This window comes from Aquarana catesbeiana, linkage group LG02 (genome assembly GCF_042186555.1).
Source record: "Aquarana catesbeiana isolate 2022-GZ linkage group LG02, ASM4218655v1, whole genome shotgun sequence".
Taxonomy (NCBI): Eukaryota; Metazoa; Chordata; class Amphibia; order Anura; family Ranidae; genus Aquarana; species Aquarana catesbeiana.
The window spans coordinates 133,830,012-133,974,190 of record NC_133325.1 but is presented as its reverse complement, the minus strand read 5'-3'; the positions used below and the strand labels follow the sequence as shown (position 1 = coordinate 133,974,190).

The 144,179-nt window shown below is 42.3% G+C and overlaps 1 protein-coding gene across 1 annotated transcript; it reads left to right on the top strand.

The window, feature by feature from the left end:
* The first annotated feature begins 49,644 nt into the window (after window positions 1-49,644).
* Window positions 49,645-129,970, top strand: ZC3H12C (zinc finger CCCH-type containing 12C). Its single transcript, XM_073613488.1, has 6 exons — window positions 49,645-49,733; window positions 102,168-102,922; window positions 122,204-122,343; window positions 123,097-123,331; window positions 125,823-125,929; window positions 127,039-129,970. Exons 1-6 carry the CDS (start codon window positions 49,710-49,712, stop codon window positions 128,418-128,420), a joined length of 2,643 nt encoding a protein of 880 aa, XP_073469589.1. The 5' UTR covers window positions 49,645-49,709; the 3' UTR covers window positions 128,421-129,970.
* Window positions 129,971-144,179: the final 14,209 nt, after the last annotated feature.

Sequence of the window (144,179 nt, the reverse complement as noted above, 5' to 3'; positions counted from 1 at the left end):
CCTCCAAAGTCGGATCGTGTCTTAACTGAAGCAACAATACAGGAAGAGAAAATTGTTTTCTCAGGCAAACTCCTTCCTCCCCCCTCCCTCCCACAGAGCTGATTGTTGTTTGATTGGCCACTGGAAAGTCGCCTGTCCTGGAGGCGACTTGAAGTCACCTTGTAAGTCGCCCCAACAAGTCACGCTGTGGTGCGTGCTCAGGTCGTGTCCAGGTCGCCTTGCAAAGTCGCGGCCAGAGTCATGTTGCCTCTGTGTGAACCGGCTCTCAAAGTAGTTCTAAATTTAAAATAGTTTTTTACCTTAATTATTCTCTGCATTAAGGTAAAAAAACCTCCCCAATACCTGTCCTAACCCCCCTCTCCCATCCCTAAACACTTACCTGACTCCTCTCACCTATCCAGCGCTGTCCTGGCTGCAGCACCAGTCTTCTACCTTCCTGGTCTCACAGGAGACATTGAGATCAGCGGGAGGCAGTCAAACTCATGTAAGGAGGGAGCATGGGTGTGGCTTGCCAGTGCTGTATGTGTCTAGGAATGCACACAGCCCAGCTTGGGAGTGCTCCTTAGTACCTGACTGGCTAAGGGGGCACCCAGAGGATGAAGGAGTGGACAGTGCTGGTGGGAGACCACCAAAGAGAAGGAAAGGGGCCACTCTATGCAATGTCCTTGAACAGAGCAGGTAAGTATGGCATCTTTTTTATTTTAATTTAAAAAAATAAATAAAGTGATACTAAACACACACTGTTTAATTTGCATTGTTCCTTCTATTTCTGTATGTGGATGATGGCACTGTAATTATTTTAATTTAAAAAAAATATCATCTAAGTACATTTTTCCTAATCAATATACAGCTGTCACATGACCCAGCACTTTCCCAGCCTGTCTGCAGGGAAACAAGCAGGAGGAGCTTCTAGTCCTCTGCTGCTGGTCACCTGTTCAAAATAAAATAAAAAACAGCCTTTGGAATAGTGAGTAAAAATAATTAATTAATATCAATAAACTGTTTTAAATTGTCATACACATACAGTATCTCACACAAGTGAGTACATCCCACATTTTTGTAAATATTTTATTATATCTTTTCATGTGACAACACTGAAGATGACACTTTGCTACAATGTAAAGTAGTGAGTTTACAGCTTGTATAACAGTGTAAATTTGCTGCCCCCTCAAAATAACTCAGCACACAGCCATTAATGTATAAATTGCTGGCAACAAAAGTGAGTACATGCCTAAGCGAAAATGTCCAAATTGAGCCCAATTAGCCATTTTTCCTCCCCGGTGTCATGTGACTTGTTAGTGTTACAAGGTCTCAGGTGTGAATGGGGAGCAGGTGTGTTAAATATGGTGCTATCGCTCTCACTCTCTCATACTGGTCACTGGAAGTTCAACATGGTACCTCATGGCAAAGAACTCTCTAAGGATCTGAAAAAAAAGAATTGTTGCTCTACATAAAGATGGCCTAGGTTATAAGAAGATTGCCAAGACCCTGAAACTGAGCTGCAGCACAGTGGCCAAGACCATACAGTGGTTTAACATTACAGGTTCCACTCAGAACAGGCCTCGCCATGGTCGACCAAAGAAGTTGATTGCACGTGCTCAGCGTCATATCCAGAGGTTGTCTTTGGGAAATAGACGTATGAGTGATGCCAGCATTGCTATAGAGGTTGAAGGGTGGGGGTGGGGGGTTTAGACTGTCAGTGCTCAGACCATACGCCGCACAATGCATCAAATTGGTCTGCATGGCTGTCGTCCCAGAGGGAAGCCTCTTGTAAAGATGATGCACAAGAAAGCCCGCAAACAGTTTGCTGAAGACAAGCAGACTAAGGACATGGATTACTGGAACCATGTTTTGTGGTCTGATGAGACGAAGATAAACTTATTTGGTTCAGATGGTGTCAAGCATGTGTTGCGGCAACCAGGTGAGGAGTACAAAGACAAGTGTGGCTTGCCTACAGTCAAGCATGGTGGTGGGAGTGTCATGGTCTGGGGCTGCATGAGTGCTGCCGGCACTGGGGATCTACAGTTTTTTGAGGGAACCATGAATGCCAACATGTACTGTGACATACTGAAGCAGAGCCTGATCCCCTCCCTTCGGAGACTGGGCCGCATAGCAGTATTCTAACATGATAATGACCCCAAACACACCTCCAAGACAACCACTGCCTTCCTAAAGAAGCTGAGGGTAAAGGTGATGGACTGGACACAGAAGGTGGAGGAGTGCAAGGTCTCTAACATCCACCAACTCCGTCATGGAGGAGTGTAAGAGGACTCCAGTGGCAACCTGTGAAGCTCTGGTGAACGCCATGCCAAAGAGGGTTAAGGCAGTGCAGACACTTTGGGCCCAATTTGGACATTTTCACTTAGGAGTGTACTCACTTTTGTTGCCAGCTGTTTAGACATTAATTGCATTAATGACAGCAAATTTACACTGTTATACAAGCTGTACACTCACTACTTTACATTGTAGCAAAGTGTCATTTCTTCAGTGTTGTCACATGAAAAGATATAATAAAATATCTACAAAAATGTGAGTGGTGTACTCGCTTTTGTAAGATACTGTATATATTTAAAATCAAATCTTTATATTTTTTTTGGCAATAACATGGTGTGGGTGGATTTCTGCCAGACACAGACTGTGTTACACCCCTACAACCTGTGTCTTAAAATAAGAAGGAGGTGAAACCTCCATCAATCTACATGTAATATCCCATCCCATTGTGTTTAGCTGGTTAGTGGGCATGGAGGTACAAAAAAAAATCTTTTGCCTTTACAACACTTTAACCGCTTGCCGACCAGCCGCTTTCATATGGCGGCAGATCGGCTCTCCTGCGCAAATTGCCATAGCTGTATGGCGGCTCCCGCAGGCACGATGGCGGGAGCGTGCCCACAGGTCGGGCAGACTCAATGTCTGCCGGCGACCCACGATTACCTATTACAGCGGCAGTACGGGGAACTGCCTATGTAAACATTTTTTTTAATATTTTTTTTTTGGTATGTATTATAGCAAAAAGTAAAAAAAAAATTTTTTTTTTTATTTTTTCAAAACTGTCATTTTTTGTTTATAGAGCAAAAAATAAAAACTTATGTACTTACATATTTTTAACCAACTGTAAATAAGCTTTAAAACAAGCCTTCTTTGCTCTCTGTAGCAACAGGCACTGTGGAGTAATTTATTCCCAGAGTTCACAAGCGATCCAATAACGTCAGATCTTAATACAGAGAATTTTTTTCTCAAAACTTTAAAACGGAACTTCACTTTCTCAATCAACATTGACTATTTTTAATCCTTATGCTGCTGTCATTAGTGAATTGATACATTTCTTTAGTTACTTCCTGGCTTCCAGGCCTAGACAAATGATGTCTTACATCCCAGGAGCCTTCAGGAGGGCAGGAGGGGTTGTCTTAGGTAAGCACACCCTCGTGCCTGTGTTCCGTCAGATTAGGCGTCTCGTCAAATTTTGTACCGGAAGTGATGTTCCGTTATGGCCACCTTGGTACTCCCTGCAGACATCCACAGTAAGGATACAGTGAGAAGCCGGCAAGCGGACATCTTTTTACACCCACCGGAGTCTGCCATTTCACACTTATTTTTACCAGTAAACTGAGTTTATATAGTGAAATACAGTATTTTGAAATCCTTCTGACTCTTTTGATGTTGAATTTTAAAAGCAGCGGTGTTCTGTCAGATGAGCAAACCTGTGAGATCAGCAGGCTTGCCACTGATTTTAAAATTCAACATTAAAAGAGTCAGATGGAATTCAAAATACTGTATTTCACTATACAAGCTCAGTTTACTGGTAAAAATAAGTGTGAAATGCCAGACTCCGGTGGGTGTAAAAAGATGTCCGCTTTCCAGCTTCTCACTGTATCCTTACTGTGGGTGATTGCGGAGTGTACCAAGATGGCCGTGATGGAATGTCACTTCCGTTACAAAATGTGACGGGTCGCCTAATCTGATAGAACACCTGCATGCCTGAGCTGAGGGCAGGTGAATCCCAGCATATAAATGCTACATGAATCATCTGCTCTTACTCAAGATGGCCACAGCCAGAAATACTGGGGGGGGGGGTTCAATGTGATTTCTCAGCAAAATAAAGCATGAAGACATGGATAGATGGGTGAAATGTAGTGTACTTCCGCTTTAGGGATGAATGACACCATGCTGCCTACAGCTACTAAGGTCAGTGAGGTCCTAAAGCATTTGTATGGCTTGTTATAAATTAGTTAATAGTTAAATGAGCAAAGCCTAGCCACAGTGCTAAGGCTGATGACACATGGGTGATTCTACCGGTAGGGACAAATTACCAATGACGGGATCACTAAAAAGGCTTCTTTTGTGTCCTTATGAAATTATTCTTTCTCTAGCCACATGCAGCAAGATGTTCTGTTGCTGTCTCAACCACAGCTTATAGCGATGAGAGCAGCTTCTTGCTGCCTCATTTATATTCTTAGGGACAAACAGGTGGCCTCTTAGCAATGCTGCCTGCTGCTGATTTTGACAGATTGTCAGCGGCATAATTACTAACCAAGGAAAAATGACTCCTTGCAGTAAGTCTGTCCTCGCACTGTAAGCTCTAAATGCTAATTTAGGTCTAAGGTACTGGAAAAAGCAGTTTTGCTTACCTGATTATCCACGCCTTATGCCAGCTGGCGCTCTCTTATAACCCCCGACCCCTCCCCCCATGCTCTGGCACTGGCCGCTTCCTCACATCCAATGCAAGACCATGGGCAGAGGACTTGATGATGTCAGAGGACTTCCAACTGTAGGGAAAAGAGGCGTGTCGGGACAGCCCGAGGGGAGCTTGCAGAGGTGGAGGATTGTGTAAGTAGTACACTTTTTTTTACACTAATGCTGTGTACACATGACCGGACTTTTCGACAGCAAAGGTCCGACAGAACGAATCCATCGGACAATTCGATCGTGTGTGGGCTTCATCGGATCTTTTCTGTCGAAAAATCTGACGGACTTTAGAAATGGAACATGTTTCAAATCTTTCCGACGGACTCAAGTCCTATAGAAAAATCAATTCGTCTGTATGCTAGTCCGACGGACCAAAAACTACGCTAGGGCAGCTATTGGCTAATGGCTATGAACTTCCTTATTCTAGTCTGGTTGTACATCATCATGATCGAATCAGTCGGACTTTGGTGTGATCGTGTGTAGGCAAGTCCGTTTCGTTGGAACTCCGTCGAAAAGGCCTTGGGAAATAGACGTATGAGTGATGCCAGCATTGCTATAGAGGTTGAAGGGTGGGGGTGGGGGGTTTAGACTGTCAGTGCTCAGACCATACGCCGCACAATGCATCAAATTGGTCTGCATGGCTGTCGTCCCAGAGGGAAGCCTCTTGTAAAGATGATGCACAAGAAAGCCCGCAAACAGTTTGCTGAAGACAAGCAGACTAAGGACATGGATTACTGGAACCATGTTTTGTGGTCTGATGAGACGAAGATAAACTTATTTGGTTCAGATGGTGTCAAGCATGTGTTGCGGCAACCAGGTGAGGAGTACAAAGACAAGTGTGGCTTGCCTACAGTCAAGCATGGTGGTGGGAGTGTCATGGTCTGGGGCTGCATGAGTGCTGCCGGCACTGGGGATCTACAGTTTTTTGAGGGAACCATGAATGCCAACATGTACTGTGACATACTGAAGCAGAGCCTGATCCCCTCCCTTCGGAGACTGGGCCGCATAGCAGTATTCTAACATGATAATGACCCCAAACACACCTCCAAGACAACCACTGCCTTCCTAAAGAAGCTGAGGGTAAAGGTGATGGACTGGACACAGAAGGTGGAGGAGTGCAAGGTCTCTAACATCCACCAACTCCGTCATGGAGGAGTGTAAGAGGACTCCAGTGGCAACCTGTGAAGCTCTGGTGAACGCCATGCCAAAGAGGGTTAAGGCAGTGCAGACACTTTGGGCCCAATTTGGACATTTTCACTTAGGAGTGTACTCACTTTTGTTGCCAGCTGTTTAGACATTAATTGCATTAATGACAGCAAATTTACACTGTTATACAAGCTGTACACTCACTACTTTACATTGTAGCAAAGTGTCATTTCTTCAGTGTTGTCACATGAAAAGATATAATAAAATATCTACAAAAATGTGAGTGGTGTACTCGCTTTTGTAAGATACTGTATATATTTAAAATCAAATCTTTATATTTTTTTTGGCAATAACATGGTGTGGGTGGATTTCTGCCAGACACAGACTGTGTTACACCCCTACAACCTGTGTCTTAAAATAAGAAGGAGGTGAAACCTCCATCAATCTACATGTAATATCCCATCCCATTGTGTTTAGCTGGTTAGTGGGCATGGAGGTACAAAAAAAAATCTTTTGCCTTTACAACACTTTAACCGCTTGCCGACCAGCCGCTTTCATATGGCGGCAGATCGGCTCTCCTGCGCAAATTGCCATAGCTGTATGGCGGCTCCCGCAGGCACGATGGCGGGAGCGTGCCCACAGGTCGGGCAGACTCAATGTCTGCCGGCGACCCACGATTACCTATTACAGCGGCAGTACGGGGAACTGCCTATGTAAACATTTTTTTTAATATTTTTTTTTTGGTATGTATTATAGCAAAAAGTAAAAAAAAAATTTTTTTTTTTATTTTTTCAAAACTGTCATTTTTTGTTTATAGAGCAAAAAATAAAAACTTATGTACTTACATATTTTTAACCAACTGTAAATAAGCTTTAAAACAAGCCTTCTTTGCTCTCTGTAGCAACAGGCACTGTGGAGTAATTTATTCCCAGAGTTCACAAGCGATCCAATAACGTCAGATCTTAATACAGAGAATTTTTTTCTCAAAACTTTAAAACGGAACTTCACTTTCTCAATCAACATTGACTATTTTTAATCCTTATGCTGCTGTCATTAGTGAATTGATACATTTCTTTAGTTACTTCCTGGCTTCCAGGCCTAGACAAATGATGTCTTACATCCCAGGAGCCTTCAGGAGGGCAGGAGGGGTTGTCTTAGGTAAGCACACCCTCGTGCCTGTGTTCCGTCAGATTAGGCGTCTCGTCAAATTTTGTACCGGAAGTGATGTTCCGTTATGGCCACCTTGGTACTCCCTGCAGACATCCACAGTAAGGATACAGTGAGAAGCCGGCAAGCGGACATCTTTTTACACCCACCGGAGTCTGCCATTTCACACTTATTTTTACCAGTAAACTGAGTTTATATAGTGAAATACAGTATTTTGAAATCCTTCTGACTCTTTTGATGTTGAATTTTAAAAGCAGCGGTGTTCTGTCAGATGAGCAAACCTGTGAGATCAGCAGGCTTGCCACTGATTTTAAAATTCAACATTAAAAGAGTCAGATGGAATTCAAAATACTGTATTTCACTATACAAGCTCAGTTTACTGGTAAAAATAAGTGTGAAATGCCAGACTCCGGTGGGTGTAAAAAGATGTCCGCTTTCCAGCTTCTCACTGTATCCTTACTGTGGGTGATTGCGGAGTGTACCAAGATGGCCGTGATGGAATGTCACTTCCGTTACAAAATGTGACGGGTCGCCTAATCTGATAGAACACCTGCATGCCTGAGCTGAGGGCAGGTGAATCCCAGCATATAAATGCTACATGAATCATCTGCTCTTACTCAAGATGGCCACAGCCAGAAATACTGGGGGGGGGGGTTCAATGTGATTTCTCAGCAAAATAAAGCATGAAGACATGGATAGATGGGTGAAATGTAGTGTACTTCCGCTTTAGGGATGAATGACACCATGCTGCCTACAGCTACTAAGGTCAGTGAGGTCCTAAAGCATTTGTATGGCTTGTTATAAATTAGTTAATAGTTAAATGAGCAAAGCCTAGCCACAGTGCTAAGGCTGATGACACATGGGTGATTCTACCGGTAGGGACAAATTACCAATGACGGGATCACTAAAAAGGCTTCTTTTGTGTCCTTATGAAATTATTCTTTCTCTAGCCACATGCAGCAAGATGTTCTGTTGCTGTCTCAACCACAGCTTATAGCGATGAGAGCAGCTTCTTGCTGCCTCATTTATATTCTTAGGGACAAACAGGTGGCCTCTTAGCAATGCTGCCTGCTGCTGATTTTGACAGATTGTCAGCGGCATAATTACTAACCAAGGAAAAATGACTCCTTGCAGTAAGTCTGTCCTCGCACTGTAAGCTCTAAATGCTAATTTAGGTCTAAGGTACTGGAAAAAGCAGTTTTGCTTACCTGATTATCCACGCCTTATGCCAGCTGGCGCTCTCTTATAACCCCCGACCCCTCCCCCCATGCTCTGGCACTGGCCGCTTCCTCACATCCAATGCAAGACCATGGGCAGAGGACTTGATGATGTCAGAGGACTTCCAACTGTAGGGAAAAGAGGCGTGTCGGGACAGCCCGAGGGGAGCTTGCAGAGGTGGAGGATTGTGTAAGTAGTACACTTTTTTTTACACTAATGCTGTGTACACATGACCGGACTTTTCGACAGCAAAGGTCCGACAGAACGAATCCATCGGACAATTCGATCGTGTGTGGGCTTCATCGGATCTTTTCTGTCTAAAAATCTGACGGACTTTAGAAATGGAACATGTTTCAAATCTTTCCGACGGACTCAAGTCCTATAGAAAAATCAATTCGTCTGTATGCTAGTCCGACGGACCAAAAACTACGCTAGGGCAGCTATTGGCTAATGGCTATGAACTTCCTTATTCTAGTCTGGTTGTACATCATCATGATCGAATCAGTCGGACTTTGGTGTGATCGTGTGTAGGCAAGTCCGTTTCGTTGGAACTCCGTCGAAAAGGCCTTCGGAGTTCAGTCCGTTGAAAAGTCCGCTTGTGTGTACACGGCATAAGGCCCAGTTCACATCTTGCAGTTCTGAATCATGGGAGGAATCGGCACGATTCTGCATTCCCGTGTGATCCCTGTCACTTCCAGTGGCACCCCTATCGTGGCGTGATATTGCTGCAATTCGTCGGGCGACAATTGCACAAACAGAATCACGGGGCGCCTTTCGCCCAAAGGAAGTACAAAATCTTCTTTTGGGCGCCATTCTGTTTGCACGATTTTACAGTGATTGTCGCCCGATGAATCGCGGCAAAATTGTGCCAGGATCAGGGTGCCATTGGAAATGACGGGGATCACACGGGAGCCAACATTGAACGCCAAGATGTGAAGAGAGCCTAAGCGTAGCAACCAATAACTTTTAATCATTCTGTTCTAAAATGAGGGTGAAATGGGATTGGTTGCTTGCAGGACACCATTGCTGTTTACATGTTATAAACAAAGTCTTGCCTGTCACCGTGTAGAACTTTGTACATCACACAGAAAAGTGGTGATTTTCATGTCTCGCTATTTTCAGGTACGGTAAGAACATCTTGTTTAGAAAACAAATAAATGTGCACTTTACACACGTCGTATTGTGCAAATAGCTAAAATGACATACAAAGGGAGCATCAGTATATATATAGCACCTTGAATAATGACTCTTTTCAGAGTAAGGGAGAAAAGGCAGTATGTACTTTCTGTATTCCAGACAATGCACACGGTTGCACATTCTGACAACAAAATCCATGGATTTTTTCCGGCGGATGTTGGCTCAAACTTGTCTTGCATACACACGGTCACACAAATATTGTCAGAAATTCCGAACGTGGTGACGTACAACATGTACAATGAGCCGAGAAAAATGAAGTTCAATAGCCAGTGCGGCTCTTCTGCTTTTTACTGAGCATGCGTGGAATTTTGTGCGTCGGAATTGTATACACACGATCGGAATTTCTGACAACGGATTTTGTTGTCGGAAAATTTGAGATCCAGATCTCAAATTTTGTTTGTTGGATATTCCGACGGAAAATGTCTGATGGAGCCTACACACGGTCGGAATTTCCGACAGCAAGCTCACATCGAACATTTGTTGTCGGAAATTCCGACCGTGTGTACGCGGCATTAGATGAATAGCATCTTTTATACACTGAATATTTTACTTGTCTCAGTTAATCAGTGGCAGACTACTGGAATTTATATAGAAATGGTAAAGCTGAAATGGTAAAGTTTTAATTTTGGATGGAGCAGGGAAGGGTTGCAACCTTTATCTTGTTTTTATTGCTGTCTGTCCTCCTTGGAGAGATTTGTGCTAACTTCCTGTACCAGAGGCACAACAGGAAGCGTGAAGAAATCGCATCAAACTAAAGAACAATCCCACCTTTTACAGTTGTCACAGGAGCAGGTGTTCCCATTGGAAGATTACTATTATTTCCTTTTCTAACGATGGCTGTAAAATATGAAACCTTCCCTACATTATCAATAACTAGAAACAAAATGAGCTGATTTCCACTTAAATGGTATAACTTATACTTTACTAATCACAGGTCCATTGAAAGTACCCTCCAGTGAAATGTGTGCAGACATTGACACCCTGCTGGAGCAAGGAATAAGGTAAGTATTTATTTCTTTATCCTCCGCCCCTTGACTAAATGAGCATTTAACCTTGGCAGGGCCAGGGGAGACCTACTGTAAGGATGAATTTTTTTAAATTTTCCTAGAACATGAGCAGACAGGTGTGTTAGGGGCCAATTTATGGATCCTTCACTGGCACATGACTCTGTCTATAATGCAGTATTGTGCACCTATTTAATATGGCAGGTAGTGAATGGTCACCGAATTATAAGATACAGTAAGCTCCAGTCAATGAAGGTTTCAGCTGGAGCTCTCCATAGTACTGAAATGGTGTTTATACACTATTTCGTTTTTTGGAGAGTTGAGCTGTTCTTTTTTTTCTCTTCAGATAGTACCATCCTGGCTTTTCAGACATGAGGGTTGATATCCCCATGGCTAAAGGGCAGTGAGCTTGCAGATCCCTGGCTTTCTCATACTAGCCTGCATGTCCTTCAGTATTGGGGGTCCTTTCAAAAAGTAACAAGGGGTACCCTTTCCAGGACACCCATTCCCTCAACTAATGGGCACTTGGCTTTTAGCACTCCTAGTTAAACAGTAAATATACCATTACGGGGGGCTTCTGTGCCTTCTAGTTTGAGGGTCTTTATTGGCCAAGGATGGAAGATTGGCACAAGTGGTAGAATGTTTTGTGTTGTGCATTTAAAGCTGCTTATTCTGTTGATGTGTAGAAAGTGATCAAAATCACTCCACACCTAATGATCACTGAATCTCTTCTAGATGAAAGATTGTTCTCTTATGTCTTTTACAGGGTACAAGCAGAGACCATACAAATATCAGGATGGTGGCACTCAAAGTTATCAATGCAAATATATTTCCTCTGTAAAAAACAGACTAGCAAGCAGATGGAATCTCCAACATGTCTTAACACATATCTGCACTTAATAATAGATAATCATTTTATTATTAAGCACAGATATGCATAAGGTGCGTTAGAGGTTCCATCTGACGACTACATAAACAATTTTAAAAGACAAGGCCACGCTCAGACAAAAAAGGGGGAATAATGCCTAATACATATCATTTCAAGTTCACCGACTCACCTCAAAAAAAATAAACAGGTGCTATCCTCGTGACCAAAAGACAGCCGATCATCAATGCAGAGACTAAAAGAAGTCTCAAAATGTGGTTACTTAAGGAGGACCAGGCAGTATAACTAATCCAATTTATGAATACAAAATATAACAAAAACTCTAGAAAATATCTCCACCATTCACCAAGGTAGGAGATATTTTCTAGAGTTTTTTGTTATATTTTGTATTGTATTAATAAATTGGCTTTAGTTATACTGCCTGGTCCTCTTTAAGTATCCATCTGCTTATTGCCCTGAGAAGATTATGGTATTGAGAACTTGGAGTGCCGTCGGCGTCGACCTGGTATTTGTATGATCTATATGATTCAGTGACAAGCTGGATGTGTACCCAGATCATTCATCTAGCCCACTTGGAGAGGTAACATTTGTTTGTTACTGTGCTCCATTTGGGAGATTTCCCTTCACTTCCTGTTTCAAAGCTAAAACAGGAAGTGAGAAGAAATCCCTCCAAAGTGGTTCCCAGGTTGTTACTATGGTCACTCAAAAACTGGAATTTTTACTTTACTTTCACTCTCGGTGATAACAGTAAACAGGACAAATGAGAGCGTGAATCTCCACAACCAGGGCCACGCTATCCAAAACTAAAAAAATAGCGTTTTCTTTTGTTATACTTTAACTTATTTTAACAGTGCAAGAACTAAAGCTTCTGGAGACATTCTATGACATGTTATTGATTGATGGATGTTTCTGGGGGTGCATGCGTGCCAGAAACTTCTCCTTACCAATCAGAGGTTGAAGGCAGGAAATATTGGATAAAGGTGCTTCCGTGTATTAGAGAGAACTCTACTGGGCACTTTGTGATGAAAGAACACTACTAAAGATAACACAATGTACTGACATTCAGCCTTCTTTGCTCCTCTGCTAAACAATACACATTTCCAGTTTGTGTTCAGTAGCAGTGTCTATTTATGGCCCTTGGGTTATTCATGTCACCACCATTAACAAACTTATCATTTTGAGAGCTCTGGATAAAATATCAGGAAGAGAGGGGACATAACTAGAGAAATGAAAGCCAGTCATCCTAAACCAAATGATAAGCTGACAAGAGTTAGTTATGTCAGTCTTCTGAGGAGAATGCTCCTCCCCTGAGGAACTTTGAATTTGTACAATGAGGGAAGATGGAAAATGGTGCTTCCCCGAGAGGCAGAAGTGGACCAGGCCAGGGAAAATGAAAGTGAAGCTCTAGTGTAATAGTACAGATTACTTACAGAGATTGTGAGAAGACATTGGAGGCATTTGGGGGGCAGATTGAATTGAGTCAGCATGAAGTATTCCTATGAGCTACCTTTAGAGTTGTCAGTAGTTGTATCCTTTGAGTGGCTCTGAAAAAAGCATGCAAAATCTCAAGTCACCGCTTCTCATGTTCCTCTCGATAAGCCTATTTCAAATTACAATCTCATTGTATATCTATGTATAGTCTCCTATAGAATTAGCAAAACTATATGTAGTATTACCCCCATAGCAGTAGCTGAATTGTTTTGTGATTTCTCTGCACACCTGAAGATAACACACCTCACTCACCCAGAACTTACCAACACCCCTTGAGGTATTTCAAGAAATTAGTAGGCCAAGCATAGCCTAAAACAAGAGAGGATTACCAAGTGCGCATATCCAAATAATCATTAAGACAAAAATGTTAGTCTGAGAGATATGGTTAGACGCCTGCAGTGATCTGACTAACAGTAATTGTCAGAACTGAATTTACCTAGCAACAGTATATTAAGACAGTCCTAACTTGCTATACATTTCTCAGCAGACAACAGAACAACTTTTATAGGCAGCACAGTGGTGTAGTGGTTAGCACTTTTGCCTAGCAGCAAAGGGGTCACTGGTTTGAATCCCAACCATGACACTACCTGCCTGGAGTTTACATGTTCTCCCTGTGCCTGTGTGGGTTTCCTCCCACACTCCAAGGACATGCTGGTAGGTTAGTTGGATCCTGTCTAAACTGGCCCTAGTATGTGTATGTATGAACGTGAGTTAGGGACCTTAGACTGTAAACTACTTGAGGGTAGGGACTGATGTGAATGTACAATGTATATGTAAAGCACTGCGTAAATTGACTGCGCTATAGAAGTACCCGAAATAATAATGTTAATTTCTTATCTCGGTCTCCGGACACATGCTGTGATTCAATAAAAGTCAAGTTCAAGTCAGACACTGATAAAAGTTGCTGTGATCTCTCCTTTTCAATCCTGCTGAGGCAATCCCCCTTTTCCTTCCTTACAAGCAGTGGGTGTGCTGTCTAGTACAGTCTTTGTAATCCAAAAGGGCACTATATTGTTCCAAAATAAAGGGGCGTTAAAGCAACCTGACTGAATAAGAAGTATTTAACAGAACTAGGAAACAAGAAAAGTCAGTTGCCAAGAGGCCTCTCACGACAGTAGGCACTCTCTGAGCTTTCCACGTAGGTTTGCGAAAGGGTCCTCCCCCACAGTAGTAGCCAGTGGTCCTCGCCTTCATCCAGCAAGTGAAACGCTGATCACCAGTGCAGACTCTCAGGAGCCAGGTATCCTTGCATTGTGCAGAGTATGATGGCAGCAGTAGTCTCTGATCAACACTCCAGCAAAACTCTGGCCACACACCACTGTTCCCTCTTCAATCCAACCTTGTCATGCTCTCTCGCCACTATCAACCCCCTCATCTTGCTTTGTTGCATCAGCCAATCACCATTCTCTAGGATTAGATTAGATTCAGCGAAGATGGCTGCCCCCTGCACTAGAGACACTCCATGGACAAGCATTGAAAAGTGGTCTCCTTACAACTGCACTTCTGCATTAATGAATATTCAGTTTAACCCTGTCCACACTGCAGAAGGATAATACAGCAGCAACAAAAAAGAAGGTCCAGAACAGTTATCAGCTACAGTCCAGGTTGCATACTATATGTAATGTGAGAGCCTAAATAATCCATCCAGTTTGAGCAAATCGGCTTCAGCAGTTGCAGCCACAATTTTTTTCTATTAGGTAGCAACTCTGGGTAAGCATTGCCTGGCAGCATTATACTGTAGTTATTTTTCGAAGTCACAACCACAGTATCTTTGCTGAACAACACAGTCTGCATGTACTGTGTATGTGGGTATAAATATCAGAGTGTAAAATAAAAAAATAATTAATTTATTACATTCATAATTACATATACTATATTACTAAAAGTATTGGGATGCCTGCCTTTACACGCACATAAACTTTAATGGCATCCCAGTCTTAGTCCGTAGGGTTTCGTATGGAGTTGAGACCCACCCTTTGCAGCTATAACAAAGCAAGGTCCATAAAGACATGGATGAGTGAGTTTGGGATGGAGGAACTTGGGATGAATTAAAGCGGAGACTGCGAGCCAGGCCTTCTCATCCACATCAGTACCTGACCTCACAAAAGCGCTTCTGGAAGAATGGTCAAAGATTCCCATAGACACACTCCTAAACCTTGTGGACAGCCTTCCCAGAAAAGTTGAAACTGTTATAGCTGCAAAGGGTCATCCAACTCAATATTGAACCCTACAGACTAAGACTGGGATGCCATTAAATTTCACGTGTGTAAAGGCAGGCGTCCCAATACTTTGGGTAATATAGTGTATGTTAAAGTGTGTGTAAAGCCAAAACATGTTTTAGTATTATATAGAACAGGGACAGGTTAAAACCCCACATCAGAAGTTTATTTTATTTATGTATTTATTTATTTTGCTGCATGAGTTCTCTGAAAGGATTTCTCTTCACTTTCTGTCCTTAACAGGAAACAAAATGAAATCTTTCTAAAGGGAACAAAATCTCATGAGCAGAGGGCCTTTTTAACTAACCCTCTTGTATTGAATTGCATTGTAACTTTACCTTCTCCCTTATATTGTAAAGCACTGCGCAAACTATTGGTGCTATATAAATCCTATATAATAATAATAATAATAATAATCTTATAGGAACATTCCCTCACTTCTTGTTTAGATTACAACTGTAAAATCTAGTATTTCCCATCACTTTCTGTCTACATCACAATGGTCATAAGGGGTAAATAGAGTAGTGACTCTCCTTGGTAGGGACACAGATGTCAAAAATTGTGAATTTGTAAATTCTAAGGATTGGTTCACATTTTGTGGATTTGGTGGTTATGAGACTGTAAGTATCACAGCAGAGGCCATATGTGAATGTTCTCATCTTGTCTAGCACTTGCATTTTCACCCTGAAGAGGTCACTGGATGTGACAGAGTGATCCTGCCATGCTCTGTATCTCTCTTACAGATGTTTTAATGCGCTTACCATTATCTGATGTGAGTGACTAATCTGAGCTGAATGTCACAGCGGGCACTGATTAGCTTTTTAGGATCGCAGCCTTTTATTTTCTGTGTGCAAAGACGTCTAATCCGGTGCTACAGATCAGACCTCCTGGTGTTCCTGTCGCTGGCTCCCTACAGCCTCTCTGATCGTAGACAATCTCTAGATTTCTGTCTTCTTCTGCTAAATGGGGGCAATATCTGTGTGTGAAATGTGTATAGAGAGGAATGAACGCTTTGGACTTTGCCTTTACGGAGCCCCTGAAACAGGGAACACAATTTCCGACATATTCGTGAACGTGAGGATCCTTCTAATGCAGACTGATGTTGATCTCTAGAAATATAATTATAGCCTTTAATAAATTTCCCATAATGAATTTAGAATATACTGTCAGCATGTTTAGGAAATTATATTTATGACGTGTTGATAGGTTCATGTGGATTTCAATAAACCAGCTGTCTTGCCTTTTCTCAATTATGGCAAGCCAATGACAAAAGAGACATAGAGAGACAATGGCAATAGAAGAAAAAACCCTTGAAGGATTTCTATACAGCACAGATCTGCATCCATACTGTATAAGGTTCTCTTTGATATAACATGATTAACTATATATGGCCAGATCAACGGCTGCATGCTTAAACTACATGTAAACCCTTGCTGACATCATGGGGTAACTACGTGCTGTTATCATTATTTGATTACTTAAAGTGGATGTAAACCCCAATTTTTTTTATGTCATAATGTAGAGTATAAGATTTCCTATCATTTGAGCCCAGTCTTGTCACAAAGAGTTAATCCATCTCTGAGCAATCCTCTTTTATTGTTCAGTGAGATAAAACTTGACAAACAGAGAAAAACTTTGTCAAATCCTCCCCCTTGCTGTGAGTGACAGGTGATTTACATATCTCGTGCACTAGCCTAAGACATGCATTATTTTTTAATTCCCTCCCCCACTCCTTTCTTCAGGAGCTCTGCAAGGATTGGCTGTTCCACACCATGATTTGGCATGCTGAAGTCATGTGGTTACTTTGCTGTCTTTTCACTGGATGTTAGAGATCATAGCAGAAGTTCAGTGTTAGAAATACACAGGAGAAAATGCATATTGACAAGGGGAGTGTAGAGGTGGGCGGGGAGTCTACTGACATCACGACTCCACCCACGAGCTCCAGACAACAGACCCACCCACAGAATATGCAGTTTTTCGGGTCTCATAACAGACAGAGGGGAGACATTTGACAGGTAAAGATACATGCAGGAGGCATGTATATCCTTATAGATAACCCCTATGGCGGTAGTTTAGAAAGGATGACATTGGGTTTACATCCACTTTAAGTCAGAGGTTAGCATGATGGAATTGTTTTATGTGTGAGTTAGCACCCCTCATGGCCAGAGCCCAAACTACTACACCAGGCCCCACACCGCAGTGGATAACATTTTGCATTGTTCTAGCACTTACTACAGAGTAATTTTGAAAGAAAGGTTGCAGAACACTTATTTTTCTCCACCAGCTCTTTTACATATACTGCATGTTACACTCTACAATTCAGCCCAAAGGCATGGTGGGAAGCTGCTGTATACTGTGCAAGGCTCTGCACACAATTAGTCCAGTCCTAGTCCATAGGAGGGTTCTGCTGTGCAGCAGGCCCTACCATAGGGTCCATGCTGCTTAGATGGGTAGACCATACAGCCACCAATCCACCTGTCCATCAGAATCTTGGTCACCGGCAACTACTGCCTACTCCCCAGAGCTGGCTGCTTCTCCTTTCCTTTTACTCTCTAGAAGGTTAAAGTGATATTAAAGGCTATGTTTTAAAAAAAAAAAAAACGTGTCATACTTACCTGCTCTGTGCAATCATTTTGCACAGAGCAGCTTGGATCCTCCACTTCTCGGCTCCCCAGCTGGCTCTCCTGGCCCCTCCTCCCTGCCACATGCCCCCAGAGCTGCAGCTCGCCCCCCTCACTCTTCTCATTAGCTCACTGCCTTTGATTGACATAAGCGGGAGCCAATGGTGCCCGCTGCTGTCTCAGCCAATGAGGAGGGATAGTCTCCAGAGAGCAGAGGCTCTTGTACACATCACTGGATCAAAATGGGGCTGAGGTAAGTATTAGGGAGGTGGGGGGGGGGGAGCTGCTGCACACATAGAATGCATTAAGGTGAAAAACCTTCTGCCTTTAGAGCCACTTTAACATAAAGGCTTACACTTCGCTCCCTGTTCCCATTCACTATTGGAGCTTACTCTCTGTTCATAGTAAATCAGAGCAGACAATTCACTTAACCATCAACTTCTTTTACTGAATAAAATGGCAGAACATACAATTCCTCTTCATCCCCATATTACAGTTCTTCCATCCATGACATCACAAAAGGCTAATGACAGGACAAGGTTAATTTTCAAATGTTAGCCTAGACATGGGCTGCTTGTGCCTTTAGCTTGTAATAGTTCTCAACCGACGGTTACATGGCTCGCTAAAAATCCCACTTCAGGGTCCCGTGAAAGGATAACCTCACAAGGTTCAACTCTACATCTGCTCATGTATGGTCCTTCTCACTCCCATGACCAGCAATAAAAACGTCTTGGCCCAACTACTTCCTGCTTAAATACCCTGTGCTTGAGAAGCATCAATGCCCACGACAATGGCAGACACACAACAAGATAATAGCCCTTTATTCAACAAACATTCATTTTTTAATACAACATGAAAATAACTTTTGGCACCTGCCTAAACCCTAACTCAGGGGTCTCCAAACTTTCTAAACAAAGGGCTAGTGTACTGTCCTTCAGACTTTAGGTGGGTCGGGCTGTGGCCATTGGGAGTAGAAATTGTCCTGGTGGCAGTGGGAGAAAGCAATGCATCTTTGGTATCAGTGGGAGGAATAGTGCCCCATCATTGGTGTCAGTGTGAGAAATAGTGCTCCATCATTGGTATCAGTGGGAGGAATAGTGCCCTATCATTGGTGGCAGTGGGAGGAATAGTGCCTCATTACTGATATCAGTGGGAGGAATAGTGCCCTATCATTGGTGGCAGTGGGAGGAATAGTGCCTCATCACTGATATCATTGGGAGGAATAGCACCCCATCATTTGTGTTAGTGGGGGAAATACAGCCCCATCATTTGTGTCAGTGGGAGGAATAGTGCCCCATCATTGGAATCAGTGGGAGGATTAGCGACCCACCATTAGTGTCAGTGGGAGAAATACCTCCCCATTATTGTTTGAAGAATAGTGCCCCATTGTTGGTGTCAGTAGCGAGAAGTATGCCCCATTGTTGGTGTCAGTGGGAGGAATAGTGTTTTGTATCAGTGGGAGGAAAAGTACCCCAAGGGCTGGATAAAGGCAAGCAAAGGTCCAAATCTGGCCCCTGGGGTGCAGTTTGGAGACCACTGCCCTAACTAAATGACATGTAGCTTGCTAAAGGACTGTGTATCATAACAATTACCATTATGTTTAAATAAAACATGTTTTAACACTTTTTTCATCTTTGTTGTAAACAAACTCTGCTCATCCGTTGCAACCTCTTTGCAGTCACTTCCCATCTACATGCATGTAGTCTAGCAATTGCTACATGTCTTTTTTTTTATTATTCTATATTTTATTTTATTTTATTTTAAACAACTTTCTATAGGAACAAACAAACATGATACAATTGCGTGCGAACCACAAGATATAGCACAATTCAGTTTTGTTTTTTGGTAGGCACACAAAATCCAGAAAGTCATATTCCTTATATTATGGTTCTAATAGTAGCAGACTCTTGGACCTCTGCCATCCTGACTGTACAATAATCTTACAAACAACAATACAGCAACATAACACACACCTATTTAAGAGAAACGAGAGCCACCTTGTGACATATTCCCCGTGGATTCAATGCGGCAGGCCCTTCTGACTATCATACTTCGCCTCATATATCACTGGGCCTTAAAAAAAAAAAAAAAATCAATTAACCCTCTAAAAAAAACAACTCATATACATATATACACACATACACACATACATGTGTATATATATACATACATACATACACACGCATACACACCCACACGTAACTGCTACATGTCATTCCTCAGGGTGCTTGTAGTCTTCAACGAAAGCCCATGTGACAATATAGAAGCACATTTGGGAGACAGGAACAAAATGTTGTGTAACAGCAAGTACCTGAAAAAAAACCCTCATGGCAGGATCACCAGATATTATAATTTAGTTTAAATTAAACTTTGAAGTGACTGACACCCATCTTTCTTTCATCCTGAGAAAATAATTGCTCGCCCAGATGAGTGTCCCTGGGACCTTTTCACCAAGTAAATAGGGCTTAGGACATTTGCAATGTAGCTGTTAGCTGACTGAAGATTGGTACTAATAGTGCTACATAATCATAGAGGTAAAATCAGTACTGAGACTGGTGGAAATGACAGAGCCTACTGCAAACAGCTCAGAAAGCATCTTTGGTAGTGCACAATATGAAATTGGGGCCAGAATTTAAATAAGATGCACTGATGATATGAAGACCCACTTCAGAAGCTTCTTTAGAATTCATTCTTTCATCTGTCTGAAAAAGATAATAAAAGAAGATAATTATATATAAGTAGACATACCAGCTAGTTACAGCCGTTTGTTCATTCTTGGCACTAGCTGATGAATCCACAACATGAAAAATGACTACGTGGAAAATAATGATAAAGCCATTAGTGGCCTTCTCAGCAGAAGCTGAAAGCTCAACAAAAATGAAGAATATTGTCCCGGTATTTGGTAAAGAATCATTTTAAACCTGAAGTTAAATCAGTTTATATTTTGACTTCCCTGTTTCCTTTTTTCTCCTCATAAACATGCTAGTGAACTTAAATATAACCTTTTTTATTTTCATTACATACATTATTTTAGACCCAGTGGCATCATCAATGGGTCTCTTGCCTCTCTATGTAATACAGGCATATCATGGTTGGTGGGAGGTGTCGGCAGGGCGCTGTACAATGCCTCAGTACCCCCTTCAAGTAGAATTGTGAATATCAAAGTGGCTATATGGGTTAATGTCAGCCTGGAGGATTAGGCCTTCTTGGGCAGGCTACATTTGATTGCAGACTGCTCTTGGTAACACTCATATGTAATGCTGAGGCTCCATGATTGAAAGAACTGAAATCAAATGAATGTAAGGATGAGCCAGGGGCAGTAAGGCTGGGGAGGGAAGGGCTACATAATGCTGGAAAACCTCCAGCCAGGAAATGAGGTGGACTTCATCTGACTTGCTGTAGCTTCTAATGCAGATTACAGTGTGTAGTCAAATTTAGAGTAAGCAATTTCAGGGTAAGAGAGGAGCCTGAGACAGATCTAGTCTACCTGATCTGAGGTGCAGTCAAAAAAACCAAGGAGGCATAATGTCAACACAATGACTGTTTTGTTACTCATCGGAGTCCCCCTCTTATGCCGTGTACACACGAGCGGAATGACCGACAGAAAAAGTCAGACGGGAGCTTTTCATTGTATATTCCGATCGTGTGTATGCCCCATCTGACTTTTTACGTCGAAAATTCTGACGGACCTAGAAAGAGAACATGTTCCAAATTTTTCCGACGGAACCGATTCCTATCGGGAAAACCGCTCGTCTGTATGCTGTTCCGACGTACCAAAAATGACGCATGTTCTGAAGCAAGTACGAGACTGAAGCTATTGGCTACTGGCTACTGGCTATTGAAATTCCATTTTCTAGTCCCGTCGTACGTGTTGTACGTCAACGCATTCTGGACAGTCGGAATTTGGTGTGACCATGTGTATACAAGACAACTTGAGCGGAATTCCGTTGGAACCCTGTCAGAGTTGTGCCAGTTTGAAGGTAAGACTAAAGTTCATCCTAAAGGAGAATCTATGGCCCCATGTTGGAAAAAGAACAGTGGAAATAAAGAAAGAATGAGGAACCAAGGGCCATAAATTGGATGCAGCCATTAAAGTCAGTCATAAATGGATCCCTGCTTCAGCAGAGACCGGACAAATTCCGATCCATCTATAGCTTGTCCTGTTCAAGAGTAGTCAAACAAGCTTGCTGGAAAACTTTAGTTTGATCAGCATTGCAACCAATAGGGTGCAGTGCTAATCAGTGTATTCAGACAGCAAAGAAGTTCAGCTGACTCCTCCGCTGTCAGAATAAAGTGAGGGAGGATTCCTACCAACCTCAAATGTGTAGATGTACTGAATAAGTTCAGTTATTTCATTCAGCCTGCTGGTTGAACAAAAAAAAACTGAGCCATGTATGACCAGTTTGAAAGTTGTGCTGTCAGAATACAATGCTTCAGTGAGGTGGTTTCCTCCTTGATCTACCTTGATTATGTGGATTGAAAAATCTGGGTTTTTTTCCAGCCTGCTGGCTGAACGAAAAATGCCATTCATCCAAAAGGGCTGGAACAGCAGATGTTACATCCTGAAGAGGTATGTGATATGGCCACACACAGGGATAAAACATCAGATTTTAGTATATGTATATTCACCTGTCAGAGGCATGAGGACACGCCGGTGATAGCACTGACTTAAAAAAAAAACCTGGCAAAGGATCTAACCCTTCTCAACCCTGTCCAACATTAAAATAAATTATTTTGGCAGAACTTGGCCTTTGAAGCAGGTCATGTATTAAAATTCTTGACGATTATGCAGCACTCCACAGAAACTGCCTTACTAAAACTCACTAACGATTTACTAACTGCTAAAACCAATAGCTATCCTGGTTCTCTGCCTATTTATCACAGCGCTCCTTCAGTGTTACCTACAACTCTGTCTCCTCCTCTCCATTGCCCCTTTCTGTGGGGATACCCCAAGGCTCTGTTCTTGGACCCCTTCTCTTCTCTATCTACACCTCCTGCCTTGGTCACTTGATAACCGCCAGCGGCTTCCAATACCACTTATATGCTGATGACACCCAAATCTATCTGTCTACTCCTCACCTCACTCCTTCAGTCTCCTCTCGCATTACTAACTTACTAACTGACATATCAGCATGGATGTCACACCACTTCCTTAAACTAAATCTCTCTAAAACTGAGCTATTAATATTCCCCCCCCCCCGCCCGTGCCCCCCTCCATGACTTTTCCATCAAAATCAACAATGCAACCATCAGTCCCTCCCCTCACACCAGGTTACTAGGTGTAATCCTAGACTCTGACTTGTCATTTCAGCCTCAAATCCAATCGTTGTCAAAAGTTTGTAGAATTCACCTCTGTAACATCTCTAAAATTCACCCCTTTTTAACAAATGAAACCACCAAGCTCCTCATTCACTCCCTTGTTATCTCTCGCCTTGACTATTGCAACTGCCTTCTCATTGGCCTGCCTCTCCATAGCCTATCCCCTCTTCAGTCTTTCATGAATGCTGCTGCCAGACTTATCCACCTTACCAACCGCTCAGTGTCTGCCAACCCTCTCCTCCAATCCCTACACTGGCTCCCAATCACCCAGCGAATTAAATTCAAAATACTAACCACAACATACAAAGCCATTCACAACTCTGCCCCGAGCTACATCACCAATCTTGTCTCCAAATATCACCCAAATTGTCCTCTCCGCTCTTCTCAAGACCTCCTACTCTGAAGCTCTCTCATCTCCTCCTCTCATGCTCGTCTCCAGGATTTCTCCAGAGCCTCTCCCATCCTCTGGAACTCACTACCTCTACCTGTCCGGCTTTCCCCTACTCTTGCTACCTCCAGGCGATCCCTGAAAACTCATCTCTTTAGAAAAGCCTATCACGTCTCTAACTACCGTATTTATCGGCGTATAACACGCACTTTTTTCCCCTTAAAATCAGGGGAAAATCGCGGGTGCGTGTTATACGCCGATCCCCTGCGATCCTGACCTGTCAGAATGAAAAAATCGCTGACCGCGGTTTGAAAATGGCGCCGCCGGCGCCGAAATACACAGTGCCGGTCCTCGGCTCTTCTCGGCCGCTTTCGGTTTCACTCGAGCGCCGCCCGAATCTAGCCGAGTATAGTTTCGGATAGCTCCGCTCACCGTCCGAGTGGAGCCGAAAGTGAACGAGAGCCGCCGAGAAGAGCCGAGGACCGGCTCTGTGTATTTCGGCGCCAGCGGCGCCATTTTCAAATCGCGGTCGGCGATTTTGAAGCTCAGAGGCTTCAGCAAGACTGCACTGGGGCAAGGCTGGACTGGGGCAATGCTGGACTGGGGCAAGGCTGCACTGGACACTGGGGAAGGCTGCACTGACATGGCTGCACTGGCAAGGCTGCACTGACATGGCTGCACTGACATGGCTGCACTGGCAAGGCTGCACTGACATGGCTGCACTGACAAGGCTGCACTGAGAAGGCTGCACTGAGAAGGCTGCAATGATGGGCATTTAAATGTAAGTTTTTTTCCCTTCAACTTCCCTCCTAAAAGTTTTTTTTTCCTTAAAATTCCCTCCTAAATTGAGGTGCGTGTTATACGCCGATAAATACGGTAATCTTTTACCACTTCCATCAGCTCATTCCCCACAGTTACAACCTTTTGTACCACCTGCCCCACCCTATTAGATTGTAAGCTCTTCTGAGCAGGGCCCTCTTAATCCTCCTGTATTTTATTGTATTATAACTGTATTGTCTCCCTTTTATATTGTAAAGCGCTGCGTAAACTGTTGGCGCTATATAAATCCTGTATAATAATAATTAATTATGTCAGTATTGGGACATGCCAAATCATGTAACTAAAATCAGGAGCTTGAAAAACAAGCATTGTAAAAAAGAGAATATTTAGGAGTTTTGTTACAGTCGGAAATTGTCATAATATTGTTACTGGTTACAAAAATGGTCTTCTCCAAATTCGAGGAGTACTGCAAACAAAAACAGAGCCTCTGACTGGCCAGCTCTACCAAAACCAACCATCTAGTAGAGAACATGTGACTAATGACTTTGCAACAGTCATATAACTCAACACCAACCTAATCCTAGAATTACTTATTTTCTATATTAATGTAAAAAACACTTTCTGCCTTTACAACAACTTTAAAACCTCTTCAGGTTTATGTACCCTCTGAGGAGATTCCTTCATTGCTATATGTGCTGGTTGCCTTTGTCACTGAGACAGAAAGAGATGGGAAATCCAAAATTTTACAGTTGTCACTAGAACAGGGGAGATCCTTTAACCACTTGCCAACCGGGTTATAGCCGAATGACGGCTACAGCACGGTCAGCTTATTCTGGGAGGGCATACAATGACGTCCTCCCAGAATCGGGCACGCACCTGGGATTGTCCGTGGCCGTCGGGTCCTCCAGACCCAGCGCTTCACGAATCGGGGTAAAGGGCCAATTACAGTGGCCCTTTACCACATGATCGCTCCGTCCAATGACGGAGCGATCACTTGTCAACAAACCGGTGCATGTGGGGTTCAGCTCTCTCCTCGCACGCTGTACATACCGTTCGGTACAGCGTGCGAGGAGAGGAGGGAGACCGCAGCAGTGCTCACCTGTGCCTAAACTGTGCCTAACCCATGCCTCATTCATGCCTCATCTGTGCCTCATTCATGCCCATATGTGTCTCATTCATGCCCATCTGTGCCTAACTCATGCCCATTGTGCCTCATTCATGCCCATTTGTGCCTCATTCATGCTCATATGCGCCTCATTCATGCCCATATGTGCCTCATTCATGCCCATTTGTGCCTCATTCATGCCCATTTGTGCCTCATTCATGCCCATATGTGCCTCATTCATGCCCATATTTGCCTCATTCATGCCCATTTGTGCCTCATTCATGCCCATATGTGCCTCATTCATGCCCATATTTGCCTCATTCATGCCTCATTTTTGCCTCATTCATGCCCACCTGTGCCTCATTCATGCCCATATGCGCCTCATCCATGCCCATCTGTGCCTCATCCATGCCTCATTTATGCCCATCTGTGCCTCATCCGTGCCTCATTCATGCCCATCTGTGTCTCGTCCATGCAATCTGTATGTGGCCAGGCTGTGCAAAAGTCTCACACATGTGGTATCACTATACTCAGGAGGAGTAGCAGAATCTGTTTTGGGGTGTAGTAGCAATGTGTGCATATGCTGTCTGTGAGAAATAACTTGGTAATATGACAATTTTGTGAAAAAAAATAAAATATTAATTATGCAAAGAATTGTGGGAAAAAAATGACAAATTCAAAAGATTCACCATGCCTCTTACTAAATACCTTGGACTGTCTAATTTCCAAACAGGGGTCATTTGGGGCAGGGCAAAAGGGACAGCTGCCCTGGGCTCCATCATTGTTATGGGCCCAAAGCAGCTGCCTCATACTTGCCAACTATCCCAGTTTAAATTCCTTTGTCCCTTGAAGTTTCAGTCCTGTGCTGTGTCCCGATATCTCAGTGTGAAGTGCTGCTACTAATGCTGCCCAGCTCTGCATTAATATGTAAATAGTAGCGGCATTCATATGTAAATAGCCACGGACCAGGGGCATTCATATGTAAATAAAGGCGGAATTCATATTCCTGCCTGCAACTATGGTCATTAAGCCATCAGCCTGTTCTGCAAAGGTAAGCAAATTGGTGGTGGGGGGGGGTAGGGGGGGGGTGCAGAGGTAGGCAGAGAAGGAATTACAGTTCGGGGTGCACAGATGAGCTAGGAGGGAATGTATAGAGGTAAGGAAGGTGGGTGCAAAGATGAGCAGAGGAGGCAGGTGGAGTTAAAGGGGTGGGTGGAGTGGAGAGGATGGGGGAGGTTTGGGTTGCAGAGTTTAGCAGGGGTTTTAGGACGCTTTTTCAAAATCACATGGTGCCACAGCACATGTCAGCAGATGCGTGAGGGTGTCATTAGCAATTGATGGCACTGCTGTGTATCTGCTAAAGGGCAGCATGTTTCTGTGGTGTCAGGAAAGCGATTTTCCATGCGTTCCCGACACACACAAATGTGAACACAGGCTAAATGTCTCAGTTACATTGGTGGTCAGTGTAAATCTTCTCATTACATTGGGGCTTGGTGTAGAATCCTTTCATTCACACTAGTGGCCAGTGTGAATGTTCCCCTTACATTAGTGGTCAGTGTAAATCCCTCCTTACATTGGTGGGTACTGTGAATGCTTCTATCACATTAGTGGTCAGTGTAAAACCCTATTACATTGGTGGTCAGTGTTGAAACTCCTCTTTATATTGGTAGTCGGTAAAAAAATCAGCATTGCCATTGATCACACCCTCCCCCCAGCACTGCCACTGATCCCAAGAGTTCTAGGATCCCTAGGAGTTTTCTGTCTATTGATGGGTCCCCTCACCTCCCCTGTCCATGGTGTGCAGGCAGAGAGGAGATGAGCAGTAATGATGTGCAGTAATCTCTAGCAGCCAATCAACAAGCAGAAATCATGTGCTGTAACCTCTAGCAACTAACCAGTGAGCCGTAATGTGTGCTGTAACCTCTAACAACCAGTCAGTAAGCGGTAATGTTACACTGTAACCTCTGGCAACCAGTCAGTAAACAGTAATGATACACTGTAACCTCTGGCAACCAATCGCAATTGCTGCCTGATCTGATTCAGTAAACTGATTTTGAGTCTAGCTGCTATTTATTGTATGTCTTAGAGCAAGTGGAGAGTGAAACTGCATGGGGGGGGCAAGAAAATGTTTGCCCAGGGTCCAATCAATATTAAAGACGGCCCTGATTTGGAGGGTATTTGTTCTTTCCTGGCTTGTTAGGGTCTCAAGAAATTAGAGAGGCGGTCGGTACATCAGGTGTGATCAATGCTTATTTGGATTATTTTTACCAAAGATATGCAGCAGTATAACTTTTGGCCAAAATGTATAAAGAAAAATTACTAATTTGCAACATTTTTAAAACCGAAATGAAAGAAAAATGCATTTTTTTTACAAAATTTTCGGTATTTTTTTCATTTATAGCGCAAAAAACTAAAAACCTAGTGGTGATTAAATACCAAAAGAAAGCTCTATTTGTGTGAAATATGGGTACAGTGTTGCATGACTGATTAATTGTCATTCAAAATGTGAGAGTGCTGAAAGCTGAAAATTGGCCTCGTTAGGAAGGGGGTATGAGTGCCCAATGGGCAAGTGGTTAATAGGAAAATCCTGTCCCAGTGATAGAGGAGAGTATTTCTCATCACTTTGGAGGCGTTTTTTCTTTCTTTCTGCTTCTTCCAAGACAGGTCACGAAGAGAAAGAAAACAGGACAAAAGAAAAATGACTGAAACAATTCTACTCTGTTCTAAACTTAAAGAAAGTTTTGGCCTTAAATATACTATAAAATGCATTTTAGGGTACAGGTCGCACAGTACATGTTTTCTTCACAAAGCGTTTTTAGTTTTCCTGAGAATACTAGACTTACACGATGTAGCTATTTTAGAACTTCCTTATTTTTAATCTGGTAGATTAATGTATTAAATATTTACACCAGCCATAGCATTATGACCACTCACCTAATTTGAGTAGGTCACCCTTTTGCTGCCAAAACAGTCCTGAACTGTCGAGGCATGGACGCCACCTCTGAAGTTATGCTGTGGTACCTGGCACCAAGCCATCAGTAGCAGATATTTTTTTTCCTGTAAGTTGCGAGGTGGGTCCTCCATGGATCCGATATGTTTTTCTAGTACATTCCACAGATGCTCAATTGGATTAAGATCTGGAGAATTTGGAGACCAAATCAACACCTCAAACTTGTTGCTGTGTTCTTCAAACCATTCTTGAATTCATCAGACTGGGCCACCTTCTTCCATGCTCCGTGGTCCAATTCTGATGCTCACATACTCATTTTAGGTGCTTTTGGCTGTGGGAACAAGTTCAGCATGTGCACCCTGACTGGTCTGCAACTACGCAGCCCCAAACAAATTATGATGCACTGTGTGTTCTGACACCTTTTTATCAGAACCAGCATTAAAAGAGAAGTATGGGAATGTTTTTTTTTTTTTAATCATACTTACCTAGGTGGATGCAGAATTGGTCCGATGCTGCATCTGTCCACCGCTGGCTCTAAGACTGAAAACTGAGCGATCAAACGCACTGCTCGGTTCTCACAGCTCCCTGAGCAGAAAGCTGGTGACTGTCAGTCGCTGCTGTCTGCTCTGCTATCCCCCCCCACCCACGCTAACTTGAGCAATGGGCTGTGGAGGAGGTGGGAGCGGCCAGCTCAGGCTCTTAGCGGCTCGCTGAGAGGCTGAGTCGGGTGCTGGTCCAGGCATGTGGGAGTATCCAGACCATATGGTCGCGATCTTTCCCGTGCCTGGACCGGCTCATTGATGTCAGCCAACAGCGGGCTTCAGCCTGCTGTCTACTGAAAACGGGTCACAGGAGTGCAAAACGAACTGCACTCCTGTGATTCACAGGAGAAGTAGAGCCAAATGAGCTTTGGCTGTACCTTTTAACACCATCTACAATTTGAGCTACAGTAGCTCTTCTGCTGGTCCTAGGTACACAGACCAGCCTTCGCTTCCCATGTGCAACAGTGAGCCTTGGCCATCCATGACCCTTTCGCCAGTTCACTGGTTTTCCTTCCTTGGACCACTTTTGGTAGGTCCTGACCACTGCAGACCAGGAAAACCCCACAAGAGCTGCAGTTTTGGAGATGCTCTGACTTAGTCGTCTAGCCATTACAATTTGGCCCTTGCCAAAGTCGCTCAAATCCTTATACTTGCCCGTTTTTTCAACTTTCAAAACATCAATTTCAGGGACAACATGTTCACTTGCTGCCTTATATATCCCATCCACTTTCAGATGCTAAATGTAATGAAATAATCCCTTTTCCTATCAGTGGTCATTATGTTATGGCTGGTCGGTGTATATGTTGTATCACTTTCAGGGTACTTGCACACAGATCGCCTGAGCCCAACTGGCTCAAATGCAGCCATATTTCCTCCACCCAGGAAGCCCAGGTGCAGCGTGCAGCCTGTTATTAACATGAATGGCTGTGTACCTCTGTAGAATATTTTTTTTTTTTTTTGCTCATACCCTGTACTTGTGTTTACAATAGCACCGCCATATACACAAGTACAATGGTGCACGGCCATTCATGTTAATGACAGGCTGTAGGCTGCACCAGGGCTGCTCGGGCGGAGGAAATACGGCTGGAGTTATGCTAGATGGGTTCAGACGGTTCGTATGCAAGAACCCGTAATATTTAATAATTTACCATCATTGTATGAAGACCAGCTGGAATTTCAGATCAGGCTGGCAATGCAGTTATTAACTTGTGAATAGAGAAGGGACTGGAGAACATGAGTGAAGGACAGAAAACCAATGTGCAGACTCTGGGGGTTATTTACGAAAGGCAAATCCACTTTGCACTGAAAGTGCACTTGGAAGTGCAGTCACTGTAAATCTAAGGGGTAGATCTGAAATGAGGGGAAGCTCTGCTGATTTTATCATCCAATCATGTGCAAGCTAAAATGCTGTCCTTTTTTTTCCTTGCATGTCCCCCTCGGATCTACAGTGACTGCACTTCCAAGTGCACTTGCAGTGCAAAGTGGATTTGCCTTTCGTAAATAACCCCCTCTGTGTATGTGTTGTCAGGACTGGAAGCACTGCTAGTTTTCAGGCATGGGGGGAGTGGATGTGTTATATGCAGCTCACATATTACCAAGAATCAGGTGCAGACTGCTCCATGTAACAATTTTTGGCTGTAAAAAAATAATAATTTGGGGGGCAGAAAATGCAGTCTTTAGGATAAAGCAGACACGAGGAACACTGAAAACACAGAATAAAAATACTGAATTGCTGCGTTCATAATAAAGGTATGTTACAGATTATGAGCAATTTAAAAAAAGTTTTTTCTTGCTTGGACTGACGTTACTTACCCAGTTTCGAATTATTTAACATATAGGTTTATTTAGCTGGAAATGGTTCTGAATAATTTACAATGTTGCTATTTTAGGCAGTGTTCAGCCATCCTCCTGAATCAGCTTCTGCTTTACTGCTCAACACAAATAGTCTGATGAGCGCTGTAAGACTATCGGACAATGGGGGTTATTTAAGAAAGGCAAATCCACTTTGCACTGCAAGTGCACTTGGAAGTGCAGTCGCTCTAAATCTAAGGGGTAGATCTGAAATGAGGGGAAGCTCTGCTGATTTTATCATCCAATCATGTGCAAGCTAAAATGCTGTTTTTTATTATCCCTGCATGTCCCATTCAGATCTACAGCGGCTGCACTTCTCAGACCAGAGAATATTATTTCTCACCATCTTGGAGTCCTTCAGGTGTTTTTTAGCAAACTCCATGCGGGCTTCCATGTGTCTTGCACTGAGGAAAAGCTTCTGTCGGGCCACTCTGCCATAAAGCCCCGACTGGTGAGGGCTGCAGTGATGGTTGACTTTCTACAACTTTCTCCCATCTCCCGACTGCATCTCTGAGGAGAAAACCAGGCACTGCTCATCACCTGTCCAATACAGTCCCAACAGTGAAGCATGGTGGTGGCAGCATCATGCTGTGGGGGGTGTTTTTCAGCTGCAGGGACAGGGCGATTGGTTGCAATTGAGGGAAAGATGAATGCGGCCAAGTACAGGGATATCCTGGATGAAAACCTTCTCCAGAGTGCTCAGACTGGGCCGAAGGTTTACCTTCCAACAAGACAATGACCCTAAGCACACAGCTAAAATAACGAAGGAGTGGCTTCACAACAACTACGTGACTGTTCTTGAATGGCCCAGCCAGAGCCCTGACTTAAACCCAATTGAGCATCTCTGGAGAGACCTACAAATGGCTGTCCACCAACGTTTACCATCCAACCTGACAGAACCGGAGAGGATCTGCAAGGAGGTATGGCAAAGGATCCCCAAATCCAGGTGTGAAAAACTTGTTGCATCTTTCCCAAAAAGACTCATGGCTGTATTAGATCAAAAGGGTACTTCTACTAAATACTGAGCAAAGGGTCTGAATACTTAGGACCATGTGATATTTCAGTTTTTCTTTTTTAATAAATCTGCAAAAATGTCAACAATTCTGTGTTTTTCTGTCAATATGGGGTGCTGTGTGTGCATTAATGAGAAAAAAAATGAACTTAAATGATTTTAGCAAATGGCTGCAATATAACAAAGAGTGAAAAATTTAAAGGGGTCTAAATACTTTCTGTCCCCATTGTATGTAATGCATTACTGACAAAAATATTCATAATTTTCAGCACCATGAATGAATTTTGTGGACTCATGAAAATGGCGTGATTGTGGCAAATTAGAAAGCACTGTTGGTGTTATTTACTAAAGGAAATTCCGCTTTGCACTCCAAGTGCACTGCAAAAGTGCACATGAAAATAACCCCCACCGTCACTGTAAAAAACAACTTACTACAAAAATTGCTATTGAGCATTGAAATAAGAAGCCACACATTGTTGAGTAGAAAACATTTTACTCAAAGCACATTCATATGTGCGTTAGAAAAGAGTTTTTGAACAAAGCAACATCTTTGGTGTTTTTCACATTGTAAATATTCTTTTTTTGGTTAAACAGGCATGTTTCAAAGTATAACATACACAACTCAGGAACTTACAAAGTTCAAGTTTGATAAAGTGAAGGCAATATCAGACATGGGTATGTCCAAACTGTGTTGATCTTGCCTTCATCAGATGGGGTGATGTCACCCCTGTAAAAGCCAAATTTTGAACATGCACACAAATTGGGATTCAAACTGGGGATTTCCCTCCTGATCTCATGCCTAATGTCAACATGTGCTAGCTCCCATCATGGGGGATCAATGGACGTGTTTTGGGGTTGCAACCCCTTCCTCTCACCTAATTGAGTTTCGAGGAAGGGATTGCACCCACAAAATGTGTACATTGATATCCCGTGATGGCAGATAACACATGTTGACACACCCGTGTGCATCTTCAAAATTTGGCTTTTAAAATACTTTAAAACTTTTTTCAAAGCAAAAAAACACGAGAAAACGGTACAATTTTTGTGTGTTTTATATTCTGCCTAAAACATCAATGAAGTTCTTAATTTTTTGTTGAACATCATTGATGTTTTCCTTTATATTTTCTAAATCACGATTGCACCCCATTTTCTCCCCGATGAGGATCTGGGCACTTTCTCAGATGAAATGAGATTCTTCTTCCACAACATCCACATCATCTAAAAGAAAAAAAACACACCATGTATTATAAATATACAGGCATCTATTACCTGAAACTGTGGTCTCAGACACTCACCTGTTGTGGTGACAATTTTGCCCACTTCATAAACATCTCCCTCCTCATCCTCTGCTTGTGGTTTTGGGATTTCCCCTTCTTTAGGAGGTAGGGGGTCCCTGGTGTCTTTAGATGTCCAGAGTCTTTTCTCGCCTATTAGAATAAAAAATCGGTATACTTAGCACACAGATATTTGAGGGCAGAAATAGGAATATGAAACATTGCTTGGAAGTGTCGTACAATTGTCTGTTTTGGCAGAGTTCCAAGCTTAAAAACATTTTATTTCCTTTCTAAAGCTGGAATACTTGCCTTTTTTGTTAAATTATCACACATGTAGAGGTCCCTAGTATCCAGTGGAGCACCTGTGTGGGACACCCTAAAAAGTTTGATTCTGGTGTCCCACACTAGTGCTCCTGCGTCCAGATGTGTAAACAGCTGCTGAGTGTCCTCTACTTACACTGAATCAAGTTTGCATTTCATTCTAGTTAAAAACCCATCTAGACAACAAACTTATTTTAATACAAATAGGCCTGAACAAATGTAGTTAACCTGTATCTGCCAAAAACATCTTATAAGTGGGTGAACGAACGATGTTTCCTACGACTGATTACTGTGCCCATGAACATGAAAGTTGCCATTTTAAACTGTACAACAGTATAGAAAAGCACATGGAGCAGCATGCAAGTAATAATAATAATAGGAACACACGACAAGTACTTACTTTTTAGAAACAGTTTCCTGATCTTTCTGTACTGATCCTGCTGACCATCGTTTCCTCAATTGCTCCTTGGATTGCTGTACCCCAAAATTCCTGTGCAGACTCTGCACAACTTTAGTCATGATCTTGGCCTTTCTCACATTTAGGTTTGGGTAAGGTCTGTGCTTCCCGTCATAGTCGGCACTCGGACATATTAAGGCCTTAAATCTTCTCTGGGATCAGGACGTTCGTGGCTTCGGCCTTTCGTCATTACTGCTCTCCTCTGCATGCACCTGTTGTCTCTCCGCCATGTGCTCTCCCACTGCGCCGAAAGAGAAGGGGTGGGGAATATACTAGAAAGAACGTCAGGGGCGGGCAGAGTTTAATGCATGCGCAGTGTATATAAAGCAGAACACGCGTGCGTTGTACGTACGATCTGTGAGCGGAGGGCGAAGTAACAGAAGCGATGATTGTTATAACGAAGGTACAATTTTAACTTGGTGCATCAGTGGTCTATACTGCTTATAGATTGAGGCCTATATTGGGTCAAGATTAGGAGAGTTTCGTTTGACATTAGGGTTTGTCTTGTGTTGTGTCTTGCAGAGAAAATGGATCCCTTCAATGATAGAGAATTTCTAGGAATATTCATTGATGTTCAGGGAGCTGCCCTGTCTGTGGCAGCTGAACCACCCGTTTATTAATAATCAAACAAAGAGGCAGGCAGCACTGGAGAAACTGCTTGAATTTGCGAAGCCAATGATCCCCACGGCAGATATCAAGTATTTAACGTCCAAAATTGGTGGCATGAGGAGCACTTATAATAGGGAGCGCAAGAAGGTCCAGGATTCCCAGAAATCAGGAGCTGCAGCAGATGACATTTATGTCCCCAGGCTGTGGTACTATGAGAGACTGCATTTTCTGTCAGACCAGAGGGAACCCAGGCCAGCACTCTCCAGTCTTCCTTCAAGGCCCCCCCCCCCCCCAGCTGAGGCTTCCGATGACCAACCTGGGCCTTCCAGGCAGCAACATGTGGAGAAGCCCAGCTTGAGTCAGGTATGGCATTCTTCTAAATATTTCTGGTTGTCAAATTAATGATGTTAAATATATGTTAGTTTTGATAACTAATTTCACAAAGTGTTTTACATATCAATAGACAGTAGTGGTCACAAATGATTGTGACAAGAATGAAAAATGCTGGGGTCAGAATGATAGTCTTTTCTATTTATTAACATTCAATTTGCAACAGTCATGAGCTGAAAATTGTGTGTGATTGATTAATCAAAGAATAAATATATGTCCCTTTTTCATACACAGTAAAGTCTCAGCCAGGAGGAGGCCATGGAAAGTGGCTGCCAGGAGGTGGCGGGGGTAAGTGGCAGCCAAAAGGTGGCCGGACCAGGTAGCCTGCCCGAATCCCAGGTCCCTCCCCTCGGCCTTCCACAAAAAAGTGCCAGGAAGAGGAGTAACCTGGAGGAGGCAGCATTTGGCCTATTTATGAAGGCTACTGCGGCCCTCAGAAACCCCCCAGTCTTCAAGAGGACTATGCCTCCATGACAGCCTGCAAAATGCTGGAAATAGAGGCGGGCCAAGGCCTCTTTTGTGAGGAAGTGATCTTACAAGCCCTAAATAAGGGGATGAGGGGCGAACCCACAAGCCAAAGCCACGTTTGTGAGTTAAACCATGGTCCTCCTTCTCCTCCACCTCCTGCCACAACTCCAACACCAGAGCCACAGCCTGGAAGGACTGGGTTCAGTCTGGTCTGACAAAAGATGCAAGCTGTGGTATGACCACAGCCTGGGGACAGATATGTCATCTGCTGCTGTTCCTGATCTCTTGTAGTCCTGGACCGGATTGTGCTCACTATTATATGGACTCCTCAGGCCACCAATTTTGACTGTAAAATAATTGATGTGTGCCCTGGGGTAAAAAGGCTTCGCAAATTCCAACAGTTTCTCCAGCGTTGCCTTCCTCTTTATTTTGTTATGACCCAGAATAAATGGCTATTTCTTTTTCACAAATACTTTATTAAAATATTATTATGGAGATCTGACGAAAAAACAAAATTAATATTATTCATGAGATCACGAGAAATAATAAAGAAATCAGTTTGTGAGAACTCTGTGTGAATATCAGCAGCAAAACAACGTAATTCTTCTAGCATTATAAAGAAGAAGAGAATGCGCTGCATTAAATTGTTTTTAAAAATTGCAGCGTGACGAATGTGCTATTTCCATTATGAACAGTAGTTTTACCAGACCGAGTGCTTCCATCTCGTAATTTATTCTGAGCATGTGTTGCACTTTGTACGTCGGAATGTGTACACACGATCGGAATTTACGCAAACGGATTTTGTTGTCGGAAAATTTGAGAACCAGATCTCAAATTTTGTGCGATGGAAATTCCGATGGAAAATGTCCGATGGAGCCTACACACGGTCCGAATTTCCGACAAAAGGAAATTCGAATGTCCCATTGAACATTTTCAGTGTACGGAAATCCGACCCTGTGTACGAGGCATAAGAGTGTAGGAGAGGGGACTTTGAGAGTAAAAGAGAGGGAACTGTGACAGTGTGGGAGCAGAGACTATAAAGAGAGGAGAGAGGTAACTGTGAGAGTGCTAGAGAAAGGACTGCGAGAGAGGGGCGTGTGAGAGTGCTAGAGAAAGGACTGCGAGAGAGGGGAGTGTGAGAGTGCTAAAGAAAGGACTGCAAGAGAGGGGACTGTGAGGAAGGGGCGAGGGGACTGTAAGAGTGTGAGAGAGGGGACTGTGAGAGAGGAAAGAAGGGACTGTGCAAGTGCTAGAGAAAGGTGAGATTATGGGAGAGGAAATATTGTAGAGTACTAAAAAAATAACTGTGAGGGTGTAATAGAGGGGTGTAATAGAGGGCTGTGAGAGTACAAGAGGGGACTGCAGAGAGGAAAGAGAGGACTGTGAGAGCGTGGGAGCAGGGACTGTGAAGGAGGAGAGAGGGGACTATGGGAGAGGAGAGGGGACTGTGAGAGTAAAGACAGGGGACTGTAATAATGCAGGAGAAAGAAACTGTGAGAGAGGAGAGAAAGGACTGTGAGAAAGGAGAGAGGGGACTGTGAGAATGCTTGGAAAAGGACTGTGAGAGCGGGGACTGTGAAAGAGAAAGGAGGGGACTGTCAGAAAAGTGAGAGGGCACTGTGAGACTGGAGAGAAGGAACTGTGAGAGTGCAAGAGAAAGGACTGCGGAGCATGTGAGAGATGGGAGTGTGAGAGAGGAAAGAGGTGACCTTGAAAGAAGAGAGAGGTGAGGGTGGAGAGAAGGGAGTGTGACAGAGGAGAGAGGTTACTTTAAATCAGGAGAGAGGAGACTGTGAAAGAGGCGAGAAAAGACAGTGAGAGTGGAGGGAGAGGACCGTGAGAGTGGAGGAAGAGGACCGTGAGAGTGGAGAGAGAGGACTGTGAGAGTGGAGAGAGAGGACTGTGAGAGTGGAGAGAGAGGACTGAGAGTGCTAGATAAAGGACTGTGAGAGAAGGGACTGTGAAAGAGGAGAGAGGGGACTGTGACAAAGGTGCAAAGGTACTGAGAGAGAGAGGAGAGTAGGGATACGTGACTGTAAGCATGCAAGACAGGCAACTGTGAGAGGGTAGAGAGGGGACTGTGCAGAGAGAGAGGAATGTGAGAGAGGGAACAGTGAGGGTAGAGAGATTTGAATGTAATGCCTCATACACACGATCGGATTGTTGGCCAACAAAACCGTGGATTTTTGTCCGAAGGGCGTTGGCCCAAACTTGTTTTGCATACAAACGGCAAGGAATTATCGGCCAACAAATACAAACATAGTGACATACTACGTTGTTTTTCAGCTCTTTAGTGCCACCCTTTGGGCTCCTTCTACTAATTTCATGTTAGAAGTTTGGTGAGTGTTGATTCGCGCTTTTCATTTCACGCTTTTCAATTTGTTTCTGAACGGCCGTTCGTCAACCAGCCATGTTGCGGAATCGGAGGAGATAACGTGTTATTTATTATTGGCCTTGGAGTTATTGCTTTGACCCAAGTCCAGTCCAGGAACAGGAGGAGGAGGAGTTCTTGGACCAAAAATTGGTTCCTGTTTTAATCGTGACCAATTATGTCATATGCCTTTGCTGTGGGAGCTTCAGGAGAATAATCCAGATGTTTTTAGGAATTATCTCCGGACGACGGACCCCTGCTTTCACCAACTCTTGGCAATATTGACCCCCTATATTAAGAAGCAGGACACATGCATGAGGCTTTTATTTTATTTTTTGGTTGAATAATAATGATTTGATTTGGTATATTTTCTGTATTTTTGGATGCATAGAATATGCACTTTTTGGTTAAGTTCTATTTTCTTTTTTTAATGCACAATAAATTGTAGAGAATAATACTTGGCTATGTGTTCTACTTCAAATGACAGTTTGGGAGTAGGCAGTTACATTTAAAAAAATATAATGTTAAAATTAACAAGAGACACCAACATAGTTGGATGTTAAAAACTATGGGATAATGGTGTTGTGGTAACTTGCCCAGATTAAAAAAAAAAAAAAGCATAATAATATTATTCTTGATATTACTAGAAAGCAGCTTCATTATTATCCCATTAAAGAAGAAGAGAAAGTGCGCTGCATTTCGAGATTTCAGAATTTGCCACGTCATGAATGTTAATTCTCTATTACGAACGCTAGTTTACAAGACCAACCGCTTCTAGCTCGTCCTTGCTTCCGAGCATGTGTGTTTGTACTTTTGTTCGACGGACTTGTGTATACACGCTCAGAAAATCCGACAACAGACATTTGTGCCGCAGAAAATTTTAAAACCTGCCATCCAACATTTGTCCGCGGAAAATCCGACAATAATTGTCCGATGGAGCATACAAATGGTCGGATTTTCCACCAACAGCCTGTCATCACTTATTTCCTGTCGTAAAATCTGATCATGTGTACGAGGCTTAAGAGAGGAGTAAGGGGATTATGAGAGTGCCAGAGAAAGGACTGTGAGAGAGAAGAGAGGTAACTATGATATAGTTAAGTTAGAATTGTGAGAGAGGGGACTGAGAGAGTGCTAGAGAAAGGGCTGTGAGAGAGGAGAGAGGGAAATGTAGGCGTGAGGAGAGGGGTCTGTGAAAAAGAGAAAGGGGGCTATTAATGGTGGTTAGAGAGAGAATTCTGAGAGTGTGAAAGAGGGGACTGCTAGAGTACTAGATAGAGTACTGTGAGAGTGTCAGGGAGAGGGGACTGTTAGAGTGCTGGAGAAAGGGCTGTGGGAGTGAGAAAGAGAGCATACTCTGAGAGTGCGGAGAGTGCGACAGAGCGTACTGTAAGGGAGGAGAGAGTGTACTGTGACAGAGGAGACAGCATACTGTGAGAGAGGAGACAGCGTACTGTGAGAGAGGAGAGGGGGGACTGTGAGAGTCTGAGAAGTATGGTGTCGTGTCACCTTCCCAGACCAAACCAAATGGGACTCCAGCCCAGCAGAAATATTTCATTTGGAATTTTGCAAGCATCTCTTCCAAGTCCATCAGAGCATCTCCAACAGTGTTTGCCGGTCAGAGCTGGGGAGATTTCCTGTGCTGGTCACAATACAAAAGAAGGTGCTATCATACCGGAACCACCTACAAAACAGCAGTCCCAACTCAAACCATCAACAAAGACAAGTCCACACCATGTGGCTTGCAAGAGTTCATCAGCACCTTGACCATCCTAAACCTCCAACAATGCAGCATAATGGATGATTCCAAAGAAAAAATTTGATGGAGAATGGAGAAATGAAATGACAGACTTCAAGAAACTACTTACTTACCAGTCACTACAGAGATATTACAAACTGGCCCCATACCTGGAGGTGCTACAAGACCCTAAAGACAGACAGACTCTGAGCCTGTACAGACTGAGTGCCCACAGCCTGAAAATCAAATCAAGATGGCCACAGACAGACCTTCAAGCCCAAGAAAGGTAGACTGTGCCAGCAATGTGAAAACGGGGGCCTGGAGGTTGGGGACCACTTCCTGCTATGGTGCCCCAGGTGCTCAGCAATGACAGACACGCACTTACAGAAATTCTGGACTTCACTGCTATAGAAGAGAAGAGTTAACGCCACATTCTTCTGGGAAAAGAGGAGCCAATGGTGAAAATAGCTGCACAATATGTCACAGCATGTCACAAACTGAAAGGGACACGTTCCTACCATAAAGCTTGTTTAAATAGAAATGCGTAAAGGAGGGTACTGTGAGTAGGGTTGCCACCTTTTCTTCAAGCCAAACCCGAACACTTTAGTGGCGCACTGCAATTTAAATTTTTTTTTTAGTATACACTACTATAGGATTATTAAAAGACCTGTGACTCTTTGGGTGTGCCAAGGAGAGTAATAATGTGGCAGGATTGGGGGGGGGGGTGGACATGGGGGGGTTGTGGGTAGTATAAATAGGAGGGGCTGCAAGGGGAGGGGTGACCCAAGACAGGAAGGTGTGGGGGGGGGGTGAGGGGATGACTGGGGATAGAAAGAGTGGATGCAGCAAAGATAGGTGATAGGTTGGTGGAATTGGGTGGAATTCAGACAAGGATGGGGAGGGGGGAAAGAAATGGAATGAGACTTGCAGAGAGAAGGGAACTTGCTCTATAAGGTGAGAGATGCAGATGGAGGTGAGCAAGGGAGGCAATGATCAGGTGAGGAACAGAGTCATTGGTGAGGGGAAGGAAGAGGCTGAATGAATGGGAGAGTGGCAGTTCTGAAGTGAGATGCGGCATTGCTAGTGGGAGTGAAAGATCGAGCAGCATGTAATGTAAATGAAAGGCAGCTAGGTTGTGTTACAGTGGAGGTGGACCAAAGCATGGATGGGTGAGGAGCAGGAGAGGCTCGGGGAGAAGAGAAACAGTTTAGGGGGTAGAGTGTAAACTAAAAGTGCTGATGGAGGGGGAGAACTGGTAGCGGTGAGCGGCCGAAGGTGCAGAGGAAGGGGGAGAGCTGGTGGCGGTGAGCACCGAAGGTGCAGAGGGGGTGGCTGTTATAGGGGGAATCCTGATGAGATTAGGTCTGAATAATGTGTCTGGGTTTCAAGTGAACTGAAACCCGGACAAATGATTCAAAATCCGAACTGTCTGGGTGAATCCCGGACAGGTGGCAACCCTAACTGTGAGTGGAGAAATAGGACAGTGGCAGAGAAGAGAGGTGGCTGTGAGGGTGAGAGAGGGGACTGTGCTAGAGGAAAGAGGGGACTGTGACAATGTTAGAGTAAGTACTGTGAGGGTACACAAGAGGGGATTGTGAAGGGGAGAGATGGGACTGAGAGAGAGGAGAGAAGCGATAGTGAGAGAGGGGACCATGGAAGCTCAGAGGGGGGGCTGTGAGAGAAGAAAGAGGGGACAGTAAAAGTTCTAGAGAAAGGATTGTGAAAGTGTGTGAAAGGGGACTGTGAGAGGGGAAATGGGGGAGTATGAGAGAGGGGACTTTGGGAATGCTAGATAAGGGACTGCGAGAGAGGAGAGAGGGAACAGTGAGAATGTAGAGTGTGAGAGAAAGGACTGAGAGTATTTTGCACAGCTCCACCCACATAGCCATCTAATTCATTGTGTGAAAAAATAAGCTACAACTCCCATCTGTCACCGCGGCAGAGTTCCCAATGAACCACATGTGTCGTGATTATCATACTCATAGTGCATTGAAACCTTCTCCAGCTCCATAACTGAAAGTCCCTTACCTGTATCTTAGTAGGAATATGGAGCTGGAGAAAGAGTCTGTAGGAGCCTGGAACGCCAACAATGATCCACTGATAGCAGTTGCAATACTTTTCAAGCTTTTTTGCAAAACAATAATAAATGCACATATTTTTTCCCTGCAAACATGGGTGCATTTATTTTTTTGTTTGCAAAAAACTTAGACTTGCTGCGGACTGTGATGGAGGCTTAAGTCCCTAGCTCCGCTCCGCTGCTTGGATCCAGAGCAACCCTCAGCAACCGTCCGGCCCCGGATCCAGCTACACGGCGGGGGTAAGGACTCAGGACGGTCCCGGGCATGTACAAGAAGTGGTACATGCTGCCTGCACCTCACCGCCTCACAGCAGCGTGGTCATGAATTCGGCCCAAGATGGTGCTGGCGCCAGGAGCAGAAGGAACACATCACCCCGCTCTCTGGCTGTAGAGACACAGTGCACCGCATCCCGCCAGGAGGATTTCCCTGCCACACTCTCCGGGGATGGCACCAGAGATGACATGGACTCCCTGCCCTCACCAAACACACCCTACTCGATGCAGGGCATGGACAGAGGTAAGAGGCTGACATCTTCACCTGCTCTCTCCCCCAGCAAAGAGCCCCAGCCCAAAAAAACAGCTCTGGGCTAATCTGTCAAATGGAACTTCTGACACAGAACACATTCCAGCTCTAGAAGACATTTCTGTGTCAGACAACCCTGTGTAAGAAGCAATGCTAGCAGGACTTGCACAGGGAACTACAATTATCAATCTCTCAAATACATGACAGGGTGGATTGTTTGGAAGAAAGTGCTGATGTACTAGAGGAAAACATGCATGACCATGCTAAAATGCATAATGAGCTGTTAGATGCACATGATCACCATGTATCATAAATACACCACATTAAAATGAAATTAGCTGACTTAGAAGATCGCTCCAGGCAAAACAACATCAAATTTAGAGGTGTCCCTGAGTCAGTTAAGAGAAATGAGATCACTCCATACCTGCAGCAACTATTCTCACAATTGCTTCCTTGCCTAAATGCACATGACCTCACCATTGATCGGGCCCATAGAATCGCCAAACCTACACACCTTCCCCCAAATACTCCAAGAAATATCCTGGCGCGGATACACTATTTTCATGTGAAGGAACAAATTCTTCATGCTGCCAAAACCACTAAACTGTTACCAGCACCATACACCAACATTCTGCAGTGATCTCTCAAAAGCCACCATCAAAATGTGCAGAGCCTTTACTCCAATCACCTCCATCCTTCAAGAACGTAAAATCATTTATAAATGGGGCTTCCCAACCAAATTGTTGGTCACTTACAAGCAACAAATAATACCCATCCTTGCACCCAAAGATGGGTATAAAAAGTTAACCAATTGGGGGTTCCTTCCTCTCCCAACCAACAAAATGGGCGTATGGGTTCCCAACCAAATCCACCAATCTCTCTGGCACCAGATAAAGACAAAGAATAACCGCCAATAATGTCATCAGTCCCATGCATGAATCGGATCTAGCATTTAAAACCACCCCCTTGGGTTATTGTGTGCTACGCACACCAATTTGTTTTTCTTGTTGATATCATTGCCTACTGATATACTGTGATACATCTTCTAATACGTTATAATAATTTCCACTTGTTTATCTTGTGACACACTGCATATCTTGCTCTTAATCTGTATATTGGTACACTGGTTTGACACCCCTATTGCCCTAATTTGACAAGAGCCTCAAGTGTGGTCTCGCTCCCTCAGTTCCCATCCTCAGGTAATATCCATCAACATGGCCATCACAATTATCTCACTCAATGTCAAGGATTTGAACTCCCCCTTCAAGCGTAACCTTCTATGGAAAGAAGCCCTAATCCAACAAGCAGATGTGCTTTGCGTGCAAGAGATGCATTTCTACGAAAATAAATCCCCCACATGCTCACATAAACGTTACCCACACTGCTTTTTTGCCAGTGTCCCTAAAAAGAAAAGAGGGGTCATGATCGCGATCAGCTCCTCTGTCTCTTTCACATTACACCACTGTGAGTCAGATGTGGATGGCAGGTACTTGATCCTCTCTGCAACAATTGAAAATCAACGCCTTATTTAGTGAATCTTTATGCGCCCAACACGGCTCAAATTTTTTTTTACATAAAACTGCTTTCTAAGCTACCGTATTTCCCGGTGTATAAGGCGATCGGGCGTATAAGACGACCCCCTAATTTTACAGTTTTTTAAGAGTTTTTGCCTGTACTTACCATATAAGACGACCCCCCTTCCGAGGCTTCCGACACTTCATATTTCTTCCTTCTTGCTGGAGCTGGAGCCATATCCTTCTTCCTTCTTGCTGGAACCAATCACAGCGAGCGATGTATTCTATTAATGAATACAAAGCCTGCTTGAATTGGCAGAGGCTGTAACATCATTAGCCCGCGCCTCTCTGACTCTCAAAGCCAATCCAAGCAGGCTACTCTATGTAGCCTGCTCGGATTGGCAGAGGTTGTTACTCCAATACTCTGTATTAATTTGAATACATCGCTCACCGGGATTGGCTCAGCGGTATATACTGTATGTAGCCAAAGCTACATACAGTATTACCGCACATCCAGCAGACATCCGAGGGGCTGACCCGGCGTATAAGACGACCCCCGCTTTTTGGCCAGATTTTTTAAGTGTAAAAAGTCGTCTTATACTTTGGAAAATACGGTAGCTCCTTACAGATCTAACCCAGTAATACTATGTGGAGACCTTCATGACATTATTGACACATCTCTTGACACCTCCAATCCAACAAAAAGAAGGCCTTCCGCACTATGCTCTTTGCTGAAAAAAGAGAACTTATATGATCTCTGGAGATGCTTACATGGTGAGGAGGGAGACTACACATCTTATTCCCACTCCCAACACTCTTACTCTCGAATCGATCTGTTTCTTACAGATAAATACCTACTCCAATCAGTTACAGAAGCACGTATAGGTGTAATTACCTGGTCTGACCATGCGCCAATAATAATTAAACTATTCACCTCACCAATAACCAATCCCCAAGACATGCTGTCTGGAGACTAAACTCCTCCCTTCTCACCAACCCAGCACATGAAAATAAACTTTGATCCAAAATTGAGAGTTATTTTGAAAAGAACATGCACTCAGTTGATGATCATTCTATTATTTGGCATGTACACAAAGCTTCTCTACGAGGCCTGTTCATAAAACTGGGGGCTCAGGAAAAGAAAAACCATTCAGCCACTACAGAGAATTTATTAAAAAAGGGTGACCTTGATAAGGTAAACAAACAATGCCCAGGGCGGAGCCGGCACGCAGCATGTGAGGACTGCAGGGACAGAGCTTTCTCTGCAGGTTTTTGATTCTGCCGTGATCCTGTGAGAAAAACGTTCGAATTTTCACCTGGACTGCTGGGGTATGTGTGCTTGATCCTCACAGGCACCTCCAGGGATGGTGAAATATGGGGCACTCTGGCCCAAAACGCTGGGAGAACGGCTGGCCTGCTTTGCCTGGGGCTCCCATCCGCAAATGACGGATCCCAAGGAATGGCCACTGCTGCAGAGACATGTGGAGGCTGCTCAGCCAGCGTCTCCCCCACTGGATTGGGTGAGTCCCAGACCACCGAGGGATCACCCTAAATGCAGGGGGAGATCTCTAGATAGCCTGGATGCCCAAATGCACAGAGCTGGCAGGGAGGAATAGGATGAAGAACCATCCCTTACACGATTATGGTGGCCAAACAGGGCTGCCAGAACAAGTTAATTGATCACTTTGGGGAACTTAAATTGCAATTCTTATTCATTAAACATGATATTCAGAAGCTCAGAGAAAAGGCATAGGTTACAGACCATCACATTGCCTATCTGGAGGACACTGTCAGACCTATGGACACTGCTGTTCAGGTGGCAAAGAAAATCCTCTCTAAGCATACTTTAAAGATGGCCGATATGGAGGATCGCATGAGAAGGAATAGTATAAGGTTGTTGGGGTTCCCTGAGGGAGCACAGGGGAAACACCCTGAGGAGTTCTTAGATGGGTGGCTCAAAGAGCAAATGGCTCCTGGTACTTTCACTAACATGTTTGCCATAGAATGGGCACATCGCGTCCCGGGTCGAGCAACACTGAAGGGAGTAATTCCCAAACTAAAGATTGCAAAGATCCTGGATTTCCGTGATTGGGAGAATATTTTGAAAGGGGCCAGGACGGGGCCTGAATTGGAGTTTAATGGCTACTGGATTTCTATATATCCTGACTTCTCTGCTGCCACCCAGAAACAAAGAGCCTCTTTTCAGCAGGTGAAGAAGCGACTTAGAGATCTGAATTTTATCTATAGTATGCTGTACCCATCCAAATCGCTCAAGAGTTGGGAATTCTCCACGCCCCCCCCAGCAACCTTTGACATTATAGCTGGGATCCTGGAAGTTGACTGTGAGAGCAGGGGGAGGTATGAGTGACTGATCTGTTTTTTTTACCCCCTTCTTCTCTCTTTATCTCCCTTTTTTTTTTGCTGGGATCATACCCTGCCTGGAACTCTGCTTTGTTGCCTTACTTACCTGGCAGTCCAGGGGATTGACTACATTATTGTGATGCTGTATCTATGTGTTTTCTTGCTGCTCAAGATATCCTACTACATAGTGGGAGCCTGCGGACTGTTCTGTCTACTGCAAAGGTTTTTTTATTTTGTTTTATCCTCATCAGTTTTCTTTTTCTTGGGACTTGTTCCTCATGGTGCTGGAGCCTGTGAGACTAATCTAAGTCTTGCATGCGTTCACCCTTTATCTTGGTTCAAGGTTATAGCATCAAAGTGCCAGGCAGTTTGGGACTGGGTGCAGGGAGGGGGGTGGGGTATATATGGGTGTTTGTTCTGTTGGGACACTTTTTTCTTTATCTGGACTGCACTCTTTATGTGTGTGCAACACTTTTTCTCCTGTTAAACAGCTGCTGCTCTATTTCTAGGGGGGAAGGGAGCTCTGGAGCCCTGAACCTTTGGCTCCCCACTTCGCGGGGGGGGGGGGGCATATTTGCTTTCTGTTTATTTGCAATGGAGGTAAATCTTAGGATTGTGTACTGGAACGTCCAAGGACTTAATTCCAAATTTAAACGTTCCTTGGTATTTGATTACATTAAAAAGTATAAACCACATTTGATCCTATTGCAAGAGACTCATTTGAAGGGCTCCAGGGTTCTTTCTCTAAAAAGGGCACATGTTGCAGGAGCGTACCATGCCAGCTTTTCTTCCTATGCTAGGGGAGTTTCTACCCTGGTCACAAAATCTATGCCCATCTTCATTCATGCAATTAAAACTGATATTAAGGGTAGCTATGTTATTCTTGTGGTGAAAGTGCTGAATAAGTTCCTGAAATTTGTTAATCTATATGTACCTCCTCCCTTCTCAATGTCTCATTTAGATGACATGCTGCAGTCTACTTATGAGGTAGCAGAAGGGAGGATTTTCATTTTGGGGGATCTGAATGCAGTGGCGGACTCAGCCATGGATAGGCTGGGTGCGCCACCTGGGGCTCCGGCCCCCCTGGCGGGCTGGCTGTCCACATATGGACTCCAGGGTGTTTGGCGTTTTAAATATCTGGCTGCTAAGGAATATTCCTGCTATTCTGAAACATATAAAACAGTATCCAGAATAGACGCCATCCTTGCTGAGGGGGAGGGCCTGGAAATGGTCAGGGAGGTGACATATCTCCCTAGAGCACATTCTGACCATTCTCTCATGTTGCTGGATTTTAGCCTGGAGCCAAAACTGGGGATCCGTCATTGGCGGATGGAAGCTAGTTGGTTGCAGGAGGAATACGTAAATATTAAATGTAATGAAGCTATTAAGCTTTTCTGGACTGAAAACAGGAACACTGGGTCGAATCTCCTTCAGTGGGAGGCTTTTAAAACCACTCTAAGAGGGGTGTTTATAGCAGAGTTGACCGGGTTTAAAAAACAGTTGGTCTCTACGATACAGGACAGGGAAAAGGAAGTATCCCTAGCGGAACCAGAATATGTTAGAGGGTGATTGAGGACTTTACAGGACAAAACTAGAGCGTACCGTGTTGCACTGACGGACCACACCACTAAACTCAAACTTGGGCAGCAGAGACGCATCTTTGAGTTTGGTGACAAGAATAACAGACTTCTGGCGTACTTAGCAAAACTGGAATATATACCTGTATACATAATGAGTGTGTATGATAGACACAGAGCTGAGGTGTGTGACTCGGCTGACATCCTACAAGTATTTACCCACTTTTACAGGGAGCTTTATCTGTCATGCGCCCCTGCTGGGGGATGCACTGGCTAGCTATCTAGACAATATTGATTTACCTGTGCTAACAAATGAAAACAGTGCTGCTTTAGAAGCAGATATCACAGTGGAGGAGGTAGAGGGGGCAATCTCTTCTTTTGCTCCTCAGAAGTCAATGGGTCTTCTGGTTTCCCCTCGAAGTGGTATCACACCTTTGTAAGTAGTTTGGCACCTCCCTTGCTACAAATGTTTGCTAAGGCCAGATTGGATGGTAGACTGCCACCCCTCTATGAGAGAAGCCCTGGTGGTTTTGATTCATAAAGGGGGAAAGGATCCTCGGGAGTGTGACTCCTACCGTCCTATCTCGTTAATAAACGTAGACACATAAATTTTAGCTAAAATTATTGCTGGGAGACTGCAAACAGTTATTCTAAAGTTAGTTAATGCTGATCAGATGGGATTTATACAAGGGAGGTGTGCTCAGAGGAATGTCAGATTACTTTTTGTAAACTTACAAACTGACCATGACATGGCAACTCCAGGACAAGAGTGGTGGCCTCCTTAGATACCAAGAAGGCTTTCAATTCAGTCAAGTGAAACTACTTGTTCCGTCTTCTGGAAACTTTTGGTTTTGGGCCTGTATTTATTTCTTGGGTGAGATTACTGTATACAGAGCCACTAGTTAGAGTGTGGGTGCAACCCGCTCCCGCTGTGATTGGACACAGTGAGAGCCAATCAGCGAGTCCGAACAAATCGTTCAGGAGAAAGGCAGAACAGTGATCTTTGAGAGGGGAATGTGCTGATCTTTACATTCCCCCAGTCAAAGCACCCCCACCCCCAGTTAGTAATTACTCCCACTCTCATTTAACCCTTTGATCGCCCCTGAGGTTAACCCCTTCTTTGCCAGTGTTATTAGTACAGTGACAGTTTATATTTTTTTAGCACTGATTACTGTATTGGTGTCACTGGTCCCCAAAAAGTATCAAAAGTGTCAGTTAGTCCGCTATAAGTTGCTATCACCACCATTACTACTAAAAAAGAAAAATAAATAAATAAAAATATCCCATAGTTTATAGATGCTGTAACTTTTGTGCAAACCAATCAATATTAACATATTGGTTTTTTTTACCAAAAATATTAGCAGAATACATATTGGCCTAAATTGATGAAGAAATTTGATTTTTTACATTTTTTTTATTGGGAATGTTTTATAGCAGAAAATTTTTCAAAATGGTTGGTCTTTTTTTTATAGCGCAAAAAATAAAAACCGCAGAAGTGATCGAATACCACCAAAAGAAAGCTCTATTTATGGGAAAAAAGACATCAATTGTATTTGTGTACAGCGTTGCACGACCGCGTAATTGTCAGTTAAAGTAACACAGCGCCGCATTGCTGGTCGTGAAGGGGGGTAAATCTTCTGGAGATGAAGTTGTTAAAAAAAGAAAAATAATGCAGACACCACATGAATTGTTGGTTCTGCATTTATTACTGTTTTAAAAGATTTTGGGGTAGAGCTAAAAATGAGTGATAAAATAGCAAGCAATCATGACATAGGTGAGACATGTCCCTAGAAATCCCTACTCTTTGGGAATAAATGCCTGTGCCATGAAATCCTTCTATTGACTATCCATCCTTCCATATTGACAAACATGGTTTAATGTGTAAATACAACAAGTCATCAGTGCAGGAGGTCCCCAGCCTAGAACTAACAGCTCATCAGCACAGTGTCCCTGGAAGCCTGCCCCATGCCTTCATGCCCCCCTCCATCATCAGGCAGCAATAAAACTTTTGCCCCCCATCATGTGCAGCCTTTGTGCTGGGGATGCAGAGACAATGGCAGAACGTGAGCTCAGTGCAGAGCCAGGTGCTTTTTGTTGGCAGCTCGCTTGCTAATGACTCGGGCTCTCACCCAGCAGCTGCCTTGCTGCCTCCTTTGTATGGGCCATTGTTACAGCACGCCCCTCGTTAATGCACAGCCTGCCCGGGGCAGAGCCTGGGAACACATTGAACTGGAGGAGCCTCCAGAGCTGACACTAGGGCTGCCTGGCTGGCTGGCTGGGGGAGCTTTGCATCTGCCTGGCCCCAGTCATTGTCAGCAGGCTGCTCTGCCATTGGCTGCCTCTACTGCTGGCTAATAGGTTCAGCACAGACACTGCTCTCCCATCTGTCCCACTCTTTATTGTTCAGCCTGCCTGCAGCCAGCACTGGGTTAAGGACTGCTCCAAAGAAGCCAATGTCTGTGTGCTCTCCAGCTAAAGTAAGTACAGCTTCCTATGGCTGTGATTACTCCTATATGTCTGTGCTGTGTGCATTACATTCAACTTGCAACATGCTTCCTTCCATTGTGTGTTTTCTATTGACTTGCCTTGTGCTCTATGGAACCTGTACCCAGTCATTAGATGCTGAGCAGGTGCTTGCTGTATTTTCTGTACAGGGGTTTGCTGCAGCTCAGTTCCCCCCCAGTGACATTGCTTCTGCTTATTGCAAGGACTTTCTGGTTCTAGTTTTGTATTAGTGGTACCTCAACCTTTTTAACATGGAGGCACCCGTAACTTTCTGGCCTCAGGGAACCAATGCTAATAATTACTATAGCTAAAGCTCTCTGTACATTAGAGTGATGGTCACTGGGAAGAATGCTTCTTAATTTAATTATACAGTTTCTGGGCAATTTCTTTTGGATTCTACATAATTGTGTAATAGAAGGACAAAACTGAACAATCTGTTCAATTTGTATCAGGTCAGGCAGGCCCTTTCACTATGTAGTTGATGGTAGATCTAAACGAAATTGTACAATCAGATTGCATAGCGTATGGCCAGCTTTAGAGTTGTGGTCGTTGGGAAGAATGCTCCTTACAGTTGTGTCTTCGGGAAGAATGCTCCTTACAGTTGTGTCTTCAGGAAGAATGCTCCTGACAGTTGTGTCTTCAGGAAGAATGCTCCTTACAGTTGTGTCTTCAGGAAGAATGCTCCTTACAGTTGTGTCTTCAGGAAGAATGCTCCTTACAGTTGTGTCTTCAGGAAGAATGCTCTTTACAGTTGTGTCTTCAGGAAGAATGCTCCTTACAGTTGTGATCATCAGAAAGAATCCCCCTTACAGTTGTGTTTTCTAGGAGGAATGCCCCCCGTACAAATGTAGTCATCATGAAGAATGCCCCTCACATTGATGATCATCGGGTGAAATGCCCAATATATTGTTGGTCATGGGAAGGAATGCCCTCTTACAGTTGTAGTCATCAGGAACAATGCCCCCTTACATTGGTGATTATCAGAAGGAATGCCCCCCTACAGTTGTGTTCATCAGGAAGAATGCTCCTTACAATTGTGGTCATCAGAAAGAATGCCACTTACAGTTGTGTTTACCAGGAGGAATGCCCCCTAACAGTTGTAATCATCATGAAGAATGCCCCCTCACATTGATGATCATGGGGGAAATGCCCATATAAAATTACATTGTTGTCGGGAGGAATGCCTCCTTACATTGGTGGTCATCAGGAGGCATGCATCCTTACAGTTGTGGTCACCAGAAAGAATGCCCCCTTACACTGGTGGTCATCAGGAGGTATGCCCCCTTACAGTTGTGGTCTCCATTAGGAATGCCCTCTTACATTGGTGGTCATCGGAAGGAATGCCCCCTTACAGTTGTAGTCATTAGGAAGAATGCTTTGTTAAATTAGTGGTCACCAGGAGGAAGGCCCAGTTACAGTTATGGTCTTAAGGAGGAATGCCCACTTACATTGGTGGTAATCGGAAGGAATGCTCCCTTACAGTTGTAGTCACCATTAGGAATGTCCCCTTATATTGGTGATCATCGGGGGGGAATACCCCCTTACAATTGTCATTAGGAAGAATGATTCTTGGTGGCCATGGGGAGGAATGCCTCCTTACATTGATGGTCACCAGGAGGACTGCTCCCTTACAGTTATGGTCATCGGGAGGAATGCCCCCTTACAGTTATGGTCATCGGGAGGAATGCCCCCTTACAGTTGTAGTCATTGGGAAGAATGCCTCTTTAAATTGGTGGCCATCGGAAGGAATGCACACTTACATTGGTGGTCATCAGGAAGAAGGCCTCCTCATATTGGTGCCTGCATCATCCTGTTTTTAGCCCTGATGAAGGGGGAGTGCTGAGCCCCCGAAACGCGTTGGCTGTTACATAATAAAAATCTTTTTAAAAGTCTGTACAATCTGGTGTGCCGCTCCCACCCTTTCAAAAAAAAAAAATCCTCTGGGGGTCCAGCAAGACCCCACAGTTGCTGGTGAGCAACCACCAGGACCACAAACCACCCATCCAGTTAAAATGCACCCACATAAGGTTCTGTACTCCTACATCACAAAGACCCTAATATTGGTAGGCATAGGGAGGAATACCCCCTTACATTGATGGTCATAGGGAGGAATGCTCCCTTACATTTGTGCTTATCAGGAGGAACCTCCAGTACATTGGTGGACATGGGCTGAATTCCCCCCTTTAGTTTTGGTCATCAGGAAGGATGCTCTTTTATAGTTGTATTCATCGGGAAGAGTGCCCCCTTTAAGATACAGAAGCTAAAACGATTATTTTTGTCATTAGTTACTTATCTGGGAGTCAGAAAATGCTCATTGCTCAGGGAACCTGGTAACCCTCTGTATGGAGGAACCCTGGTTGAGATTGGTTGGGTTACACTGTACAAGGTGGGAGGATGGCTGTATTATCCAGATATGGCATGCTGGCAACAGATACAGAAAGAGATCCCAAATGATCCCAAATGATGCAGAATCTAAAGATGCATAGTAGTCAGTAGGGCCATGCTTTAATTGTCAGCTCTTTGGACAGTGTAAACAATGTGATTTCTGCTTTGAAACACTATATGAAGATCTTTTCCCCCCAGAAACCAGTCTGGTGTAATCTCTTATTCATTTGCAACAAGGATTTTGGTTGCTATGGGAAACAGCTCCACTTTACTTTAATTATTACAAATCAGCTCCTCCGTTATGTGAAATCCTGATAGATAACATTTCTTCTTTAGTATGAGATTTGTTCTGCACATCAAACAGTCTGGTTTTATCTTTCTTTCTCCAATAAATTGTAACAAGCTTGTTTAGAAAACAGATCAACTTTGTCTCCACAAATCTTTCCCTGTGATTGTGGAAAATGTTTTTAGACAATTGTACTTGTTATGTATCTTTTATGTTATGTGGCATCAGAATTGTTTTATATATATATATATATATATATATATATATATATATATATATATATATATATATATATATATATATCGATGTGTATTTATGTACTCACATTGTTTGTGTTAAAAAAAAATAATAATTGAGCAATGGGCAAAAAGTCCACATGGCTCACTTTGATGGAAATGTGGATGCTGGACTGAAGTCACTGACCTGCCCTCTGCGTCCAGCTGTGCGTGGCAAAGTCTGTAGGTAGCCATGTATAGTGCATGTCGTGAGTAGGAGGCGGTTGGGGGGCAGGGGGTCTGTGTGTGTGATATCCATTGTAAAGACCTGCTCTCTGTTCTGCACTCAGGCTTGCTAATGGCAGCACGCCTAACTCAAGAGGGTCTTTGTAAAGCCTGGCTGTAGGGGGCAGGTGCAGGAAAGGGTTAAAGTAAAGGCATCACCCGTGCCACATGCCCTATTATTTGAACATATGCATTAGGCTATTGAAAGTTTTCAGGAGATGGGCAGGCCACCAGTTGCCGGTCTCCTGCAGCTCCAGTAGACATCTGTTGCCCCAGAGAGTATTAACCAATCTGTTCAATGGGACATCTTTTCTTTGTAAGAGGGAGGTGAGCAGACAACAGCACTGGCTGAAACACAATGGTAATTAAATACACAGAAACCAGGCCCGCAGCTTTTTATTACATATTCATTATTTTCCAGCATTGTCTCTGAACATTGGACAAATGCATTTTTTTTTTTTTAGGAAGCACTGTCATGCTCACATCTCTAATGTATTCACAGTAATAGAAATGACAGAATGGTATTGGCCTGCTCATTTTTTTTTTTTTTACTTTTTGTTTAGGCCTCTTGCACACTGTAACTTGAAAAAGCCCAGTACAGTGTTTGTTATACTGATCTAAAATGCAACCCATTGTTTACAATGTGCCTGTACACACAGGCGCGTATACAATTGCTGCGTATTCTTGAGTAAGAAAAAAAAAAAAATGCGATGCAAATACGCATATGAGCATAAATAACAATTAATTTTCCCTAGGAATGTATTGTGCACGCAAATACTCGAACGCACATATACGCTCAAATACAATATTATTGAATCTTCCCTAGGAATGTATTGTGCGTGCAAATGCTCGAACGTGAATAAATACACACTAAACAGACACCTGAAATTATGTCCAAAAAAGCAGATGCTCAAACATCATTACTGTGTGCAAGAGGCCTTAGCCCAGGTTCACACTGACAGCGGGAATGAAATCGTGCGAGATTTCATTCCTGCATGTCAGTTCCAACTTTGGGGGGGCGATTTCAGAGACATCTGTGTGGGATATTGAAATCGCAACCCTCAAGTCACCAAAAGTAGTACAGAAACTACTTTTGGGAATCGTTGCAGAGCTACAAATGCAGCGTTGCACCGATTCAGACGGTGCTATTGCCGGCAATAGAAGCCAATTTGGCATGCAAATTTGACATGTCAAATTGCATGCCAAATCACTGCAATGTGAACCAGGGCTCAAAGTGTTTGTATTTTTATTATAACATATAGCAATTTCTATATATAGGAACATGCCCACATACATCTGTCTACGCAAGCATGCACCGCACACATATACGTATTTAATTAACTTAATGTTATTGTTTTGTATTCATCACAGGCATTTATATAGTGCCTACATTGTACACAGCACTTTGCATATTATACATTTACATAAGTCCCTGACCTCAAGGAGCTAACAATCTAAGATCCCTAGCTCACACTCATACATACACATTTGGACAGGAGCCAGTTACCATACCAGCGTGTCTTTGGCGTGTGGGGGGAACCCTCCTAAGCACAGGGAGAAAATGCAAACTCCATGCAGAATATGTCCTGGTTGGGATTTGATCTGAAGACCCTAGTGCTGCAAAACAGGAGTGCTAATCACTAGCTTCTGTGAAGTTAATCATCAGATCTAACTAAAAGCCACACAGGCCTGGTGTAAAATTTAAACAGGGTCCCTTCATATCTCATACAAAACTTTCAAACAATCAAAGCTGTAAATTAGGGAAATACAGAACATATAATTAAAGTAGATCTAAACCCAATCAATGCATATCATAGATGCCTTAATCCAGGCTTGACAAATCCCAGATCGCCATAGCAACTAGAAATTGTGTCCTGGCGCCCGGGCTTTTGTCAGCCCATTCACTGTTGCAGAGATGCTTAATTTGTATCACCTGACGCATGGGACATGCCATTCCCAGCACTTGGCAAGTAGTTTTTTTTTACATTAAGCCCTGCTGCGGTCAAGCAGCAGGGCTCACTTGTCAGGTGGAAGCATTCAGGTGGCTCCCCTGGCGCCCAATTGCTTCCACACACGCGGGTAAAGTGCCCCCCACTATGTATAGCAGGTGCTGCAGGGTAAAAAAAAAAAAATCACATTTAGAATCACATAATTCAAAAAAATGTAATTTACACCCAAGCACATAAAATCACATTCCCCCCAAAAAATTTTAAGACTCTCCACCCCCACATAAACGCACACATTGGGGTGCCTACAATGTAAACATCATTGCGATACACATATTACATATCGCTGTGCAAAAACTGGCTCCTAACTTTTTTTGTCTGGCTTCTAGATTCAAAGCAAAGCCCTGCCTTAATGTGTTAACGTGGTTCCAAAAAAGTTGTTGCCAAATATTTTAAATCTGCAGCTTCCTTTAAAAAAAAAAAAAAAAATCTTATGATCTTGCCATGCAGGAGCTTGTTCAGGCACTTCCTGCTATGGGATGACAACTGTCTCCCAACTATACAGTATGTCCATACTGTATTGTCATCTGTCAGACATCACCACATATTGTGCAGGCATGATCCACCATTGCAGGTAATTCTGGAGTGAGTACATGTAGACAGGAAGCGGTTGAAAATTACAGGAGAAGATCAGCAGCAGTGAGATGTTAGAGAGTGAAAAACAGGGGGCAAACAGCATTTAATGATAAAAAGCATTAATGACAATTGTTTATGATACACAGTGGGATTGATTTACTAAAGGCAAATAGACTGTGCACTTTGCAAAGTGCAGTTGCCCTCTGCAAGTGCAGTTGCCCCAGAGCTTAGTAAATGAGGTAAGGCTTCACTTTGCAAAGAATACCCAATCATGTGCAAGGAAAATTAAAAAAAAGCATTTTTGCTTGAACATGATTGGATGATGGACGTCAGCAGAGCTTCTGCTCATTTACTCTGGAGCAAGTGCACTTGCAGAGTGCAACTGCACTTTGCAAAGTGCACAGTCTTTTTTGCCTTTAGTGAATCAACCCCATTATGTTTGAAAACTAAAAGTTATTCAGTTAATTGATTCACCTTACTGTTCCACTCACTTGAGTATGCAAGTATCTATGTGCAAGTTGTGATAAATGTTATAGCATTCTCGAAAATTGTGCCCTTCTGCTTATACAGTGCCAAATGTTTTGGTTGTTTGAATGTTTGTAAAAAAAATACAAAACTTTCTAATGAAACATATTTGAGAAAAAAAAAAGTTATTCAGTTAGGGTTTAGATCTTTACTTTAGAAAATGTATAAGCGGATGACGCTTTTAGTCAAACCAAGTGTATAAGCAATCCATAGATTCAGAGACTCATATAAGTCATAGGCAAATATCTACTTTTACTAAATAAACCATCCTAAAGCCTAGAATGTGGCTGCAGTACTCTTCAATTCAGAGCTTTCTCATGCAGTGCTTTTTCATCACCACTAGATGTCGCCAGTCTTTGAGTTTAACTGACAGTCAGTATAGCTCAACCCAGCAGACTGAGGAAAGGCTGTGAGTACAGGGTGTCATGGCCCTGCCCCCAAAACACAACTCCTTGCACTCACAGTATACTAAGGCAGAAAGTGACAATGATGTCATTACAGCAACACCACTCTCTGCTTCATCCAGGACTACCCATTGCTGGAACAAGACCACAGAGGACTTTATCCAGGACTACCCATTGCTAGGAGTAGACCAAAGAAGGCTTAATCAAGGACTACCCATTGCTGGGAGAAGACCAAAAAGGGCTTCATCCAGGACTACCCATTGCTGGCAGAAGACCAAAGAGGGCTTCATCCAGGACTACCCATTGCTAGGAGAAGACCAAAGAGGGCATTATCCAGGACTACCCATTGCTGGGAGAAAACCCAAGAGGGCATTATCCAGGACTACCCATTGCTGGGAGAAGACCAAAAAGGGCTTCATCCAGGACTACCCATTGCTGGCAGAAGACCAAAGAGGGCTTCATCCAGGACTACCCATTGCTAGTAGAAGACCAAAGAGGGCATTATCCAGGACTACCCATTGCTGGGAGAAAACCCAAGAGGGCATTATCCAGGACTACCCATTGCTGGGAGAAGACCAAAGACGGATTTATCCAGGGATACCCATTGCTAGGGGAAGACCAAAGAGGGCTTTATCCAGGACTACCCATTTCTGGGAGAAGACCAAAAAGGGCTTTATCCAGGACTACCTATTGCTGGGAGAAGCCCAAAGAGGGCTTTATCCAGGACTACCTATTGCTGGGAGGAGACCAAAGAGGGCTTCATCCTGGACTACTGATTGCTGGGAGAAGACCAACGAGGGCTTTATCCAGGACTACCTATTGCTGGCAGAAGAACAAAAAGGGCTTTATCCAGGACTACCCATTGCTTGGAGAAGATCAAAGAGGGCTTCATCCAGGGCTACCTATTGCTGGGAGAAGACCAAAGAAGGTTTTATCCAGGACTACCCATTGCTGGGAGAAGACCAAAGAAGGTTTTATCCAGGACTACCCATTGCTGGGAGAAGACCAAAGAGGGCTTCATCCAGGACTACCCATTGCTGGCAAAAGACCAAATAGGAAAAGGACTCCTGCCAAGAGGTCCAGGAACTGATTTTCCTCTTTGGCTGAGCAGAATTACAAACTGACTGGCTGGCAAAGCTGTTCACATGTGTATGTTTCACTTAAGCATTTGACGGTTAGCCTGGAGTTTAGACCATTTTTTTTTTGTTTTGCATAGAGTCAGTAAGGGTTAGATCCCCTGTCAGGTTTTCCTGATATCCAGGATTCAGTTAAACTGAAAGTGAGGCCCAGGCAGCAATATAAATCTTAAAGGATTTAGAGTTGGGATTTATCTTGTTTGGTAAAACAGAAAGTAGGAAGAACTCTCTCTAATGGAGTCCTGGATGTAAATCTTGGCAGGAGTTCTAACCTTACTCTTAATTTGCTTTGGCTGGATATACACTGTAAGGCTCTGTTCACACCATGCAGGTGCCATGGAGCGTGTGTGTGTTTCTGTATGTTCACGCACATTGTGTCGGACAGCCTATTCATTTCAACGGGCTGCTAATGAGAAAGACTCAAAAGATGTCGCTGACCCTTTTGCAAAATCTCACTGCACTGCAAAATCTCGATGCACCGAAACACATTGTGCTGAGGCACTATGCATTTTGGTGTGTGCAAAAATGTGCACAATAGCAGATGCATGGGGGTGACTTAAGAAATAATGGCACCACCGCACGTTTGTTAAAGGGCGGCAGAATGTTTCTGTGTATATGAAGAGAGCAACGATTTTGCATTTGTTCCCAACACGCACAAGGTGTGACTATAGCCTTATAAGTGGGCCTTCACCCCCTAGCTGCCATTCTTGCTTAGGTGCGAAGGATGTCTCCCCTGCTCTGTATCCTCCTCAGATATACAGTCACATATCCCAGGATGCTTCAGATTCTGAAGGAGGACAGACCTGGTGGCACGTCATCAGGGGGCCGACTGCCTCAACTTAGAAGAGACAGCCAGTTCATAAGGACATAAGTAATTAAGATGGCGGTGTAGGACCCAGCATGTGGCAGAGAAACAGCACATCATAGCAGAAAAACTCTAGATTTGTAGGGCTGACGCATATATGTATATTGTGCATAACACCAACAAAAAAGGTTAGAGGGAAAAAAAAACACTTTTGGGAGGTGAAGTTCCACTATAACCACCTCATGAATAAACAGGAACATGGACAGAAAAATGTGAACACATAACTGGTAAGTAAAGAGAAGTTTCAGCAATGCTAGGGTGGCTTCCAGTGACCACAAACATCAGTTAGTCTCAGGCAGGATACATGCTATTCGACACACCTGGAAGTGTCAGATAATAGCTATGCTCTTAGCCAATGGCAGCCAGTCCATTAGGGGAGCAGGGGCACCGCCCCCCTGTCCATTCGTCAACCCCCTAATCTACATGCAGGGCACTGGACGCATGGATTCCAATGGGGATGGTGCTTTTTTTTGAAGCACGTGATTAGAGCCAGAGGTTCTAAAAGGCTTCAAAAAAGGGTGGGCTCGGGTTGCAGAGAATGAATATTCACTATTGTGACACCGATTCTCCTCCCGGCCAATCAGGAAGCGGGTCGTGAGACCTGTTTCCCCGATTGGCTGAAAGGAGAAGCCATCCTATTGGCCTATGAGGAGGAAGGAGGGAGCTGCCGCGATGCCAAGGAGACGCATGGGAAACCCAACCCGACGTAGCCGGGACACGGAGGAGACTGAGGGGGGAAGCCGCTGCTGTCTTCACATGTCAGTCCGGGGGCAGCACAGGGTGAGTGAGCTGGCGACGGGGGGGGGGGGGGATGGTTGGTTATGGGGGGTATGGTGCACGGTGCAGGCTAGAGCGACGGGGGGGGGGGGGGGGTCTGTGGTTAGGTCCCTCTAAATCTGCACAATTTCCCCCCTCAACACAGACAGTGCTGACAGGCGAATGCTTCCCGCCGAGCCATTGTAATCTTCCTGCAGGGGAAGCATCTGGTTGTACCCAAGTTGAGCAATTTATCAACTTTGTACATTCAGCCTGTCCATACAATCTCAATTCAAACCGTCTATGGTTGGCCTAACTCTTCTTTATTTTGATAGTTGGAATTAGTTCTTATAGAAATATAGTTCAGTTTTCAGTTTTGCAAGTATACAGTATATTTTATTTGTAAACTCAAATATCCTTTTTTTTTTTTACAGAAAAAGTAATATTATCTTGTATACACAAACACACGTGTACATACACACAGTTATACATATATTTTACTGGTGAGTCATTACATCAAGCATGATCTTCTCAGTTGTCAAGCTTTAAAAATCACAGATCATTGAAAGGAAGGTACAGTTTAAAAATGAACCACAAGCTTTTGTACTTCTACTTTGTCAGGTACATAATGTGAAAGACTATGACAGTTTTGGGTGCGTGAGATGACGCACTTGTCACATGTAATCATTTCTTTCCAATATCTGTTAACATTCATAAATTAGTGTGATTGTTTGAAGCCCAACTCCAGAGTGAGAGTCAAAACCTTGGTTATTTTCTTGTTTGACCCTTACAAGCAAAATTAATTATGTCCAGTTAGTGGAGAAAGAAAATATGACATATATATATTATTCAGGGCTTTTTTTCAGCAGGAATGTGGGGGGAATGCAGTTCCAGCACCTCCAGCACTGAATGTATATACTGGCAAGGGGTGCTGGGGCGTGCTGGAGGGTCCATGGCTGCTAGGGTTGCCACCTGTTCAGGATTCACACGGACAGTTCGGGTTTGCAATCATGCGTCCGGGTTTCAGACTGAAAACTGCCTGAAACCCAGACACATTTTTAAGACTGGCTGCAGTTGTCTAAGCTGAGGGTGTCTGTTACATTATCTTTCACACTGCTCAAAGCCAGCATTAACAATATTACCCCCCCCCAAAAAAAAAAAAAAAAAAAACACAGACGGGAGAGGAGAGAGGGCTCGATCTGCTCCTCTTCCTCCCGCCCCTACCCCTCTGTGTCTGCCCACACTGCAATTCCCGGTGCTGTGCTGCAGAAAAGGATAGTGGAGGCCAGAAATTCTAAGTCCAGCAGCCTCAGATACATCTGAATGAGAGGTGCTGACTGCCAAGGGGTGAGTGAGCTCACCATCCATCCCTGTCTGTGACTGAAGTCTCCCCCCCTTCTTTCTCCTGTCTCTGAGTGAGTACACTAAGGTAAATCAGGGTTCTCAGAGCACCCCTTACATCAGAGTTTCCCTTTACACCAAAGGCCGCAGTGTTCCTCCTTACAGCAGAGTCCTCTCCGTACATCAGAGTGTTCAGCGTTCACCCCTTAAATCAGGGTTCCCAGAGCATCCCTTATGTAAGAGTCCCCAGAGTCCCCCCTTACAGTGAAAGGGAACTCTGTGAGTTCAGATGTAAAAGGGGAACTCTGTGGACTCTGATGTAAAGGGGGACTCTTGGTATTAACATTGTATGATTAGAAATTTTATTTAACAGCAAATATGTACAGTTTATAGTATAAAAAAAAAAAAAAAATTGCTGTACGCCGCTACAGTGTTCGGGTTTGATTTGAAGAAAAGGTGGCTGCTGGAGGATCTATTGTTCCTGAAAAAGATCTATTTTTGTATGGTAGTCTATTGTTTGGGGAGTTCTATTATTGTTGCTGGTGGGGGATCTGTTCTATTGTTGCTGGGGGGAGTGGGTTTATGTTGCTGGGGGGGGGGGGTCAATTGTTGCTGGAAGAGATCTACTCTTAAGGGAGGGGTCTTTTGTTGCTGGCTGCTCTGGGGATCTATTGTTGCTGGGGGTGGGCATCTTTTTTGACTGGCAGTCTATTGTTGCTGGGGATGTCTATTGTTGATGGTGGGGGATCTATTGTTGCTGGTTGGGCTTATGTTGCTGGGGGGGAGTCAATTGTTGCTGAAAGGGATCTACTGTTGAGGGAGGGGTCTTATGTTTCTGGCTGCTGGAGAGTCTATTGATGCTGGGCTGGCTGCTGGGAAATCTGTTGTTTGCTTCTGGGGTTCTTTTGTTGTAGGGGTCCATTATTGCTGGGGGAATCTGTTGTTGCTGGGAAGGGTCTATTGTTGCTGGCTACAGGGGATCTACTTTACTGCTTTTTTTGTTGTTATTACCAAATGCCATATAGATTACTTATCACCACAAAATTATACTTGGTTCCGTATCTCCTAAAAGAGGGGGTGCTAGGAGGTGGGTAAGGGGTGTAAACAAGGAGATGGTGCTCGGAGGTGGGTAGGGGGCGGAGATAGCAAGTGACTCAGAAGAGAGAGTTCCTGCACCTATTCGCTGAGAAAAAAAGGCCTGATATTATTACTCTTAACAATTAATTTACCCAGTGAGCAAAACCTATGAGGAACTATAGCATTTGTGGGGTTGTGGAGATCAGAATGACATCAAGCAAGACGAAGAAGGATAGGATTGTTACCGTGCAGCGTACAACCACCAGGGCCATCTTAAGAGCATTATAGACCCCCGGGCAATACAGTGCACTGGGGCCCTGTCTACACAATCACGTACAAGAATAAAAATGCAAATTATCAATAAGGCTATATTTATTGGTACTTCCAACAAAATCAGTGTTTAAACATTAACACAACGTTTGGACAATATAACACGAGCTTGAAAAGCAAGAAATTGAAAAACAAGAAATTACAGATTGAAATGGGACAGTAAAAAAGCACTATTATTTATTAAATTTGCGATACTTCTTTGTAGAGAATTCCTTTGTAATTGACTTGAAGTCAATGGTTTTTAGAATGTAATTTAATGGGCTCAGTGGCTGCGTTTGATGGGCACAGTGGCAGCTTTGATGGGCACAGTGGCAGCTTTGCTGGGCACAGTGACGGCATTTGATGGGCACAGTGGCAGCGTTAGATAGGCACAGTGGCAGCTTTGATGGGCACATTGGCAGCGTTTGATGGGCACAGTGGCAGCGTTTGATGGGCACGGTGGCAGCGTTAGATGGGCACAGTGGCAGCTTTGATGGGCACAGTGGCAGCTTTGATGGGCACAGTGGCTGTGTTTGATGGGCACAGTGGCTGCGTTTGGGCATGGTGGCAGCGTTAGATGGGCACAGTGGCAGCTTTGATGGGCACAGTGGTTGTGTTTGATGGGCACAGTGGCAGCGTTTGATTTGCACAGTGGCAGCATTTGATGGGCGCAGTGGCTGTGTTTAATGGCACAGTGGCAGTGTTTGATGGGCACAGTGGCAGCGTTTGATGGGCACAGTGGCAGCGTTTGATGGGCACAGTGGCTGCGTTTGATGGGCACAGTGGTTGCGTTTGATGGGCACAGTGGTTGCGTTTGATGGGCACAGTGGCAACTTTGATGGGCACAGTGGCTGTGTTTGATGGGCACAGTGGCAGCTTTTGATGGGTACAGTGGCCCTGTTTGATGGACACAGTGGCAGATTTAATGGGCAGTGGGCACAGTGGCAGCTTTTGATGGGCACAGTGGCAGCTTTTGATGGGCACAGTGGTAGCTTTTGATGGGCACAGTGGCTGTGTTTTATGGGCACAGTGGCTGTTTTTAATGGGCACAACTTCACTTGAACTTACTTAAGTCTGACTTAGACGGTTAGACTTACTTGGGAGTTCTTCAGAAACTGAAAGTTTCGCTCCGCTGAGTCCACTCCGCTCCCTCTGAGCCACGCTGTCTGAAGAACATGGCAGAGGTGGGCAGAGCTTGTTCACTATCCGTGTCGCGATATGAATGCTGGAGCGGCCGCAGCCTCTGACTGACGGCACTGGTTGCTAGCTATACGCTGGGCAGCTGGTGATTCTAGCAAGTGAGCAACCAGTGCAGTCAGTCAAAACTTCAAGTCTTCTGAAGCAGATTGCAACGCTGAGGATCGGCGCTGGATGGGGCCCTCCAGGCAAGTGGGGCCCCCGGGCAACTGCCCAGCGTGCCCAGTCGAAAAAACAGCCCTGACAACCACTGCTGGAGAGAAGCGATATTGCCATGCGCACAATAGATTTTACTCAAATTTGATAGTCTGTAGGTAACTTTGAGGGCACAACCATGTTTTTTAGACATGTTAGCTGAGGAACAACTCCCTGCCTTAGCTAAGCTGCAGGAAAACATTGGTCTATCAAGCATGCCTTTAACCCTTCTATCTCCTTTTTCTATAGCAAAGTCATTTAAAATATGGAGGAGGGCCTCTTACACCAACCTGCGATCCCTATCACATGGGAGATCTGATCAGGTCTGCCTGTCAGTTTTTCAGGGGGATCTGATCAGAAGGTCCATGCATTCCTATAGACAGGAGGTTGTAAATGGTCCGTTTATACCTGCCTACCTCCTACCTCCAATCCGATCCAGTCCCCTAGAAAAAACGGAAGGGGATCTGTCCTCTTCTGTGTAAGCATATCAGATCAGAGGCAGTTGGGTATAAACAGACAGTGGAGTCCTCTTACACCCAGCCGCCCATAGAGCAGAGCGGGCTTAGTCATTGTTTTCCCTATGAACTCACCTGTTCTGTTTCCCTTATAACTTTGTTTTACCTTAAATTTTACACAGAAATACTGAAAAATGTTGCTCAATTGCCATGTCAGTGTTTAAAATTCAGTGTTAGATTTATGGATTTAATTTTTTTTGTATATACGGTAATTTATATAGGGGCAGCGCTTTATAACATAATACATGTGCATTATGATAAGTGCAATTTTTCCTGAATGAAAACCACACTCACAGTTAGAATTTTGTACACTCAAGAAAAACTTTCCATCATTCTGCTTCGATTTTTCTCATCACTACGGTTGAAAAAGATCATCAATTTTAATTTCATTAACTATTGGAAAATGTAACAAATGTTTCAAAAATTAATTTTTAAAAATAAATTCAGGTGGCCAGATTAAAGTGCAACTTGACCAATAAATAGGTGCCCTCCATCCTCTCCTCTTCTGTGATGCCAACTTACAAAATCTGCCGTGTGCAGGAACCGGTGGCTCATATGTGAACGTGCAGCATATTTCTGCATGTGCGCACAAACACTGCCAGCTTCTGTCTGATGGGCATTATACCACAGGTGTCGTTTGTGGGCAAGCGCAGAAATCTGCAGCATGTGCACATATTCACTGAAAAGTTGCAGTTTTGACATAGCAATCCCAGCAAGCAGTGACGGTCCAGTCCAGGCTGAAAAGTAGGAAGTGCTGTCTTTAGCCAGGAGATAAACATAAAAATACCTATTTTTACCATTTGTATAGGAGAGAGGGACAAAATAGGAAAATATTGCTGCAATGAGTTAAGTTTAGTTTATGTTTTGTGATGCTGCCTTTATTTTTCTGTGTTTATTTCCTGCTTCCTAAAACATGGTTGAATTAGAGCAGTGACTCTCTCTTACTTCCTGTTGTGTCTTCAGGACAGGAAGTGAGGCAAAATCTCCTTGTTGAGATACTGACAAAAAAATAAATAAAAAAATAACCATTTCCTGCTCATCCCAAAAAAAGGGATTGCATACACTTTAAGGGAAGTGGAGACTATATTTTGTGCCATGTCAGTGTAGACACAGGTGTTGGTGACTTAATTTGACATTTCAGCTGCAAATTAATGCAAAGAAGGATTCAAGGCAATTAGGTGATGCATAATTAAAAAAAAAACATGTCTAGAAAATGTTGCAGTAAATACATTCTTGGACTAAATGGCAGTTCAGAGTATTAGCAGCCAGCGTGATAAAGCTGAGGAGGTGAGCGTAGCCAGAATTTATGAGAGTGCTGGGTACTATGTTTCCATATTAGCTGTTCTTCTGCAGCTTCACATTTTAAATCAATATCCTGCATTATAATTAGATTAAGATTGAACAAGACAAAAATGTCAATACTAAAAGGGCAGCACGTTTTTTTTTCATAAATGATGTCATACATACCTGTAATCTGTAATTTTAGAAAATCGTTAATTCTTTTACTCACTTTCATACCAAATATAAATACAGTGTTGAATATTTCAAAAGAGCATCTGGTAGCTGTGCTAAAATCCCCTCACCGGACACACTGGTTGGTTCTCTGGTGGGGGGAGGGGCTCCCATCTGGAGGAGCAATAGAGATGAGCGGGATTGCAGCATCACACAACCAGATGCTTCATTCTGTCTTCATATTGACATGCCGATGAAAGGTGAAGCCAATGCTTTCCCAAGATATTGAGTGTATTGAAGGATAGATGCGCCTTTAATACAATTTCCCAAATTCAGCTCCCTCTCTGCAGAAAAGTTCTAAATGGAATGACCTACCTGATGTCTGAGAGCCAAGTTTATCCTGCCCGGCCTCTCCAGAACTGCTGTCCTAGGCTGCATTGAAAGCCAGTGTATACATCATGTCCAGCCACAAAAAGTAATACTATGCCCCCCCCCCCCATTTACCTCTGCACATGCAGATGCCCTTTTACTCTCTTCACCAGGCTTAGGGCATCTATCTAATTTTAAAGCAAACTAGGAGCACCGGAGCAGAGGACCACTGTGCTGGCCGAGGGCAGGATGTGCACTGTAAACGTGGCTTTCTGCAGATCTCTAGTATGTGGTTCTATTTAGAAATTTGTCACGGAGGGGGCTGAATATAGGGAATGCCATTAAGGATGCACAGATCATTGAAGTCCTTCACTTCAATACACTCTTTCCATCCTTGGTGTCTGTGAGGCACCAGGAGGCCTTAGGAACGTGTGCTGAATTCCTGAGCACCGAGAGTATGGCATAGAGTTGAATAGCCCAGTACAGCTCGGTGTTTAGCATAGCTCTGCATTTCTTTCAAATTGAAGATTGGCAGAAGGTCCACACCCATTGACACCACAGCTCTGCTCTTCTCCATGTTTCTGCCAGGCTACCTTCCAATTTGTGGAATACTGAAGATGCGCTGTAATGCCTTCATTTATACGTTTACAGAAGGTGTTCATGCTTGCTTGTTTGTAGAGAAAGAGCTTCAAAAAGAAAACGTTGGCACTTATTGGACTACACTGACTCGAACTACAGACCTACCAATGCTCATACACACAACGATCAGCCCTAACTTTATGACCACTGATAGGTTAAAGTGGTAGTAAAGCCCCTCTCTTTACTTATACCAACAGGTAAGCTGTAGATAAGGCTTACCTGTAGGTACAATGAATATCTCCTAAATGTACATCATGGATGTTTCTTGACACATGCCACCTACCTAAACATTGTTGCTGACCAAGTACATCTCTTCATGGAAACAGTATTCGTTGATGGCAGTGGTGGCCTCTTTCAGTAGGACAATGCGCCCAGCCACACTGCAAAAATGGTTCAAGAATGGTTATAGGGAGAAAATAATCAGTTTCAGGTTTTGAATTGGCCTCCACAGTCTCCAGATCTCAATCCAATGGAGCATCTGTGGGATGTGCTAGAAAAACCAAGTCCAATCCATGTAGACCCCACCTCACAACTTACAGAACTGAAAGGATCTGCTACTGACGGCTTGGTGCCAGATACCACAGCATACCTTCAAAGGTCTAGTGGAGTCCACACCTTGATGGGATATGTTTGACAGCAAAAGGGAGACCTACCCAATATTAGGTGGGTGGTCATGGCTGATTAGTATAAATGCTTAAAGCAGTATTAAACCCAAAATCAAAAATGTAATATATTGAACATTACCAAGCATTAGATGTGGTGGATGCATTTGTTTTCTTTTTTTTTAGGCTTTTTTCCCCTCTGTTTTCACCTGGTGATCTGGTCAGTAACCCACCTCCTGTATTAGTGCCCCTACTCTATATGAATGAGAACAGGGGACACAGCAGCATTGTCAGTCTGGGGGGAGAGGGGGGTGTTAGATGTACTAGTAGAACAACAACTCGTTGAAAAACAACAGACTTACTGGCAAAATCGCCAGGCGAAAAGAGAAGAAAGAAAGCCTAAAAGAGAAAACTAATGCAACTATCTAAGAATGGTAAGCTGCAATTTAATAAAAGTTTGCTTTTGGGTTAGATACAGCTCTGATGGATATGTTACCCCAACATTTCATATTCCTGATATGTCCCTGTTGTAGCATGTACTGGTGTTTAAAAAGTATCCTGTTCTCTTTGTATTGCTTACTTTGTGTGAAATACCTGGTGATCTTGCCAGTCCCTCTATTTTCCCATTTCAAACTGACACACTAGGTATAGATGCTCATCCTTCCCAGCATGGTCAGTTTTCTAGCTCAGCTGGAAGCACAGCATGCCTGTCCTTCAGTGATCGGACCTTTGCCGACACCCCCCCCCCCCGAATAGCCATTCACTGGGAGGATCAGTGTACTGCTAAGGGGAGAGAAGAGCAGTGCTGTGGACAGGCACATTGCTGGATCGAGATCGGGCTCAGGTAATTATCTCAGGGGTGGTTGGGGGGAGCTGACGTGGAAAGGGTTTTACCCTAATGCAGAGAATGCATTAAGGTGAAAAAAAACTTTAGAACCACTAATACTTTTCAAGTCAAAACTCATGAATAAGGAGGCAGACAATAAAATCAAAGTGAAGTCATAGCTTCTTTCTGCATCCTTGTAGCCACAGCCAGGAAAAAACATTTTCAATAAGAGATGGGCAGTGATATTCAGCATATTATTTCATTATGAGTTTCCTTTAAAGTGTAGCTCCAGCCAAAACATTTTGTTATAGTTTTGGGTAAGGTTTGAAAGGGTAAACACTTAACCTCTATTAGTTTTTTTCTGCTGTCTAAGTCCCCATCTGGGAGATTTCCTTGCACTTGCTGTCCCCAGAGACACAACAGGAAGTAAATAGAAAACCTCCCAACATCGTTGTAAACACTGGAATAACTGGAACAAGGTATGGAAGATATCCCCTGTAGTCCTGTTTTGGTGATATCTGTAAAATGTTTGACTCCACCCCCCTCCTCACTGTCTCTTCCATTGTCAGTGGTCTCCAGGACAAACATTGAGGTTTGATCTTCACAGGAGGGTCACAGATACCTCTAAAAACTAGGAAAAGGAAAATCCATGGCTGCAGTGATAGTTAGAGAGGTTGTAAACCCTTACATCTACCCAGTGAAGTGGTACACATTTATAAAACAAATCCTCCTGCATAAGTTGTACTTGTTTACCAGTCTTCTCCTCTCTACATCTGTTCCAGGTGCTGAATTTATAAGCTTGTCTGAGAGTTCAGGAAAAAGGGAGCGGAGAGCTGAAATTACTCTCTGCAGAGCTCAGTGGGGAGAGCTCTGAGAGCTGATTGGAGGAAAGGGACACACCCCCCTCCACACAGCACACAGGAACAGAGCTAAGGGTGTCAATCTGCTGGAAGTCCCTCCCCTGTCACCATTTTTCTCATGGTATCAGGAACACTTGTCAGAAGTGATACATGCTAATAGCAGAGGAACAAAGCAGCAGACAGAAGTGTTCTTAACTGAGACAAGTACACACTATGGAGGGATGTGCTTTGTTCATATTTTATGTCTAAGGTTTACAACCACTTTAAAAGCTGTGCTGGAATATTGAATCACCTATTGGCTTCTTATTTTACTCAGGACTTCTATCATCATGATCTCCTAGCTCCACATAACCCCCCCCCCCCCCCCCCCAGCATTCAGAAGGGGTTCTCACTCTTACTCTAGATGATTTATTTCTTCACCATAAAAGCTGTATTACATGATAGGTTTTATTATACAACACATTAAAAGAAGGTACAGGTGACATGCTTTACTCCCTTCTCATTACTCTCACTGCAAGATCTTTTGTTTATGCACCATAAAGGCTGTAGTTTATGATAGAATGTATTATAGAAAACATTAAACAGAAATTCAAGGTGACATTACTTACTTATTTTTTTACAGAATGCACTGCGTGAAACCACTTTGTTGTTTTTTTTGTTTTGTTTTGTTTTTTTAAAGACAGGCTGCAAAGGAAAGGAGGCAGTAAGGAAAGATGTCAAAGTTTAAAAAAAATGCTATTCAAGTATGTATTCACATCTCAAAAAAGTCCCTTCTATTGCTTTCGGCCTCCTCCAAATCTCCAAATTCCTTCTTTTGCTGCCGTGATCTGACCTCCTGTTGGAAGGTGACTACTTTCATTCCCTATGAACATAGTCACCCTCTAATGATCACTCCCGGGATAGACTATGGACTATGGACTATGGACTATGGGCTATGGACTATGGACTATGGGCTATGGACTATGGACTATGGACTATGGGCTATGGGCTATGGGCTATGAACTATGGGCTATGGACTATGGACTATGGGTTATGGGTTATGGACTATGGGCTATGGACTATGGACTATGGGCTATGGACTATGGACTATGGGCTATGGACTATGGACTATGGGCTATGGACTATGGACTATGGGCTATGGGCTATGGGTTATGGGCTATGAACTATGGGCTATGGACTATGGACTATGGGTTATGGGTTATGGACTATGGGCTATGGACTATGGACTATGGGCTATGGACTATGGACTATGGACTATGGGTTATGGACTATGGGCTATGGACTATGGGCTATGGGTTATGGACTATGGGCTATGGACTATGGACTATGGGCTATGGACTATGGGCTATGGGTTATGGGTTATGGGCTATGGACTATGGGTTATGGGCTATGAACTATGGGCTATGGACTATGGACTATGGGCTATGGGCTATGGGCTATGGACTATGGGCTATGAACTATGGGCTATGGGCTATGGGCTATGGACTATGGGCTATGGACTATGGGCTATGGACTATGGGCTATGGACTATGGACTATGGGCTATGGACTATGGGCTATGACTGCAACTAACGTGCACTGCTCATTCTAAACAAACACAAGTGAGGGGAAAAGGAAATGTTCAAGAACTCAAAGGACATTACAAGGAGGCAGGAAAACACAGTAAAAAACAATTACATGAAAAATAAATTACAGGACCTTTAAGTAGTGGACATATAGGGATTATTTTTGATGAACAAGGATATTGTTTAGCGTCACCTTAAGGTTGGACACCAGGCAGATATAAAACTAAAAAAATGATTGCAGTTAATTATTAATGATTACATGAATGCTTAAAAGAGAAGTATGGCCAAAGCCGATGGCTTTTGCCCAGTATCAGCTGACAAAGCAGAGCCATGCCAGGCTTGGGAAGGTTCCTGACAATATTGTCAGGATCCACCCGGCTGCCTGATTAACCAATATCTCCACCTTTCAGTGTGTGTGGTTAATAGTCGGAACCACCCGCATCTGTCCTCTCCCAAGCCTGGTGCCCCAGTGAGCGCTGGAACACCAAAGTGGGGTGCAGGGACCGACAGTCACTGTTCTTCACTCTAAGCAGACAGAAAGCGTGGTCATGTGACTGATGAGTTCTCTGTCTTACAGCCAGCATTGGACAGCTGCACTGTCACACTGATGTTGCAGGTAAATATGTATGTTAGTTTTGTTTTATGATACCATACTTCTTTAAAGTTGTTGTAAAGGCTGAAGGTTTATTACCTTCATGTATTCTATACATGAAGGTAAAAAACCTTCTGTGTGCTGCTCCACCCACAGCCCCCCAAAACTTACCTGATCCCCCATCTTGAGCCACAGGCAGTGAGCCAATGAGGAAAGAGAGGGGGCAGGGCCGAGCCGTGGCTCTGTGTGTTTTATGGAAGCATAGAGCGGGGCTCGGAAGCACGCATACACCAGTGCCCCCATAGCATGCGGCTTGCTATTGGGGGCACTAGTCAAGGGGGAGAGCCATGAGCACCAGCAGGGGACCCGAGAAGAAGAGGATCAGAGATCCTCTGTGCAAAACCATTGCACAGAGCAGGTACGTATGACATGTTTGTTATTAACAAAAAAAACAACAAAAAAACCCTTAATATCACTTTAAGGGAAACTTGTTTAAGTACCTGGATTTGACGTCTTGTCATTCTCTGTACAGCAGCACTCAGACTTTAAGAAAATCAGGTGTGCTATATTCATATACAAGTATGATGCTGATAGGAGGACAGTGCAGAGTGACTGGAGAGATGACCTCACAATTCTGCCCAGGGAGTGGAGAGAGGATACAACTGTATCCCTTCTATAGTGTATAACTGTGAAAGTGAAAGCAGTGGCATCTGCATGGCTGTGTAAATATCAAAGCTGGATGGGCAGGAATACAAGTAACAGCTCCCTTATGTGTTATATCTATATATTTAGCTTTTTGCCTAAAGTTCTGCTTTAAATATCACACACTTTACATACATGGTGCCACTCAGTCTGCTGAGACATTTTCGTAGTAACAGGTAGCTGTGTGCTCATAAGTTCCGCACATAGAAATGACAACTGCAAAATACAGTAAAACCTTATTGGAAAGGCCAAGTACAGCATTTAACTTCCTTACCCTACTCCTTCACCATATAATATATCCAGGCAATAAAATGACTCCTCCACCCACCATCATATCATGCCATTGTACTGGGCATAGGCACCAGTTAGGTCCTTTCAAAGCTACATCCACCATCCTGCTGTAAAGTTACCATGTTGTTAAAGAGGAACTGCAGTCTGCTCACATAATTTATAATAAAAACATCTTTGCCATTCTGAAGCTTCCCTCCAACCACTTTGTATATTATTTTATATATACTGTGATTCTGTACTTGCCAAATATGTACAGAAATCTCCCTCCACTGAGTCTGACTGCATCCATTTTAACTGTGGGCAGCTGAAGCTGCTGCCTGTTCACTTCCTGGATTTAGCCAGACACACACAGGCACACCTCCAGCTCTGCAGCTCTCATTGACCCTCTTATGACTCATCCCCCCTCCCTTCCTGGCAAACTGAGAGAGAGATGCGCATGATGTCATAAGCCTAGGCTTTTTACCAGACAAGAAACAGGAAGTGGGCTGTATAAGGTATTTACTGGCAGAAAAAAAAATGTTTTACTATCCAAAGTTATAACAACAAGGGCAGAAGATTTAATAGATGGAAAGATGAAAAAATTACTGAAGTTCTGCTTTAAGTTCCTCCCTATTGCTTCTTCTTTTACGAGTTAATGTGTACAAAAAGTTAAAACCAGTGGTTTTGTTAAAAACAGTATCAGAAACAAAAAAGGGAGAACAAGGGCAGAGGAACTTCGGGTAAGTGGATTGTCAGAGTAGGCGACTTTGTCCTGGACCACTCTTATCTTTACAAAAGAAGGCTGACTCGAAAAGTCCTAGGGGTCTTCCTAAATGTTGAACATGCAGGGAATGGTCACTTTAATGAACCCCTGTAGAGTTGTTCAGTTTGTGCAGTTAACCCATGCAAAAGTAACTTTTTAGATTTTAGCCTACAACAGGGGTACTTAACTGGGAACACCCATAGCCCTTTCAGATATGTGAACCAAATACGTGTCTGGATATACGTGAACTAATACGTAGACCAAAGACCAAGACGTGTCTAGATCGCTACATTTTTTTTTAAAAATTGGATTCTCTAAATTATTGAGCTTGAAAGTGGAGAGGATGACTTGATGTTTCAGATGACATGGGAGTAACAGTGTCATTATTTATTCCATGTTTCCATTGTACAAAAACAGCAACAATCTTAACAGGTTAGAACAAGCTTATGTATTTTGTAATTTTTTTTTTTTTTTAAATAATGGAATATAATCAAATCCCTATGATTTTCTTTTAGCTGCTCTGTGCATAGCTTTTCTTAGGTAAAGAAAAACCAAGGTATTAGAATCTTTCAATGCTGGTCATGGTGGTAGCTATCAGGACTTGTGATGACCAGGATCTTGACAGTCTGGCGAAGGGGTAAGAGGACATATTAGGCAGTCAAGTGGGGATGTGTAATCATAACAAGGTTATGAACTTCTGGCCTACAGTTTTTCAGTTTTTTTTTTTGTTAACTCACATATAACCACTGATCTGATTTTTAGTTGATCTTGCAGATGTAATATAGTAAGTATGGTAGTGGCACTGTGCTACTAGTTAGAGCTCAGAACTAATTGCCCCATTTCCAAAACCCTTCTTCCTTTCATAGAGGTAACTAAACTCCTAGATACTCACCCACAATGCTGAAAAGTTAAAGTACAACTAAGGGCAAAACTTTTTGTTTTTGTTTTGGATAGAATGGAGAGGGATAAGAAGGCTTGTCAGTTTTTATTGCTGCCTGTGCCCCCCGCTAGGGAGATTCGCCCTCTCTCTTTGTCCTGTTTACCATAATCATTGAAAGTGAATGTAAAGAAAATCCCAACTTTTGGGTTGTCCCCCAGAAAAGCAACAGAGAAAAGATCTTCCAATGGGCACACTAGTTCTGGTGACCTGGGGGTCCCCAAGGAATTCCCTTAATTTGTAGGGATTTCGTCTCACTTCCTGTTTGGCTATAGGACAGGAAGTGAAGGGAATTTTCCAAAATGGGACACAGATGGTGGAAATAATCAGACAGGGGTTATAGCCCTTCTTTAAACTATCCAAAATGAAAAAAAAGTTTTGCCTATAGTTCTACTTAAAGTGTCTTCTAAAACATTCCGTCCTATAGAACCCCTTTGGCACAGAACAGCAATTGAAATCAACCCATGACCTGCTCGTTCAATCCATTAAACACTGCAATTGTGCTAAAGTCCAAGAGCCTCTATATTTTCTTTTCACTCAAAGGTTATATAATCCACGTATGGAGGGGTGACACCATAGTCTTGTTAGATGATACTGTTCTGTGGCACATCCTTCTCTCTCATGGAAACCAAGGAGCCTACAATAGGTGGGTAATGCCTAGCTTGCACACTTAGTGACCCAGCGGTTGTTTTTTCTTGGGGACAACCACACTAGCAACAAAGGATAGTTTAAGCCGATTTCTGGATGCCAACAAATTACCTGTAGGAATGTTGAGCTCTTGTTTAATCATTTATTGTGAATAAAAATAATGCTACGTACATAAAAACAGATTTAAACTTTGCGTTCTTTCCCCCATTCATGCATTACCACTCTGTGTCAAGGTGCCCAGAGGAAGCAAAAGTGATGAAAAGTAAAGTATATCTTCTGCACCTATAATAGCAGTACTATAGTGGAAGAGCTTTTGAGTTTGATCTGCTTTTACCCACGAGTAGTTGGGGTCATTTGGATAATCCTGTGGGTAAGGTAACCCACCCTACAAATGTAACAGTCTGTATCAGATTGTTTCTATATGCAATGCAGACACTTTTCTATCATTTTAGTTGTAATACTGTGCATTCGATCTCATTTATTATAAATTAAATTGGAGAACATTTATAAGGCAATCTTCCCAGGTTGAATAAAGAAAGCATGCTACTTAGCTTTCCTGAGGAGGAAACACTGCATCAAGCTCCCTTTATTGCTTCTCAAATAAAATATAGGCTTTGGCATTTAAGGTGGTTGTAAAGGTGAAAGGTGTTTTTACTTTATTGCATTACCTCTGCATTAGGGTTAAAAAACTTTTACATGTAGCTCCCCCTGCAGCCCCCTTAAAAAACTCACCTGATCCCGATCTCAGTCCAGCGCTGTGTATATCAGAACTGCTCTTGTCCTCTCTCCCGGCTCTCACAGGCTTGGCTGAGAGCAGTGAGAACCATTGGCTCCTGTTGTCCTGTCCAATGCATAGGATGCATTAAGGTGAAAAAACACGAGGGTTTACAACCCCTTTAAGTGTCAGTTAATTCACCTATTCAGAGGCCAAGACAGTTTAAAGTTATTCTCACCAATGCCCCTCACCAGCATGATCATACACAGCCCCTGTGCATTTTTCAGATGCCAAGACCACTACATTGGCTGCGTGGGCAGCAGAAGATGATCAGGAGATAAGTGCTGTAGGGACAGGAGGGGGTGGGAATGTGTTAGTTAATCCCCTTGTTTTTTGTGAAAAGGGGAGCTGACCCTTTATGTTAGGTTTAGACTTAAAGGATAATTCCACTTTCATGGGGAAAAAAAATAGCAAATAAAGAAAAAATAATACAGCGTATACAATTGCGACACAAGCCATATTGTAGTTGAATGTTATTAAAAATTACCTTTCCTTTTCAATCTGCAGTCGCCGATTGAACCTGGAGTTCTGAACACAGAATGTGTGCAGAACGCCCCCCCCAGAAACATCATTTCCTGTTTCTGTGATTGGCCCACCAATTTTCCCAGATGTCTGCCTAAGATACAAGTCAGATTTCAGACATCCCTTACAACAAAAATGGCATTTTTGGTGAGATACTCCCTATAGGAACACTTCTAAAGGGATGCAGACCCAGCAGATTTCCTCATTAGTGCTGTGCAGGTGCAAAGCTGAAAGATAATTATGAAACCACCCCCATTAGACCCACTCAGCACAGAGGAACAAACAGGGATTTCCTCAGAATAACAAGGCAATGAGATATCTCCTGCAGCTGCACAGATTGGCAAATGTCTCACTGCCTGTTATTAGCGGTGTGTAGTGTTGGCTTTCTGGCAGGATCTGGCAGGTGGGTTGGAACTAGGATCCCGAACACTCCCAAGCCCATCTCTAGTGTTTACTTATCTCTCTCCAAAGCTCTAAGTGTCGTTTCTCTCTGGTGCTTCGTTCTTCTGTTATTAGCATGGGTCACTTCTGAGAAGTTTGTGTCGGGGAGGGAGCTCACCACAGCTTGTCTATTCAGAACACAGTTCTTCTGCTGTAAGAAGGGGGGTGTGTTCCTTTCCTCCAATCAGCTCTCACACACTGTAACTGCAGCCTCTCCACCCCCTCCTCTTTGCTCCTGACAGATGGAGAACAATTTTAACAAGTTTTTACTCTTGAAGGGGTGTAGGGAAGAGAGGGCTTCAGATAAAGTAAAACTTATATAGGGAGATTTGTTTCATCTCTGTGTATCATCTGAGGCTGTTTACTTCACTGGGTATATGTGAGGGTTTACATCCACTTTATTAAAGTGGAACTATACTTACCTTCACTCCAGCTGTGGCAGGGAGCCCCCTGCTGATGTCCCCATGACTAAGCTCTGGGGGGGGGCAGAGTGAAACATGTTGGGGGCGTGGCCTGTTCGGAGTCCAGGCCGAGGTTGCCACTCCATTCATTGCAGCAGGACATCGTAGATGTGTGACTTCCAGGGGCCACCCTTCCTTCCTTGATCCTTGGGAGGAGCCAGGATGGGCTCCATCCCCTGTCAGCACTCTAGCAGCAGCTGCGCATGCACTGTCTACATACCCCTTCCCTATCAAGCCTGAGCGGCCCACACACTTTTCCCAGATGTCTTTAGGTGGACAGCTTCCGAGTATTGATCAGCAGCTGCTTTCATTGGTTGGGCCGAGATGACATCACTCCTGTGCATGCCAAATTTGTACAATAAGCTGCATGTGCGCGGCACTCTACAAGGGCGGATAGGCAGGTAAAGTAACTTTAATGCAGAAGAGATATAGCATGTCTCTTTTGTGTTAAAAATCCTGCCTGTGTGCACGTTTTTAATTTTTAACCTACTTGGAACCACTGCTTGCATTCAAAAAAATGTAATTTAATGAGCGAGTTGAAAATGAAGTAACATGTATTCACTTTCCAATTTACATTTTGAGCCCGTACCTCTAAATTTTAGATACCCATGCTATAATTAGAGTTTCCTTTTCTGCACGGTTCTGCCTCTTCCTCAGCATGCCATAGATGAGTGGGCACGAATCAGAAAAAAGACAAAAAACAATCCCCCAAGATGCAGTGGGAGTTGCCTGCTGTGCTGTGAATGAGCTGGGCTGTGCGCTGGAGGTTTATGCGGTTGGTGGGTACAGGAGGACTGCTGAGCTATTGCAAGGAAAGTCGCTAAAAAGTGTTAATTGGAGGTTCTTAGTGGTTCTAAAAGCTCCTTGTTTTAAAACAATATATTTCGTTTTAATTAGAACCAAGTTCTTTAAATTTTTTAAAAGTAGCGGCCGGTCAGCATTTCTCCACCATACAAAGGTTTCTGTGGTTTGACGCACTTGATGAGCTAAGGAGAAGAGTAAACATAAAAGACAGCTGCAGATAAGTCCTTTGCTTTCAATCCCGGCGGGAATAAACAGGAGGACACAGATGCTAGTTAATATATTCAAGCCCATCGCATTTACATGATGACCACAGGCCTGGCATCTCAAAAGCGTTTGGCCCAGACTTAATGATAAGGTTTCAGATTTCAGCACCTTTCATATTGAAATTTCCTGACCTCCGATAGACAGGCGTGTGCTGGAGCACTTAATTCAGGCAGCAAGCTGTTAAAATGCAGCTACAATGCAATCTGATTCCTACATCTGCTTTCTGTACATCGCCTTGGCTTCCCCCCCCCCCCGAGAGGCCCATTCGCACCAATGCCTTCAGAAAATTCATACATTTCATAGGCTTTTATTTTTCTCTGTGGTATGTTTTTCCTTATTGATAGGTTTTTAAAGCGTCCCTAAACCCAAGAATAATCTTATTATTAGATGTGGTGGTTGTATACAGTTATTTTTTTCAGGCTTTTTTTCTTTTATTTTTATTTGGTAATCCTGCCTGTAACAAACTTCATGACCTAGAGTAGTGGTCTCCAAACTGCGGCCCAGGGGCCGGATGCAGCCCTTTGTTCGCCTTTATCCAGACCTTGGGGTATTTTTCCTTCCACTGATACAAGACACTATTCCTTCCAATGACACCAACAATAAAGCAGAATTCTTGGTGGTGACATCAACATCAGGGAAACTATTTCTCCCATTGACATCAACGATGGGGCAATACTCCTCATCCTGACACCAACAATGAGGTACTATTCCTCCCACAGATACCAATGATGGGTCACTATTCCTCCAACTTACACCAATCATAGGGCACTATTCTTCCCACTGACACCAATCATAGGGCACTATTCTTCCCACTGACACCAATCATAGGGCACTATTCTTCCCACTGACACCAATCATAGGGCACTATTCTTCCCACTGACACCAATCATAGGGCACTATTCTTCCCACTGACACCAATCATAGGGCACTATTCTTCCCACTGACACCAATCATAGGGCACTATTTTTCCCACCGACACCAATCATGGGGCACTATTCTTCCCACTGACACCAATCAAAGGGCAGTATTCCTCCCACTGACACCAGTCTTTGGGCACTATTCCTCCCACCGATACCAATGATGGGACACTATTCCTCCCACCGATACCAATGATGGAGCACTATTCCTCCCACTAATGACAAGGATGGGGCACTATTTATTCCTCCCTCGGATACCAATGATGGGGCACTATTCCTCCCACTGATCAATAATGGGGCAATATTCCTCCCACTGATACCAATGATGGGGCACTATTCCCTTAACTGATACCAAGGATGGGGCATTATTCCTTCCATTGACACCAAAGATGTGAAATTATTCCTCTGACTGACTCCAACGACAGGGCACTAATCTACCCTATAATACTAAAGGTGAATGGTTTACTCCCACTGACGCCAGGAAAATTTCTACTTCCAATGGCCACAGTTCAGGCCCCTCTAAAGTCTGAAGGACAGTAAACTGGCCCTTTGTTTAGAAAGTTTGGAGACCCCTGGCCTAGAGTGACAACGCTCACACACTGTACTCTATCTAAGGAAGAGCAGTGTTGTCACCCTAGAACAGGACTACAGAACACCTACCCCTATTCTCTTCTCCATAACATGGGGAGGAGGGGTACTATAGGCTACAGAGATAGCTGATAACAGTGCAGCAAGGTGTAAAGAAATATATCAGTTTACAATATTTCTGGCAGAACCATAAGTATTTTTTGCACTTATCAAACAGATATAACAAAACACTGTCAATGGGACATTTCACAGACCAAAAGGGAGAAAATAGAAGATGTTTATCAATGTTGTTTGATAAAGTCTTTAACCTGTTGCCACCAGCTGTATGCACATAAGTGCAGGACAACGATGGGCTTTATGCCATGCTGTCACAAATATCAGCCAGCACTGATGTCACCATCAGCTCCTATTCAGTTAGATTGGTAGCCATTAGGACAGGCTCTTGAACATGTGATTACTGTAACGGCCATTCACAGTGGTCACATGATCGGACGCACTGGGGTGTGCATGGACACACGGGCTTACATGCAGGAAAAAAAAACGCCAAATGCCCCTAAGCAACGTTGAAAACGTCCAGTGTGCTTGAGACCTAATTGACACTAAACAATATCCTTATTCTCCAAAAATAATCCATACACTTCCACAATTTAACAATCTTGTAAACAGTTTGTTACTATTTGTGTTTTTGTGCGTCAGTGAGCTCCCAAACCTCTCTTCTCCCCCTCACCTCTGTTCATTTGGAACAAGCAGTGCACATTAGTTACAGTCATGAGCACTGCTCTATGCACACTACAGATCCCATAGTCTATAGTCCATCTTGGGAGCAAGAAAGAGAGGGTGATTATGTTCCTACTTACAGTGGACCATGGAGAATGAACATAGTCGCCCTCTAACAGGAAGTCAGATCACTGTAGAAAAGTACAGGAATTTGGAGAAAGCTGAGAACAATAGATGGTACTTTATTGAGTTAAAGTGGTTCTAAACTCAAAAGGTTACATACATTAATGCATTCTCTGCATTAAGGTAAAAAAAACTTTTAATACTTGCTTCTCCCACCACCAAACACTTACCTGACTCCTCCACCGATCCAGCACTCTCCTGGCTGCAGCATTGCTGCTCTCTCTTACTAGGCCTTACAGGATACACTGAGAGCAGTGGGAGCCATTGGCTCCTGAACCTGTCATTCAAATCCTTTGTGTGTCTATGGATGCACACAGCTCGGATGGGGGTTGCGTTCACATGGTTGCCCCCTCAGCATGCACTTTGCTGAGGGGGCTCTCGTAGGAAGAAGGAGCAGAGGGCATCAATGGGGGACTCCAGGGGAGGGGGTTTGAGACTGCTCTGTACACCATTGTGCAGAGCAGGTAAGTATAAGCTTTTTTTTTTTTATTATTATTATTTTAACTCTTTAATTAAAGCATAATGAAAATATTACAAACCATGTCAGTAGGTTAATACATCTATACAATACTTGAACATCCGGCAGAGCTTCCAGAAATCCATATAACCCAGCTGAGTTAGCTGGTATATGCAGTTAAGGTAATCCCTACATCGCAACAAGGGGGATATACACTCACCGGCCACTTTATTAGGTACATCTGTTCAATTGCTTGGTGACACAATCTGCTAATCAGCCAATCATATGGCAGAAACTCCATCTAGACGTGGTGAAGACAACTTGCTGAAGTTCCCAAGCATCAGAATGGGGAAGAAAGGGGATTTTTTAAAGTGACTTTAATTGTGACATGGTTGTTGGTTCCAGACTGGCTGGTCTGAGTATTTCAAAAACTGCTGATCTACTGGGATTTTCACACACAACCATCTCTATACAGAGAATGGTCCGAAAAATAGAAAACATCCAGTGAGCGGCAGTTGTGTGGAGGAAAATGCCTTGTTGATGTCAGAGGTCACAGGAGAATGGGCAGACTGGATCAAGATGATAGAAAGGCAACAGTAACTCAAATGAATACTCGTTACAACTAAGGTAAGCAGAATACTATCTCTGAATGCACAACACATCGAACCTTGAAGCGGATGGGCTACAGCAGCAGAAGACCACACCGGGTGCCTCTTCTGTCAGCTAAGAACAGGAAACTGAGTCTACAATTCGCACAGGTTCACCAAAATCAGACAAAAGAAGATTGGAAGAACTTTGCCTGGTCTGATGAGTCTTGATTTCAGCTGCGATATTCAGATGGAAGGGTCAGAATTTGGTGTAAACAACATGAAAGCATGGATCCATCCTGTCTTGTATCAACGGTTCAGGCTGGTGGTGGTGGTGTAATGGTGTGGGGGATATTTTTTTGGCACACTTTGGGCCCCTTAGTACCAATTGATCATCGTTTAAACGTCATGGCCTGTCAGATTTTTTTCCAGCACATTGTATCTCACATTATGGCTGTTTTTGGCAACATAAGGCAATCACACTGGAGAATTTCTTGGAAGATACTACCTTGCACCAATCCAGATTTTTACATGGAGACCCTTATCCTCCTGGGGACTTGTCTACGTGCGCTCTTGTTTTCGTGGGTCTGTAATCTCATAGCTCCCGGGACAGACACCTCCAGCGGCCCTCACCCTTTAGTACCGCAGGTTTGAACCTGGAGCTTTTTTATACGTGTCATATATCCGCTCCTGTGGAAGTGGAGCGAATCCACGACATGCGTCGGAAGCAGTGATGTTACAAATTTTGTTTTTTACATATCTTTCTATCCAGATCTTACTATGATGGTTTTTGCTATACTAACAATTATGTCATGTAGTACAAATTCAGCTCATAATATCACCTACCGCAGTGTATTATCATATGTGTGTGTATATATATATATATATGGATCGCAAAATATTTTTTGCTACTGGTGCAATATATTAATTAATCAATTTCTGTGTATTTATTGCAATGTGCTACTTTTTCTGTTTTTGCACCTTAATAAATAGGTCATCAGTTTTGACTTTTTTACCATGTCATGGGTTTTATTTACTGAAGGAAAATGCACTTTGCACTACAAGTGTAAAGTGCACTTGAAATTGCACTGAAAGTGCACTTGGAAGTGCAGTCGCTGTAGATCCGAGGGGGACATGCAATGAATATAAAAAACAGCATTTTAGCTTGCACATGATTGGATAATAATATCAGCAGACCTTCCCCTCATTTCAGATCTACCCCTCAGATTTACAGCGACTGCATTTCCAAGTGCACTTTCAGTGCAATTTCAAGTGGACTTTGCACTTGTAGTTTGCACTTGTAGTGCAAAGTGGATTTGCCTTTCGTAAATAACCCCCAATGTTTTTCCTATATTAATACTAGAAAGGGGTTATAAGGAGGGAATGAAGGAGTGAGGATCCTTTTTTTGTAATTTGAAATTTTTTAAAAATTGTACTTGAATAGATTAAAAACATAATGTTAGCGCCTCTTTAAAGTTAAAAAAGAATACTCTTCATATGGCCTTCCATGGAACTATACCAGCTTATAGTTCCACTAAATTTTTTACTTTCAGCTGATACACAACGCAATATAAAGAGAAAATTTGCTTAGACAAAATTACTGCGATGTTTTCCTTTCCATTCTCCGAGGCTACATTCTGCAGACACCCGTTCTCCTGATTTGTAATGAGATTACCCGGTATCACGCTTAAACGTGGATTATTCTGCAGAATGACTAGCCTGCTGCTCTTTTATCACAGAGCTGTGCACCGTGGCTAAATGAAAAGTTGTTCCTAACTTTACGGCGCAGATTAAAAAAAAAAAAAAAAAACTGCCCCCTATTAAACGTACTTCCTCAAGGCAAAGCACATTGGCCGGCTTACAGCACAATGATGTCGCTGCTTCCAGATTGGTTTGGCAGCTCCATTGTTCCGGGAGCGTAAACCAGACGCACTTGTGTCCCGGCTTCTTTCATAGGCTTTTCTTCATACCAAGTTAATCTTTCTCTGTGATAGCATTCATGATGGCATGTTAAAAGAGTCGCATCCTAGCAACTGCAAGCAGGTTGCCTAGCAACACAGTTCCTTCAGGATTTCCTTGTTAAGATACTTTTTATATGAAAACTGCATTTTTATTAAAAAAAAAAAAAAAAAAACCCTAGCACACTCCAACTTAAAAAGCTGTCATAATTGATTAGAGGTCCCGGGAATAAGTTGACAGAGTCTGTGATGAATAGTTTATTCAGCATTGAATATTCCGCTCTGATTTTTGTATGGACGGATGCTGGATTAATAACGCTGGTAACCAAACTTATTAATATGTTTGAGAGTTCACAAAAACTTTCAGGTCACTGTCAGATCTTAGTTTGTTTTGTGGTACGCAGGGAGCAATAAAGCTATGCAAATATTTTGAATGCACTTATGTAACTTTGCAAGCTAATAACCCAGATAGAAAGCAATTGTGCTGCAGGTTTGAAAATGACTTGCTAAGCTATTGCTAGACTTGCCAGGCTTCACATGTTTGTTGCACAATTGCAGCAAGTCTGCATTGCATGACTCCAGACTTTATCTGCAAACAATCTGTAAGTTCTGGTTCAGTTATGTTGTGCAATAGTCATCCCACCACAGGGGGTCACTGTGGCTGAATTTTCATGCTGTAGACTTGCAGAGCTCTTGCTGTAGACTCACCACTGCAACTTTGTTCTTGTTAGAGATTCGCCAGACAAACTTGCTACAAATTAGAAAAGTGTCAACTAGAACTTGTACTTCAAGTGCTCTGCAAGTGTATAAATTGCCAGTGAAAATGTGCAGCAAGTTAACAAGACTTACAATTCAACACTGCCACAAATTTGTGGCAAGTTATCATTGCTATCTGGGAAGCTTTACGCAGTATTAAACCCAAAAACAAAAGTGTATTTTATTGCAGCTTACCAATCATTAGATGGGATGACTGCATTAGATTTATTTTTATTTTTCACCAGGCGATCCGACCAGTAAGTTATTTTTCAACTTCTGTCTGATCATGCCTCTGCCTGTGGGAGTGATGCGTGTAACTGTCAACCTTGCAATGCCTCATGGCATTTATAGTTTCGAAACAGCTGGAGGGCCACCAGTTTGAGACCCCTGCTTTAAATGAACAAGCTGTCCAAAGTGTAAGTTCAAGCGTTGAAACAAACCTTTTATCACTGACTGGGGTGATTACAATGGCCAGTTTTTATTTACTTTTATAAAACTTTTATCCCAAAAGGAAAGAACTGTTTGATGTCTTTAACCATTTTGAATAACAATTGCGCAGTCATGGAACACTGTACCCATATGAAACTTTTATATTTTTTCCCCACAAATAGAGCTTTCTTTTGGTGGTATTTAATCACCACTGGGGTTTTTATTTTTTGCTAAACAATTAAAAAAAGACCGAAAATTTTGAAAAAAAAAAATACGTTTTTCTTTGTTTCTGTTATAACATTTTGTAAATAAGTACGTTTTCTCCTTCGCTGACAGGCATTGATGAGGCTGCACTGACGGGCACCGATGAGGCGGCACTGATGATGAGGAGCTGATAGGCAGCACTGATGGGTAGCACTGATGGGCACTGATAGATGGCACTGATTCGCATCCCTAATGGGCAATGATTGGCATCCCTGATGGGCACGGGTTGGCATCCCTGGTGGCATCCTTGATGGGTCTGCACTAATAATTGATGTGCTTATTATCAGCGCAGACCCCCCCCCAGTCAGGAGAGCCACAGATCGGCTATCCTCTATCCATGCCTTTTTCAGCACACATAGAGGAAAAGCTGATAAATGACTTTCCTAGTTATGATGTGACCAGCTGTGATTGGATACAGCTGATCACATGGTAAAGAGCCTACGTCATAAGCTCTTTACCGAGAAATCGGAGATGTGGTATGACAGAGCGACACACTGCACTACCAATCATCACGCTGCACACCCTCGGCGGCACGCAAGAGCGGCTTATCCTGCTTATCCTGACACCTAGTCAGGATAACTGATCCCCTGCCCGGCCATTATTCTGCTATAGGCCAAGCGGGTGTGGTTAATTTGTCAGTCAAGTCCATGTAAATCTGCTAGTACATCTAATAATATGCTCTCCCTAGATTAGGGGTAGATAACAATCAGAAAGATTGTGAGCACTGAACTTATTCTCTCTGGAGAAAAGAGGTTTGAGAGGGGATATGATTTCAATTTATAAATACCATACTGATGACCCCACAATAGGGATAAAACTTTTTAGTGGAAGGGAGTTTAACAATAAACGTGGCCACTTAAAATAAGAAGAAAAATGGTTTAACCTTAAACTACGTAGAGGGTTCTTTACTGTAAGAGCGGCAAGGATGTGGAATTCCCTTCCACAGGCGGTGGTTTCGGGAGGGGGGGGGGTGATCGATAGTTTCAAAAAACTATTAGATAAGCACCTGAATGACTGCAACATACAGGGATATATAATGTAATACTGACATATAATCACACACATAGGTTGGACTTGATGTCTTTTTTCAACCTCACCTACTATGTAACTAAGTCAAAATGTATTTAAAAATTTGGCTTGTCTTTCAAAAAGCTCTTAAACCAAGTTACTCTCAAACCAAGGTTGTACTGTATTAGTCATTTGCTGCAGTCATTTCATCTCTATAAATGGTATATTGTCACATGAGCTCATCAAACGCATTCAGTCCCAGCAACAGGTTCATTCTTTATATATATTTACCTTCACACTTAACTTAGAATACCGGTTATGTAATTCCAATGCCGGTATTTATGTTTTAATAACATTAACACATCCTTATTAGCAGCTCAATTTGTAAAGCCGCATGTGCGGCTGTGTTTTTATCGCCCTTCTTTATGTCATGGATTTTGTGTGTTCCACTGATTACACATCATTTAATTGCCCGTGCATGCTCACATATGCATTATTTATCACAGCTGTTGCTGGCGGTAGGCAGTGGGAGCCTTGAGCACAGATATGGACTTAATGTATGAGTACAGTCAGGCAGTGGCTGCAGGCTATGAATTGTCTCTGGAGGAAATAAATGCCTCAGTCCAGTCCATGTATCAAAGAGGGGGACAAGTGATTGATAAGAAAAGCTGTGGACAGTTTAAGGTTTTTAGCGTTATAATCCTAGTATCAAAGAAATACAGTGAACTGTAAAAAGATGGGATCATTCAAATGTATGTTAATGCATTGCCGCTCTTTTAAAAGAAACCACTAGATTATCCTACAGGTTGTACAGTTTACCTCCACATGCTTTTTACCTGTTCTGCGCTTTGCAATGGAAGAACACAATTGTTTGTGGTTATTGGGAATGTGCTGATTGTTTTTTTTTCTAATCTAGCTGACAGAAGTGAAACATACCTGTGCTTTGCCTTGGCAGGGAATACCAGTATACAGTAGTATCTAAAGCAGGGTTTCTCAACCAGGATTCTAGGGTTCCTCCAGGGGTTGTTAGGGGTTCATTGAGCAATGAACAACTCCTGCCTCTCAGATAGGTTCCCACAGACACCATTGATCTTTTTAGCTATCTTTTATCATTTATCATTTTTATCATTTATATTTTTAGTAAGGGGGTAATTCTTCCCAATGACCAAAAGTGTAAGGAGCATTCGTCCCACTGACCATCATACTAATGTATAATGAGTTGTAGATATCGTCATTTTTATCAGGGGTTCCCTAAAGCTGGAAAGTTATTTCAAGAGTTCCTCTTCTGTGTTGAAAAGGTTGAGGATGGCTAATGTATAGTATATTTCATCAAATGTACACATATACACACCTAACAAAGAACCAAGTAAAAACTGAATGTTATTTCTCATATATTGCAATATGTACCACCTTGGGTAATCTTAGCTCACTAGTATATGTTTGAGTAGCTTCATATTAGGGGTATATGGTTCATTTTAGATCTGGAATTAGGTAGGAGTAGGGTGCATTTTTATGTAAGAAACAACATTGTTCAATTTTCACTTAGTTTAGGGTTGGTTTTGCTCGTGTGTATATATCATAGAGCATTGTTATGCTAATAAACATATATTTTGATGTTTTACTTTAACAAATTGGGTTTGTACCTCTATGCGGTGTCTGAATCCACGATTCTGTCACGTTTTTGTTTAAAGTGATACTAAAGTCTAGATTTTTTTTTGTTTCAAAATATCAAACATGTTATACTTACCTGCTCTGTGCAGTTTGTTTTTGCACAGAGCAGCCTGGATCCTCCTCTTGAGTCCCTTGTTTTGCTTCTGGCCCCTTCCTGCTATGGGGGCACCCGAGCCGCTGCTGTGTGTGTCCATTCAGACATTGAGCCGTGGCTCGGCCCTGCCCCCTCTCCCTCCTCATTTGCTCACTGACAGCAATGGGAGCCAATGGCGCTTCGCTGCTGTCTCAGCCAATGAGGAGGGGGAGTCCTGGACAGCCAAATCTCTTGTGCAACATCTCTGAATCGAGATGTGCTCATGTAAGTATTACGGGGGTAGAGGGTGGAGCTGCACACTGATATAAAAAAACCTTCTGCCTTTAGAACCACTTTAAACAATATATGTAGTGGTAACATATCGTCCCGGATTGAATGGGGATGACTCTGAGCACATTTCCCATAATACCTGTTGGTCTCACTGACATATATTTTTTATTTTTATATACAATTGGCTGATTTTCTAGTGTTGCCTATCTCCCTTGTTAAAAAAGCTGCATCAAAAAAACTGTAGGGGGAAAAAAGATAAATTATATACTTACTTATCCCTCAACTTCCACCTGTGAAGGATGCCATCCTTCTTTAGGTGAGATTTTGGGGAAGGTTGAGCAGCCCAAATTTCATTCACTGACGGCTCCCGCGTGCATGAACCGGAGGGACGTCATCACTGCTCCGACCAGTCACAGCGCCGGAGCAGCGATACCCGGAAGGAAGATGGACGCTTCGTGGAAGAGGGGACAGCGGTGACATCGCAGGCTCCTGTGTCAGGTAAGTGACACATAATGGGCTACTATGCGATGCATAGTGCTTTACCATTATGCTTTACCTTTGCAGGGAAACAAAGAGGAAGTAAACCCATCAGGGTTTACTTCCTCTTTAAGTAATCAGTATTCATGGGCATGGTGACAAGATCATCTCCAGGGGAAGCCAGGGGAAAGGTAAGTATATCATCTAACTTTTGCCATACAGCTGTTTTTTTTTAACATTTTGTGTGTCATGGTGTGCAAGGTCCAGTTTATTCCCCCTTCCTGGCAGCCCATACTTTATGATGCTCCCTTGTTGCTCCATGTAGATGCAACAGCTGGGAAAGAAAGCTGTGTGTAAGCTCTAAGTTACTATAGTCACAAGTATAGGATAGTGCTGGGCTAGTCATCTGTGCTGTCATGTGAGATGAGGTGGAGTTTGTCACATGCTCCTCCATACCCAGAAGTAACAGGTATATATATATATTTTTTTTTTTTTTTTTTTGCTCCAAGCAGCTACACAGAGCAGTGAGGTAGTAACAGAACTATCAGTATGTGCTGCTGGAGAGGGGGGCATTAAAACAGACCTGTTGCTTTGTACTGCATGGGAAATGATCAGGTTTGCTTCCAAGTAATAATAAAAAAGAAAGGGGTTAATATTACTGACCTCCTACTGAAATTGTTGGTTGCTGTTATCCTGACCAGTCTGGTTCCAGTACTTTTTGGGTCTCAGCCCAGAACAGGAGCGTGATTAAAAAGTTCTTATCTGTATGCTTGTTCCAGGTCAATAACCCTCATGTAGTGAATTCAGATGGTCATCATGACCGTCATCCAGCTAACAGAAATTTTCAGAAGGAGAGGTCAACAAGGCAGCCTTTGTTTACTTCATGACAGATACCGTATTTAAAAAAGGATCATGCAAATATGAACGACTACATATGAATGTTTCATGTTTACTATTTGCAACCAACTGGTAATGAGCTGTAGGATATATGCGGGCTCATTCCTCAACTGTTTTGCCTAAAACCATAAAGCAGCCCCCCTCTCATCCCCGCATCAATAAGAATGGAACATCTACATCGCTCAGATATACACAGATAGCAAACAACACCGGAGGCATGGTGGACCTCACTGCATGGGTACATATAAATGAAAAAAAAAGAAAATAGGTATTTTATTTAAAAAAGGCAATCTTATGATACACGGGTTGATTTACTAAAGGCAAACAGAGGGGTTGATTTACTAAAGGCAAATACACTTTGCACTACAACATCTTTGGGATGAATTATGCTGCGTACACACGGCCGGACTTCCCAACAGAAAAAGTCCGATGGGAGCTTTTGGTCGGACATTTTGACCATGTGTATGCCCCATCGGACTTTTTCCAGGACTTCTCTTCCAACATCAGTGCCTGACCTCACAGATGCACTTCTGGAAGTATGGTCAAACATTCCCATAGACACACTCCTAAACCTTGTGGACGGCCTTCCCAGAAGAGTTGAAGCTGTTATAGCTGCCAAGGGTGGGCCAACTCAATACTGAACCCTACGGAATAAGACTGGGATGCCATTAAAATTGATGTGCGTGTAAAGGCAGGTGTCCCAATACTTTTTGTAATATAGTGTAGATGCAAAAAGTTTGCTGATTACACTCTAGACTTTGGATATCACTGTGACTTTTTCATTGATATAAAGGTAAACAATCCCCAAACAGGCAGCTTCAAAGGAGTGTTATAACTATCTCCCTGTTTGGTGTCTTTGCAATGAACATATGCTAATGTAAAAATATCCACAAACCTTGGAGTCCTCCATATGATAGACTATAGGGTGGTTACAAGGTAACGTCACATGTGACAAACTGTCCCATATGGCAGCCACTGTCCTTTTCCTTAGAAGGGAGCCTGCCAGTGCTATTCTGTATAGCTGTAATCATAAAGAAACTGACCTAGTGAGAAAATGTATCCAAGTCCAAGCAACTACATTTACTTAGACTGTATTGTCCCCTCCGGCAGTCACTCCCCTTTATTGTTTCAGATAGAATCCTACCATGCATATAGTAAAAAGTTAGGAACACTTAGGTATATACATATCTCGAGGGACCGAGACATAGACAGCACAAACCAACAATCCCGGCCAATGTACACACATAGGGGAGGATGCAGTAAAAAAATCAAATTGATATATAAAAAAGGCACATCAATTATTCCATAAATGTTAGCAATAGCAGCCCTGCATAAATGTATCAATAATTTAAATGTACAAACAATGCCCTTTTTGTAAGCAGCTCGTATTATTAAAAAACAAATAGGTAAATACATGTAACATTATCTAGGTACAACCTTCCCTCCAGTAATACTTAGTCATAAAAAAAACATATTATATTTAAATTCTTATTATTAGCATTGACAACCTTAATTAAATCCATAAATTCCTTCTTTGTTCCAGTGCAAAAAAAAGTCTCCTAATCATCAATATATCTATGCCAGGTGGGCACCTGGCACAGGTATTAACCGAGTTCATCATCTGAAAAAAATGTACAATTCCCAGACACTCGTAATAAACATAAACGGGTGCACACTTGGTGCCTATAGTGGAAATCTGTATCTGGAGCAAATGGGAACGAGCAAAAACTGGACTCATTAACAGCAAGTAAAAATTCAAAACAGATCTTACACAAACTATTACTCTCTTATGTACACATGATTTCTGACGGAAAATGTTTGATGGGAGCTTGTTGTCGGAAATTCCAACCGTGTGTAGGCTCCATCGGACATTTTCCATCGGAATTTCCAACACACAAAATTTGAGATCTGGTTCTCCAATTTTCCGACAACAAAATCCGTTGTCGGAAATTCCGATCGTGTGTACACAATTCCGACACACAAAATTCCACGCATGCTCGGAATCAAGCAGAAGAGCCGCACTGGCTATTGAACTTCATTTTTCTCGGCTCGTCGTACGTGTTGTACGTCACCGTGTTCCTGACGTTCGGAATTTCCTACAAGTTTTGTGTGACCGTGTGTATGCAAGAAAAGTTTGAGCCAACATCCATCGAAAAAAATCCATGGATTTTCTTGTCAGAAAATCCTATCGTGTGTACAGGGCAGACGTCTTTTTCCTCATAAACACGCTGAAATGCCTCCAACCCCTTCTGATGGGTTTTATAATATATGACCTTTTCTTGAGTAGATTCAGAATGGCTGAACTGAGACAGATGGACAGACTTTAAATTGAATTCATTTATTATTATTTATTATTTTTATATATTATATATATTATTTTTATATATTTATTATATTTATTTATTATTATTTATTAGTAAATTGAATGCATTTAGTGTGTGTTTTTTTTTAAAGCTTTCAGGAAAAAATTTCATAAAAAAAAAAAGTTATTTCAGTACATTTCCTTTATAAGAATACACTGATGTATGGGAAATTGCCCAGCTTTAGAAAATACTGGATGCTCGCAGCTGCATAGACAGACAGGGAGGTGGACTCTCAAATGTGGCTGTCTAGTGATTGCATGTTATCAGAGGCTTGTCAGACACAAAGGCAGAGCTGGGTTACTGTCTGCTATTCCAATGTCATCATGACAAGTGCAGGATCCTTACCATCTGCAGCCTTACTACTGCAACCCTGAGCGAAGGAAATGTTCACAATCTGCTGCTTCTCAGGGTCCCCATAATTGAAAAAGCCTGTCTGATAATTAGAATTATAAAATGTTATTTAAAGCAATTCGTTTTCACAGTCTCCAGCCTGACCTGATCCAGGTTTAGTTCCCAAGTGACCTTTGTCGGTGGCTATGGCATGGTGTGTGCTCCGTGGGGTCATAGTACAACTATAAATGCACAGTCTTTAGTAATAGTTAGTAGTAGTTCATTATTTTCAGAAATAGGTTAAAAATGTAAAGGTGCATCCCCAAAATGATTTAGGATTTTGTATGTGTATATGTAATATATATATTTTCATGATGATATTATTATTATTATATATTTACATTAATAATGTATTTGTATTGCCAGGATTAGTAATACATAGAATAAAAATACACAAAATATTTTGATTGACACACAGTCATGATCTTAACTACAATATGAAGCTAAAATCAAGAATACGGGGGGCATGACCCCAAACTAGCAGGAGGAAAGTTCAAAACTAATTCTAGAAATTATTCATTTACCGAAAAAGTTGTAACAGACTTCCAGTAGAAGTTGTGATTCCGTCAACTGTAAGTGGATTCAAACATTCTAGGGACAAATGTAGATCTATGCTGGGAAAAAAATACAAAACATATAAAAAAATAAATTGGGGAAGACTTGATGATCCAAATAATCTGCTTTCTAGCATCACTATTCAGTATTTCTATGTATAGTAAAAAATGATATATTTATAATTTATAGTGTTAAGATACAGCAGGAGAGAGCCCTTTACAATCTAGAGAGATAGAGGGCTAGATGTAGGGGAATGAGTAAGCTGGATATAAGGTGACAGTGGCAATGGGGACAGACCTGGATCAATGACAGAAGAGGAAACTATATGAATTAGAGGAATATTAAGGGGGCTGTTGAAAGGTTTCTTAGTTTGGGGATTGCTAAATGGCGTATGGAATGGTTTCCAGAGAGGGAGATAGGCTACATGTATCTGTATGAGATGTGTCTAGAATGCAGGAGACCAGTCATGGTGGTTTGGATGGTATCTGGAAATGAATTAAATGCTGGTTTCTGAATTCTCTGTGAAACTGGATGATGCTGAGGAATGTACACTTACCGGCAACTTGATTAGGTACACCTTACTAGTACCGGGTTAGACCCCCTTTTGCCTTTAGAACTGCCTTCATTCTTCATGGCATAGATTCAACAAGGTGTTGGAATTATTCCTCGTAGATTTTGGTCCATATTAACATGATAGCATCACGCAGTTGCTGCAGATTTGTCGGCTGCACATCCACGATGCAAATCTCCCGTTCTACCTCATCCCAAAGGTGCTCTATTGGATGAGATCTGGTGACTGGAGGCCATTGGAGTACAGTGACCTCATTGTCATGTTCAAGGAACCAGTGGTGAGATGATTTGAGCTTTGTGACACGGTGCATTATCCTGCTGGAAGTAGTCATCAGAAGATGGGTACACTGTAGGTATAAAGCGGTGGACATGGTCAGCAACAATACTCAGGTAGGCCGTGGCGTTTAAACGATGCTCAATTGGTAGTAAGGGGCCCAAAGTGTGCCAAAAAAATATCCCCAACATTATTACACCACCACCAGCCTGAACCATTGATACAAGGCAGGATGGATCCACATTTTTATGTTGTTTACACCGAATTCTGACCCTTCCATCTGAATGTCGCAGTTGAAATCGAGACTCATCAGACCAGGCCAATGTTTTTCCAATATTATATTGTCCAATTTTGGTGATCCTGTGCGAATTGTAGCCTCAGTTTCCTGTTCTTAGTTGACAGGAGTGGCACCCAGTGTGGTCTTCTGCTGCTGTAGCCCATCTGCGTCAAGATTCAATTGTGCATTCAGAGATAGTATTCTGCATACCATGTTTGTAACGAGTGGTTATTTGACTTACTGTTGCCTTTCTATCATCTTGAACCAGTCTGCCCATTCTCCTCTGACATCAACAAGGCATTTTCATCCACACAGCTGCCATTCACTGGGTATTTTCTCTTTTTCGGATCATTCTCTGTAAACCCTAGAGATGGTTGTGTGTGAAAATCCCGGTAGATCAGCAGTTTTTGAAATACTCAGACCAGCCCGTCTGGCATCAACAACCATGCCATGTTCAAAGTCACTTAAAGTGATTGTAAAGCATCAAATATAAACAAAAAAAAATAACAAACATGCCATACTTACCTCCTCTGTGCAGTTCATTTTGCACAGAGTGGCCCCGAACACTGACTTCTGGGGTCCCTCGGCGGCTCTCGCGGCTCCTGCCCGCATCAGATAACCCCCTAGGAGAAGCGCTTTCCCGGGGGGTTACCTTGGGGGCACGCTCCTGAGTCCATTATTCGGTGTCCATAGCCGCTGAATGTATGACTCAGCCCCGCCCCCCGGGGGCCTGTGCCATTGGATTTGATTGACAGCAGCAGGAGCCAATGGCTGCGCTGCTATCAATCTATCCAATCAAGTGCTGAGAACCCCGGCCAGCACGTCGTCGCCGTTGGAAATTCCAGGGCTAAGGTAAATAAAACAGGGGGGCTGGGGGGCCTTGGGGCCGGTCACTGCCAGGTGTTTTTTCACCTTAATGCATAGGATGCATTAAGGTGAAAAAAACAAGGGTTTACAACCCCTTTAAATCCCATTTCTTCCCCATTCTGATGCCCGGTTTGAACTTCGGCAAGTCGCCTTCACCACGTCTGGATGCCTAAATGCATTGAGTTGCTGCCATGTGATTGGCTGATTAGCAATTTGTGTCACCAAGCAATTGAACAGGTGTACCTAATAAAGTGGCCGGCGAGTGTACATGGGAATAGCGTTTGAGGATCCAGAAAAAGACGTGGATCAATTCGCCGGCATGGATTAGAGCGAGGCCAGTTGGTTAGTGGTCCATAGTAAGGATGATACCATAGGTAATCTAATGGCGTGTACACACCGGTGGTCTTTCCGACGGACTTTTGACGAACTTCTGATGGACTTTCGAATGAACGGACTTGCCTACACACGATCACACCAAAGTCCGACGGATTCGTACGTGATGACGTACATCGGACTAAAATAAGGAAGTTCATAGCCAGTAGCCAATAGCTGCCCTACCGTCGGTTTTCGTCCGTCGGACTAGCATACAGACGAGCGGATTTTTCGACCGGACTCGAGTCTGTCGGAAAGATTTGAAACATGTTCCAAATCTAAAGTCCGAATGATTTTCGATAGAAAAAGTCCGCTGCAGGTCCGATGAAGCCCACACATGGTCAGATTGTCCGACAGATTTGTCCCGTTGGACCAGTCCGGTCGAAAAGTCCGCCTGTGTGTACACGGCATAAGAAACAATGAGGAAGTAGATACTGTGGTTTTGGTATGGAAGGCACTTAAAAAATTGCATGTGAGAGGCGGCACACACTCCGAAAAAGTGTTCTATAATGAAGAGCTCGATGAAGCCTGCAGCACTAGAATAGATCGATTGATGGTGGAATACACAGGCCGCTGGAGAAAGGTAAGTGTATTAGCTCTTCTTTTGCAGGAACCTCTGTATAGAATTCTTTCAAGTGACTGATGGTCACTTAAAGTTAACAGAAGGTAGTAAGTGTCTGAATGTGAGAATGAAATAAAAGAGTGAAAAATATTCACTTATATATTGTTCAATTATAATACAAAAATAGATAGTAAGCTCTAATGTACTATTATAAATAACTGAATCTCGTAGTAATTAATATTATTTCTTTATTACATATAACTCAAAGTTAAAAGTTTAACAACTTTTTCATTTTTGTTGCTCTTGATTATATAATTGTTAAAATTGATTGTAACACCTTAGTCTTTCTATAACATATAGCCTATTTCATTGCTTGTAACTACAAGAAATACTAAGATCTGATATGTAAATTCAACTAATGCTACCATGTAATGTAATCGATATTTTGTTAATTGTACCAATGTTTATATTTTCAAAATCAATAAACAAATTTGACAAGAAATAAAAGAGTGAAATAAAACATTAACGCTGATACATTTTATGAGGACGATTTAGAGCTTGATGAACTTTAATAAATCTGATCCAGATAGATGAATGACCCTTTCAGACAACTATCCAGAATTGCAGAAATAGGTTTTGCATCCAGAAATAAAGCTAAAATTGAAAGAAATAAAGCAAAAACCAACCCATTGCCTGGAATTGAAGTGGATAGGCACCTGAATTTGTCAGTATCTTGCTTTGCAAATTCTCCCAGTTGAGATGAGCATAGTCACAACAACTTGTATATTATGTTATTAATGCAAAGATCCTTATCCATCCTTATCCATCAAACCATATTTGAGGCTGAACTGTACAATCTGATTGTATGTCGTGGGGCGACAGCACATCATTGCTCTTTGTAAAATCTTATTAAAATCAGTTATTGAGGTCAGGAAAGTTAGGGGTAGGGAAGTGAAATATATTAACCATGATATATCACAACCCATGCATTCCACATCCCTTAGCTAGATTCGTGAATAAACAGATATAATGATAAATTCAAATTTGATTCGAAAATATCCTTAGCTTATTACACTTAGATGCTTGTTTTGTTCAGAGCTGTGCTTACACAGTCATACAACAGTCTCTGTACTATGGTCTTTATATATCATTTGTTTGCTGTATATAAATAGTCTAAATAAAATCTATTTTTGTATTTTTTATGGCTTTCTGGAATTTTTATTTGGCTTTATTGAACGGGTTTTCAGTTGTTATTTTGGCGGGTCGTTTCTGTGCTTTATAAATGGGAAGCCTTGAAGAATGAAAATGTAGCAGTGCTGTTCCTGTGTAGTTGGGGGTTGGTGAAAGGACTACAATATTCTACAAGGACCTCTGAAAGGGGGGGGGCAGGCAGAGACATCTGCTCTTGCCGGTTTGTAGACAATAGGGCTGTCAGAGATCTATTGGAGATCCTCAGGGTCCAAAGGCACATTGGAGGACACCTCATTGAAAAAAAACAATATTGTATAAAAAGTAGCAAATATCTCTAGAACTAAAAGAAATCTATTCTAGGGGGATATGGCTATCAATGCCACACTATCTTTCTGAATGCCTGGTTGTCTTGCTGATCCATTGAAGGGGTGCTTTGTAAAAAATGACAAACTTCTGGATGCCTGATTCCCCCCCGCTGCTCCCTATGGTACCTTCCACCAGTCCCTATGTCACTGCTGCCTCCTGTAAGGATGCAGGGGCTGTGGAATGGAATAAAAAAAGCGCAGAGGGTGAGCAGGCAAAGAACACTCTCAGAAGTATAGGCTGCAGATAATCCTTTAGCAAGCCTAGCAGTCCAAGAGAGTGATGGTTGGTGGTGCTGGCAGCAGAGCAGGTATGTATTAACTATTTGCAGGCAAAAAAAAAAGGAAAACAGCTACACAGTCACTTTAACCTCTTCAATACTGGGTGCTTTCACCTCCTTCCTGCCCAGGCCAATTTTCAGCATTCAGCGCTGTCACACTTTGAATGATAATTGCACAGTCATGCAACACTCTACCCAAATGAAATTGTTATCATTTTTTGAGACAGATAGAGCTTTCTTTTGGTGACATTTAATAACCGCTGAGTTTTTTTTTTTTTTTGGTAAACAAACGAAAAAAGACCGAAAATTAAAAAAAAAAAGGCATTTCTGGTATAAAATTAGGCAGCACTGATGAGGAGGCACTAATAGGCTGCACTGATGATCAATGCCGGGATTATAAGTGTAAATGATGTGCTGACAGGCTTGCCAGTTAACGGCTCTCCTTTCCTCCCACAGATACAGTGTGGGAGGAAAGGACTGCTGATAACGGGTAAGTCTGTTTACATGTGATCAGCTGTCACAGAGCACTAACGATGCACACCGCAGGAGGCCGCAGGGGGCGCGGTTCTAGGTGGATGTCTATGGATCCCTCCCAGAACTGGGTGGCCATGATGTAGTCTCATACTGTCATACAGTGGTATTTAATGTCTTTTCTTTTACTTACCTTCCTCTGATGTCTTTTGACACATGATTTTATAGGTCCTCTGTCTTCTTCTATCAACATACTGTGAGTGCAGGGCACTGGGCTCAGGGGGTGGGGCTATGACGACCTGCACTCACAGTCTCTCTAGTCTTCCATGTTGAGTACCGGTGTGTGTCATTCAACCAGGAAGACTGATGGCATCTTGTGGTCAAAAAGAGGTACTGTGGGAGACAGCTTCTAAATGAAGATGAATATTGCAGCTTAAGATCTGGAGATCAGAACTTTTACTTTACTTCCTGCAAACTTTGGATATCTACTATTTTCAGAAATTGAGCAGCCTATTACAGTTTGGCTTAGATCATTGAAACATGTCTTCTGATTGTGTTAGGTTATTACATTCTTACACAATGCTGTTTACCACTTTAAAGCGGTATTAAACCTAAAACCAAAAATTTGATGTGGTGGTTGCATTCCTTTTCTTATTTAGGATTTTCTCCCTCTGTTATCACCTGGTGATCTGACCAGTAACACGCCTCCTGTATTAGAGTGCCCCACTCTGGATGAAGGAGCACAGGAGCACTTTTGGACAGTAAAACTGTTATTTTGGGGGGAGTATTAGATGTACTAGCAGATTTAGATACCCAGCTAACACTAACACAAGCAATTACAAACGTTTTTTGCTTTGGCATAACAGTTTTGCAGAAATAAAAGCTGATCATTATAAGCACCCCTGTAACTGTTACATCTGTAGGGCTACTTGATCTTTTGAAAAACAACAGACTTTCTGGTTGGATCACAAGGTGAAAATATTAGAAAGCCTTAAAGCGGTTGTATGCCCGAACAAAAAAAAAAACGGAACTGTAAAGCAAAGGCATAATGAGCTAGTATGCATCGCATTATGAAAAACTTACCTTAGAACAAAGCCCCCTTACTGCCTCCCGGTCACCGCTCTGGGAGCTGACATGTTCCCTCTGCGTTTCTTCCGGGTTCACGGCTCCAGCGCTGTGCGTGGCCGGAGCTACGATGACGTCACCGACAAGGAGCTCTGATTTTCTGGCAGAATCCACAGGACCTGCAGAGAGCATGCGCCGCTGACGTCAGCAGCTGCATTCAAGGTGAATATCTCCTAAACCGTACAGATTTAGGAGATATTCATTTTACCTACAGGTAAGCCTTATTATAGGCTTACCTGTAGGTAAAAATCACAAAGCAGGGTATACAACCACTTTAAGAAGAAATCTAATGCTGTCACCATATCAATGAATTGGCAAACTGCAATATAATTTTTATTTATTACAGGTACTTATATAGTGCTGTCAATTTATGCAGTGTTTTACATATATATATATTGTACTTTCACATCAGTCCCTGCCCTCAAAGAACTTACAATCTAAGATCCCTAATACACATACTAGGGTCACTTTAGACAGGAGCCAATTAACCTACCAGCATGTGTTTGGAAGGAAACCGGAGTACCCGGAGGAAACCCACGTAGGCACAGGGAGAACATGCAAACACCAGGCAGGTAGTGTTGTGGTTGGGATTCGAACCAATGACTCTAGTGCTGCTAGGCAGAAGTTCTAACCACTTAGACACTGTCCTGCCCACACATATAATAAATGTTTAGTTTTGGGTTTATTACCACTTTAATTAATTACATTTAATTCTATTTCCAGAAAATATCAGAGCAGTTCAGTTAGGTCAACAAATAATTTCAAAGCTGTTTTTATGCTATCGCTCTTTTATAACAAAGGGAAAATTATTTTATAAATGCTGTGTTCAAAATGTTGTCAACATCACATGTCCTAATCGGTGTTGTCTGGCATACATGACAGATTACAACAAGGAACAATGCCCCTGCAGGAATAGAATGCAATAAGCTTGCTACTGTTTCCCGCAAGCCGAAGGGTTCAAGCTGTGACCTGCCATGGGCAGTAGGAAAATGTAGAGACAGCTAGTGGCAGGCTAGGTGGAAGAGACCAACTTATTGCTAGAATTACTGCCCCGCGGTATCCTGATTTGTGACCAGTGAATGGTTTTGGTATATTAGGTACTGTTGAATTAGTTTAAAAGTATTTCTAAGGACACCAGAGGTAACTTGATCTATCTAATATTGGCTCAAAAATCTATGGAGCATTATTCACTTATTTCACCAAGATTTTACATAAGTGCTTTTGACATTTATGATGTTACTCATGATAAAAAAAAACGATCATGATAAATGAATCAAATGCGCATATAAATAGGGTCCTAGAACGATTAATGGTTAGCTATGAAAACCTGGGGGCACTTACAGGGACATAAATTTGAGGCTTTCAACATGAAAACTGGGACAGATGGCAATTATAGGTCATGGTAAAGGGGCAAGAAAGCTGTTAAATCAGTGATCCCTGTCACTGAGCAAGTGTTGGTTAAAAAAATCTTTGTGTTATAAATATGTATCTTTCCACTCATTACTCTTAAAGAGTCATTTCATGAATACATTATAATATGGCTGTAGGAACTTAAAGCAGACTTTCACTCCCATGAGTCATGTAAACTCCCTACACTTCCACAACTTCCGTAATCTAAAACAGCATTTTTTTTCTCTGATCCCACCCCCCGCCTAGGTGAGAATAATGTGTTCCTGTTCCCACAGCCTCCTGGGATATCCCAATCGCATACTGTATCCCAAGAGGTTGCAGGATTATGACACACAGCGGCCAGAGGGCGGAGCTAGAGCACGTCAGCATATGCTGGCTGCATGAACCTGAAAAGACAACTGGCTCACAATCACTGATGAATGCCAGGGTGACCATGCAGGACTTGGGCTGTCACACCCCAGCAGCAGATCCTAGCAGGACAATCCAATGGGCAGGTGAGTATGGGGAAAGGAAATTCCACTTTAAGCAATGAAATTTCTTTAGTAAAGTCCCAAGACATATGAGAAAATGACAGGTGGTTCAGTTTTCCAAAACCCACCAAATACTGAAATAACAATTTTGGGTGACCCTTTGAAAGGATTATGGCAGCTTCCATTGCTAACCTCCTCCTGAAAATTCCTGCCAGTATCAGGCTTTAAAAGAGAAGTTCGGGTTCAAAAAAAAAAAATAAACTCACCGAGGTGGATGCAGAATGGATCCAATGCTGAATCTGTCCCCTGCCTCCTCTACACTGAGAACTGAGCCACCAAACACCACTGATCACTGATCACTAAATTCTCCCCTCAGCTCTGAGCAGAGAACAGTGACTGTTAGTGACCGGCTCTCTGCTCTGCCCCTCCAGTGCTCACTGGAGCGTCGGGCTGTGGAGGGGACAGAAGCACCTGGCTCAGTCTTCCAGCAACTCGCTGAGGGATTGAGCCAGCTACTAGTCCAGGCTTCTGGGTGAATCCTGATTGTAAAGTTGGGATCGATCCAGCACCTGGAGCAGCTGAGTGACACCAACCAGCAGCAGACTTTAGCCCGCTGTTGGCTGAAAACAGGTCACAGGAGTGCCGAATGAACTGCACTCTTGTGATCCATAGGAGAAGTAGGGCCACAAAATCTTTGGCCCTACTTCTCCTTTAATACTACTGACCTGAAACAAGCATTCAGATTAGAAAGTCAGAGTATAACCCTGATGTGTGCTTTCTCCAAATTATGCAAGCATTTAAGCCATTGGCTTAGCATGACAGCTAGCATTTAACAGAGAAGAGGTCAGCAATGGTGGCCTTCATGTTCATAGAGCAGGTTTTGTTTAAAGAGACACTGTAACTTTGCCAATTCAGGGCAGAGTGAAAATGCTTTGTGGTTGCCTACCCTCAGAAAAGTCACTGATCCATGTTCCCACAGCCCTTGCTCGGTTGCTGTAACAGGGTGTGGCTTTGGGGTATTGAGGAGTATGTGACGTCACCCATGCATCAGAACTTAGGCCTGAGCATCCATTCATGTCTGAACTCTATCACATAGGAGTAGTGATGTCATCCACTGAGTACATCTTAAAAACTATCTGACACCAGAGCTTACTTGTAGTGAGGAAGCATGGATGGGATGGACTATGCCTTGCTTGGAGGGGCTATTGGTAGTCCTTGTTACTCTGCCCTGAATGGACAGGTGATTATGCCTCCTTAAAGTGGATGTAAACCCAATGTCATCCTTTCTCAACTACTGCCATAGGGGTTATCTATAAGGATATACATGCCTCCTGCATGTATCTTTACCTGTCAAATGTCTCCCCTTTGTCTGTTATGAAAGCCAAAAAACTGCAGATTCTGTGGGTGGGTCTGTTGTCTGGAGCTCGGTGGGTGGAGTCGTGATGTCAGTAGACTCCCCGCCCACCTCTACACTCCCCTTGTCAATATTCATTTTCTCCTGTGTATTTCTAACACTGAACTTCTGCTATGATCTCTAACATCCAGTGAAAAGACAGGAAAGTAACCACATGACTTCAGCATGCCAATCATGGTGAGGTGTGGAACAGCCAATCCTTGCAGAGCTGCTGAAGAAAGGAGTGGGGGAGGGAATTAAAAAATCATGCCTGTGTCTTAGGCTGTCACTCACAGCAAGTGGGAGGATTTGACAAAGTTTTTCTCAGTTTGTCAAGATTTATCTCACTGAACAATAAAAGAGGATTGCTCAGAGCTGGATTAACTCTTTGTGGCAAGACTGGGCTCAAATGATAGGAAATTGTATACTCTACAGTATGATATATATAAAAAAAAAAAAAATTCAGGTTTACATCCACTTTAAGGTTCAGAGGGACAGACTGCTAGGAGGAGAGAAACAAACATTCATTTTGCCTGGGGCCTTTGTAGTTGCCAAAATATTTAAGTTGCCTTGTAGAACGCCTGCTATCATGTTAACGGAAACATCTTTTTATCATTATTGTTATCTGTTTTTCAGGAGTTCAGGTCGTACTATCAAGGCTTTAGAAATAGCAGCAAGGTGGAGTCGGACACATGTACCGGCTTCATGGGCTTAAAGGATGATTTCGGGCACAGCTTCGGCCATCTTTACGCAGAGAGCAGTAATTCCAATTTAGGTGCAATTGTACCGTGGACTATCCTGCGGAAACCCACCATGGATAAAATCAATTCCAGAAAGGATGATTTGGACAAAGATACCTCAGAGGAGACCTGCAGCACCAGCGGTGACTCAGAAGAAAGCACAAATTCTGACAACGAGTTGGAGTTGTCGGGGAGACTCGTAGCCGAACCTTGTCAGGTAACCAAGCCACACAGACAGCTCTGTCGCTCTCCTTGCATTGAGCCATACATTCTGAAAAGGAATGAAATTCTACAGGACCTAAAAAATGAGGATGATCTGACAGGAGCTAAGGAGATCAAGAAGCTACCTGACCTGTCGAAGGAATACCAAACAAAACTGGACTTTGCACTAAAGCTAGGATACTCAGAGGAGCAAGTCCTTCTTGTCCTCAACAAGCTGGGAACTAATGCTTTAATCAATGACATTTTGGGTGAACTTGTCAAGCTTGGTAGCAAGAGTGAAAGTGAGCAAAATGGAAGTGTTAGTACAAATGTACGGGAACCATCGTCCTTTGAGTCTCAAAGATCAGAATCTCCTTTTCACCAGGAAGGAATAGATGATAGTGATAACCTAAGGCCCATTGTTATTGATGGGAGCAATGTTGCCATGAGGTAAGTCAATACCAAATTTTGGGTTTACGCTTCATATGCACTCAGTGGACCCCCCAGGTTCTGAGTTTTAGGTATTATATTTGGTTATTTGGAATTCATCTTACCTGGTATGTAGGGACCCTTATGCCCCGTACACACGGTCGGACTTTGTTCGGACATTCCGACAACAAAATCCTAGGATTTTTTCCGACGAATGTTAGCTCAAACTTGTCTTGCATACACACGGTCACACAAAGTTGTCGGAAAATCCGATCGTTTTAAACGCGGTTTTAAACGCGGTGACATAAAACACGTACGTCAGGACTATAAACGGGGCAGTGGCCAATAGTTTTCATCTCTTTATTTATTCTGAGCATGCGTGGCACTTTGTCCGTGTACACACGATCGGAATTTCCGACAACGGATTTTGTTGTCGGAAAATTTTATATCCTGCTCTCAAACTTTGTGTGTCGGAAAATCCGATGAAAAATGTGTGATGGAGCCCACACACGGTCGGAATTTCCGACAACAAGGTCCTATCACACATTTTCCATCGGAAAATCCGACCGTGTGTACGGGGCATTAGTATTTTTGTACATCATTTATAGCTAATCTCAAGGCAGAGATAAAAGGCTCTATTTATTTTACAAGTGTAAGCGCGTGAATATCACTCTCTTGTAATACCTGTACTGTAGAGCTCAGACTGGAAGAGAAAGAATCTGTACAAGGAGACAATCAGTTGTGTTGCAGAGCTTATATGCTAGCAAGGGACTTACTGATAGGAGGAGAGAGCAGAGTGACAGAGAGATTTAGTCATGGGCTGGGAGTGGGAGAAGACCAGTAGGTGTTACTTAATAGCATTAGAGAAAAATCAGGGCTTCTGCCCTGGCGAACAGAGCTCTGTAAATCTCAGAACTGGATGGAAATAAATAAAAAACCTTTGGTAAAATCACTCACATTTCATCTGTGTATTTAACTGTTTCCTTTGAGTTCAGCTTTAAAGGTCTCATGTTAGGCAGAAGATACAGCTTTCTACTTTTTTTTTTTTCTCTGACTAGTATCACTCTAAGACCAAGGGTGATTTTTTAAATATATTGTATTTTACTGAAACATGAGTAAATGATTGAAGTTAGTACAGCCTCCCCACTTCCACTTTGCAAATTGATCATTCTCTACTAGACCTACGGATTGTTCAAAAACCTATCTACAGTCCCTCCCATATTATGATTAGAGTTGTAGCTTTTTCTACGCACTAACAAGAAGTGACTTCAGTGCTTTCCTTATACCACCTTCAGGGGTTTGGGGATAGCTGTGCTTTCACATTAGATGTGATGTCCTCAAAGACTTTATCTAGGTAAATAACACAAAACTAGGTAAATGCAAAACAAATATGTATGCACTTTTGCGATGTGTAAAGGGGCAAAAAGTTTTCCTCTGTAAGGGCATGTATAGTGGTTTTTAGATATGTTCTTTTCTTTATTGTGGCCAGGACTAATAAATAATGGCCAATTAATATAAAAATAAATGTTTAAAAAAAAAAAAAAAAGTTTTTCTTTTATTTTTTATAAATACGAAATTTAACAATTTGCCTTCTCCTCTTGAGCCAGCAGTTGTAGCTTTAGATACATGTCCACAATTCAAAGTGACCCTGTCAGTTGCTTAAAGACTGAAATAGCTGTTCTCCATAATAGAAGATACTCACCGCTCCGTCAGCATTAGTCTTACTGCTAAAGAGCTGAAGCCCCTGAAAAAGTTTTTAGTGTTGTTTACTTCCGGGAATGTCAAAAGCCTGTGACCCCTGCCACACACTGATGTTTAATAATCCAACCGCTATGTCACTACAGGGCTCAGGCTCCGTTCCCACCTGGTGATTTGGAATTGCTGGCAGAATTGCCATGATTCTGCCAGCGATTCTAAACTGCAGTAAGCCGCGTAATGTGCTTTTGGGTGCTATTCATTCTTATTAATGGCACCCCAAATGTGGTGCCATTTTGCACAACAGAATCCTGTGGAAATCGTGGCAAAACGCGCCTCTAAAAATTGCGTGAAACTTGTAGTCAAAGAAGGAGCAGGAGCTTCTTATTGGTGACAAACATGCATAGGGCAGCCTATTAAGGCGATTGGGCTGCACTATGCGCGACACGCGAAACTGTATGTAAATCGTGCTTATAAAAACGCAAGCGGGAGTGCTAATTCCCACTGCGAGAGATCTGAACAGCACCTCAGTGATGTAAGGGTTGGAAAACAGAACCACATTGTATGACAGAGGACATAAGCATCCAGCACTCCCAGAAGTATAAAATGCCAATGACTTTGTCAGAGGCTGCGGCTTTTGTATTACAGGAAACAAGTATTTCATTTTTTTAAGGGAATGACAGGGCCACTTTAAAGTATCTTAATTGTTTCTTTGATGGAAGAAGCCTGTTTTTTTTTTCACAAAGCTCAGTGACTCATCTCAATAACTTATCCATTTTCAGAGGGCTTAGTCTACAGTTTCAAATAGACAAATTGTGCCTCAAACTGTGTTGTGGTGTCACCTTAGCTTACCATGGTGCTCTGGAAATCCTTTACTGTGTATTTATTTATTTTTTTACCATTTTACCATTATATATATAATTTACCTATGTTTTATAAATGTGCAAATGATTTTTTAAAAAGGTAATTCTACCTGTATACCTAAAAAAATAAGATGAATTCTCAACACCCTCCCCACGCCTCTAGTCCCCACTGCACTTATCTGCTGTGCTGAGACTCACCCGCCTCCCACCTCTGCCGGTGTACTGATCCATACACTTTTAAACTTCATAGACAGGCCCTGAGGCTGTGTAGCAGCATCATTTAGGCAATGGCTTGCAGTCATTGGTCATCGCAGTTATATGACAGCGTTGACCAATACGCGTCAGCACAGAAGAGACTCTCAATGGTCAGGGCTGTCACATGACTGCAAGCCATTGTGTCAGGAATCAGCAGGAGGGATGGCTGAATCTGCATGTCTCTAAACAGAGACCAGGCTGTTTATGATTTAAAGCGGGGTTCCACCCAAATTTTGAACAATATCTGTATGTATTCTCTTCCTTGCCTAGATGCTGACATGCCGTTTAAAAAAATTTTAATCGCCGTAATTACCTTTTATTTTTCTATTCTTCTTTGCACTTCCTGGTTCTCCTCCCGTGGGAGTAGGCGTGTTTCTAGCCTCTCCCAGACTCCTGGGAGCTAGTCTCAGGCTTCCCAGGATGCCACTGAGCATGTGCGGGAACGAGTGGTGAATGCTGGGAGCACAGCATTCACCACATCCAGGAAATAAATGCTTGTGGGCTTCAAATGCCCACAATGAAGATGGAAACCGCCTGCAGTGAATAATATAAGTTATTCTTTCCGACGAAATCTGACACAGGCGGACATATTACACACAATATGTGAGTATGTAATGCTGAGAAGAAAAGTTTGTGAATGAACTAAAAAAAAAAAAAAACACGATAGATAGGTGGACCCCCGCTTTAAGAAAGATTTATTTACAGTGAAACAAGAAACATCCAAACACCAGCAAACAGAAAACACAGCAAACGTGAAGATACAAGTGAACCATAAACCAAAGACAAAATATTTAAGAAGCTACTTAAGTAACAGAAAGCCTAAGTAGCAACTAACTTTGCTAACTATGTACAATAAATACAAAATGGGGAACACAGAAAATCTTGGCAAAACATAAGGTGCAAAGAACAGTCAGGAAAGTGGAACCAAGACTAGGAACAGGAACAAGGAGTATACAGAGTAGGTGCAAGGCAGGAGCAGGATCATGTGAGAATCAGGCTCAGTATTAAACAGTAAGTATGCATCGGGCTGGTAGGCAAAACACTGAAGAGGAAGGCACTAGTAAAAGAGGAGCTAAATACATGCACAGCAGCCACCATCAGGTAGAGACTGATTACTGGGATCTGCTGGGAGTCACCCGCTGGTGGACACTGAAACTACAACCATCCGCCCAGAAACCATAGTGCCACCAACAGGTGATCCAGGTCCTGACACATTGACAGCATTATACTGCTACAGAGCCTCTGGGTTGTGTACAGAGTTTAAATGCCAGTTCACACCACATGCAGTCCAGTGCGTTCTTTTCTGCATCAAAACCGCATGGATAGTAGGTTATATGGTTTTCAATGCCATAGTTTACACCAGTGCTTGAAGTTTCAGTGCGTTCCAGAAAAAAAGTAGAACATGCTGCATTTTTCCTACACTGGACTGTACTGGAATGCTGTAAAACACATCAGAAACGCACTGGAACACACCAAAAATGCACTGAAACACACATGTCCTTATTTAAGGTTAAGATAAAAGGGGGGGGATGCACAAGACTGCATCAAAAATGCACTGGAACGCATCATAACCGTGCATGCAGAAAAGCATCAGGAATGCATCCAGACTGCGTTTCTATGGTGTGAACTGGCCCTAAAAGTGTATGGATTAATACACTGGCAGATGTTGATTCCCAATACAACAGATAAGTGCAGGGGGGACCAGAGGAGTGGGAAGGATTTTGGGTATTCATCTTTATTTTTTATATGTAAATATGGAATTACCCTTTAAGTATTTGTAGTGGTACTCCCATAAGGGGCTGCTGAAAGTTGTGGCCCACCTGTCACCCTGCCCAGCCTGGCATTCCATTCCCAATGACCTTGGAAACAATGAACAGTCCACGTGCTTGTTTTTGTATTTTTTATTGAGGGATTTGAACTTGGATAGGGATGGGAATATATGGGATGCCCAGTAAGATTTTAGAACAGTCAATTTGGGACAGAACTATGTACACTTTTTGTACATGACACTTCTTCAAACTCCTCCTGCACAACACTTAACTCCAGGCACAGCTAGCACATGGTTAGGCCCAACTCTGACTCAGTCAGTCCCTAGATATTGCCATTTGCAGGCAGGGACCGCGGGTCCCTTTTTAATGTAGCAAAATAGAATGGGAAGTTTTTAGTGCTAGCTGTTGTATGGTGGACTACTGTTCCTAGCAATCCCTCTTTAGGCCCTGCCAGCCCTTCTGGCTGCAGCTGCCAGACTCCACTGCCTGTGACATTGCAATCCTCACTGGCTCCACACCCAGCTCTGACTGTTTCCTCTCAGTCCTCTCTGGCATGCCTCTCCATCACCAGCTCTCCTGGCTGCTCACACACCGGTGGTTCCCTCCTGAAGACTTGCCGGGCAACACTAGCTCCTCTTTGGTTCCTCTGGGCCTCCTGACCAGATCCTCCTTGCTTTCCAGAAGGCTCCATCCTGCACTCTCCCAGAATGGGGAGCTCCCTCAAAGGCCCCAACAACCTAGTTCTCCATCTCCAGTTCTTCCACCTCACAACTCCTCCCCAGGTGACCCTGGGTATATCAAGGAGGCCTGCCCCCTGCCAATCCTAGTTGGGGATTGGTCAGGGCTCCTGAGACACCTTAGACAGCTTCACCTCTCTTCCCCTCCTCTCTTATAGAACCCTCTAGAAGCCAGAGGGAGGTAACCGAAAGATGATGCTATCTGTGAGTCACCAGCCTACTCTGGGCCACTCCCAGCCCACACAGATCAAAACAAATAGCTTCCGGCTAGACCTGTCTAATTTTACCCGCTCTGACAAAAATAATCTCAAATCTAGCACCGACCAAAGTAGAGGGTGCTACATATTATAAGCATTAGGACAGGCATATCATTGAAAGGCACAACTGTTAGACCTTGGGGGGGGGGGGGGGTTGTTCTCTGCTCTGTCTTTTGTAGACAAAGTAAAGCTAAATATAAAATCTAAAAGAAAAAAAGATCACAAGTAAACCTGCTTAATGATAATGATTTAAGTATAGATATTGAAATCCTTGCAAGCCTGTTGGTGGATGGTTCTCTTTAAACAGCTTTTAGAGTCTCAGCTGCTGTGAAACATCAAACCATAAGAGTCTCTACGTGACAAGTCTTGTTTGGAGAATGACAATAGATAGAGAGCCACAGGTTGCCACCACTGGTGCAGAATAGCATTGTCCTTCCTATATAGAAGTGTCACTGTTTGATTTCCCTTTTGATAATATTATATACCACGAACTCCAGTGACCTGGCGGGTGACACCGCGGTTTCTGGTCAGAGGGTTCTATTGTGGTTACCATGGGAAGACCCCAAAAGAAAGACAAAAGCCTTTTTTTTTCCATGATGAATATGATTTTCAGGTTTAGAGTAACAGGCAAAAATAGACAAAATTCTATTCTCCTTCTTAGTTTTCTTTCTTTGTACAGTATTTTTATATTTCGCACAATCTCCCCTAAACGCTTTACATCAGTTTTCTGCATTTCCAGCGATGAATCCAAGCCATTGATGTGCTAATGAGGTTCAGGCCTTGTGAACGCTGCTCATTAGAAAAGATGAGTTGTTAATGAGATGTTTATTAAACTCTGATTAAACCGATTTAATTTTCCCCTAACTAAAAGTTAGATGAAATAAAAAACATTATACTAAATAAAATACTAAGCAATTAATATGCTGTGTGAGATGTTATTTATAGGTGTCTGCTTTGGCTACACCATTTGTCAGAAAAAAAAGGAATGTTTCCTATATGTTTGATCCTGAAAGGAAAGCCTGCCCACACTCCATCCACCAGGCATCTACTGGGCACAAGAGAGCTGCTTGAGGTGTCCTCACATCCAGCATTTACAGATCTGTTGGAGTTTTTAAAGCCCATATCCAAACAGATGTTTTATTTAGAAATAGTGTGGATAAAATTAATGTATAACTAAAGGAAAAACTTTTTATTTTTTCATTTTGGAGTAATAGAGGGTTTTAACCCGTCAGGTTTTTTTTTGCCATCTGTGTCCCATTGATGAGATTTCCCATCACTTCCTGTCTCATAGTCAAAACAAGAGAATAAGTGAAGATCACCAGGGTCACCAGAACTAGTATCCCTATTGGAAGATTTCCCCTCTATTAATGTTCTAATGTTAGCCCAAAATTTGGGATTTTCTTTTACCTTCACGTTTTATGATAATGGTAAACAGGACAAATAGAGAGGGTGAATCTCCCTAGGAGGGGCACAGAGAGGAATAAAAACTGGCGGTGCTCTAATCTCTCTCCACGCTATCCACAATTTAAAAAAAGTTTGCCTTTTGTTATACTTTAAATACCTATTAGGTTGTATTGCTTTCTTTGTTCCAGTTGGAAATATGTCCCCTTACTTCTTGTCCCAATGACCATATAGGAAGCAAGGAGATCCCTCTAGTAGAGACCAGGGAAGGGGCTAGGCGTGAGCAAAAGGGGAAGCTGCCCCGGGCACAGTTAAACAAGGGGTCAAAGATTGGATGCAGGGTGGTACAACCATTCTACAACATGTATTACCGGGGGGGAGGGGGTGCAATTCCGGATCCTTGCTTTGGGCACTGGATGACCCTATCCCGGTACTGGTAGAGACCCAAGCAGCAGTAAAAAAACTGACAGAGTTTCTAAGACCTCATTCATATCAGCGTAGAGGCCTGTAGACCATGAATGGTCCATGTGTTTATGTGGCTTGAGCAGCTATGTGCTGCACACAGTCAGCCCATGTAAGTGTATGCACACGCAGCAGCTACACGGACTCAGCCAATTATATAGAACAGGCATGCGGGTTCAGGTGAACATTCCTAATTGTATACTGTTTGCAATCGTGTCCGTTCATCCATCACTGGTCTTCAGTGAGCAGAGAGCCTCTGACTGTCAGTCAGAGGCTCTCTGCTTTGCTCCTCCAGTACTCACTGGAGCGCCAGGCTGTGAAGGTGGTGGGAGCGGCTGGCTCAGTCTCCCAGCAGCTTGCTGAGAGGCTGAGCCAGCTGATGGTCCAGGCATCTGGGCAGATCCCAACTGTAAAGTTGAAATCCATCCAGCGCCTGGACCCGCTTAGTGAGGTCAGCCAACAGCAGGTCACAGAACTGCAGAACAAAGTGCACTCCTGTGATCCATAGGGGAATTAGGGCCAAAAGAGCTTTGGCCTTACTTCTCCTTTAATAGCCCTGTAATCTTTTTTTCATGAAGTTTTTTTATTATGTTTTCCTGCCTCCCCTGTCACCATTTTTCTATTGGTGTCAAATTGGAAAACTTGTCAGAAATGATTGATGCTGATAGCAGAGGAACAAAGCAGCAGACAGAAATGATATTTAGTGCTTTTAATTGAGACAAGTACACAGTACAGGCATACCCCACTTTTAAGTACACAATGGGGTTTATTTACTAAAGTTAGAAAGTGCAAAATCCGGCCCACTTCTGCATAGAAACCAATGAGCTTCCAGGTTTTATTACCGAAGCTTAATTGAATAAGCTGGAGTTAGAAGCTCATTGGTTTCTATGCAGAAGTGAGCCGGATTTTGCACTTTCCAGCTTTAGTAAATAAACTCCATTGCGTACTTAAAAGTGGGGTATGCCTGTATAGAGGGATATGCTTAATTCATGTTTCATGTCTGAGGTTTACTGCCACTTTAAGTATACATACCTAAATAGAACCAGAGTTTAGTGTCACTATAAGCCCTTTGCCTTCCAGTATAATGCAGCAGTTTAAAATGTGGGGGGAGGCTCAGTTATGGTAAGTGATAGCATGAACATGTGTATCCAGCAACAGTTGTGACTGTTGTGGCTTTTAGCTAGGTTTAGGCTTTATTCACACTGGCGATTAAGGCCAGTGCGAATTGTAGTAGCAGTTCCTGCATCCAGCAGTGATCACCGCAGGTAATTGCTGGCTGTGCAGAGAGCTGCAAATAGCTGTAGCTGCCTGCGATCTGTCATTATAGTGAACAGAGCCAGCAGTTGCACCTACCCCCTGAGAGTCGCAGCAGGAATCTCTGATTCCTGCCACTGCTATTCACACTGGCCCTAATTGCCGGTGTGAATGTAGCCTTAAGGGGGGGGGGGTTGGATAAATCTACATAAATCACACTTTTCAGAGGCTAAGGCCTCCTTATACATTGTTTTTCTCCTTTGCGGCAGAACTCCCAGAAGGGGAAAAGCTACTTAAAAATGCACCTAAAGCCTTGTATTTTATATGCGTTTATATGCGTTTAGGTGTGTCAAGCATTTGAGCATTAATTTATTTTGGCCATTGGAATACATTAACACTCAACCACTGCTAAACGCGTCTAGCAGTTAGATTTGTTTGGGCACGTTCAGCATTATTTCTGCTCTTCCGCTCTTCTCCTGAACGCACTTGTGATGGTTTTTTTTTCAGCCTGTAAACCTTCCTCTTCTAATCTGCCTGTAAACGCCTATGTATGTATGGACAAATATTGGGTTATTTACTAAAACTGGAGGGTGCAAAATCTCAAAAGCTCTTCGTAGAAACCAATCAGCTTCTAGTTTTTTTGTCCAAGCTTAATTGAGCAAGCTGAAGTTAGAAACTGATTGGCTACCATGCATAGCTGCACTAGATTCTGATGCCCCGGTTTTAGTATCTAGGCTTACATAGACGTGCTTTTCAGGCTTTAAAAAATTACGGCAAATGCCTGTATAAGCAGCATTGTTTTGTGTTTCAATAGTTTTTATTTGTTATTTTGAAACGAACAAGAAAAGATCACTTAGCAGAGCAGTGAACAATCCTAGCGTACTCCGTACATGTAACAGAAAAAATAGGCACACAAACATGAGGGAGAAAAGGAACAGAAAAAGACAGTAACTGTCGGGTTAGGTCTTCCACAAGGCCCCATGGAGATATATAAACTTGTAGAGGAAGGAAGGACAACAACTGATAACTGCATTAAATGTGCAAAGACATCATAAAACTTCGAGAGGCAGCCATCTAACTGACCACCTAGCGAAACATATTTATACAAAACATAAGGACCATGAGATCAAATCATCACTAAAAACATAACCCGTAAATTGGTCTAGGTGATGGTAGAGCCTCCAAACTATATTGTACAATATCTAAGGCACTTCACATTATCAGACATCATAACTGTCCCTTATGGGGGACCTCACTCCCACACATTTGCATAGGAGTATCTAAGTAATAAAAGGCTGTAGAAGCTTGGTGCCAAGATTGGCAAGAAACAAAAGAACGAGAGAAAAGTTAGAGAAAGGAAAATAAGAAAGGGTGGATCCATCCAGGGCTCCTCCATCGGTCGTCTGTGAAGTCAACTCCGTACATCAGGGTACTGTAAGGTCCCAGGGGGACCATATTTTATCAAAAAGGGAATGTTTGTCTCGCAGGACACTCACAATTTTTTCATTCAGCATAATCCACGTGAGTTTACGTTTTATTAAAGCAATGTCTATAACAGGGCTTTTTTACACAGTCCCGATAGCGATTTCGGCCGCTGGGAACATAAAGTATATCAAGGTCTGGTTATGTCGCAGAACATTTTTGACTGGCTTATTCAGTAAAGCGATTAGGGCTGGGGAAAAAATCAATTCAAATCTTGAATCGAGTTGAGAGGTCAAATCGATTCAAAATTTAAGCAAATCGATTTTTTTAGATTTTTTTTTTTCACCGCGCCGTTTCTGAGGAGCTGCGAGCAGGAGTTTTTAGGCGAGTCCGCGGCTTCAGGCTAGTCCGTGAGGCCGGACACCGCGGACTTGGCCAAAGCCGCGGCCTCGCCTAAAAAATCCTGCCCGCAGCTCCCCAGGACCGGCGCTGACACCGCGCCGGCCCTGAGGAGCTGCGGGCAGGAGTTTTTAGGTGAGGCCGCGGCTTCGGCCTAGTCCGCGAGGCCAGACGCCGGGGCCTCGGCCAAAGCCGCGGCCTCGCCTAAAAACTCCAGCCCGCAGCTCCTCAGGACCGGCGCGGTTTCCAAAAAAAAAAAAAAAACCTCGATTCGAATCGTGCATCGAGTTTTTTGTAGCCTCCCTGGCGGTATTCCTGAGTGTGGCTCGGGGTTAAAATTCAGTACCATTAGCGGTAACCCCGAGCCACACTCGGGATCGCATTGCAGGATCCTGGGGCGGCGTTACTTACCTTGTCCCCGGGATCCTGCGATGTCACCCGCAGTGTCCGAGGGCTCCGTCCTCCTCCGAAGCCTCTCCGTGCCAGGCTCCGTTCCCTGCGAGCGGCGCGACGCACGGGGGCGGAGCCTGGCGGCAAATTCAAAAAATAGTAAAAATCATAACACATACAGTACTGTAATCTTACAGATTACAGTACTGTATGAAATGCTTTCACATCCCTTTTGTCCCCAGTGCTTTGGCCCATGCCCTGCATGCAGTTTTATATGATATATACTGTTCTTTCTGCCTGGAAACTGGAGATTGTCCATAGCAACCAAAAAGTGTCCCTTTATGTCAAAAGTGGCTTTAGACCAGCTAGAAAACAGCGATAGTAAATTAGAACACTTGCAGAATTGAGCGATAGTGAATTGTGGGGAAATTTATTTTATTACTATTTTTTTTTTTTTTTTTTTAATTATTTATTTTTATTTATTATATTATAATTTATGTTTTTGTGTTTCAAACTTTATCATACCCGGGATATCTACTAGACTCTGGTTTGGACAGATTTAAGTGTGTTATTGTTAAGATTTACAGACCTACAATATAAAACGCCAAATTTCCATGCAAAATAATTGTACCGCTTTCAGCACCTAAAATCCGAAATAATCATACCGCCAGGGAGGTTAAGAAAATCTCTGATTTTTTCTTTTGGAAAATCTCCCAGCCCTAAAAGCGATGCTAGCGTCTTTGGTGATATTAACCATTGTGACTGAGAATATGAGTGAGCACTCAACCAGAAGTGACGAACTTTAGGGCACGTCCACCATACATGCATAAGTGGCATTTCTTAAGCCCAGTGTGCATGAGGCTTTAGTGACTCAAACAGTCTCTTGGAATAGCTTGTTTGCAGTGAGGTGGACTATCTTCATAGTCCCAAAGAAATATTAGAACCTGAAAGGTGATTGAAACTGCTGCTCATCTACCAAAAACAAATATATCAGCTTCGGGTGGACTGCAGTAGAAGATTCATATAAACGTATGGGGTTGCTGTGTACACCTAACTACTTAAATACATGTATCCTAGCATTGTCCACCCTATACAGGGTTGGCCAACTTTCCTTAGACCTTGTTGCAATGTTATTTCCTTGGAACATGCATGGAATGTGTGACTAAATCCCATACAGTGTTCAATTAACAATCTTCCCATTGCGCAGATTGCCGTCAGTGCTGTGAATGGAAATTCATGTGATAAGTAGTCATTGCTGTAATTGCATATGAGAGATCCCACTGTAGACAAGAAATCATTACACTGAATTTGCTCTTGTAATGTCCCTTCCATCTTTTGAATTACAAGAAGCAATTTCATCTTCCAGAGAGTTTTACATGAAGAGAGAAGGATTCCGAGTGAGCTATCACTGGTCTTCTCACCTTCGGGACAAGTCTCAGCACATTCCTGTGGTTGCCCCTTCATTCAAGGTCTCTACCTTTATCCTGTATTTCTAAACTGGCATGAAATGATACTTCTGGTCGATCTATAGCACAGAGGATCCTGATTGTATGCAAGCAATGGGTTAAACAGTGGTGGCTGGTGGTCATTTTTTTCGGGGCGGCGGCAAACAGTGCACCAGCCAACCACTGGTGGCTTCCCAGGCTCTCCTCCGTGGACATCACGAGCAGCTTCTGCTTCCCCTGCTCGGCGGCGTCCGTATCCTCCAACCTCGGCGGCCAATTAGAATGCTTCTCCTTTCGGCCAATCAGGAAACAGGTCTCAAACCCGCGCTTTCTGATTGGCGGAGAGGTGGTTCAGTGTTTCATTCACTGTTCTCACACACATGGGTGAGCTCCGAGCGCATTCTCAGTGCCCCGAACCCACCCTATATTGAAGCCTATTAGAGCCTCTGGCTCTAATCGGTGCTTCAAAAAACCGCCCACCCCACATTGGAATTTATGCGCCCGGCATCCTGAAAGGGGCTGAATGCATGGATGGGGGTGGCGGCGATGGATAGGGGAGGCGGCGCCCGTGCACCCTTAATGGACGAGCTGACCCTGGGGTTAAAGTATATCCAAAGCCAAACTTTTTTTATTTTTTACTACATAGGAGAAGGGTTCAATCCCCTGTCATTTTTTAACCCATTGGGGAGATTTTTGTGCACTTCCTGTCCTGTAGACACAAAAAGAAGTGAAAGGAAATCTATCTAAGTTGTGGAAAACCATCTCTTAAAGTATAACCAAAGACAAAACTTTTCTTTTAGTTTTGGATAGAGTGGAGAGGGATTAGAACGTTTGTCAGTTTTTATTGCTGTCTGTGTCCCCATTGGGGAGATTTACTCTTTATATCTGTCCTATTTACCATTATCAGTGAAAGTGAAAGAAAATCCCAAATTTTGGGTCATCCCCAGAAAAGTAATAGAGGGGAAATCTTCTAATGGGGACACTAGTTCTGGTGACCTGGAGGTCTCCAAGGAATTCCCTTAATTTGCAGGGATTTCCTCTCATTTTCTGTTTGGCTATGGGACAGAAAGTGTAGGGAAATCTCCGCAATGGGACACAGATGGCGAAAAAAAGAAATCTGTCAAGGGTTATGACCCTCTCTTACTCTATCCAAAATGAAAATAAAAATGCTTATAGTTCTACTTTAAGCTGGCCATACACTACATTTGCATGAACATTCTCAGTACAGTACATTCAAGCTTGACAAATGTCGGTTGGAAATACTTCAAAATTTTGCTTGGTTTTAATATTCGATTTTGGAATGAATCAACTTTACTGAATGAAAGCCACATTCGCTATTAGACGTTTGCTCATTCAAGAAAAATGCTTCCTTTTGTTCCTTTAAATTTTCTTCTTACTTTGGTTGAAAGCGAACATCAGTTTGACTCCACTAATGATTAGGAAATCAAACAAACTTTCTTAAAATAAAAAATTTCAAACAAAATTCTACTAGTATATGGCCTACTTTAGACAGTTGTCACCATAACAAGTGTTAGTTGGAAGATTACATCTCTATTATTCTGTTGACAATTACAAATTTGGGACTTTCCCTCACTCTCTCCCACTTTTGGTGCCAGATCCGGTGGTCACCAAGACAAATGAATCTACCCAGTGAGGAGATTTAGATACACTTCAGATACACTTTAAAGTGGAACTACTCTATGTGCATAATAAAAAACAAAAATGATGATACAGTCTATCGCAGCAATTTTTATCCTATTTTTATTACCCAAAGTTACACTCTAATGCCCCGTACACACGGTCGGATTTTCCAACGGAAAATGTTCGATGGGAGCTTGTTGTTGGAAATTCCGACCGTGTGTAGGCTCCATCGGACATTTTCTATCAGAATTTCCGACACACAAAATTTGAGATCTGGATCTCAAATTTTTCGACAACAAAATCCGTTCTCGTAAATTCTGATCGTGTGTACACAATTCCGACGCACAGTTCCACGCATGCTCGGAATCGAGCAGAAGAGCCGCACTGGCTATTGAACTTCATTTTTCTCGGCTCGTCGTACGTGTTGTACGTCACCGCGTTCTTGACATTTGGAATTTCCGACAAGATTTGTGTGACCGTGTGTATGCAAGACAAATTTGAGCCAACATCCGTCAGAAAAAATCCATGGATTTTGTTGTCGAAATGTCCGATCGTGTGTATAAGGCTTCATGCACACTGGGTTTAAAAAAGAACGTCTGTTCTCTTTGGAGTAAAAAACGCTCATATAAAGCATTTTTTGTACAAAGTTTAGACGAGTTTAGGAGAGTTTTAAGTTTTTTCTGCCAGTGAGCTCCAATCAGAAACGTGAATAAGACGTTTTTTTTTTCCTGCCTCTAAACGTTGATCTCAAAATATGCCTGTAAACGTCCTAATGTGTATGGACACATAGGATAACATTGAGTTGCTTCTACAGGCAGAACACAAAACTCCTTTAGAAGCAACGTTTTTTACGCCAGTGTGCATGGAGCCTAAAGGTGGCTACACATTATGCAATTTTCTTCTACAATTTTCATTTAGATTTACCAAAACCATATAATATGAAGTCAAACCTAAATACTTTCAATTTGTATGCAATCAGGCAGGCCCTTGCACTACATAATTGAAGGTAAATCTAAAGGAAATTGAACAAAAAAAATTGTATATGTTTGTCTAGCTTTAAGAGTTAGTTCACCTTAACCAAAAGACTGCCTATGCAGGCGACTGTAGATAAAAAACAACTGTGCAGCTTTGACTATCATTAAATAATGCCCTTACTGTAGGTGTAGGCCATTTATGTACCTCCCAATGCTGGCTGAAAAACTTCCAAAAATGGCATCTTTCCATCCAGCCTTATTGCTAGGATGTTGCTAAGACACCCACAGCCATTGCTGCTTCCCCCGTGTGATCACAAGAGCGATATGTCAAACCCCCATGCCTGTGGTCCACCATCTCCTCTGTTGCAATATGGCTGATCTCAGAGCTCCTACAACAGGGCACAAAGAGCACATGCAAGGGGTTTTAATTAGCTGGGATCGTCTTAGCAACCTCCTAGCAACAAAGCAGGACTGAATGATGCCATCTCTGGGTTTTCCATCCAGTATTTAAATGGCCTACACCAATAGCAAGGGCATTGTTTAACGATAGTCAAAGCTGCACAGTTGTTTTTTATCTACAGTTGCCCCTTACCTGCATAGGCAGTCTTTTGGTTAAGGTGAACTAACTCTTGTCAAAGCTGCACAGTTTGTTTTTATCTACAGGCACCCTTTAGAGCCGTGCATGATGTCATAAGCCTAGGCATTTTTCCAGACAAGAAACAGGAAGTGGGCTGTATAAGGTATTTACTGGCAAAAAAAAAAAAAAAAAGTTTTACTATCCAAAGTTATAACAAGGGCAGAATATTTAATGGATGATAGGATAAAAAAATGACTGAAGGTCCGCTTTAAGTTGACAATTCAGAGGGTTGGGGTTATGAAGAAAAAGTATGAGGAGGACCTTATTTCTACTTGGTTTCTGTAGATAATGGTCTCAACCCCCATTCGCAAATTCACCTAGTAATAGCTGCAGAATGTAGAAAAGAGGTAGTAAGAGTTCTTTGTTTTCTGCTTCGTTTGTCAGATGCTGCTTTATGTGTGTGAAAGGTAGACATTTACAAGGACGAAGAGGCAGCATTGTGCTAATTTTTGTATGCTTATAGAACACTCAGTTATTTTGTGAACTGAGCAAATATTAATGAAATCACAAGATAACAATAAGGCAAAGATTCTTATTGAAGAGAAGCTATGATGTTTAAGCTTAGTTTTATAGCAATTATTTTTTTTTTGTTTTTTTTTTTAAGTTTACGGGTACTTTATGAATATGCAAACTGATGTGTTATATCTGGGTTATATCTGGGTTATATCTATTTCTCTTTAAAGGCTAAGTTTACCTTTGTTCACTTTTTTTTCTAAATTCCAGCTCCCCTGTGTACCAATATAGCATTAATGTACTTATTTTGCAAAAATAAAACAGCTTTCCATTTATTCTACACACACTTACCTTACTCTCTTCATGACTGTTTAAAAACACGTATCCATTACTCATGCCTTACTTTCTGGACAGACTTTAGGTCATGATACAGAAAGGAGTTGACCAGGGTAGATGATGCAGGGTGTGTGCTAATGAGGTCAGCTGGTCAAAACTCCTTCCTGTGTTATGACCTCTAGTCTGACCAGGAAGTAAGGCAGAAGTAATGGATAAGTGTTATGAAACAGCCATGAAGACAGTGAGGTAAGCATGTGTGTGGAATAAATGGAAAGATGTTTTATTTTTGCAAAATAAGTACATTAATGCTATATTGGTACATAGGGGAGCTGGAATTTAGAAAAAAAAAGGTGAACTTAGTATATAGTCTTTGTTTTACTGTTAAGCATTTATTACATGACAAAAGATTACGAAAGCACTGTGGGTTAACTAAAGAGACAGCACAGCATAGTTGTTTGCTTTATAGCACACTCTCTCTGATTGGTAGGTTTGTTTTCATCAAAAAAGCAAACAGGGAGCCTTCAAATTATCCCAAAAGGAATGAATCACTCTGATGGGTCTTTATTTTGTTTGTAATTTGCAACTTCTGTATAGAACAGGATTTTGTTCATCCAAGGGACACGTGAAGAGGATTCTAAAGCACCACCTGGTGGCTAACAATAAATAAATACATTAAAATGTTAATATACAGTATTTCACATACAATCTCCTGACAGAGCGGGAAACATGTAGAAACCAACTACAAATTCCATTTAATGATTAGGACCACATTCATGCTAGAAATAAAACTTTAGCTGTAACATGAAATAAAACACTTAGCATTTGTGTTGGGGTGAAACCTATTAGAGGTACATAGTCCAATTATTGATTGGCCCTTTTCTGAAGATCAACACTCCATGACTGGATCACCTTAAGTTTTGAAGCTAATATTGCCTTGGATATGTTATACTATAGATGGGTTATGGTATAGATGGGTTGGAAGATGCATTTTTGTGAGGCCCACATTTACATGCCGGTATTGGGACTGAGCCTAATATTACCTAACATATAGGTAAAAGGGACCCTTTCATTTGTCTATGCAGGATGACATTTTTTTAACATCCCTTTTTCCCTGCAGAACATGCTCACCTTCTCTTTTGCCCCTTGATTCCTAATTCACTTTTCACTTCCAGCACTTCCGGGTATGGTCCAGTTTTTGACTCACTTTCCCCCCTGACAACACTAGGAACCTCCAGACTGACCCAGTCTAGTCCTGTGGGCCCAACAAAAAAGTCTATAGCACTGTGTGAGCTCTGACAAACCCTTACATGGGGCTTTTTTCCCTGGCTTTAGTGGCTGTACAGAGCAGTGCAGGAGCAAGAAAAGGTGAGTATGTACTGTTGGGTTGGTGGGGGGAGGGGAGTAAATGAATCTTTTATTTTGTCCTCCATGGGCAAAGTAAAGGGAAATTTTAAAATAAAAACATTCTGTGCTAGCTAACTCTATTTCATATCAGGCTGCTCACATGCAAGAAACGGAAGTACTGTATAGCCTTATCTTCCTGTATTAACCAGAGCAAATCCAGGGGTATCGGGATTTAGTTGATGTCACCTTGGTCATCCAAGCAATAGTTGAGCTACACTACGAGGTTGATTTACTATAAATGGAGAGTGCAAAATCTGGCACAGATGTGCATGGTAGCCAATCAGCTTCTAACTTCAGCTTGTTCAATTGAAGTGTTACTAAACCCAGGAGCCTGCATATCTGGTCTCCCACAGTACACAGAACATGGTAATGCAATTATTTTAGTAAATATAAATTGCTAAATACCTTTTCTCATTGGCAGTTAGAGCAGTCTTGTGACTTCTATCAGTGTCCAGCAGAGCACTGGTCAAAGCTTGTAGGAGGAGTTTTCATTCTCCCCTGGTTGTCCAATGAGGCTGCAGGACCCCTGACCCTTTGTCTGGATAGTGCTGATTGGCCCTGTGCCGATCACATGCAATTTCCCAAGAAAAATAAAAATCTCTAGAAATACAATCCAAACTGAGTATGTGCAGAGTGCCCCCAAGGCTCTGCTCTATCAGGAGATGGTTTGGGGACAGTGGAAGAAGGGGAGAATCAGAATAAGATGGGATCAAACTGCCTTTTTACACAGTGCAGAGGATTAACTCCTTAGGTTCCACAGTGAGTATAGCAAGCATGCTTTACTGCATATACAGACTGATTTTACTGTTGTGGGTTTAGTAACACTTTAAGCTCTGATAAAAAAAAACCTGGAAGCTGCAGAGCTGCACCAGATTTTGCACTCTCCAGTTTTAGTAAATCAACCCCTTTACCTGTTTTACTGAGTTGGCTTAGCTCTGAATTAGTACTTTTAGTCAAGGCAGCTCCCTGTTGGCCCTGTAATGCAATGGGTGGCCTTGCTGACCAGTAGGGAGGTGGTGGAGGCCAACATCAACTTTAATAACTACATAAAAATTGCCCAGTTTAGTTCCAGGTTTACTATGCATGCATTTTTTTATGTTGGAATGGAGTGTATCAATTAATCTGATGAAATTGTTGTTCAACCTCTACTTTATATTGTTAACTGTTAGTTGTATCTTTGTGGGAGCTTCATTAGACATCAAAAACTCCTGGTATTTCTTAGTATACATAACATAATCAATGTAGTACTTTTAGAGAAACAAAAGCATTCTGCATATTTAACTTTTAAACAAGGAATTGTCCCTGCAAATCAGGCTAATAGGAGGCAGTGTATTATACATTAGTAGGTTTATGTATTCCTACCAGAAGCATGTACTTATGGCATCCATGGCTTAAACCTCCTTTTACAAGAAGCACAAGGCTCCTCCTGGAAGGTGGTAAGAGAACTATACAGTTTGAACCTTTAAAACTGTTTGAACAACTCTAATGCAGTTTTCTCCCTGTTGTAGTCATGGTAATAAAGAAGTGTTTTCTTGCCGTGGGATCAAGCTAGCTGTCTCCTGGTTCTTGGACAGAGGACATAAGAATGTCACCGTGTTTGTACCAGCCTGGAGGAAAGAACAGTCCCGGCCAGATGCGCTCATAACTGGTGAGTTTCACTTCAATACCTTTTTATAGAATTTTTAACAAAATTAGTATAAATAGCCTTCAATGCATTATTGTTTGCATGCTTTGGGGTCTGTAGTGTCATGCCAGGGGCTGGATTTACTATGCCCCCTATGTCAACTATGTTGTGATTCCCACTTTTTTACCCCAGTGAACCAGCTAGTCTTAGTATAATACTAACAGTATCAGATGTCTAGGTACAAGCCTTCCCAATATATGTCAGTAAACCTAGAACAGACTAGGTAAAATGTTGTCCTACTCTGATACCAATTCAGATATAAGTGTATGGGCCCAGAGTGGGTAAGCTGTAGGTGCAGAGTACAGTGTTCTACCAGCAAGAACCCATCGTCCCCACTGAGAAAGTGTGCAGAGACAGCAAAATGAGGATACAGCTGGTTTATATTAGCGGGCATTGCAGAAGTTTGGAAACTACACATAAATATATTACTGACAGTCAGCAACATAATATGTGGCTGGCTGTATGCCGCCCCAGGCAACCTTGCCACCCTAGGCTATGGTATTTGTTGGCTAGGCTGAAACATAGCCCTGATTGTACTCAATGGGCTGTGTTTAACCTCAGCTAGTTGCCATAGGGCTTCTGTAGACACATACCTGCTGTGTCTGTGAAGGGGCCAGCTAAGCAGCCTCTGGCTAAAACTTGTCAAGAGTTTGAGTTACATTGTAGACTACTGTACAAATTCTGCATTAAGCTGAAAATATTTTTTTTTCATATCAGATCAAGAAATCCTGCGCAAGTTAGAAAAGGAGAAGATCTTGGTGTTTACTCCATCCCGCCGAGTCCAGGGAAGAAGGGTAGTGTGCTATGATGATCGCTTCATAGTGAAGCTGGCATTTGAATCAGATGGCATTATTGTGTCTAATGACAACTATCGGGATCTGGCCAACGAGAAGCCTGAATGGAAGAAATTCATTGACGAGAGGTTGCTAATGTATTCATTTGTCAACGACAAGTAAGTGTTATAGGGAATGATAAAAATGACAGATATATTAAAGCAGTAGTCTCCAAACTGCGGCCTGGGGCCAAATGCAGCCCTTTGCTTGCCTCTATGTAGCCCTTGGGGCACTTTTCCTTCCACTGATGCAAGACACTATTCCTCCCACAGACACCAACAATGTGGTATAATTCCTGTTACTGACACCAACAAAAGGGCACTATTTCTCACATTGTCACCAACGATGAAGCACTATTTCTCCCGCTGACACCAACGATGGGACATTATTCCTCCCACTGATACCAATGATGGGGAACTATTCCTTCCACTGGCACCAATGATGGGGCATTATTCCTCCCACTGATACCAATGATGGGGCACTATTCCTTCCACTGGCACCAATGATGGGGCCTTATTCCTCCCACTGACACCAATGATGGGAAACTATTCCTCCCACTGGCACCAACGATGGGGCATTATTCCTCCCACTGATACCAACAATGGTGTACTATTTCTCTCCCTAATGCTAAAGTCGCACTGTTTTCTCCCATTGTCGCCAAGACAATTTCTACTCCCAATGGCCACAGTCCGGCCCCCTCAAGTCTAAAAGGCAGTAAACTGGTCCTTTGTTTAGAAAGTTTGGAGACCCCTGTATTAAGGCAAAGACAAGCAGCGTGCAATTTCTCTACATGTTCTACATTCCTGTGTCTTTCTATGAGTTGTAAAAATACTATAGGGCTGTTGGTTGTAGTTTTGGAATAGCTTAAGCCCAATTAAAAATAATGCATTCAATTAGTAAATAATAAATAGAATGTAGAATTATATAAAGGTGTTTAGGGTGCTTAAATTCTTACTGTTTGTTTACTGAAGCAGCTCCATCTCTCTTAAATCAGCCTGTCTCCCACCAGTAGCCTAGAGCTAGGACCACTGCAGTTACTGAGGACTTCTTCCTTGCAATGGGAATTTGCTGGTGTTCTCAGTCGCGCACTGGTTTGTCATATGTCCAAAGGACTCCATTGGCAGATATAACCTGAGAAGTTTATGGTTACAGAATCTCACTCTTTATCTTCTGTCGGTGGAGTTTTGATTATGGCTTATGGCACAAAGAAAAATAATTGAGAACTTTAACAGGGAGAACTCCTTGTTATGGTCACAGCAGGTTGGCAGACCTGAAAATTTAATGGAAATAAAGTCCTTGGATATGCAATTCCACTTGCTGGCATCCAGCAGACACTGAAATGACAGCTGTGGGTGAACTGACCGATTATACATCACATACAATTATAAGTTAGATGCTGATGTACTAATGGCTTATATGCTTCACATTTTTTTTCAGTTCTACGTGAAATATGATTAATTCACATGACGTGTACACAGGGTGACAGACGCAAGCTGAGCAGAAAATTAACTCCATCTGCTTGTGTCTTTGAATACTGAGCTCTATAAAACCTCATCTCAGATAACAATTGAATTTCTTGCTTTCTATAATCCACTTTTGGAAAATGTTCAGCTCCTACTGAACATTAATAAGTTAAGAAACTCCGGACCTTCAAGGCTACATTGTAATGATATTAATTGTTGTCTATGAATCAGTAATGACATTTTTATGAGCACCACTGACTAGTTTCAGTTATAAGGAAGAGAAAATAGAATAGAACATTGAAGGTTGTCAATGTCTTCTTGTCTTCAGTCTGTACGAGAGCTGCCTAAATATAACTCTGGTGATGTCATCGCTTTCTCTCTATCCAAATGTAGCAGTACTTCTCAGGGAGCTGTCAGTAAAAGAGGTGACCTGACGAGTTTCTAATTTAATATAACCTATATTGCACATTAACGCATCATCTTTGATGGAAAAAAAAGCAACAGAATCAATGACAATCACAGAATGTACAATTAAATCATACATTGTAATTATACAAACATCATTCTTCAAATAATATAATAAAAATATATCCAGTACATTTACAGTATATGTACATGGTTAAAGGATAAGCGTACTTTCAAATAAGTGTCTCGGGGACACAACCCCATGGAAGGCCAATGGGAGCCACCATGCTGGCGAGGACAACACACAGAAGAATTTCAGAGCAACAAATGCCGGTTTGAGGTGGGGGAAGGTGGGCGAGGTTTAGTAAGTGGAGAGGGTGGGGGAGGTTTAATCAAGAAAGGGGGCAAAATAGTGCACTTTGTTTTAAAGGGTCTTTGGGACATTAAAGTACAGTACACAAATACTGATCACATGCACAATAATATGATATGAACAAAAACAGGTAATAAAATATATTAAATTACTGGAAATGCACCAAAAATACCCTCTAAATCAAGAAATCTTCCTAGTGCATGGATTTTAAACGACAGGGAATAACTCACCAGCAATTAATCGTTGGTAATGTCAGATTAACTACTGTTGTTAGATTATTTAGTAAATCTGCACTAACGCCAGGGTTTAGATGTATGATGTGTTTTGTGTATGATGAAATTAGTTATATTGATGTGCTTCCTTTTGTAGATTTATGCCTCCGGATGATCCACTAGGCAGACATGGACCAAGCCTTGATAATTTTTTAAGAAAGAAGCCTGTTCTTCCAGAATACAAGAAGCAGCCATGCCCATATGGTACAATATTGATTATTTATTTAAAATATACTAGTTGGTTATCTATCTGTGTAGTATATTTTCAGTGAAAGCACATTTTGAGTTATTGGAGAATTTACTTTTTAAAAATGTAATTTGACGTTCAGATTTGTACAAGTTTACTCTTCCATATCTTTTGATATTGTATTAAAAATAGTGATTTGCATTTTAGCATATAGAGGGAGATCTCAGTGGCTCAGTGCAATTATTTAATTTAATTTTCATTAGTTGAGTTAAGAGAGCAGCCACACAGGTAGTGCATTATTTTTAATGAGTCAGTGAAAAGAGGGAGGAACACCGGGGCAGGACCAGTGCAAAGCAGGAAGCAAAGCCTGTATATATAATTAACAAATATGGTTATGAACCATATGCATATATAATTACAAATACCTAGAAACAACATTTTCAAAACACACATTGTAATAAGATTAATTTAATCACACTAATCTATTTGACATGAAATAAAAAGCAATACATTTCCTTTATTGTAAACCTGTGTAAATGGAGGGCTTCTGCGAAGTTTGTTATCCAGAAAAGCCTCTTCCAGGTATCCTTCTGATTCTGGTTTCACTTTGGTATTATGTAAAACAACATTGTTTTTATACTTTGGTATTATAGCCTGACCTTTCGTGACTTCCTCTAGGGGTTAGGGCTCTATTGCCCACTACTTGGACAATTAAATAATGGAGTACTCTCATTAAGTAGGGGTGACAGGTGGTGGAGACTTAGCTTTGATGGTGGGGCTTATGTCTGAAATCTGGAGAGTCCTGCCCTTAGTAGCAAACTTACAACAAAGTAGGTAGGCTTAGACATTTTCTAGTTTAAAATGTTGGATGGGTTTGTTTAAAAACATTTAGGCAAAGACTAAGATTTATGGGTAAAACATGTTTTAATGAAGTTCTTTGACTACTTACATTTTGGTGTCAGAGGATACATTTCTTGTTATATTTTTAGTAACTGAGCTTGTTCTTGTTGCCCTTCCTTTAATATACTGTAACATGATTGAGCTGCTTGCCTATTTTTGCTAGTACTATAGCATATATAAGATTAGTAATGATTAAACACATTTTCTGTTTCTTTTTCCGCCTTAGGGAAGAAATGTACCTATGGACATAAATGCAAGTATTATCACCCAGAAAGGGGCAATCAGCCACAAAGGTCCGTAGCTGATGAACTTCGTGCCATGTCTCGGAACAACATAGCCAAAACTGCTGGTGAAATCGGACTGGTGAAGAGCAACAGTGTGCCTTCAAATACAAAGATTGACACCAGCTCAGACGGAAAGCGCTCAGCTCCAAAGAGGCAGTCAGATCCTAGTATAAGAACTCAGGCGTATGACTTGGAGGAAAAGCTCCCAACCAAAAACAAGTTGGAAACTAGGTCTGTGCCATCTTTAGTTAGTATATCAAGCATAAAACCCCAAAGTACAACTCCATCTAGAAATGGAGCTCTTGCCAATGTGCATTTACCATCTCAGGACCAAGTACCATCTGGACTGTACTCTCCAATGATATTGGCAGCAAAGAATCATGGGACAATCCCATGTGACCAATACCCTAAATGTGAATCCCCTGTGGATACTGGATATTATTCAATGATGAATGCTTATTCAAACCTCAGCTTCTCTGGAAACCGAAGTCCAGAACGTCGTTTCTCATTGGATACAGATTACCGGATAAGTTTTGTGGCTTCTGACTGCAGCAGCGAAGGTAGCTTGAGTTGTGGGAGCAGCGACTCCTACTCAGGTTACAACGACCGATCTTATGTCAGCTCCCCTGACCCTCAGCTGGAGGACAACCTGAAATGTCAGCATATTCACACACACAGCCGGGCAAATTCTCAAGCATTCCAAGGCTACCATGACCCCTTGATGAGGGTCCAAAGTTATGGTCATGAGCCAGAGCCAAAGCACCACCACAAGCCTCCACCACCGTACATGCCATTACCACCCTTGCATCATGCTGTTGCTGCACGGTCAAGCTGCCCAAATGATTACCACGTTTCCCCAAATTCACCTATGTCAAAGAATGGAATTATGGGTAGATCACTGGTTTCTACAAGAATGGAGAGCATCTCTGATTCCCGCTTGTATGAAAGCCCTCCTCAACGGCAACACAAAATATACCTTAGCCAAGAAAGCCCAAGAAACGGCGACCGGGTAAATTATCCTGTGGATGCTTATGGTTATCGCCCCGGTTACCCGGTTTCAGGTAACCCATCACAGCCATGTTATGAGCAGTTTGCTTTCCAGAGCCCACTGGAGAACCAAGACCCTTCTTGGAGGGTTCCATACTGTGGCATCCCCCAAGAACTTCCAAGATTTTCAAACACCAGAGAAAAAATCTTTATGAACTTGTGTAACATCTTCCCGGCAGAACTTGTGCGCATCGTGATGAAAAGGAATCCGCACGTCACCGACGCCCAGCAGCTCGCAGCAGCCATTTTGATGGAAAAATCCCAGTGTGGATATTGAAGATAATAAGAAACAAAAAAACTATACACCTTTTGCGGTGTGAAATTTATTTCTTTTGTTCAGCTATTGCTGAAGGAGGTTTGCTACAATAGCATTTATAATCTCCTTCTCAGGGGGTTATATAGTAATTCATTTATGTTAATTATAGAGCCATGCATCTTTTGTGGTCACACTCGAGTCTTATTTGTGCTCAAGATTTGTATTGAGGAATGAAGGCTCAATTACAGCACAGGGTTATATTACCTTCGTATGAAAAGCAAAGGTTATTTTCCTTTGTTTTTTGTAACTGCTTTGATAAATCACATAACCCTCGGCCTTTGTAAAATGGCTTATTAATTTTATAAACATAGATATTTATTTATATTTTGATACTTTGGTGCATCAGGGGTTTCCAGGGACGCACTTTTTATTCCTCTGATCATTCCCTAACAAACCAGTTTAAAGCACCAGTCCCTTTTAAAGACCAATAATGTTAAACTACTGATCAAAAATTCATCTGTTAACCTAATATGACTTAAAGCTGAACTCCAGATAAACAGCTAAATACTCAGATGAAATACCTATATGGGAGCTGTTTTATCCAACAAAAGATTGGTATTCCTGTCCATCCATTCCTGAGATTTACATGGCTTTACCACACAGAACATCTCTTTTGGCAGGACAGGAGACCTATTTTGAAGCAGCTGCAATTAATTAACTTTATAGGTCTTGTCCCTCCCCGTTAACCTGTGACTGGATAGTACAATGTGAAGCAGCAGACTGATGAGCTCGTCTCTTGCTCATTCTGCTATCACCTCCAATCAACATGCTCCTTATTAGCACATGAGCACTGCAGCACAACTGATTGGCTCCTTGTACTGTTTCTCCCTCTAAACTCTGCTGTACAAAGACTGCAAGAAGATGATACTGGATCGAATATAGATACCGATTGCTTTTTTTAAAAAAAATTAATGATTTATTAATGAATACAGAGCTGCATTCACTTGTGTCTTTAAAAGCTGCCTGGAGTTCAGCTTTAACGTAACATAGGTAATTCTAGCCTTTTGTAATATAAGATGTACGTTACAGGTCAGGACAATAACAAAGAATGCCTTTTTCTAACACTCACCTTTAGCTTTACCAAATTAAGTTATTTTAATTTTATTTTTGATGTATTTATTTTTTATTTCTTCCCTGCTGTTCAGTTTAGGTTGAGTTTACAGTTTGCATATCCTCAAAAGCTTAAGGACCACTTGTTATTATCATGATCACATTGAAACTAAGGAAAAAGGGACTGCTACTTTAATTAGTGGGTTTACCCATACACGTAGCTTATTACTTGAATTAAGCATTGTAACACTGTAGAGTCTTTTGTGTTTTATGATTTTTTTTATTATTTTATTTTACTTTTGTTTTCTAAAGACAAAGACCAAACAGCACTGATATTTTTTTATTTTTTAACTATTTATTTTAATGATTTCATTTTGTTTTGTACTTTACCGACTAACACGGCTTACAATATATCAATCATTTACAAAGAACAACACTTTTTATTGTGTATTTTATTGTTATTTTTATATTGGTACAGTTCCTTCCTTTTATTGTGCTATTAGTACATTTTCATTTCAATTTTTTACTGTTTTTGGGTATCTACTTAGTATTGAGTTGTAAGGCTTAAGTGCTGACTTTAATTAATGTAGGATCAATATACAGATCTAAGTTTTATAAATGTACTTTACAAAAAGGTCATGGCTATTTTAAGTCAGGTCTGTGATTTTAATTAGTTTATAAAAAAAAAGGATGGGCAGTCTCGAAAGAGACAAGATATGTTTTCTGTGATTATCTGATAAAATATTTTTTACTTATTCTATATTTAATGGTCACCCATCATTTAATTGTAAATGAGAAGGGTATAACATATTGGAAGTGCTTTCTTTTTTAATTTATTTTGGCTTTAGTGTACTTTAGAAAGGTGATGGTAATCATTGCCTCTTATGCATATAAGCCCTATATCCTCCCTATATGCACGTTGCCATGACAGGCCTAGAAATCCAAATTATGGGAAAGTTAGGTGTGACAGTAATTTTCCGAGTCTGTCCTGAAGAACTGTGATGTTTTCAGGAAGCTATGTACAACTTGCCAACCCCTCCCATCTGCCATGGTCTGCCTGCATTGCACAAAGAAGCACAGAGACCTAGTGATGATGTAACCAGGTCTTAAAGTGGAGTTCCGCTGTTTTTAATTTTTTTTAAAGTCAGCAGCTACAAATACTGCAGCTGCTGACTTTTAAAATATGGACACTTACCCCGCGATGTCGGCACCCGAAGCCGGTCTATCCCTCGGCTGTCGGGTACTGCCGCCGCTATCCTTGGTAAGAAAATCAGGAGGTGAAGCCTGGCAGCTTCACTTCCTGGTTCCCTACTGCGCATGCGCGACTCACGCTGTGCTATCCCACTGTCCCTGCTGTTTTCTGGGACCCGTGTGTCTCCCAGAATACAGCAGGGGGGGAGTGGCATAGATACCCACGGGTGGCTTGGGTATCTATGCCCGGAAGTGGGAGCAAAATACCTGTATTAGACAGGTATTTGCTCCCCCCCCCCCCCGAAAGGTGCCAAATGTGACCGGAGGGGGGGAGGAACCGGAAAAGCGGAAGTTCCATTTTTGGGTGTAACTCCGCTTTAAGTAATGTATCTAATAAACCCAGAAACTTTTTGTTTTTTAATTTCATTAGCATGTTGATGAGCAGGGAAAGGAGTAAACAGGGAAGGCAAAATATGAGCACATTAAACTTCAGCTTTAACGCAAACCTTTGCCCATTTAAGGCAAATGAATAGGTTTGATTTAATACCCCAATATACACTTAGCATATATTACCACTGGGATCCAAAGGAAATAGCCTGTACTTCCAGGTATAAAGGAGCATGTGACCCACTCCATGTGACAGCACTGAGCCAAGCACTGCCACATGGAGAGCCCATAGCCATGGGTAACAAAAGGAAGACAATGATGTGCTCCAATGAAAGATAACATTAATCTATAGCCCTCTCTTGTGTGGGATAAGCATAGGTTTATTTTAAAGTAGAAATATAGGCAAAACTTTGTTTTTTATTTTAGTAACAGTTATAACCCCTGTCAGTTTTTTTTTTTTTTTTGCCATCTGTGTCCCATTGGGGAGATTTACCTCCACTTCCTGTAGCCAAAACAGAAAAGGAGAGGAAATCCCTGCAAATTAAGAAAACCTATTGGGGCCTTTCAGGTCACCAGAACTATTGTCTTCATTGGAAGATTTCCCCTCTATTACTTTTCTGGGGGTAACCCAAAATTTGGAAATTTATTTTACTTTCACTTTCAATGATAATGGTAAACAGGACAAATCGAGAGGATTAATCTCACGAATGAGGGTACAGACAGGTACAGACAGGTGTTTTAATCCATCTCCACTCTTTCAAAAACTAAAAGAAAAGTTTTGCCTTTAGTTGTAATTTAAGATGTCTAGCATGTTTGATTCTAAATCCCCAGCATAGTTATTGTTGCCTGCTTTTTAGTTTTACTATTAGAATACATGGGCACCATGCTGGGCTCCTAACACTGCAGTCATAACCTGAACTAAGAGAAATGTAGTCATTGCTGACTTCCCTCTGGGAATTCCAGTTGCCTGGCTGTCTCTTGAATCAAAGCCTTTTGAGTTACTGACCCAGAGCAAGCATGTGGGCACTGGCCAGTGAAGTCAGAGGAACATTAGAACTGGATGCATCTGAACCTTTTGTCAGCATACCAGCCAGGCGACTAACATTCTCAAAAGGAGGTTTCCGCAATACTAGCTTATGTTGACTATGTTTTCCTTTAAACTCAGAACAGCTCCCTCCAGCACTGAATCCTCTCCTTGGGTTACAAAGAATTGGCCTTGGCTTATGTGAAGGGATTTAGAACATTCACCGCATGCCCTGCTATAGCTCTCACTCAACTCTCAAAGTATTCTGACCAGAGCCCTCCTTTAAACATGACTCTTCCACAATACACTAAACTTTTTTTTTTTTTTGTAGAACTAACTATAGCATTTTCCTACCAAATCCTCTTACCTTACATAACTATGTCTGCTGTTCATTTACCAAATCGCTTTAAAAAAAGAACACTACACCTTTTATAGAATGCTATCCTGCCTGTTTTGTTTTATTTCTGGTCTCCTTTTTTGCTACACCCACAGTTCATAAAGAGTACAAAACAGGAACTCAAAAAGAGATCAATGGACCATGGGAGAATTTAGAGAGGCAGATTATCTATCCGTTACCAACCTCCCTCCCGAACAACCCCCCCCCCCTCCCCCCCCCCCCCCCCCCCGGTCCTAGGAAAAGTTAGCTGCTCAGTCAAAAATGCCCAGGCCTATTTTCTTTTTTATCCCAGTCCGGGCGTGGGCAGATATGTTGGAATTAATGTCTAGAAAGTAAAGTGCATTTTCATCTGCTTTGCCCCCCCAACATTCTGACTCCTGGCTATGGGCACAGAAATTCTGTTCTTTGTGTATAGGCAAAGCCTGTGCGCTGGCATCCAAATGGGGCTCTCATATTTATATTGGGGGGGGGGTTGGTCCACATTACCATGTTTGAAAAGCCTTAGAATTTGCACTCATCTTCTGCCATGCAGTTACAACGTCCAAGAATAGGACATTAGAAGAAAAAACCCAGCTCTCAGGAGCATGTTTATTAAGAGGCAGATGATTGGTGAGTCAATCATTCTCCACACATTTTCAATACTTATAAATACTTATAAAAGAAGCACATTTACTGCTCACACTTTTTTTCTGTGTTGAGTCCCAATTGCTGCCCAAATGTATTTTCTAATATTCAATAGGAAATTCAAATTTTAATAAGATTCACTACTGTATATTTATAATGCAGCAACTATTGTGTCTAGATTTGTCTATTTATGGCCTTCATGATCTGTTCATACCAGACTTGTGTGCTCAATGGCTTGTGCACATTGTCTTTTATTTGTGCCTATGGGAATACAAAACTGCTTAAAGCAGCCCAGAAGCAACTCAGAAGAAAGTCAACAGCAGGTCAAAAGGTACTCTGAAGTATCTAAAATAGAACTATAGGCAAAACTTTTTTTTTTCAGAATTTCTTTTCACCATCTGTGTCCCATTGGGGAGATTTACCTTCACTTCCTGTCCCATAGCCAAACAGGAAGTGAGAGGATATCCCTGCAAATTAAGTAAATCCATTGGGGCCCCCAGGTCACCAGAACTAGTATCCCCATTGGAAGATTTCCCCTCCCTTACTTCTCTGGGGACAACCCAAAATTTGGGATTTTCTTCTACTTTCACTTTCAATAATAATGCTAAACATGGCAAATAGAGAGGGTGCATCTCCCTAATGGTGGCACAGACAGTAGCAATAAAAACCTAATGGGTGCTCTAATCCATCTCCACTCTGTCCAAAACTAAAAAAAAAAAAAAGTTTTGCCTTTTGTTATACTTTAAAGCATACTGCATTTGTTTATGAACACAAGCCCTTAAACATGCACCTCTGAAATGCTTTTAGATTTATTTCTATAGACGCTTTGAAGGTCCCTGTAGGTTTGACATGAGAAGATGATCAGGGGCGTATAATGCAGCCAAATGCAATGGTTTCTATTTATTTCACTTTTATCATTTATTAATTACAGATATTTTTAAAGCACTGAACAGTTACGCAGTGCTTTACATATTGTGCATTTACATCAGTCCCTGCCCCCAAGAAGCTAACACTCCAAGATCCCTACCTCACATACGTATATTGTATACACACACAAAAATACTAAAGCTAATTTAGACAGGCGCTATTTAAACTACCAGCGTGTCTTTGGAGTGTGAGAAGAAACCAGTGTACCCAGAGTAAACCCATGCAGGCACAGGGAAAACATGCAAACTCCATGCAGATAGATTTGTATTGCTTTTGGTAACATGAGCTGTGGCCAAAAATGCAGTCTGACCCTTATATTGTACATCAGCTCCAATAACCTCTAGATAATGACCCATCTCTTCTGTTCCTCATTCATAAATAACACTGAGATAATCCACAAAGAAAAACACATTTTTGTATATAAAAGCCTTAGAGCTAACACTGTGATCAACATTTTGGGTTTTTAAATGCATATATTTTATCAAAACTTGCATAGAATTAGTGTTTTGAAATAAATGTTTACATTACAGATTATTTTTCTAAACAGAACAAATGGTATTTCTGACTCTGTTGAGAATATTTCTCAGTGTGGGGTGTAATAAGAAAAATAATGACTTTGCAGTTTGTTGTCCTGTGTGTGTTTCTCTGGGTGTTATAAAGTATACATTTTTTCTGCAACATTAAAGAGGAACTTCAGCCCCCCTTTATTTTTGTCCTGCCTCTCCTCTCCCATGTCACCATCTTTGAAAATCTTGCCAGTGCATTGATATGTCAAAGGCCTCTGTCCAGTCTTTCCATTGCCGTACCTTCCCTTAGCACATAGATGTCAATCACCCCTCATTCTTTCACAGTGATACATTAGAGCAGCAGATAAAGCAATGTAATAATCAAACAAATCTTTCTCCCTATCTGTCTAGCTGCTCTTGTTTAGTACCGCCTTGCTGTAGGATACGATTTATCTCTGACTCTAATTTGATTTCTTGCTCAGACCTCTGGAAGAGTCACAAAAATCATTACAGGAGCAATGGGACTATCTGAGAAAATGGCATGGCCAGAGACATTTTAAATTACGGTATTTGGCATTTAGGGAAAGGTAACTTTAGCTGATGTACTGTAAGTCATGGCCTTGCATCCCCACTGTGCCCGCTCTCCCTCCATGCCCACCGTTATCTGTCATATTATCCCTTTGACAAATAAAAGTGCATGCTGGGGTAGCAGGTGCAGAAAAGCAGGGTATACAAAACAACTATAGGTATATCATCCAAAGCTAGCCATACACAGCTTGAATTTTTAGCTGTGGGTGGCCTTGTTGGCACCACCTCCACAAAAGTCAACTTAAAGATCAACATCCTCATCTCCTTATGTTGGACCCTCTTTTAAAGAAGTTGCTCCCAAAAAAGATGAGTAGTGTTTCATAGAGTCCAAACTCTCACAAAAGTGATAGCACCAAGTAAAATGTCTTCTGACAGGGATGATGATCAATACACAGGACATCTCTGACGGTGGGGTGCTTCAAACACAGCACATTCAGGTGCCTGAGTTCCGTTTCCATCAGTCATAATGCAATAACAATCGAATCTTACAGCACAAGCTCAGTTTAGCTCATCTCAATGGTCCATCACAATATTTCACTCTATCACATGCCCTCACTGGTTACAATATGGTGGAAGAATGATGCAAACACTCTGACAGAGACTCAACAATCAACACTGCAGCATACAACTAGGTATTGAAGGCCATAGCCTTTCAATACATTTTCTGACATACTACAACAATGATTTTTAAACTTCTCAAGGCTGTCATTATAGAGAAAATACCAGAAACCAAGAATTAGAGCAGCTATCACAAGCTTTGTAATAGAGAAACATTCTAGATCCACAGCCTGGACACCTTACTCCCTGATGGCTTCAATGAGATGATTGAGACTCTAGGACACTCTTATAGTCCACATTAACACGATTTTTTTAGTCTAGTCAAAGACTAAAGCAGCGAATAAAAAAGTAAGGCAAAATCATTATATATCACTGCTAAGCAGGAAGCATCTGTACGTGTGGATTTATAAACGTATATATTAAAAAAAAAAGACCGCATAACATTTTTGAGTTAAAATAACTCATGCAGTATTTATCTCAAAAGTAGTAAATTCACCAAAAAACATGCCTTATTTACTGAATGCATTAAATATTTATGTTTTGAGATATTTATCACTTACATTTTGCGTTATTTTTGGCGTTTTTTTCACAGTTTTTTTTTTTTTTTTTACATGCCAACACTGCACCAGAGGAAGAAATACTGTAAATACACACAGAAATACTATGAAGCTGTGAAAACATTCTAGCATGCTTTCATTTACAGAATGATCTTCCTTTGGTGAAATATTACAATTTATTTTCATTCCTGAGCTCAGGGCAAAACATTTCCACACTGATACATTGTATACTCATCACACTGATATATTATATACTTTTAATTTACTGGCCAGTGCAGAGTTCCCCTCTGACTCAAGGAGTGTGGAGAATAAGGTGCTCTGGATAATAGAGACTTTAACAAACAATACATGACTGGCTCTTGAAATGTGATTAATGCATCACAGCAGCACTTCAGAAGAGGGAAGCACACTCTATAGGAAAAACAAAGCAGAGAAGAAGGCGCTTCTAAGTGCAGTAATAAAACACTTTAATGACAAGGAAGGGTCACTTTCACTTACAAGATGGAAGTGAAAAACAGACATATCAACGAATCCATAACATCCAGCAGGATGCCTCCTGGAAGTAAAGACAGCTGCGGGTGGAAGTTCCAGCCGACCAGCGGTGGGAAACACTGTGTCTCTGATGCAGGATGGAGAGCCGTGCTGTCGGGGGCCAGCATGGAATACAGGCAACCAGACGTGACATCAGAGTGGGTGGGGCATGTTTCAGAGCATGCCCAGTCGCTCCTTCTTCAAACCAAGAAGGGGCAACCGCACAAGCTTTTTTTTTATTATAAGCTCAGAATTATCCAGTTCCAAGTATTTAAATTATTTTTACATCAGTTTTCCTTCTTTATGCTGTTGTGTGAACCCTAGGTAGTTTTATTATGGTAATTGGACGTGTGTCATTTCAGGAGGAGATTTCAGGATTATTAATGCTCCTTGACTTCCTCCCAAAAGCAGACCATGAAATATATATATGATGCCACTGTTTCTGATTGTGATCTGCATCAGTATCTCCAATGAAAGTTCCAGATTGTTTCCTAGTAGCCAAAAGCATGCTGCAAATAAAAAAATTAAAAAAAAAAGGAAAAAGGCTTAGAGGGGTCCCTACAGCGTGGAATTTCATAGTGGGCAATATCTAGTTGTCCAGAACCCACAGAAGCAACACATTGCCCCAGGCAAGCTTCTTTTTCTGCTATAGGCCAAAAGGTTTATTGAATGTTCTTTTTACTTTAAAGTGATAAATCTGAGAAACAGAGTCAGAGAGAGAAATATCTTTTCATGTATTTCTCATTAATCTTCATGTTTTGCCTGCAGTTCCCTGCATGTTTTATCACCCTTGAAGTTTAATCAATCATCCCAGAGGTTGTGTGTTTCCTTCCATATTTCATCCATTCATTAATTTGGAAAGATGCAAATTCTGTTGTTCAAGGATTTTACACTGGCCAGTTTTCCATCTCTCCCAGCAGCTAGAATTAGAAATGTATGCAGGTCATATAAGCTGTGGAGTCCAAGAAGGGCCAGTTCTCAGCCATCTCTTTACAGATGGTGGAAGTCACAGCACAGCATGCTTTGACATGAAATAAGGTGAAGTTCAGGGTTGCAGCATGACAGAATGTTTTCTAGATATAAGACCATTGCTAGCAGTCTACTTATCCTGGGTGGCATACAGCCAGTCTAGACTTTTTTTTCCACCTGGAACAGGCTTTTCTAATGTAAGGAAATAACCCCTCCAGCATAGTCTCTGTCTACCCTAGACCCTATACTTCCTCTCCTTTAAATGTTTTGAGCATTTCCTGTAGGAGCTCAGGGTTTAGATGCATAAGATTCACAAGCCACCTTGACTGGTTTTATTAGGGAACAGTGACTCAGAAATTATTCTGGATTGCAAACACCTCTTCCTATCATATAAAACAGTGGTTCTCACCTCCTGTCCTCAGGATCCACTAACAGGTCAGGTTTTAAGTATTACCTTGGGGAGATGCAGACTAGAATACTGCAATCACTGAGCAGCAAATGATATCACCTGTGATGTATTTCAGTTATCTTGAAAACCTGGCCTGTTAGTGGGTCCTGAGGACAGGAGATGAGAACCACTGATGTACAGAGAAATTGAAGAAGCCATGCAGAAAAAGTAAAAGTCAGTTGAACAGTGACTGTAGTCAATCAGCTGCAGTCAATGTCCGGTTATTCTGACAGCCATGGGAGTCAGCTATAAGAATACATCTTTGATAATATGGGGAGGAATAGCGCCCTATCGTTGGTGTCTGTGGGAGGAATAGTGTCCCATCTTTGGTGTCAGTGGGAGGAATAAAGCCCCATAACTGGTATCAGTGGAAGGAATAGTGCCCTATTTTGGTGTCAGTGGGTAGAATAGATCCGCGTGCGTCATTGGTGTTAGTTTGAGGAATAGTGCTCCATTGTTGGTGTCACCACCAGGAATTATGCCCCTTTGTTGGTGTCAGTGGAAGGAATAGTGTATTTTATCAGTGGGAGGAAAAGTACCCCAAGGGCTGGATAAAGGTGTGCAAAAGGCCGCAGTTTGGAGCCCACTGGTGTAGATTGGTGTATTCACAGTTCTTTCAGGCCAGGTGTGTACACCTTGACCCTGTAGCAAAGGAGGAGAGTTTTTCTGCTTTTCTATTAGTTCTAGGTGTACAGATGCACTGCTGACAAACTGTCTCAGCCTCTTTACTTCCTGTGCTGGTATAATATTTATTTTGTTGGTGTTAAAATAAGGTAAATGTCTAAGCAAAGAAAAAAAAATCTAGTACCCCTCTCCAATACAGGCACATTTCCCTATGTTTAGTCTCTTCAAGTACATCCCACAGTTCAGTGCAGATGTCTCTCTTTTGGCTGCTGAAGACATATTCAAGTCAGAGGCCTGTGTGCAGACTGCCAGCATTCAGGAGCTCTTTGGATATCTAGATATCACTTTAGATATCCAGATGGCAACCGTAGGTACTTGTGGGCACTATGCAGTGCCTGCTCTATTTTATAGGACTTTTCCTTTAAATCTCTTTTCTTGACAGCTTGTTTTACTGATTCTCTAAAATAAATATGGAACATCTGGTGAATTAATTTGTACTTTTAATGGATAAGTGCACTTTAATTTTATAATCCTACCCCTAGGCCTGTTCAGCAAAAAAGTAAATGGCATATAGCACCTCTGTTCACTGGAAATGGTCCTGTCCATGTGCCTATCCTGAACTGAAGGATATACATAAGCCAAGTGGAAAGAGGATTTAGCTATGATGTCCAGTGTCTCTATAAAGTTGGACAGACTAGAGATCATTAGAAAGAGAGTTTTTTTTTTTAATAACTAGTGTTTTCATATAGAAGTAAAGATTCTTTATTAATATTCTTCCATCCATTGCCCTCTTTCTTTAAACCAAAACTCAAAGCCAATTCACTGTGTTGTAAATACATTAAGGCTCCTGGCTAGTACACAAGGGATGGTGGGATGTGTTTACCAAGTGTTTGCTATGCACTTATGTTGACTCGTATGGAGAAATGAAAGCAAATTTTGCAATATTATGCAGCTTTCATGAAGCTGATGCCTAGTGATACTACCATGAAGGCAGCACGCCCTGTTCTAGACCGACAACACTGTCTCCGAAATGTGCTCCTGCATTGTCGCCCAGACTTCCAGTGGAGACTTCAGGTTTCAACACAGAATTTTCAGACATGGTCCCTTGTTCTCACCATCAGGAAATCAACCCAGAGAAATGCCATGAAGCCTCTGTTGGGGCACATGTATATAGACAGGAGGTGGTTGCAAAGAGGATGCAGGAGTTCAGCAGCTCTGAGATACAACAAAGAATGCTTTGGCATACAGTGAGAGCTTATACATAATTTTCATTTTTGGGGTATTCTGGAGAACTAAATAACTAGACAATTTGTTAAAAAAAAAACCTTATGGACTTTATAGCTAAAGTGAGATCCCTGTGATGAGTTCTAGGGTCTGCATGGCTGTTGTGATCATTATGGTCCCACTGTCCGGTTAGATCTATTTGTTTATTGATGGAATGAACTGACTAACATGTGCATCCCCATCTTGTTTTATACTTGAGATAAACATTTTTAATATGTATAAGATTAGTATGTCCCTTGATTCATAAAACATGAATAGGAAATTGTATTTTTTTTTATAGTAAGGGTTTATATATATATTTTTTGCTTGAATGAATAATTACAGTTCCCTACATTTTGGTAACTCCAAATCTATTTTTATAGCAAGTAATTTTTATATGATAAGACCGTTATGCTTTGGTTTTAAGCGCTACCAGAAAATATATTCAGTATACACCAATCAGCCATAAAACTTTATGACTAACAGGTTAAGTGAATACTATTGATTATCTTGTTACAATGGCATTCTGAAAGTCAGTGTGATATATTGGGCAGCAAGTAAACATGTTGTACCTGAAGTTGTTGGAAAAAAAAAGGGCATCACAGTTTGCTGTGTATGGGGCTGCATAGCCACAGACCAGTTAGGGTACCCATGCTGACCTGTGTCCACAGCCAAAAGTGCCTACAATGGGCATGTGAGAATCAGAACTGGACCACAGAGCAATGGAAGATGGTGGCCTGGTCTCATGAATCATTTTTTTTTCAGTTTTTTTTATATGTGGATAGCTGGGTGTGTGTGTGTGTGTGCATTGTTTACCTGGGGAAGAGATGGCACCAGGATGCACTATGGGAGGAAGGCAGGCAAGCTGCAGAGGCAATGTGATGCTTTGGGCAATGTTCTACTGGGAAACCTTTGGGACATTCATGTGGATGTTGCTTTGTCACATACCACCTACCTAAATATTATTGGTGACCAAGTACACCCATTAATGGAAACGGTAATTCCGTATGGCAGTGGCCTCTTTCAGCAGTATAATGAGCCCTACCACACTACAAAAATGGTAAAAAAATTCAAGGCATTGATTTGGCTTCCAAATTCTCCAGATCTCATTCCAATGGACCATCTGTAGGATGTGCTGGTAAAACAAGTCCAATCCATGAAGGCTCCACCTCACAACTTGCAGCACTTAAAGGAGTTGCTACCGCCAGCTTAGTGCCAAATACCACAGCATACCTTCAGAGGTCTAGTGACATCCATGCCCATGCCTTGATGGGTCATGGCTGTTTTGGTGGCAAAAGGGGGAGCTATTCAATATTAAATGGATGGTTATAAAGAGTGTGAGTGAGTGTGTGTGTGTGTGATTGTCAAAAGTATTTGGATACCTGCCTTTATACACACATGAACTTTAAAGACATCCCAGTCTTAGTCAGTAGAGTTCAATATTGAGTTTTCCCATCCTTTGCAGCTATAACAGCTTCAACTTTTCTGGGAAGGCTGTCCACAATGTTTAGGAGTCTGTGGGTTGAGGTCAGGACTCTGTGCAGGCCAGTCAAGTTCCTCCACCCCAAACTCGCTCATCCATGTCTTTATGGTCCTTCGCAACTTTGTGGGAACAGTTTGGGAATGGCCCCTTCCTGTTCCAACATGACTGCGCATAACAAAGCAAGGTCCATATATACTATATTACAAAAGAGATTGGGACGCCTGCCTGTACACACACATGAACTTTATTGGCATCCCAGTCTTAGTCCGTAGGATTCAAAATTGAGTTGGCCCACCCTTTGCAGCTATAACAGCTTCAACTCTTCAAGCTCATCCATGTCTTTATGGACCTTGCTTTGTGCACAGTCATGTTAGAACAGGAAGGAGCTATCCCACAAACTGTTCCTACAAAGTTGGGAGAATAAAATTGTCCAAAACGTCTTAGTATGCTGACGCCTTAAGAGTTCTCTTCACTAGAACTAAGGGGCCAAGCCCAACCCCTGAAAAGCAACCCCACTCCATAATCCCCTCTCTACCAAATGATTTAGACCAGTGCACAAAACAGAGTCCATAAAGACATAGATGAGCAAGCTTGGGGCAGAGGAACTTAAGTGGTTGATATTGAACCCTATGGACTAAGACTGGGATGCCATTAAAGTTCATGTGCGTCCCAATATTTTTGGTAATATTGTGTATATACGGTTTAATAACACAGCCATATAAGACAGCACAGCCAGCCAAGTGACCTCACTTTTCTATTTTTCTCTGATGCAGTAAAATAACCCAGGTAGGTCACCTCTCCATTCCAGCCTGGGACTGGACAATGAAGGAAAAGCAACAGTGATGAGGTTATCTTGCTGCTCTCTCCTGCTGTTGGCATATTACTTGCCAGCACATATGCATGCAGGATAGCTGAATGTTCTCGAGTGCTGCTGTACAGGGTCTCTTCGGAGGCTGAAATTAAATGATGGTAGTTACCTTTACCTTTTTTTACTGTATACAGATGTGTGTTTGTTAGTGTTTTTTTTTTTTTTTTTTTGTAAATACCTGCTGAGAGTTCAGCTTTATTTTAAGGAATATGCTGTTAGAACTTCCAACAACTATATTTGTACTGAATAAGATATGAAAGCTTTTGGTTGGATTCACACCTATGCAGTTTTAGTGCTTTTTGCATTTTGCAGATTTGCACTACAAAAAGCGTTCCATAGGAAACCATGTTAAATGGACTGTAGTGCAAATCTGCAAAATGCAAAAAGCACTAAAACTGCATAGATGTGAATCCAGCCTTAGTATGTATTTAAACACAGATTTCTCATCGGCCATTTTAAGCTTGAGCTGTCTGCAGTTAAGTTGATATCTGACAGGAAGTTAGGTAACTTTTTTTTCCTGGGAGGATAAGAACTTTATCTGAATTATATTTAGTCTTGAAACTTTACATGTATGTTTGTAAGCATTTTTATAACAATGTTTTATATTTTACTAAACACTAGGTTGTCCAGAAAAATGAATTTATTCCTATATCTGACACCACAATGCTTTGGATTTTGTTATCATTATATCTCTAATGTTACTAAATGTATTTTCGAGAATCGTTGTGATTGCTCTATACTGCTGTACAATTAAACCTCATTGCACACCTGGAAAAAGGATACGACTTTTCAGAGTCCATGCTTGTTAACCTCCTTGGCGGTTTTCTCAAGTGTGGCTCGGGGTTAAATTTCAGCACCATTAGCGGTAACCCCGAGCCACACTCGGGATTGCATTGCAGGATCCTGGTGCAGTGTACTTACCTTGTCCCTAGAATTCTGTGATGTCTCCCTGCTGTGTCTGCGGGCTCTGTCCTCCGCCCAAAGCCTCTCTGTGCCAGGCTCCGATCCCTTACAGATTACATTACTGTATGAAATTATTTCACATCCTTTTTGTGCCCTGCAAGCAGTTTTATATTATATATACTGTTATTTCTGCCTGGAAACTTGAGACTGTCCATAGCAACCAAAAAGTGTCCCTTTAAGTCAAAAGTGGTTTTAAACCAGCTAGAAAACAGCGATAGTAAATTAAAACACTTGCAGAATTGAGCAATAGTGATTCGGGGGAAATTAATTTCATTATTATATTATTATTTTTTAGTTATTTATTATATTATAATTTATGATTTTGTGTTTCAAACTTCATCATACCCGGGATATCTACTAGACTCTTGGTGGACAGATTTAAGTGTGTTATTGCTAAGAATTACAGGCCTACAATATAAAACGTCAAATTTCTATGCAAAATAATTGTACCGCTTTGAGACGCAAAAATCTGACATAATCCTACCGCCAGGGAGGCTACAGATCATTCGTGAAGCCCAGATCAGAATGGCAGTCTCGAAACTTGCATCTTTTAAGCCCAAATCCAGTTTTTTTTTTTTTCTTAATATTGTAGGAAAGAATTACAATTTCTGTCAGGTGTACTTGCAAAAAAATCCATCCCGCACATGTAGCCCCTAAAGACCTTGAAGGAGCTGACACGTCAACAGAAATGTCATGGAAATTTCCTGAGAAAAAGCCAGCGTGTCAATTAATGGCTAAGTCCACCTTTAGGACCATGTTACA

Excerpts from the sequence above, each read along its gene's own strand:
- ZC3H12C (XM_073613488.1), top strand. The coding sequence starts at position 49,710 with ATGTCTGTGTGCTCTCCAGCTAAA. Across the intron at positions 49,734-102,167 it reads CTGTGTGCTCTCCAGCTAAA|GAGTTCAGGTCGTACTATCA; the intron begins GTAAGTACAGCT and ends TCTGTTTTTCAG. Across the intron at positions 122,344-123,096 it reads GCCAGATGCGCTCATAACTG|ATCAAGAAATCCTGCGCAAG; the intron begins GTGAGTTTCACT and ends TTTTCATATCAG.